Source organism: Mustela nivalis, assembly GCF_964662115.1.
Source record: "Mustela nivalis genome assembly, chromosome: 5".
Taxonomy (NCBI): Eukaryota; Metazoa; Chordata; class Mammalia; order Carnivora; family Mustelidae; genus Mustela; species Mustela nivalis.
This window is the reverse complement of record NC_139024.1, coordinates 36,020,730-36,164,908: the sequence shown is the minus strand read 5'-3', so window position 1 is coordinate 36,164,908 and position 144,179 is coordinate 36,020,730. Positions and strand designations below refer to the sequence as shown.

Sequence of the window (144,179 nt, the reverse complement as noted above, 5' to 3'; positions counted from 1 at the left end):
TATCCAATTAAATATCTTCCAAAAAACTTCAGATGAAAATTCTGTAGATACCTCTCATATGATATTTGTATTTTATTGGCTTAAATAAATATTCCCCTAATAGCTGCTGATTTATTTTTTAATGACATGTATTTCATTTGCCCACATGTACCAAAATCATTCCACATGTATGTTACAAATATTTTTGGATTCAGAGCACTTTGAAGTAAATCTAATATTCACAAACTGGAAATCACTACTCCAAATCTTCAGCAAGGAAAGATTTTGTAAAATAAAACTAATTTGAAGTGTTCATTCAAAACAAGTTGAGGAGGCACTTTAAAAAAACATGTTTACTTAACACAAACGAAATAATCAACTACAAGACCCTATTAAGTAATGAATAGGTGATGTTATACAAGTAAGGAAACAGAAGTTTGGAGAGCGGTGCAGGGCTCTGTTATCATGAATGAATGGAAAGGGATAACTGGTGAGTGGAAGCACAAATGAAGGAAGGTTACATACTACCGCATGGATGCTATATGGATTTGAACAACAAAAGTACAATTTTGTAAGGAATACCTAAGTAAGACTTTAAGCTGAACTACTACAGATAATTTTATAAATTCTCCTCTTACATCCTTCTGAAATCTTTAGTGTATTAATTATAGATTTGTTGCATATAAGGTGGTTTTCTAATACAAATGTTCTGGTTTGGCAAGAGCATAAATAAGCTTTTTGGGGAACAGTCTAGAACTGATACCAGACACAACTGCGTACAGGCCTTTCCATATTCTTCTACTATTTGGTTCTGAGAGTTCTACTATTTGGTTGATATTCATAAATAGCACTGTAACGGGTCACTGATAATTTTCATGGATCTTTTTGCGCTTTTATCAATGGGATGGGTCAAGTGAAAGCAAACATTTCTAAGCCTTAAGAGACTCCAAATGAAAGTAAAGGGTTCCATCTCTTTAAGGGTATTGTATGAAAATTCAACACTTTTATACTGATAAAGGTAAATAAAATAGAATGCAACATAGTCAAAATCTATGAGTTTTAATTTAAGGTAGAAGCCTCTGTTGTAATATGTAATATTGTGTGAATTATATCTGATACAAATAAAAAGAATATGTATGCACAATACCAAATAAGAGTACCTCATTTCACAGATACCCCTTACAACAGGTAGAGAGACGCATCTTTCCTGCTGTAATCTAATTTTTTTAGGAGTAAAAATGTTATCTACAAGGGAGAAAGAATATATTTTTTTAAATAAATGTAGTCCTGTATTAGACTTGTGTGTAAGTTATGACATTCATTCAAGGGACCATTTCTTTCTTTCTTTTCTTTTCTTTCTTTTTTTTTTTTTTTTTGATGTTTTGTCAAGTGAAGTTGAAAAGATTAACCGAAAGGCTTATATTTACCAGAAAGATTTTGCCTCACCAGAAATGTGGATAGATCCTGGAGTTAAAGAGGATTTTAGTTTGAGAAACTTTGTAAATATAGTGTGTGGAAAATTACTAGAAGCCTTAAAATCTTACTGAAATAGTCCTAATGGAAATCATTTGCAAAAGAACAAAGAGAGGTGTTCTTTTCATAATATACTATTATCACATGGCCAGTGGTTTTCCACTGGAATACGTAAGAGAGCTTTAAACCATAGTTGCAGGAGAGGAGTAAGATGACTGAGTAATAAGAGACCTAAATTTTGTCTGGTCCCAGGAATTCAGGTAGACAGCAAACCATTCTGAACAACTACGAACTCAACAGGAGATTGAAGAAAAGAATAGAAGCAACTCTGAAATGAAAAGCAACCACTTTCTGGAAGGTAGGATGTGGGGAAAAGTGAATCTAAGATGATATCTGGGAAGATAGAATGTGGGGAGAGAGAGCCTCCGCCAGCCGGCTACCAGCAAATGATAGCGTAGTGGAGCACAAAATTAGAACTTTTAGAAGACTGCTCTGCAGAGGGGCATCACTCCAGTGGCTAAGCAGGGGGTGGAACCCTCGCTGGGATAGTGTGGTCTCAGGACCCTCAGGGTCACAGAAAGACCAGGGTGCCTAAAGTGGCAGAGCTCCCATGTATCAGAGTGGGGAAGCCAACTACAAAGAATGAGCGGAGGAGAGGGCTCTCAGTTTGGGGTTGCTATAACTGTGACCTGTGGCACAGTCAGTCCTTGAGCAGGGACCCAATAATCAGCAGATATAGGCAGATTCCTCTCCCCCCACTGCCGGGAGGTGAGGCATGGGAGCATACCACAGGAATATGCTGGGTTTGCAGACACCAAATGGGGTCATCTGCCAGAGACAGAAATACTTGGTCACAGGCCAGATGAGCACAGAGTGCAACTGGAGAACAGGGAGACAGGAGTGACTGACTGCTTTTCTCTGGAGGGTTCACTGAGGAATGGAACCCCAAGCTCTCAGCTACTCCTCTCATCCTCTAAAGCTATATCAGAAGCTTTCAGGGAACAAAAACTAACAAGAGAAGACCCAAGAAGATCATGTAGCTTGGCCCCTGGCAAGAGTGGTACAACTCCGTCTCTGACAAAGACATTTCAGAATCATTGCAACAAGCCCCTAGATCAGCAAGAACTCATAATTAAGAACATCCAGCTAAGACCAAGTTTACTGATCAATGAGAACTGCTAAACTCCAGCGTGAGTAGAATATAGCACATAGAATTCAAGGCTTTTTCCCCAAAATTCTTTAGTCTTTCAGAGATAATTTTTAAATATTTTTTTCTATTTCCTCTTTTTTTTTTTTCCTGGAATTCTTCTTCTTTCCTTTTTCAACCAATGTCATATCTTACTAATTGCCTACTTATTTTCATTTTAATTTTCATTTTTACAGCCATATTCTACCCCTTGACTGTATTTTTTTTATATATAGGCAAGTTTTTCTTTCTTTAAAAATTTTGGATAAAGTTTCTTCTAACAGACTTAAAATATATCCTAAATCTAGTGTATGATTTTTGTTCTATTTTTCCACCTGATCAAATTCTCTCCTTTATTAAAAATTTTCCCTTTCTTTTTTCAACCAACTTCTTATCTTACCAATTTTTCTTTAAAAAATCTTTTTAAAATTTTCATTTTACAGTCATTGTCCATCCCTTCAATGTATTTAGCTTTATTTTTGTATATATGTTTTTCTTTCTTGTAAATTTTGGGAGGCAGTTTCTTTGAACAGATGAAAATACACCCAAAATCTAGTGTTCTATTCACTAGCTGATCATAATTTTTTTTTCTTTTCCTCCATTACAGGTCTACTCTGATTTGGTTAGTGTATATTTTTCTAAGGTCGTTATTACCCTTTTAGCATTCTGTTCTCTCCTTCATCTATTCTTCTTTGGAAAAAATGACAAAACGGAAAAATTCAGCTCAACAAAAAGAACAAGAGGCAGTACCAACTGTAACTGTCCCTCAGAACAATGTATTACTTAAAATATAACCCATAAGAAATTATATTAGTTACCAAGCATGTTTAGATACAGCCTTAAGAAAAACATATACTGGAATCAGGCCTCTAGGGGGGAAGATGATATATGTCCTTGAAGCTGAGCAGCTGGGGATGCCTAACTAGCTCAGGGCAGAATGCCGTCTGCTTCATGGAAGCAGAGCAGCTGGGAATACCCAGCCCACTCAGGATGGATCGCCACCTGCTTCATTTTTCAGTTATTTGCCCTCTCCCTACCCCAACACCTGTAGATAATTAAATGAGCCCTTTGAATATGCTTGCTCAACTATAAACTTTATAATGCTGGACCAGATATATTTTGCCTTCTTTCTTGTTTATCTACAAGGTATATGATTAATGTGTAGTCTTCTTCAGCTCCTTCATTGATTACTGTCTATATCTAATAAAAACAGGACTGAGGAGTTGTTTGGGGCAACAGTCTTTTCTACTGTTGTTCCCTGCTCCCTTTCTCTTGCAGCTGGCTTGTTTGTGCTTCATTCTTCTCACGTGCACCATCAGGAAGTGGCAACCAACTGCCAGGGATTTACTCAATACTGGTATTAGTAAGATGTAGGAACTAAAGTTCAAAATGATGATTATAAAGATACTATCTGGCCTTGAAAAAAGCATAGAAGATACTAGAGAATCTCTTTTTCAGAGAAATAAAATATAACCAAGCCCACATTAAAAAGGCTATTAATAAGGTGCAATAAAAAATGGAGGCTCTAAGGACTAGGATTAATGAAGCAGAAGAGAGAATTAGCGATATAGAAGACCAAATGATGGAGAATAAAGAAGCTGAGAAAAAGAGAGATAAACAATTACTAGACCACAAAGGGAGAATTCAAGAGATAAGTAAGACCATAAGAAAAAACAATATTAGAATAATTGGAATCCCAGAAGAAAGAAAGAGGGGACAGAAGGTATACTGGAGCAAATTATAGTGGAGAGCTTCCCTAATTTGGGAATGGAAACCCACCAAAATCCAGAGACACAGAGAACCCCCCTCAAAATCAATAAAAATAGGTCAATACCCCAATATCTAATAGTAAAACTTACAAATCTCAAAGACGAAGAAAAAATCCTTGTCCCTACAGACAAGAGGTCTGTAACCTACCAAACTGGAAACATTAGATTGGCAGAGGAGCTATTTACAGAGACCTGGCAGGCCAGAAAGGACTGACATGATGTAGTCAGAGCACTAAATGAGAAAAATATGCAGCCCAGAATACCATACCCAGCTATGCTGTCACCGAAAATAGGAGAGATAAAAAGCTTCCAGGAAAAACAAAACCTACAAGAATTTGTGATTACCAAAACAGCCCTATAAGAAATACTGGAAGGGGTCCTCTGAGTAGAGAGAGAGCCTAAAAATCACCTAGACAGGAAAGGAGCAGAAATAATACATAGTAACAGTCACCTTACTGGCAATACAATGACACTAAATTCATATCTTTCAATAGTTACTCTTAATGTAAATGGGCTAAATGCTCACATTCAAAGACACAGGGTATCGGACTGGATAAAAAAAAAAAAAAGAACCATCAATATGCTAATGCAAAAGACTCGTTTTAGACTCAAAAACACCTACAGATTTAAAGTGAGGGGATGAAAAACCATTAACCATGCTACTGGACATCAAAATAAAGCTGGGGTGGCAATCCTTATACTAGACAATTAAGATTTTAAACCAAAAACTATAATAAAGAGATGAGGAAGGACATTATATCATACTCAAAGGATCTATCCAACAAAAAAAGCATAACAATTATAAATAGTTATGCCTCTAATATGGGAGAAGCCAATTATATAAGCCAATGAATAACAAAATCAAAGAAACACATCAACAATAATACAGTAACAGTAGGGGACTTTAACACTCCTTCACTGAAATGGACAGATCATTTAAGCAAAAGATCAACAAGGAAATAAAGGCTATAAATGGCACAGTGGACCAGATGGACTTTTTAGATATATTCAGAACATTCAATCCCAAAGCAACAGAATACACATTCTTCTCTAGTGCACATGGAATATTCTCTAGAACAGATCACATTCTGGTTTACAAATCGGGTATCAACCAGTACCAAAAGACTGCAATCATTCCCTGCATATATTTAGAACACAATGCTTTGAAACTAGAACTCAATAACAAGAGGAAAGTTGTAAAGAACTGAAATACATAGAGGTTAAAGAGCATCCTTCTAAAGAATGAATGGGTCAACCAGGAATTTAAAGAAAAATTAAACAAAATTCATGGAAACAAATGAAAATGAAAACACAACTGTTCAAAAGCCATCCTAAAAGCAAAGTATATAGAAATATGAGCCTTTCTCAAGAAACCTTTCTCAAGAGATCTTGAGAAAGGTCTCAAATACATAACCTAACCTTATATCCAAAGGAGCTGGAAATAAAGGAAATAAAAGAGCAGAAAATAAAACCTAAACCTAGCAGGAGAAGAGAAATTATAAGAACAGAGAAGAAATAAATGAAATAGAAAACAAAAGAACAGCAGATCAGATCAATGAAACTAGGAGCTGGTTCTCTGAAAGAATTAGTAAGACTGATAAACCCCTTGGCCAGACTTATCAAAAAGAAAAGAGAAGGGACCCAAATCAGTAAAATCAAGAATGAAAGAGGAGAGATCACAACCAACAGCAAAGAAGTACAGACAATTATAAGAACATATTATGAGCAATATGGAAGAAATGGATGCATTGCTAGGAATTTATAAACTACCAAAACTGAACCAGGAAGAAATGAAAAACTTGAACAGACCCTTAATCAACAAGGAAATTAAAGCACTAATAAAAAATCTCTCAACAAACAAGAATCCAGGGCCAGATGGCTTCCCAGGGAAATTCTACCAAACATTTAAAGAAGAATTAATACCTACTCTTCTGAAACTGTTCCAAAAAATAGAAATGTAAGGAGAACTTCCAAACTCTTTCTATGAGGACAGCATTACCTTGATTGCCAAACCAAAGACCCCATCACAAAGTAGAATTACAGACCAATATTCCTGATGAACATGGATGGAAAAATTCTCTTGAAAATACTAGCCAGTAGAATCCAACAGTACATTAAAAGGATTATTCATCACGATCAAGTGGGATTTATTCCTGGGCTGCAAGGGTGGTTCTGAATCTGCAAATCAAGCAATGTGATACAATACATAAATAAAAGAAAGAATAAGGACCATACGATACTCTCAGTAGATGCAGAAAAAGGATTTTTTTAAAAAAATTCATTTATTTGACAGAGAAAGAGCACAAGTAGGCAGAGCAGCAGACAGAGGGAGAAGAAGGCTCTGTGCAGAGCAGGGAACCAAATGCAGGTCTCAACCCCAGGATCCTGGGACCATGACCTGAGCTGATGGAAGCCGCTCAACCGACTGTAAAAGGATTTGATAAAGAACAGCATCCTTTCTTGATCAAAACTCTTCACCGTGTAGGGATAGAAGATACATACTTCAATATCATAAAAGCCATCCATGAAAAACTTACAGTGAATAACATTCTTAATGGGGAAAAACTGAGAGCTTTTCCCCTAAGGGCAGGAACATGACCACTATCACCACTGCTATTCAACATACTACTAGAAGTCCTAGCCTCAGCAATCAGACAACAAAAAGAAGTAAAAGGCATCCAAATCACCAAAGAATAATCAAACTCTAACTCTTTGCAGGTGATATGATACTTTATGAACACCCCACCCCCAAACAGCTAAATTTGTTCAGGAATTCAGTAAAGTGGCAGGATATAAAATCAATGCACAGAAATCAGTTGCATTTCTAAACATCAACAAGACAGAGGAAAGAGAAATTAAGGAGTTAATCCCATTTACAACTGCACCCCAAACCATAAGATACCTAGGAATAAATCTAACCAAAGCAGCAAAGAATATGTACTTGAAAAACTATAGAATATTCCTAAAAGAAATTGAGGAAGACACAAAGAAATGGAAAAATGTTCCATGCTTGTGCATTGAAAGAACAAATATTGTGAAAATGTCAATTCTACCAGAGTAATCTACACATTTAATGTAATACCTATAAAAATACCACCAACCTTTTTCAAAGAAATAGAACAAATAATCCTAAAATTTGTATGAAACCAGAAAAGTCCTCGAGTAGCCAGAGAACTGCTGGAAAAGAAAAGTAAACTTGGTAGCATCACAATTCCAGACTTCAAGCTATATGACAAAGCTGTAATCATTAAGGCAGCATGATATTGGCACAAAAACGGACACATAGATCAGTGGAACAGAATAGAGAGCCCAGAAATGGACCATCAACTCTAAGGTCAACTGTTCTTTGATAAAGCAGGAAAGAATGTCCAATGAAAAAAAGACAGTCTCTTCAACAAATTGTGTTGGGAAAATTGGACAGCCACATGAAGAAGAATGAAACTGGACCATTTCCTTACAACAGACAAAAGACTCAAAATGGAGGAAAGACCTCAATGTGAGACAGGAATCCATCAAAATCCTTGAGGAGAACATAGGCAGCAACCTCCTTGACCCCAGCTATAGCAACTTCTTCCCAGATACATCAACAAAGGCAAGGGAAGCAAAGGCAAATATGAACTATTGGGACTTCATCAAGATCAAAAGCTTTTTGCACAGCAATGTTAACAGTCAACAAAACCAAATGACAACTGACAGAATGGGAGAAGATATTTGTAAATGACATATCAGATAAAGGGGTAGTATGCATGCAAAATCTATAAAGAACTTATCAAACTCAACACCCAAAGAACAAATAATCCAATCGAGAAATGGGCAGAAGGCATGAACAGACATTTCTGTAAAGAAGACATCCAGATGGCCAACAGACAGATGAAAAAGTGCTCCACATCACTCGGCATCAGGGAAATACAAATAAAAACTTCAATGAGACACCACCTCACACCAGTCAGAATGGCTAAAATTAACAAGTCAGGAAACAACAAATGACAAGGATATGGAGAAAGGTGAACCACCCTACACTGTTAGCAGGAATACAAGCTGGTGCAGACACTCTGGAAAACAGTATGGAGGTTACTGAAAAAGTTGAAAATAGAGCTACCCTACAACCCAGCAACTGCACTACTGGGTATTTACCCCAAAGATAAAAATATAGTGATCTATAGGGGCATGTGCACCCCAATGTTTATAGAAGCAATGTCCACAATAGCCAAACTATGGAGAGAGCCTAGATGTCCATCAACAGATGAATGGATAAAGAAGATGTGGTATGCACCACACACACACACACACACACACACACACACACACACACACACTGGAATATTACGCAGCCATCAAAAAATAAAATCTTGCCATTTGACAATGTGGATGGAACTAGAGGGTATTATCTAAGTGCAATAAGCCAATCAGAGAAAGACAATTATCATATGATTTCAGTGGTATGTGGAATTTGAGAAACAAGGCAGAGGATCATAGTGAAGGGAGGGAAAAATGAAACAAGATAAAACCAGAGAGGGAGAGAAACCACAAGAGACTCAATCTCAGGAAACAGAGTAGCTAAAGTGGAGATGATGGATGGCTGGGGTGGCTGGATGATGGATACCACAGAGGATATATGCTATGGAGAGTGCTGTGAATTTTGTAAGACTGATGAATCACAGACCTGTACCCCTGAAACAAATAATACATTATATGTTAATTAAAAAAAAAAAACTATATTTGCTCAACTCTTACCACAGAAAAGCTGATTCAAAAGGCCTGGAATAAGAAAGGAGATTACTGGTAGGTACATAAGGAAATACTAGTTTAGGCTTGTAAGGTGATTTCAAATATTACTTTTCCAAATTGAGGACCTTTGATTTGACCTCAAGGTCTCAAGCAATACTCCTCAAAGAGAATTAACTGACTAATTCTTTACTCAGAATTATATTCAGTGACAGTTAAAAAGTAAGTGGCGGGGCACCTGGGTGGCTCGGTGGATTAGGCCGCTGCCTTCGGCTCAGGTCATGATCTCAGGGTCCTGGGATCAAGTCCTGCATCGGGCTCTCTGCTCAGCGGGGAGCCTGCTTCCCTCTCTCTCTCTCTCTCTCTGCCAGCCTCTCTACCTACCTGTGATCTCTCTCTGTCAAATAAATAAATAAAACATCTTTAAAAAAAAAAAAAGTAAGTGTCAAAGAATGTTTTATTCTGTTTTGGTTTTAAAACACCTCACAACATAGAATATTGATCTCAAAATACAGTTTTTTGTTTTGTTTTGTTTTGTTTTTTTAAGCAACAGATTACTCAGATCATGCTTTGGGGCCTTCTTTATCTAGATGGGAGCGTCAAATGTCTAACATACTGTACTTGTTTTTCATTATTTTTTCCAGCAGTCTTATTCATGAAATTATACAGAGAGCAAGGAAAGCAGCTGGTTTCATTAAAAATATTAAATATTCACAGATGCCTATGTTGTATCAATCTCTATAATGTCTCTGTCCAAAAGGTGAAAGAATGGCAATGTGGCACAAATAGTTGGATTTTTAATCCTCAGCCATACTCTTCTTCGTGCTCTTGAGCACCAAGTCCACTGTGCCATCTGATGTCAATATGCAATATGCAATATTCCTTTCATAAAAGAAGTGATGGGTTGTACAGAAAAGAGCACAGGATATAAAAAGAAAAGGCCAACTGTTTAGTCTTACCCATGTGTCTTTTCTTCATGAACCTCATAAATTATGTCTCAACAGATTTGAGCACCACTTTTCTCACTAATGAAAAGTACTTAAAATATACTCCTCACCTAGGAAGAGCTCCAAAACATTAATGCATAAAATAGAATATATATATATATATATATATGCTTTTGTGTTTCTAAAACATTTTAACATAAATTATATAAAAATTAAAATATAGACTTATTTTATGAAGTGTAGAATAAAGTTATTTTTACATTCTTGTTTTTAACTTAAGAATGTTATTAATATTGCTTCCACGCTCCTTTTCCATAAAAATAAACCATCAAATTGTCACTTTCTAAATGGTTAAATGAGATCTTTCATCTCTACTGTCTGCTCCTATACACTATACTCTCTCAGAGAACTTTCTACATGCTTCCTAGCCCACTAACATCAATAAAAACTCTTATATTTGCTTATGAATTCATTCTTCATGATTTTCACTTATACTGTTGCACTGATTTTCCATAGTGATCTATGAAATGCGTACAACCCATGATTTCTCCATTTTGAACATGAAGAAGCTGAGGTCTGAAAGGCTGAGTAAGACATGATGAGTGATAATAAAGATCAGAAGTTTGCTGAATCCTAATAAAATGTTTTTTCCCCTAAACTCAATATATATTTATTACATATTATATATATATATATATATATATATATATATAATATACATGCTCTAGATTTATATGTATCATATACAAAGATTTCCCTTTTGAAGTATCAGTTAGATTTTCACTCAAGAAATTTTAAACCCTCTACAAAATATCAACAGCTTTTTTAAATCCTTCACCATAAACAGTGATTTCTTTAAAATGAAGCTAATTTGGCCCAACAAGGAGTACCCAGTTGCCATGAGAAGTTTGGCATCGCTACTGATGACTCATGCATTTATATACAGCTTTCCAAGTACATATCATGGCCTTATTTAGCCTAGAAGGCTAGATATATGAAAGAAAATAATGACAAAGACACACTTTATGCTCCCAAAAACTTATATAATAGAAGAAAACATAGGGTGCCTGGGTGGCTCAGTTGGTTAAGCCACTGTCTTTGGCTCAAGTCATGATCCTGGTGTCCCGGGATCAAGTCCCACATCACTCCCAGTTCCATGGGGAGTCCACTTCTCCCTCTCACGTTTCTCTCTCTCTCTCTCAAATAAATAAATAAAATTTTTTAAAAAGTACAAGAAAATATAGACAAGTAAACAGATAACCTAATACAATGCAAATGAGTAAGTGTTCTCACATAGATAAGTAAAGGGTACTTAAAGGCGGGGGGACACAGAAAGACCACTGCTAAGGCAATCTTGTATGGGCAGGGAAGTCTTCTCTAAAGGAAAATACATTTGAAATACATTGGAATGGAAATCTGAAGAATGAATAGGATAAAGCAGAAGAGAGGAAAACATTTCCAGAAGTACAAACAGAAAGTATAAAAGTATGATGAAGGAAGAAGGGAAAACGGGAAAACATAACTTTTTTTTTTTTAAAGATGAAAATTATTTATATATGGTACCAGAAGACTATTAACGTAACATAAGAATGCCAGAAAGTCAACTGCAGAGATGGGATGGGGCCCAACTTTAAGATTACTGGTAGGCAAAGTGAAGAGTTTGGGCTTCACTTAAAAAAAAAAAAAAAGTATCACTGAAGGATGCATTCCCAATGTGACTGTTAGAATTTCGATATATAAATCTTTATGGGGACACAATTCCACCCACAACAGAGAAATGTGATCATCCACAACCTTTACTTAAGTGTTCTTCTCACCAAGGGTCCCAGGTTGACATCTCTGCAAGCCTATGTACTTTTGTGATTTGTTAAATTCATAGTATAGCATTATAAATCTCTCTTTTACTGGAGGTTATGGGTTTTTACTCCACAGCCTATATTGCTTTCTGTGCTTAAATTTTCTTGGCAAAAATCTGTAGCACTCTGTGACTTATGAAATCTATTATGTACTTCCATTAAGGAACTTTAATACAGATAGTGGTAACTGTGTGATATAGCTAAAGCATTCCCTGACCATTCAATGTTTATAATGACTCTTTATTCACCTTCTGAACTATCTTTTTATAATCAGTGAAAAATATGTATACATTTTATCACCAGCACAGGGTGACACAGAATAGAGAAACCAGGATAAGACTCTTTCAGGACCCAGCCACTGAAGTACAAGCTAAATTTTATTTTTCCTGAACATAATCAACGTTTAAAACTTTTGTTTTAAACAATGTTTAAAACAAAAGTTTAAAACTGTAGTATTCTAACTATAAGTTTATTAATACTGATTGTATTTCATAGGAAGATGTTGAATATCCAAAGAAAATAATTCAGTTACTTATAATCTCTAGGATTAACACTAAAATGAACACATCTGTTTATTTCCAGTCATCAAGTCTTCCTACTTCTCTTTCTCCTCACCCTCTTTCTTATTATCACACCCTTCCCACAAAATTACATATTATTTATATCCATCATTTCCCCCACATACAATCCATCATGAGCATTTTCTGATGGCAAATGAATTATTGGAATTAGGGTTTGGCTGAGCACAGCAACAGCAATTGCAACAAAAAAAAAGCCTGTCCCATTACAATCAAAATGTTTTCCTAACTGGAAGAAGTTAGTCTACAAGCTGTATATGATTTTCCTAGTGTCGGAGTAGGATCCTTCTATCTTTTTCTCCATAAAAGCTTCTATTGCCAAGGTTCTCACGTAGCCCTAGATGGCTCTCTATCTCTAACCAGTATATGTTTGTTAACATGGGAGTTGTCCTCTTTAACAATATGTAAAATTCTACTCACTCTCCTCAATCTAAAAGTGAACACCCACGCTCACTTAAAAATCTTGCCTAAATGCTAGCCTAAGTCAGCACTCTGTGACTTACTTTATAAACAACTATGTCTACACAGCATGATACCATACTACACCTGATATCAGTAACTAAAATTGTAGTAAGATTTTTCCATTAGTAATTTTATGCTACTTACTGTGAAAGAAATATTCAAAAATTTTCCTTATTTAGAATATATACTCTTTAATTATTATAATTGAGTCACCAGAATCTGTATCCTTCTAAAATGTAATTTTACTGGAATATAATAAACAACTTTATGAAGCACAATTTTTGAAGGACAATGGCAAAATAGATAACTTTATTAAGGCAATGGCCTTTCAGTTAATTTGATACAAAGACTGTCAAGCTTTTGACTTTCTCCATGTTGGAGGACACAGTATTATTACAAAGGCAAAAACACTGATCCCTGAAATGGATAAAAAATTTCTCAAGGGAAAAACAGTAGCTCAAACTAACCATTTCATTTGCTATAAACAATGTATATGTCCATGGCTAGTCCCATAACTAGTACCTATAGAGCAATGTGGAAAAAAGCATGATGAACTGACATTCAACAAAATTGCTTTAAAAGCGGAAATTATACATTCAAATATTTTTCTTTCAAGTCTATTTCTAGCACTAATTTATGTGCTAAAAAATAAAACAGTGTAATAGCATATTATTCCTATTTTTCTGCCTTATTAGACAAGATAAATTGTGTAATCTTCTTTCATAGCACACAGTGATGTAGAGAGTCATTTAATTACCTGTGGATCAAAGCAATTTAGGTAACTTTTTCTGATCATTATCACAGAGACTCAAGGAACCAAAATGCTCAATAATCAATAACAACATCAACCTCAAAACAAAGTTCAGCCCTTGTAATTTTCCTAAAATAGGAAGGCTCATTGTTTGACCAAGTAAGATTTCACTGACTCCAGAATTCCTCAAGTTCCTCTCATCTGACATGGTTCATCACTTCTTTAGTTAGTGTTTTGTGCCCACTCCACTTTCAACACTTCTCACATTTATTAATTCTTTTTCCTTATTTAGTGTATTCTAGTAAGCAATCTTTAAAAGCACCAGAGTGATAACTGATATGTGTATACTCAATACCTAGAGCTGTCTCTGCCATATGCTGGGCACCAAATACATAATTTATTGAAAAAAAAGTTTAACAAATATTTACATCACCTTTTACAGATCTCCCTTTAGAGCGTACATTAGCTATAGGTGTTTCTTCATGACAGGGTGACAAAGGACAACTCTATATATTTCTTTAGTTAGTGTGGGAATTAGCTGTGCGAAATAATAATAGGTTCTTCCCTAAAACTACACAAAGCCTGCCATGCTAACAATGAAAATTCCCATAAAAAAAAAAATTGAGGAAAGGCTATTCTGTTTTTTTGATAGCTGCATGAAATTTTAACATACTGAAGTATTCAGTGGTTTTGCACTGAAGACAGTTTTGTCTTATTTAACCCGTTTTCTTGTTTATTTATTAAAACAAACAAAAAACAAAACAAAACAAAAAAGACTTCTTTCCCACAGAGTCACCTTGTTGTTTTGCAAGACATCATTTTGGGAAACTGTAAGTTACATAAATATCACCAGGGAGTCTGGTGCTCTTCACTAGCTGCTCCTTAAGTGCTTGTGAGGCATTTTCAAAGTGCTTGACAGTAATGGTCTGAGTTTTTATAATTTTAAATTTCATTTTTAGCAAGTGTTTTGTACATTTCTTTTCAATAACTGCCAAATTTGTCAGCACTGCATTTAAGTAATTGCGTTATTTAATAATGGTGTTAATTATACATCATAATGTATGTAACAATTTGCTTTTTCCCATTTATTCTGATAAGTGTTTATTAACAACAAACTGTGCCAGGCTATACAAATAAACATCATCTTGCCCTCAAGCAGTTACACAATACAATAGTTACAAAATCAGAAACAAGCAAGTGAAGTAGAGAAATGCACGGCTTCAGGACACCTGATTATTTGAATATGCACAATATTTGAAAGGTAATAATTTATTCTTATGTCCTGAGTTCAGATTCACATTTAAGAATCAACCATTCATTGAACTACAGTCTAGTCCCTTAAGGTTACTTTCTTTTAATTATCTTGAAACAGTCTAATTTGGTAATTTTTAAACTGTTAGGAGGTGTTCTGATACCTTTAAGACAGCTGTGTAAAATTTTAAGAGATATAAAATCTCTAAAAATATACCCAAATGTACAAAAATCCTATTGGGTTGCAAATCTCAAAAAGCTTTATTGAAGAGATGTTTTATCTACATTTTTCATAGGAGGAAATAAAGTTCAAAAAGGCCAAATTGTTGGGCCCCAAGAGGCTAAGATGGCGCCAGGTGGCCTTCTTTTCCGGATCGGGAACCCACATAACCGACCACAAAGGTGCCAAAGTGGCGGTTTCGGTTTCCCATCAGTTCTGTTTCCCGCGAGCCTCCACCCCCTGCAGGGCGTGTCTCTCCCAACTCCCGCCGACAAGGCACATCCCATTGGCTCCCACTTTGCTGACCTCACTTCCCTTCCCTCACCCCATATAAGTCGCTGCCCTGCTCAATAAAGCGAGATCCTGCTTCGACAGATCCCCCGAGCCCAGTGTCTTCTGTGGGTGCATTCCGGGTTCGCGACACTCACCATCCCACTCAGCCCCAAGGAGAGGCCTCCGGCTGGCCCGAGCGCCTCCTCCCCTCGGCGGGGAGCCCAACACCAAATAATTTATCTATGAATATCTACTGATAAATGGATAAAAATGGAAATTCAAACCCAAGACTTCTAAGACTTTGTCTAAATATTCTTTTCCCCAGACCACATCTGCCTTTTCCTTTGTGTGCCTGAAATTTTCACTAGAAAATTACTTTTCATTGGAATTTTTTGCAATGCTTTCTCAAGTTAACTAAATAAACAATTTAGATGAACTTTACTATTAAAACTAGATATAAAAAATTGTTTGGTAGAGAAAATTCTTAAAAAATTAAAGGCCCCTAGAATTCATTAATTTCAGCTATACAGCTCCCATAGCATTTTATTTCTGAGGACATCATTTTGGGGTTTTCTGAGCTATTTGTGGAATAATACTTCAACTAGCACCTGTTCCTAGAATGCTCAGGTAATGGTTCAAGCTGAAGCGATGGCACAGATTGTTATTGATATGTTAGAGTTGGCTAGTAAGGCTTACCACTTTTGCCACTGAATCAGGTGATATCTAAAGCTTTCTTTTCTCCAGGTATCCTTAACTAAGGCCTCCAGAGACAAAAAAGATCATACCAATTGTAGATTTTCAATTGGCCTTATAAGACTTTTCTTTTCACCTTTTCAGTATTTATCTGAGATGACAGAACTAGAATAAAGTTGACTTTTGCTATGAAATCTGATATCTAGAGTTATCTAGATCTTAAAGATCTAGAGTCTTCCAGAAAGTTTATAGATTGTTATTTTTATACTGTAATATGTAAAAGGCCAAAAGATACAGAATAAGATCATAGTTCTATCATCACAAAATACATGGAGTTGTAAACATTCTTTAGCTTCAATGAAGGTTTTTTTAAAAATATGTACAATAAAGAAAACTGCTTATCTAAGGGGGTTACAGTGAGGAAAGAAGTAAGTGCAATCATAGTTTTAGACTTTATATGCAGGTATGGTGGCTGTGGCTGGAATTTAATAGATATTAAATAAAAATCAGTTTACATGAATCTTTTTTACAACTATGCTCTCTCCAAGTTCTTTGATTATAGGCTATTATAGCAAAAAGTTTTCACCACAATTTTTTGTATAGATTTTTTGGTTAAAAATTCTGGAACTCGAGGAGTCAAGATGGCAGAGAAGTAGCAGGCTGAGACTACTTCAGCTAGCAGGAGATCAGCTAGATAGCTTATCTAAAGATTGCAAACACCTGCAAATCCATCCACAGATGGATGGGGAGGGGCTGGCTCCCGGCAAGCGGCGGAGCAACGGAGCACAAAATCAGGACATTTAAAAGTCTGTCCCGCTGAGGGACATCACTCCAGAGGCTAAACTGGGGCGAAACCCACGCGGGGTCAGCGTGGCCTCACGTCCCACAGGGTCACAGAAGGATCAGGGGTTTCTGAGTGTCGGGTATTGGGACGGGAAAGCCGGCTACAGAGACAGAGCCAACAGTGAGCTCCCAGCTCGGGGTTACCTTGAACCAGCCGCAGGCTTGGTGAGCTCAGAGCGCGGCCGGACGTCAGGCAGAGGGGAGTAACTAGGCACTGTTCTCTGAGGGCACAGTGAGGAGTGGGGCACCGGGCTCTCGGCTCCTCTGGGCCAGAGAGGAGGAGGCCAACATTTGTATTCCTGTCCTCCAGAACTCTACAGAAAGCGCTCAGGGAACAAAAGCTCCTAAAAGCAAACCCGAGAGGATTACTCAGCCTGGCCCCTAGTAAGGGCAGTGCAATTCCGCCTGGGGCAAAGACACTTGAGAATCACTATACCAGAACCCTCCCCCAGAAGATCAACAAGAAATCCAGCCAAGACCAAGTTCACCTACCAAGGACTGCGGTTTCAATACCAAGGAGAGCAGCAGAATTCCAGAGGAGGAGAAAGCAAAGCATGGAACTCAGGGCTTTCTCCCTGTGATTTTTTTAGTCTTGAAGTTAATTTAATTTTTTCTTTTTCATTTTTTTCTCTTCTTCTGCTAAAATTTTTTTAACTTTTACCCTTTTCTTTTTTTAACATTTTTAACTAGTTTATCTAATATATATATTTTTCTTTTTCATATTTTTCTTTATTCATTTTCTTTTTTTTAATTCTTTCTATTCTCTTTTTTCTCTTTCTTTTAGAACCTCTTTTTAACCCCTTTCTCCCCCCTCACGATTTGGGATCTCTTCTGATTTGGATACAGCATATTTTCCTGGGGTTGTCGCCACCCATTTAGTATTTTACTTGCTCCTTCATATACTCTTATCTGGACAAAATGACAAGGCGGAAAAATTCACCACAAAAAAAAGAACAAGAGGCAGTACCAAAGGCTAGGGACCTAATCAATACAGACATTGGTAATATGTCAGATTTAGAGTTCAGAATGACAATTCTCAAGGTTCTAGCTGGGCTCGAAAAAGGCATGGAAGATATTAGAGTAACCCTCTCGGGCGATATAAAAGCCCTTTCTGGAGAAATAAAAGAACTAAAATCTAACCAAGTTGAAATAAAAAAAGCTATTAATGAAGTGCAATCAAAAATGGAGGCTCTCACTGCTAGGATAAATGAGGCAGAAGAAAAAATTAGTGATATAGAAGACCAAATGACAGAGAATAAAGAAGCTGAGCAAAAGAGGGACAAACAGCTATTGGACCACAAGGGGAGAATTTGAGAGATAAGTGACACCATAAGACGAAACAACATTAGAATAATTGGGATTCCAGAAGAAGGAGAGAGGGGAGCAGAAGGTATACTGGAGAGAATTATTGGGGAGAATTTCCCCATTATGGCAAAGGGAACGAGCATCGAAATCCAGGAGGTTCAGAGAACGCCTCTCAAAATCATTAAGAATAGGCCCACACCCCATCAGCTAATAGTAAAATTCACAAGTCTCAGTGACAGAAAATCCTGAAAGCAGCCCGGGAAAAGAAGTCTGTAACATACAATGGTAAAAATATTAGATTGGCAGCTGACTTATCCACAGAGACCTGGCAGAAAGAGCTGGCATGATATTTTCAGAGCACTAAACGAGAAAAACATGCAGCCAAGAATACTATATCCAGCTAGGCTATCATTGAAAATAGAAGGAGAGATTAAGAGCTTCCAGGACAAACAAAAACTGAAAGAATTTGCAAACACCAAACCAGCTCTACAGGAAATATTGAAAGGGGTCCTCTAAGCAAAGAGAGAGCCTACAAGTGGTAGATCAGAAAGGAACAGAGACCATATACAGTAACAGTCACCTTACAGGCAATATAATGGCACTAAATTCATATCTCTCAATAGTTACCCTGGATGTTAATGGGCTAAATGCCCCTGTCAAAAGACACAGGGTATCAGAATAGATAAAAAAACAAAACCCATCTATATGTTGCCTCCAAGAAACTCATTTTAAGCCCGAAGACACCTCCAGATTTAAAGTGAGGGGGTGGAAAAGAATTTACCATGCTAATGGACATCAGAAGAAAAGCAGGAGCGGCAATCCTTATATCAGATCAATTAGATTTTAAGCCAAAGACTATAATAAGAGATGAGGAAGGACACTATATAATACTCAAAGGGTCTTCCCAACAAGAAGATCTAACAATTTTAAATATCTATGCCCCGAATGTGGGAGCAGCCAACTATATAAACCAATTAATAACAAAATCAAAGAAACACATCAACAATAATACAATAATAGTAGGGGACTTTAACACTCCCCTCACTGAAATGGACAGATCATCCAAGCAAAAGATCAGCAAGGAAATAAAGGCCTTAAAGGACACACTGGACCAGATGGACATCACAGATATATTCAGAACATTTCATCCCAAAGCAACAGAATACACATTCTTCTCTAGTGCACATGGAACATTCTCCAGAATAGATCACATCCTCGGTCCTAAATCAGGACTCAACTGGTATCAAAAGATTGGGATCATTCCCTGAATATTTCAGACCACAATGCTCTGAAGCTAGAACTCAACAACAAGAGGAAGTTTGGAAAGAGCCAAAATACATGGAGACTAAGCAGCATCCTTCTAAAGAATGAATGGGTCAACAGGGAAAGTAAAGAAGAATTGAAAAAAATCATGGAAACAAATGATAATGAAAATACAACGGTTCAAAATCTGTGGGACACAACAAAGGCAGTCCTGAGAGGAAAATATATAGCGGTACAAGCCTTTCTCAAGAAACAAGAATGGTCTCAGGTACACAACCTAACCCTACACCTAAAAGATCTGGAGAAAGAACAAGAAAGAAACCCTAAGCCCAGCAGGAGAAGAGAAATCATAAAGATCAGGGCAGAAATCAATGAAATAGAAACCAAAAAAACAATAGAGCAAATCAACAAAACTAGGAGCTGGTTCTTTGAAAGAATTAATAAAATTGATAAGCCCCTGGCCAGACATATCAAAAAGAAAAGAGAAAGGATCCAAATAAATAAAATCATGAATGAAAGAGGAGAGATCACAACTAACACCAAAGAAATACAAACTATTATAAGAACATACTATGAGCAACTCTACACCAACAAATTTGACAAATCTGGAAGAAATGGATGCATTCCTAAAAACATATAAACTACCACAACTGAACAAGGAAGAAATAGAAAGCCTGTACAGACCCATAACCAGTAAGGAGATTGAAACAGTCATTAAAAATCTCCAAACAAACAAAAGCCCAGGGCCAGAAGGCTTCCTGGGGGAATTCTACCAAACATTTAAAGAAGAACTAATTCCTATTCTCCTGAAACTGTTCCAAAAAATAGAAATGGAAGGAAAACTTCCAAACTCTTGAGGCCAGCATCACCTTGATCGCAAAACCAGACAAGGATCCCATCAAAAAAGAGAGCTATAGACCAATATCCTTGATGAACACAGATGCGAAAATTCTCACCAAAATACTAGCCAATAGGATTCAACAGTACATTAAAAGGATTATTCACCACGACCAAGTGGGATTTATTCCAGGGCTGCAAGGTTGGTTCAACATCAGCAAATCAGTCAATGTGATACAACACATCAATAAAAGGAAAAACAAGAACCACATGATACTCTCAACAGATGCTGAAAAAGCATTTGACAAAGTACAGCATCCCTTCCTGATCAAAACTCTTCAAAGTGTATGGAGAGAGGGCACATACCTCAATATCATCAAAGCCATCTATGAAAAACCCACTGCAAATATCATTCTCAATGGAGAAAAACTGAAAGCTTTTCTGCTAAGGTCAGGAACATGGCAGGGATGTCCATTATCACCACTGCTATTCAACATAGTACTAGAAGTCCTAGCCTCAGCAATCAGACAACAAAAGGAAATTAAAGGCATCCAAATTGGCAAAAAAGAAGTCAAATTATCACTCTTCGCAGATGATATGATACTATATATGGAAAACCCAAAGGACTCCACTCCAAAACTGCTAGAACTTGTACAGGAATTCAGTAAAGTGTCAGGATATAAAATCAATGCACAGAAATCAGTTGCATTTCTTTACACCAAGAAGACAGAAGAAAGAGAAATTAGGAGTTGATCCCATTTACAATTGCACCCCAAACAATAAGATACCTAGGAATAAACCTAACCAAAGAGGCACAAAATCTATACTCAGAAAACTATAAAGTACTCATGAAAGAAATTGAGGAAGACACAAAGAAATGGAAAAATGTTCCATGCTCCTGGATTGGAAGAATAAATATTGTGAAAATGTCTATGCTACCTAAAGCAATCTACACATTTAATGCAATTCCTATCAAAGTACCATCCATCTTATTCAAAGAAATGGAACAAACAATTCTAAAATTTATATGGAACCAGAAAAGACCTCGAATAGCCAAAGGGATATTGAAAAAGAAAGCCAAAGTTGGTGGCATCATAATTCCGGACTTCAAGCTCTATTACAAAGCTGTCAATATCAAGACAGCATGGCACTGGCACAAAGACAGACACATAGATCAATGGAACAGAATAGAGAGCCCAGAAATAGACCCTCAACTCTATGGTCAACTAATCTTCGACAAAGCAGGAAAGAACGTCCAATGGAAAAAAGACAACCTCTTCAATAAATTGTGCTGGGAAAATTGGACAGCCACATGCAGAAAAATGAAATTGGACCATTTCCTTACACCACACATGAAAATAGACTCAAAATGGATGAAGGACCTCAGTGTGTGAAAGGAATCCATCAAAATCCTTGAGGAGAACACAGGCAGCAACCTCTTCGACCTTAGCCGCAGCAACATCTTCCTAGGAACATCGCCAAAGGCAAGGGAAGCAAGGGCAAAAATGAACTATTGGGATTTCATCAAGATCAAAAGCTTTTGCACAGCAAAGGAAACAGTTAACCAAATCAAAAGACAACTGACAGAATGGGAGAAGATATTTGCAAATGACATATCAGATAAAAGACTAGTGTCCAGAATCTATAAAGAACTTAGCAAACTCAACACCCAAAGAACAAATAATCCAATCAAGAAATGGGCAGAGGACATGAACAGACATTTCTGCAAAGAAGACATCCAGATGGCCAACAGACACATGAAAAAGTGCTCCATATCACTTGGCATCAGGGAAATACAAATCAAAACCACAATGAGATATCACCTCACACCAGTCAGAATGGCTAAAATCAACAAGTGAGGAAATGACAGATGCTGGCGAGGATGCGTAAGAAGGGGAACCCTCCTACACTGCTGGTGGGAATGCAAGCTGGTGCAACCACTCTGGAAAACAGCATGGAGGTTCCTCAAAATGTTGAAAATAGAACTGCCCTATGACCCAGCAATTGCACTACTGGGTATTTACCCTAAAGATAGAAACGTAGTGATCCGAAGGAGCACGTGCACCCGAATGTTTATAGCAACAATGTCCACAATAGCCAAACTATGGAAAGAACCTAGATGTCCATCAACAGATGAATGGATCAAGATGTGGTATATATACACAATGGAATACTATGCAGCCATCAAAAGAAATGAAATCTTGCCATTTGCGACAACAGGGATGGAACTAGAGCGTATCATGCTTAGCGGAATAAGTCAAGCAGAGAAAGACAACTATCATATGATCTCCCTGATATGAGGAAGTGGTGATGCAACATGGGGGCTTAAGTGGGTAGAAGAAGAATCAATGAAACAAGATGGAACTGGGAGGGAGACAAACCATAAGTGACTCTTAATCTCACAAAACAAACTGAGGGTTGCTGGGGGGAGGGGGATTGGGAGAAGGGGGGTGTGGTTATGGACATTGGGGAAGGTATGTGCTTTGGTGAGTGCTGTGAAGTGTGTAAACCTGGCGATTCACAGACCTGTACCCCTGGGGCTAAAAATATATGTTTATAAAAAATAAAAAATTAAAAAAAAAAAAACCTTCTGCAACTTACCATACCCTCCAAGTGAGAGTGTCCACTGCAGCTGTAAAAGGAAATCAGTTACTGCTATTTCTACAACTAATATATCAGAATAGGCTCAAAAAGAAGGGTGCCTATTTTTGATTAAAATATACATACAAACTTCACAATGAGTAGAGAATCTATTTTATTTTGGATTACACTGGGGTTTTGTTTGTTTTCAGGACTTGCCAACTTGTGTTTGTTCTGAAGTTAGAGTTAGTCCACATTGTTGATGATATTGTAATTTTATTTTTTTTAAATTCAGAAATACACTTAAAGTATGTCCAGTGTTTAAATTAACTTAAAAAAAAAAAAAAAAAAGTTCTTTTTTTTTTTTTTTTTTTAGAGAGAAGTTTTAGGTTCACAGAAAAGTCGAGAGGAAGGTACAGAGATTACTCATATGTCCCCTGCCCCAACACATGTATAGTCTTTCCAATTATCTACATTCTCCACCAGAGTGGTACATTTGTTAGAACTGATGAACTTATATTGATATGTTTTAATCAGATTACCATTCACTCTTGGCGTTGTACATTCTATGGGTTTGGACAAATGTATAATAACATACCATTTCAGCATCATATTGCTGAGTATATTCATTGCCCTAAAAATATTTTGTGTTCTACCTATTCATCTCTTTCTCTCATTCCCTAGAAACTGTTGCTGTTTTTCCTGTCTCATAATTTTGTCTCTTCCAGAATGCCATGAAGTTGGAAATATACAGTATGCAGCCTATTCAAATTGGCTTTTTTCACTAAGTAATATGCATTTAAGGTCTTCCATGTCCTTTCATGACATCCATTTACTATTAAACGAAATGTGTTTTCTTATTTATAGTGGGTTTCTTATAGATAACATATTGTTCTCTTAGCTTTTCAATTATTTGAGGATTCTATTAATATAATCTCTAGCTCATAAAGTCTTTCCTCGGCCACACAGTCTACTAATAACCCATCAAAAACATTCTTCACTTCCGTTAGTGTTTTCAATTGCTAGAATTTTTTTCTTTTATTCTTTCTTAGGATTTTTCTCTGTTTCCCTATCCATCTGTTCTTGCATGCTGTCTACTTTATTCATTAGATTCCTTAAAATGATTAATGTAATCATGGTTGTTTTAGACTTTTGGTCTGAAAACTCTAACATCCCTACTATATATGATCTTGATGCTTGCCCTATCTCTTCAAATTGTGTTCTTTTGCCTTTTGATATGCCTTGTATTTTTTTTTTTCTTGATAGCCAGACATTATGTAAAAAATTCACATAAAGAAATGTTGTAAACAGACCTTAGTTAGATGCTGAGGTGTGGGATGAGGGGGAGTCCTATGATTAGGACTCCAGTCTTTCAGTGAGCCTGTTCCTCTGGACTATAAGCTCAAGTCTTTCTTTACCTTAGTGTTTTGTTTTGTACTGTTTTTCCTCCCCTCAGGTTGGATAGGATGGCTAGAGTGGGCCAAAGTTGGTATTTTCCTTCATGCTATTCCATTATACTCTGATAATTCCCCAGCAGGTTAGGTTCCAATTTAACTAGTTTTCCTTGAGGGCAGGCCTTGTTAAGAAAAACAACACAGGGGCGCCTGGTTGGCTCAGTGGGTTAAAGCCTCCGCCTTCAGCTCAGGTCATGATCCCAGAGTCCTGGGATGGAGCCCCACATCGGGCTCTCTGCTCAGTGGGGAGCCTGCTTCCCTTCCTCTCTCCCTGCCTGCCTCTCTGCCTACTTGTGATCTCTGTCAAATAAATAAAATCTTCAAAAAAAAAAAAAAAAAAAAAAAGAAAAGAAAGACAAACAAAGTATTTTGGCACATACCAAAATAATTCTTCTACCATCCCCCAGCTAGAGGCCAGAGAGGACTTTTCTCCAATATATAATGTGGGAAACCAGCTGAGTTTCTGGAGGTAAATTTCATAAAATTGTGGGGTAGAAGGGTTGACTGGGTCTCCCTGGAGTTTTTAACTCACAGAATCATCCATACTGAGCCTCTTGTAATTCCTCAATCACAATTCAGTTATTCCTACTCCAGTACTAATTATTGGTTATTTCTGCTCACGAGTCTTTGCTTTGGTAAGCTGTAATTCCCTGTATTCACTGTCTGACTCCCCAGTATTGGAGAAATTAGTGTGCTCTGTGTTCTCTCTTTTCATATGAATCTAAGATTTGTTGATTTATGTGTCCAGTTTCTTACTGTTGGGCTAGAGTGACTTCCAAGGGTGGCATAAGAAACCAGAAGTCAGTCCTTCAATATATTTTTTATTCTAAAATAGTTAGTGATCATGTCCAGAGTTTTAAAGTATTTATAAATTTTTATTTCCAGGAATCTATCCTAGGGAATTGATATAAAATGAAGGGAAAAAAACATAAAAGAGCTATTAATTTACTAATTCATCCTTTTATCCAAGTTTTAAGTGTCAACTACAATCCAGACACAGGTCTAAGTTCTCAGATAGAAAGATAATTGAAGTGAAACCTCTATAATCTCTATTCATCATGAACTCACCAAGTCAGGAATATGGTATGCTTTCTACTCCATGTTCCTTTAAGGAAAAACACTAACTCTTCACAAAATATGATCTGCGTACAGTGTCTCACTTAAGTCATTAGGAATCCTCTCTCACATTTTCTAGACTCTTCATTCTGGCTCTTTCAAAAAGCAACTGGTGTGTGTATGTTGGGGATGGGGAGAATGGCTGCCTAACATCTATTTTATTTTCCTTTGGCAGCAAAGGACAATTTTGTTTTGGGGAATTGTCACATATTCTTTGACTGCAATTAGAGTGAAGGCTGAAATATTAATCTAGGTGCTATACTTGATCATTGTGTTGAAAATGACCCAGTTTACACAAATAAAAAATTGTTCTCTTTCCCTGGAATCCATTCTTAAACAGAGAGAGCTAAGCTAGCATTTGTGCTGAGATAAAACTGGAAATTAGTTATTGTTGTGTTTTTTAACCTAGATCTTGGGTGTCCATGACTACTAATTTTTATCCAGTTGGGTTTTCTAGACTTCGTGTTATTTTTGAGTCTTGATAAATGCTTACTATTGATTCCCTTCTGGTTTGAGTTTCTCAAAAGGGATTTCTATTACTTATAAAGAAGTAATTTAAATAACATATCCAGATTTAGTGTCTACTCTGCCTTTTTGTTCATTCTTGAGAATTTTATTTTTATCTCTTTCTTTCTTGCTGGCTTCCAAGTAAACCATCATTGGTACCCCCAAAGAGATTTAACTTGTCTTCCTCTGATTCTCTAGCCCAGAGTTCCTTCTTTGTCGGTTTCAAAATTCCTGGTATAAATGCTCTGGTCACAGTAATCAGTGCCTTCTTGGAGACTGGTATTAAATGTATACTAAAGCTTTATAAGAATAATAATATAAGCAAGCTATTCACAAAAACATGCATCCTCCAAAAAAGCTAAAGTGAATTTTAGTATCATCTCCTGCTCCTTCCCATGACCTTGCACTTAGCCTTCTGGCCATACCAACCATTATCCCCAAGCAAATTGATTTATTAGGAGCTCTATGTACTTGCAACACTATTCACCCAGCCAGGGTATCTTCTTCATCTCTTCTCGCAATCTCTGCTTGTAAACTACATACCATATCCCTATCACAAATTATCGGTGTGTAACTATTTATGGGATTCTTTAAGTTATTTTCCAGGCACTGTGCTAGCTTTATATGGATTATCACATTTAAGCCTCATAAAAACACAAAGTAGGTACTATACAGCCTACTTTATAGATGAAGAAACTGGCTTTGTAATACCATGCAGTAGGAAGTAGCAAACATTGGATTTGGAGTCAAAGCAGATGTGGCCTATTGATTCTGCTCCTAATGCTTACAGAAAATAGACTTTTTATGTAGTCCGTGCTTATTTATGTTTCTACACTTAAAACATAACTGTGTGTATACTATAACTTAATTGTATATCTACTGTTTTTGTTAAATAACTTTTAACAATTAAAATTAGATTAAATAAGAACATTTTCCTCCAGCAAATCTTATCTGACCTCATTAATATTTTTAATCATTTTCTCATCAGTACAGCAAGAGTATCACATCTTGTTTAGTTCTTACTTCATCCTAATTTTATTATACTTAGCTCTTTATATCTCTGCCATTTATATTAAGCTTCTTAAAAGTAAGCTTCTTAAAAGTAAGAAACAGTTATAGCAAGGAAAATGTGGGATATATAGTAAAAGGCATGAGACTCCAAGACAGGTTATGTTTGGATAAAAATCCCAGATTTTGATGTACTACTAGTGTAGGCTTAAAATAAAGGCTTCTCTCTGAGACTCAGTTTTCTTATCTATAAAATGAAGACTACAATACTTACATTGTAGGGTGTTAAGGAGTGTCTTATTCATAGCAGATACTGAGTAATTACTGAATCAATGTTAATTAAGGATTCAGTATAAGCTACCATTTAACTCTACTTTTCTCTTTAAGATCTTGCAGAATGTTTTCCCTATCTTTTTCAGATCTTTCAGAATATAACTTTTTTTTATTGTACAAAGTAATGATAACATAAAAACTTGTAAACTTTTGTAAACTTTTAATATATAAATCTCATAAGTAACATCATCACAACAAAATATATAAGATAGATATTTTAACGCCTGCACATGAATGAATTAAAATGAATGAATTAAACTTCAATGTGAATATAAATATATATAGAATTATAAGATTTAGTCTCATCATCTTTCAAAATATTTTGGCCTGTAGACCACAGCTTTATATTTTTTTTCCTGGATAGTTGTAAACAAAATTTTAATTTTTTTGCAATACACTTCTGCACCTTTCCACCTACCTGCCCCTCTTCCACATATAACACTGCTGCATCATCCTGTGTGGTTAAAGTGTGACCAAATGTAATTTAGTAAGGATAGAGGTGAAGTGACACGAAGCATGAAATTTAAAAATGAATGTTACACTGCTTTTCATATTGAACACTTAGCATTAATTCACACTGCAAGCAACCCAATGCAAATATTTTGTTGCAAAATAGAGAAAAGTAAAGGACTTCTTTACATTCACTATAGTTGTGAGGAAGTTTGAAAAATTTCTATTCCAAGTATCAGACACAGGCACTTAGTTATGTACTGAGATTCAACTTCTGGCAATTTGAATATATATCCCTCAACCAATTATACTCCCACTATTAACTTAGGGCACTGACATATCCGGTACCACATGGATGCACTTATGTGATTCTGGCTGATTTCTGATGGCATCTTATAAAGCTACAGTCTGGATCCTTGGGTCTGACTCTGTCTTATATACTTCTTCCCCTAGGACAATGTCTTTGTTTTTTTGCCAGCCCTATTCCTACTATTTTTTTTTTTTTAACTTTGGAGAGAAGAAATCAATTTAAACTGACTAAAGGCAGGAAAAGAAAAGGATGAAGAAAATAAAAAGTATCAGTGGATACTAGAGAATGTTTCTAATATCTTGGTCAGACTTGCAAGGCATTACTAGAGATACTCCTAAGAGGTATTCCCAAAACCATTTTTCAACAATTAACATATGTTGGCCTGTGAGTTTAATAAGGCAAAATATAGGCTCACTGTGCCAGGCACAACTATGAAATTATTTCTGATCTGCACGGTTTACACAATGAATCCTTTCTTCTATCCCACATTTTCAAAATAATTTGTCCTCTTATAAGAAAGACTTGGTATATTTATATATCACCTCCATCTCCTGTATGGGCATTTTAAATGCTTGATTGTAATTTTGAGCTATATGAATTATAGCTTCAACTACCACTTTAGATAATAAAAAATTTGTGGGATACATGAATGATATATCAAAGAAATTCTGCTAAATCCACATCAATGAAAAACATAGACTACAAGAAGTCTCCTCTTTTGGCCATATAATCTAGACATGCCACTTAATGAAAGTACATGAGGTACCAATGGTATGTCTTTGAAGGAATATATGGATGTTTAAATTCTTTGCTGGTTAACCCCCTTCCTCAAAGCCATAGGTCAAGTTCTCAAATGTCCTTCAGAATGTTGGATGAAAGGAATAAAAAAGCAATACTTAATTCCCATTGCAATCTACAGAAAGTAAAATGTTGGATTTTTGGTTAGGCAATCTTTTGATTTTGTGGGTTTCATATCAAACCTAGTGCTTTCTACGTCATGTTTGGCACCATTCAAACCAAAATTTTGAGGCTTTTAGACCTTGTAAAGCATCAGATCAAGTATCAAATGATAAAAAATATTCAGTGCAAATCACTCTGGTGTATTCATTTTAAATGCATATACACCTATGTCAGGGGGTAATGTGATGCTTATTGTTGCTGACTATAAAACAGAATTATTTTCTTTCAAAAATATCATTTACTATTTGTTTGCTAAAACCTAAGCTTGCTATGAAGGAATTTACAATGAGAGTGATGTTGACAAGTTCCATAAAAAGAAAGTGAACATAATTGACTAAAAACAATTTCTTTTCCAAATTTTATGTATCTGATGACTTTTCTTAGAGTTAAATTATAAAATTGATATTAAAATTATATTTTAAAATTGTAAAAAATAACTAGGGCTTTCATTAGGTTTTTTTCACTTAAGACAATTTACTTATTATCAGAGCCCATACATTATAGAAATGTGAACTTTTTTTTTTTTAATTTTTTATAAACATGTATTTTTATCCCCAGGGGAACAGGTCTGTGAATCAGCACTCACCAAAGCACATACCCTCCCCAATGTCCATAACCCCACCCCCCCTTCTCCCAACCCCCCCTTGCCCCAGCAACCCTCAGTTTGTTTTGTAAGATTAAGAGTCACTTATGGTTTGTCTCCCTCCTAATCCCATCTTGTTTCATTGATTCTTCTCCTACCCACTTAAGCCCCCATGTGAACTTAATAAATTTGTATGAAAATACTCTTCATTGGGCTCTTTAAAATGACTTTATCTTACTGTGTTCTAATATATAATCAGATTCAACTTATTTTACTTCCAAATACATCACCTTCTCTAGAAAGTATGCACATATAAGTACAACTTTCCTTTACTTACCTTTTCTATGAGATAGCAAAATATTTTAATCTAACCGGTCTACATAGAGCATTCATAATCATGTCATTGCAGTTAACTCCATCCTATACTAGCTCTAAAACAAACTGAATTTTCAGAAAAAAAAGTAGAAAAAAATATTCACTATGAAAGATTTAAACATTGTAAAGAAGCTCCATAGTTCTGGCAAAATAACTGATATAAACTCAGAATGATTTTGAATATTATTTAGGGCAAAGCAGTAACTAGAACAGAGCAAGTTGTTCACACTGCTTTCCTACATCCAGGTCAGGGCACAGTGCCTATAGTGAATGCCTGCATATACAGTGGGTTGTGTTAATTGAGCACTTACTAGATTCACCACTTTTATAGTAAATAAAAGGATGTCTGATTTTTGTCCAAAAAGAGATGCTCCCTCATTCTCCATGGTTGCTCACTGCAAATACAAAAAAAAAAAAAAAAAAAAAAAGGTTCAAACCCAAGAAATGGCTCAAATTAGAGCACTGAGAGACTTCATTTTTTGGAATGCCTAGCAAGAATTTTAAGGGCCCATAGTAGATTACCAATCCATCAGACTAAAAACGATCACCATTCCATCAGATTAAAAAAAGATTACTAAAACCAAAAAACTTTAAAAATAATAGAGAATATTTTTAAAACTATGAAATACAATTCATAGAAATGAAAAATACTATAAAGATGAATTCAATGAAGAGATTAAACTGAATAGCTGCATAGAGAAGTAGTAAACTGGAATATGAGAAGAATCCTTTCAGAATAAAGCACAGAGATAAAATTTTGGAAAAGACGGTAAGATAAAATAATACATTACAAAGATGAAACACTTAATAGAGTCCTACAAGTTGGAAATTTAGGTAGAGAAATTATTTAAGAGATAATGGCTGAAAACTTTCCAAAATGAACAAAGGACATCATACACATATTTAAAAGAAAAAAATCTGAATGAATCCTTAGCAAGTTAAATTAACTGCAATGTATACTGAGGTTCAACATATTGCACTTACTGAAAGACATAGCCAAAGGGAAAAAATTAAAATAAACCAAAACATATTAAAGAGAAGAAATTCTCACAAAGAACCTATAGTATGTTAACATCTGAATTCCTAGAGTTAAGTTTACCCATTTAACAGTTAATAAAACAAGAAATCCACTGAAGTCAAGATATTTGGTGTTCCACTGACATGTACGGAATGCACCAATGCCCCTTGGGGGGATTCATATAATACACTGCACAATCTTCTTGTCATAGGCTATATCAGTGGGCTTTTCCTTTTCTCTTCTTCTTGCTTTTCCCATCCTTTTGTTTCTCACAACCAAGAAACTCTAGGCTTTAAAACAGCGTCACTGCCAAAGTCTGCTCCCCCATCCCCTCAAAGTTCTACCTTTCATTCTAATCTAGATAATCAAAGAATGTATTCCCATTGAATAAGATGATATTCCTGAAATATTACTGAAATAAATTCTGCTTATTACTTATTTTTTCAACTCACAGAGTTTATGCCTCAATCATTTAATGAAAAGTTATTCCAAAGTTGCATCATTAAGAAAACATGGATGCTATAACTCTGTATATATATGTACGTGTGTGTATTTTCAAATTTCTCCTGTTCTCAAAATAGTTAACAACAATATCAACCAAAATAAATAGACTTACTCTTTTTACTTGGAACTTTTTAAAAAATATTCTGTTTCTATTTTCTCTACATCTATGTTCATGAAATTTTCTCCTTTTTTGGCTTGTCTGATATTACTCTTTGTTTTGTTTCATCCTGCTTTTTCACTTGTAAAATGAGGTACTGAAATGTGAAGGCTCTGATGTTAAGTTGGCTTAAGTGTTACCTCGGTCCTGCTATACAGGAGTTGTGTGACTGAAAATATTGTGCCAGCAGAGCCTCAGCCTTCTCAGTATTGAAATGATGATGACTGTATCACAGGCTCTTTTGAGAATTAAATATTTTAACATATAAATGGCTCAGGTTACAGTGTGTGTTTATTAAATGTTAGGTACTTCAATATACTTCTTCTTGCCTTTACCTTAACTCATCCCAAATGTATTTGACAGTTTCAGTGATTGCTTTATCTCCTCACTACTCCCAGTCCAAGTCTTCTAATCTTACGTCTGACCCAAGCATTCTTTTCTCTTCTAAATAATTCACTCCATCCATGCATATGATTTCTAGCCACTTTACAATGAAGATACCTTTATCTTCATGTCTAGCTTTGCTATCCTTTTCTCTCATGAATTACAGGTCATTTGGAAAGTTTTGCTCATGGAAAACACAGGCGGACTCATCGTCTGATTGTTTCATCAAGCCTAGTCTTCCTTACTGCAGTAAATGAACTCCAATCCATAGGCACTTTTTTTTAAAGTAAAGACTTCAAGAAGTTTACACAATTCCTTCCTCCTCCATTTTTCATATACAATCAGCAACTAAGTCTAGCTAATTACATCTTCTAAATGATTATCAAATATATCTTCTCTCTCAAACTCTTCACACATTATTTCCTCAGTTACAGTACCCCAATAGTCTACCTTCATAACACCTGTCTTCAGGATAAGTTCAAGCAAACTTATGTATCACTGGCAGAGCAATCATTCTAAAATCCAAATGCATTATTCTACCTGGAATATTGAATCCTTATATTGTTTCTCCTAAGTCCCTGTGAAGTAACTGAAAAGAAAAAAAAAATCTATGAAAAGAAACTCAAGCATTAACTTCTCAGGGAACAGTGGCCTCATCTTCCAACCATAGATTTGGTGTTTCATCTTGGTAGTACCATAGGAACAGAGACATATTTTTCAGGGACTTATGAATGTTTTTATCTTTCTCAGACCACACTTTATCATATTGTGAGCTCATGGTCACTATACCACTATTGTGGTATAATCTTCTATATTTCTCACTAGATAAGGAGTTTTCTAACATCATATGTAATGAACACTTATTCAGTGATTAATAATTGTCAGGGAGTATGTTAAAACTATGCATAGATTACATCATTTAATCCTCATAAGCTCTTGTGAAGTAGATAATAGTATTATTATGAACAGTCAACAGATGAGGAAACTAAAGGCAGAGAGGTTAAGTAACTTGCTGACTGTTTCTTGGCTAGATGGTAATGGAAGACAAAATTCAAACCTAGACAAGGTAGCTCCAGGCTGTTTTCTCACAAACTATACTATACTTTCTCCTTTAGAGATCAAGAGCCATTTCTCTGTTTATCTGTCTTAAATGTGCAGGACAATACTAAAACAGTAATAGACACTTTGTAAATATTCACTGGACGATTATTACATAAATGAATGAATGACAATGAATAAATGAGTATTTTAATAGAGTGCTTTTTGCCTTGATATACTGGATTTGCATGGAGCACTGGGTGTGGGCATAAACAATAAATACTGGAACACTGAAAAGAAATAAAATGGGGGAAAAAAATGATTTGGCCAGAGAGCAAGAAACTGCCTGCACTTAAAATACTAATGAAAACTATATTTGAGTTAAAACATATTAATGGGAAAAATATCATATTTTTAAAATTTGGGAGTATTATAGACTATAAGGATTAAATGATTGCTGTTTTTAATAAATATAAGCTTGCTTTATGTTTAGATTCAAAATATAGCCACATACAAAATGAATCTGCAAAATTGTCTTTGTTTCCCCCCTCCCACTGACAAATTAAGCAATTTTAGAGATAGTGACCATGAGCAGCCTAATGAAATATGGTATCATCAGATTCCTCATCTGTAAAATTAGGACAATGGGCTATAGAGTCTCAAATGTCCCTTCTAGTTCCATCATTTATAATCCTCTGACTTAATTTATATCATATGTTTTACTAGTGCACAGCATGTTTTCTTTTAGTTCCAGACTAATTTCTTTCGTTTTCTAAGTCTACAGACTAGTGCTAATTGTCATGCCTAATCTATAGGCCAATTTGTAAAGGAAAAAAAATCCATTGGGGATATTGCAAAGAATCCACAATTTACAGAGGATAGAGTGGGAAACCTGCTGTGCCTGGATTGAAACAGCTGTTTTAAGAACCTTAAGCATCTGGGGAAGTCATCCAGAGAAAGGCCATCCACTGCGCTTTGATCTCTCCACTGAAGCACTGCCTGCCCATATGCTTGGTGAAAGTCCAGCCTGTTAGACCCATGCCTAGGGCTAGCTTTCCCCCTTGTTTCTGCCCAGGAAATGGCACCAGAGTGTTTCTAAAGTGTAAGTGAAATAAAATTTCATTATGGTAGAGCTTTGTATGAAACTGAGGTTACATGATATTACATTAATTAAGCTAAGTAAGTCAACATTGTGCTTTATAAGCAGATAAAACAAAATAAAAAGGGATGAAAGGGTAATGTTCAAAAACATGTGTGCAGAACTGGATAGTTTTTTTAAATGCTTCTCAAATATTTTCTCTTTTAATCCCCATAAGAGTCCTCTGAGTATACTCTAGTTACTTCCATTTTATAGATGGGGAAATTATATTCAGATAGTTGCTTAAGAGCCCCTAATTAGTAAACATGGGGTCTGGGCCCAAACTCAAATCTCCTGTTACAACTTCCTTATCCTTTCCATCACCATGTGTCACTGTAAGAGAGAAGATGATAGGGTAGATATAGTCAAGGTATATTTAATTTCCTAAAATAAACTGTATCCATATATAGAAAGCAAACAATATTTTTTGAAGATTTTACTTTAAAATCTTTTTTAAAGAGAGAAGCAGGCATAGACAGACAGGGGGAAGCAGGCTCCCTACTGAGCAGAGAGCCCAACTCGGGACTTGATCCCAGGACCCTGGGATCATGACCTGAGCTGAAGGCAGAGGCTTTAACCCACTGAGCCACCCACGCGCCCTGAAAGCAAATATTTTTTATGGAACGAAGAATAATTTGCACTGGTTGTCATTTAAGAAACAATTTTATGTAGCTTATTTCTGTAAGAGCACAAATTATCTTCACAGAATATTCAATTTTATTATCTTATTCTCGATTAGTGAAAACAATAATATGATAGGACATTGATGATGTAAACTAATCAAGCATTATTTGATTCACACAAAAAAGACGTTTAAAGTCTTAAATGCAAACCCTTCTCCCTAAACCATGGGAAAAGTCAAAGGCATCACTCTGTTAGGACTAACTCATTTTTTATACCTACCTTTGTGAAATCATTAATTGCCTACCTTACCTAGTCTTTTCCTCGTTTATCAACAATACCTCAAAAAACTAAAAACAGCATTTTCCAGACTTTCTAGGCATACAACCTCTGAGTAGCACATAGTAGTTGTTGGGTGGCTCCAAAGGAAGTTCTTTAAGTGTGAACAACTCACTGAAATGAACATCTTGACTTTGCCCTTTTCTCTTCTTCCTGGAATGTTGGCATGGTGCTAGTTGTATAGCTGCCATTTAAGGACTATGAAAAGACAAGTATGAAACACACTGTCTGTTATGGATGGCTGAACAGAGAAAGAACATACTTAATATTGTGATGAATAATGCAGCCACTGACTGACCCTATCCCAGCCTGTCTGGCTCTAGGCTTTTTCCATGATACAAATAAACTGATACTTGGTTAAATCGCTATTTAGGGGGTTCTCAGTTATATACAGCTGAACATAATACTTGATATATTTACCCTGAACCAATCACTATATCCAGAAAGAATTATGGGAACTGACTGGCTTATGTCTGTCTATTGCCTCTCACCTTACTAATTTCTGTCCATTTATGTATTTTTTCCAATCAAGCTAGTCAGGGCCCACACCACAAAAACCTTATAGATGCTATAAAATGGGAGAAAAATCCAGGTACTGTGAGAAAGGGACAAGAAATAATGAATGATACGTAGTCCCTCACAAATGCCAACTATAATATCTACGTACCATATTTTATTTAACTTGTCCTCCATTTGGAGACATTTAGACTACTTCTATTTTATCATTATCATAAGCAATGTCTTGTTAAACTCTGTTGTAGATAAATCATTGTAAGAGTTTCTGTATATGTATGTGTTTTGTTTTTTCTTTTTAATAGATTACTAGGAAGAGAATTACTGGTACAAATCTTACTACATTTTTTTATAATCCTTGACATATTTTGCTAAATTGATTTAATAATGTTTGTTTCAATCAAACTTCTGCTCCAGGTATAAGAATGCTCAAAGTAAAGTTACCATCATGATCACTATTTATTTCTATCATCATATATATTACACTTAGCTGCATATGCAAAAATTAAATTTAATTTGATTTAAACAAATATTTTTTGTTTTAGTTTTTGGATAGTATATTTATTTGTGAATCATGAATTAATTAATAAAAATTTCAAAGTATGTGAAGTATCATTTTAAATAAATGTCAATTAAAATCTGTGTCAGTGCTTCTCAAGCTTGAGAGGGCTTTTTCACCCTAGCTTTACTATAGTATAATTGTATACTTTAATTGTATACTAATACTAATTGTAAACTAGTATATATTTAAGTTGTATAACATAACTTGATATCTGTTTACATTATGGAATGATTACTACAATCAAGTTAATTAACACACCATCACATCACAGTTACTATTGTTGTGTGTGTGATGAGAACACTTTAGATTTACTTTTAGCAAATTTTAAGTATACAATACAGTATTATTAACTATAGTCATCACTCTGTACGTTGTACATTCCTCATAACTGAATGTGCAAAACTTATTCCTCATAACTGAAAGTTTTTATCCCTTTAACCAACATCTCCTCATTTCCCCCCTCCTATTCCCTGACAACCACCACTCTACTATTTCTAGGAGTTCAACTTTTTTAGATAGCACATATAAGTGAGATCATACAGTATTTATCTTTCTCTAATTTCAGTTATCATTATGCTCTCCAGGTTCATTCATATCATCAAAAATATATATATCATATATATACATATATCATATTTTCTTTATCCACTCTTTCCTCAAGAGACATTGTTTCCAAATGTTGGGTATTGTGAATAATGCTAGCAATGAACTTGGGAGTGCAGATAGCTCTTTGAGATACAGATTTCATTTCCTTTAGATATATACCCAGAAATGAAACTGCTAGATCATACAGTAATTGTTTTTATTTTTAATTTTAACTACATTTCCTTTTTGTGAACATTCAGTTTATGCCCTTAATTTTTCTTTTTTCCTTTTTTTTTTAAGATTTTATTTGACAGAGATCACAGCAGGCAGAGAGGCAGGCAGAGAGGAGGATGCAAGCTCCCTGTGGGGCTCAATCCCAGGATGCTGGGATCATGACCTGAGCCCAAGGCAGAGGCTTTAACCCACTGAGCAACCCAGGTCCCCTGCCCTTAATTTTTCTAAGGACTGTATTATCTTTGTCTAAGGATTGTCTATGTCTTTTTCATAAGTGTTGAGTATTTTTCTACTTCCTTAACTGTATTTAAAACTTTCAATATTTTGAATGTCAAGATTTAAAATTTTAGAATAGCCCAAGTTTGTGAAGCATCTTTTGTGTTCCTACATTGCTTTTACATTTAACTTTAAATTAGTTAAGTACTACTCATTTATATTTTCTTATACCAAGGTATTTTATTAGTTTTTTAAAATGGCTTCTTGTTTTAATGATTATCCCTAAGGACAGTTAACTAATCTGATTTTTAAAAATTCTATTATTTTTATTTTTACCACTTTCTTTTCTATAGTTCCTTTGGATTGATGATATGTACCCAGCCTGTTTAGGAAAATGCTCATTATTTAATATATTCTATTTTCTTTTTAAACATTTTACTTATTTGAGAGAGAGAGAATGCACTTCAGGAGTATGAGCAGGGGGAAAAGCGAGGGTGAGGGAAGGAATCTCAAGCCGACTCTCTCTGACAGGAGGCCCATCAGGGCTGGATCTCAGAACTCTGACATCATAATCTCAGTTGAAAACGAGAGTCTGACTCTTAGGCAACTGAGCCATCCAGGCGCCCCTAATATTTCCTCTTTTCTAAAACAAATTTAGGAATATAAACTTCCCGGGGTGCCTGGGTGGCTCAGTGGGTTAAAGCCTCTGCCTTCAGCTCAGGTCATGATCTCAGGGTCCTGGGATCGAGCCCCGCATCAAGGCTCTCTGCTCGGCAGGGAGCCTGCTTCTTCCCTCTCTCTCTGCCTGCCTCTCTGCCTACTTGTGATCTCTATCAAATAAATAAATAAAATATTAAAAAAAAAAAAGAATATAAACTCCCCTCCAAGTTCTTATTTAGCGTCATTAAACCTCACACATCATGTGAAGTTTACTCACCTCATTTTCATAAACCCATTTTTACATTCCAGATCTATAGGTCTAAGAATGTGTTTGTTAGCGAGTTACTAATCTTATGTTGTAATCATCATGTGGAGCTGATATTTTATAATTTGATGGCACTTTCTTTACAACCTGGAAACACCATTTTTTTTTTTTTTTTTGTAAATGTTGCATTAATCTCTGAAAAGAATGGGGGGATTCACATTAACAAGATGGTGAACTAGAACGTTCCTGATTTCTTCCTCCTCCCAAAGAGGGATGCAAGTAATAAGTGGCTACACATGTCGGATGGCTCTGTGAAAAAATCCAGAAACTGGCTGAGAATCTCCTATACACCCAGTGGCTGTGAAAATACACACAATGGAACACGGAGGAAGAGCTGAAACACACTCTCATCCTACACACCACCCCTGGCACAGCACCATACAATCCAAAAGGAATCCACTCCCACCTTTTTCCTGAAGAGTGAAGAAAAGTTTAGACGACGCAACCAAGGCACCAACCTTTACTCTGGCCACCCGAGAGCTGGCCCCTAACGCATGTATTTCTGGGAGTTGACAGAGATTCGTTGACCCTCTGGGACCACAGAGAACCAAGAGTCCACTTTAAACCGGCGCAAGAGCGCCTCCAGCCGCTAGTCCGCTCCGCTCTGTGCGGAGTGAGCCTCTGCCATAGAGCTCAGCTCCCAGCTTCTCCTGGAAGCGTCTAGACCAGGCTTTGGGATCTAATTTGCCGCTCTTCCGACTGGGGCTATAGGGTCCAGCTTCTAACTCTCCTACCTTTGGCGGCTGGCAGGGTCCTCAGCGGGCTTGGCCAGTTTCCGCCTGGTGAGACCTTGAACTCAGTAATATCATCACGCACCGCTGTTTTTCAGGGGGACGCGGTGCGAGCCACTGACACGTGAGGTAAGAGAGGCTCACGGGCACTTCCGGCGTACCTCCCGCCCGCTGTCCCCTTGCTCTTCTGAGGAAAACAAGGGAACGCCCACCTCTCGCTTCTTCCCGGAAGGATCCGGCCTATACTTCCCGAAACCTCCGGTCCCTGCAGCGGCCTGACGGTCTCCTGTGTCTGGGAACTCCTGAGGCCTGGCATTTGCCGCTCCTTCGCATCTCCGGTGAACAAAGCAGAAGCTTTAAAGGGCTGCAGGCTCTCCTGCGAGTCTGGGCCTATCCCGCTCCTATAATAATGCCCACCTCCCACCTTCTCCTTGAAAGGGGTTAGACTGCACATCCAGGGCCTCGTCTTCTCTGACTTTTCTCCGGAGGTCTGGCTCCTAACTGGCTTGTCTCCGGCAGGTGACCCCCAGTCTCCCGGTAACCGGAAACGGCTGTGGGCACTCACTGCAGCACCCCTCCGGCCCTCTTACCCCAACGACGGAGCTAAGCCTCCAGCTAACCACCTATCTCCGAGAGCTGAGGAGGCCTGCCATTTGCTTGTCCCCTGAGAGTGACAGCAAAACAACCATCAGAAAAGGCACGGCAAGAGTGCAGGCATTTGCCACCCTCCGTCCCCCAGCTCAGGGCAGAGTGGGTGGGCACTCCAGCTCCCAGGTTCTCCTTGAGGAGAGAAGGAAGTGGACCGCACATCTAGGACGACATTTCCAGCTGCTCCTGGAAGGACTGGCTTCTACCTTGCCTGTCTCAAGAAACTGAGGCACACCTCATCTCCGGAGGAAAATGCTAACTATGTGAGGAGATGGTTATGGTACAATTAGCTTGACTGTAGTAATCATTTCATTATGTGTATGTGTAACAAAATATCATGCCATAGACATTAAATATGCTTATTTTTTAAAGTTTCCCGGGTGCCAGGGTGGCTCAGTGTGTTAAAGCCTCCCAGGGTCCTGCGATTGAGCCCCGCATCAGGCTCTTTACTGAGCCGGGAACCTGCTTTCTTTTCTCTCTCTGCCTGCCTCTCTGCCTACTGTCTGTCTGTCTGTCTGTCAAATAAATAAATAATCTTTTAAAAAATTTTTATTTATTTATTTATTTTTTTTTTGGAAAAGGAAAGCAAATGTGTATGTTCAGCTTTTGGGGAGCAGAGCAGTGTTACTGATTATCTATTAGAACAATTCATAGATTATGTTGTTCAAATCTTCCAAATTTTCAACTGTTTTAGCTACATAGCTATCATTTTTAAGGATTTAGAATGTCCCTTATGATTTTAGATATCTTTTAACTAAAAACCTTTTTCTATCATGAATCACACCACATTTGTCGGTAATGTCTTTTTACAGGAGAGTGGGGAAGACAGCAGATGTATATTTTTAAAATTTCGAATCCCACTCCTTTTTCAAAACTCTGCTGCTCATGTATCTCTTAGATAACATCTTTTATGCTATCCATAATTCACCCAGACCCTCATCAATATTATTATAGCCCTAAATTCTCAGAAATTGACTTCTGAGACTCATTATAAGAGGATGTTCCCTTATTAGCAGACTTTGCTTATTGATATAAGAGTGAGACACATTTCAATATAATGTGTGGTTTATGTAAATCTGATTTTTTTTTTTTTTTTTTTTTTTTTTAGATTTTATTTGTCAGAGAGAAGAGAGAGAGTGCACAAGCCAGGGGGAGGGGCAGAGGGAGAAGCAGGCTTCCTGCTGAGCAAGGGACTTAATCCCAGGACCCTATGATCATGACCTAACCCAAAGGTAGACCCTTAACCAATAGAGCCACCCAGGTGTCCCTGTAAACCTGATTTTAAAAGCATATCCTTATAACAAATATACATAATATTTAATGTTGATTTAATATTTTACAAGCCCAATGATTTATCTTAGGTTAAACTTAAAATCATAAGATAAGAGATTTTGCTTGATTCTTCTAATATTAAATCAATTATATATTTTAATCAGTCAGACTCATGGACTGATTTTCAATGATAAACACACAGGAGACTTAGATTTAAGACAAACAGGCACTTTAATATATTCACTATGAGGATTATGCCATTGCTTTTTGAGGGAGTGGAACACTGATGTTCATCATCTTGGAATCCCAAGCCTGGTATAAATGTGCATTAGACTAAATTCTAAGCAGAAGGTTTCATGAGGGATAACAAATAGTGATTAAGTTATAACTTTTTCTAAGTTTGATGATTGCTTTTTCCCTTGCAAATATACTCTAGTCATCTTGATTGGATTTGAGGATATTACACATATTTACAAATTGTCCTGAAGGATGAGCTATTTCTCGGATGGCACCTCTCAAATATTACCTTTTGATTTTTCCACCTTTTCTCTTCTGTGGCTAGTCTTTTATTGAAATTAAAGGGACACATCTTTCAAACTTATTCTCAAAATTCTCACTTCATTAATTTTAAGTGTTCTTCCTGTCCTTTAGCTGCTAAAAGTAAATCAGAACCATTCTCAATGTTTCTTGACCTATAAGTGGCTTTTGATAACATAGAAATTTCACTAAAATAAATGCTTTTGATATGTATTTTTAGCTCATAATCCTTTAAGCTATTTTAAAGTGCTATTGATTGAATAACTTAAAAAAAGATACATTTTCAGTTTTAAATGATAAAAATGATTTTCCTGTATCACATAATTTTCTATCCAACATTCTATAATTTTGTTTGTGATTATGTAATCATAGGCTCCTAAATAATAGCTCTGTAAATCTTCAAGATCTTTTAATGTTTTACATATCCTAACTCATCTTATTCTCATACCACTTTACAGAGAAGGAAATGAGTCACAGTGAACTCAGATGACTATCCTAGGTCACAAAGCTGGTAAGAAATGAAGCAAGGATTTAAATCAGACCAACCTTGTCTGGTATCCTCTGGGCTTTATTGGAACTTCTGGCAACATAGGATAAACAATAAATCAAACTGCATATTATTACACACAAAAGAATATGGGAAACTTTTTAAAGGGATTCAAAGGAGAAAAAATATAGCATTGTCTTGGAAGTAGAATGACAACATACCAAGCGTGGACAGTATTTTTAACAAGGTAAGTGTAAAGTAGAAATTGGACAGTTCCATTATTTCTACTACTTATTAGTGTAACTTACTCTTTCTCTTATTTTAACCCCAAAATATTTTCCCAAAGGATTTTGTAAGAATGATGTTATGCTCCTATCATTACATATTTTTTTGTGGATGTTTTAGATAATAATCAAGAAAGACTAAAGGATAGATAATCAAAAGAAAGGAAAATTATCATTAGTCTTATTAGCCTTTGCAGAAGTGATTCTTTTAAAAATATTTTTCAGTATAGTTAATGTACAGTGTTACATTGGTTTCAAGTGTACAATACACTGATTCTATGATTCTGTACATTACTCAGTGTTTATCACACTAAGTGTACTTTTAATCCCCTTCACCTATTTCACATATCCCTTCCCCTGACCTCTCCTCTGATAACCATCAATGTGTTCTCTATAGTTGAGTCTGGTTTTTGTTTTTTTGGTTCTTTTCCTTTTTCTTTTTTCATTTGTTTTGTTTCTTAAATTACACATATGAGTGAAATCATATGGTATTTGTCTTTTTCTGACCGGCTTATTTTGCTTAGCATTATATCCTTTAGATCCATCCATGTCATTGCACATGGCAGCATTTCATTTTTTTTATGGCTAGGTAATATTCAATTGTATGTATGTATACCACATCTTCTTCACCCATTCATCTGTTGATGGACACTTGGGCTGCTTCCATATCTTGGCTACTGTAAATAATACAGTAATCATTGGGGTGCATATATATTTTCAGATTAGTGTTTTCATATTCTTTGAGTAAATATGCACTAGTGGAATTACTGGATCATGTGGTAATTCTATTTTTTAATTTTTTTGAGGAACCTCCGTACTCTTTTTCACAGTGGCATTCCTACAGTTTGCATTCCTACAAGAGTGCATAAGGGTTCCTTTTCTCCACACCTTTGCCAACACTTACTGTTTCTCATGTTTGATTTAGCCATTCTGACAAGTCTGAGGTAATATCTCTTTGTGGTTTTGATTTTCATTTCCATGAAGATGGGATATGTTGAGCATCTTTTCATGTGTCTGTTGGCCATCTGTATGTTGTCTTTGGAGAAATGTCTATTCATGCCTTCTGCTCATTTTTTAATTGGATGTGTGTCTATGCCTGTGTGTATGTGTCTGTTAAAGTGTGTAAGTTCTTTATATATTCTGGATTCTGACCCTTTATTGTTTGTGTCATTTGCAAATATCTTTTCCCATTGAGTTGTCTTTTCATTTCATTTTTTTTGGCTGTTGCTGTTTTTTTGAATTTTGTTTTTGTTTTTGCTTTTGTTTTTTGCTGTGCATAAGCATTTTACCTTATGTATTTGCAATAGTTTAATTTTCTTTTGTTCCCTTTGTCTCAGGAGACATATGAAAAATGTTGCTACTTCCAATGTCAGAAAAATTACTGTCTGTGCTGTCAGGGAAATTACTGTCTGTGCTCTCTTTTAGGATTTTTATGGTGTCAGGTCCCACATTTAGGTCTTTAATCTATTTTGAGTTTATCTCTGTGTATGGTTTGAAAAGGTGGTCTAGTTTCATTCTTCTGCATGTTGCTATCCAGTTTTCCCAACACCATTTGTTGAAGGACTGTCTTTTTCTGATTGCATATTCTTGTCCTTTTTTGTCAGATTAATTGACCACATAATTGTGAGTTTATTTCTGATTGTTTTTTTAAAAAATATCTCCCAAGAAGCTCAATTAAAACATTGTTGAAACCTTAAAAATTCATCTTATTTGAATATACAATTTGAAGAGTTCCATATGGCAACATAAAATATAAAATGCCTAGTTAAATGAATAAAAATATACAGAACTTAAAAGTGTGCATTATAAATGTTTCTTAGAAGGAAACTGAAGCAAACAAATAATTGAATTATATACCTAATAATAGAAGGTATTATCTCTGTTAATTTACTGTGCACATATTTATTGAATAATCAGTTTATGGCAAATACCCCATGGATAAAATGTATGAGCCAAACATTGCCTTTACAGAACTTACTATTGAGCGGCAGAAGGATTAGTCATATGGCCTATAAAGTTATTATATAATAGAAGACTGTAACCTAGTAAAGGAGTTCATAGGAACTACTCTAAGAAAGAGATAAAATATGTAAAATCAAAAATAATTTGAAGAGGCTCCTACCTGCAGTGGGTGCGAGTGGTTAGCCCCTTCAAGGCAAAAGGAACCTTTAAGACTCTGGTTGGAGCAGAAACAGCAGTATGGGGGAAAACTCCTGTGGAATTAAAGTATGGTGAGTGAAAAGAAGTACATTGAAAGGTGAGACTATGATAGGGGGTATATATCAGATGATGTTAATCCTACTTAGACATGGTAAAGATGTGCTCTTAAGAGCAAAGGAAGACCATGGTAACATTTCAAGTAAGAAGAAAGTGTGATCCTTTTTTTTATTACCAACAAAATTCACCCTGGCTGCAATGAGAGAACAAATTAAAAAGGGGATAAGAATTCCCTGAAAGACAAGAAAGGAAAGCATAGAAGATGAAGACAAAGAAGACACCCAGGCCTAGGGATGGAAGTAGTATCGTTTAGTGAGATAGAAATATTGAAAGAACTGGGGCACCTGGGTGGCTCAGTTAGTTGAGCATCTGACTCTTGGTTTTGGCTCAGGTCATGATCTCAGGGTTGTGAGATATAGCCCTGTGTTTAGCTCTGCTCTCAGCTGGGAGTCTGCTTGAGATTCTCTCTCTTCCTGTGCTCCTCCCCAGCTCACACTCTCCCTCTCTTTCTCTTTAAGAAATAATTGAATAGGGGCACCTGGGTGGCTCAGTGGGTTAAGCCGCTGCCTTCCACTTAGGTCATGATCCCAGGAGCCCCGCATAGGGCTCTCTGCTCAGCATGGAGCCTGCTTCCCTCTCACTCTCTCTGCTTGCCTCTTTGCCTCCTTGTGATGTCTCTCTATCAAATAAATAAATAAAATAAAAATAAAAAAAAATAATTGAATAGATATTTTAAAAAATTGAAAGATTAAAAGATTTGAGGAAATCAGAAAATAGAACAGGAATTTAAAAAAAAAGTCAACCAAGCATCTCTGTATCTCTATCTGCACTGTTTCTCTCCCTTCACTAGATATATAAAAAGAATTTTATATAATGAAAGAATTATTCAATGAATAGTCATGGGACAAAAAATAACTGTGGAAGACAAGTTAATTATATAAATTTCAAAACATTTAACAAATTAAATTTCAAATATAGTAAGTATTTAAAGTCATGTTTAAAAATTTTAAAATTTAATTAGAAGATTACCCAAGTAAAATAAAAATTAAATATTCTTAGGAAATATTTTGGTTATTAACTTAGGCTCTTGGCTTCAAACAGATACTTTTGTACTGTGTTTTGACGTGGGGCTGGAATTTTGCAAACCAATTTTTTCCTTTGATAGATGGTTCCTTATTAGAGTCTTTCAGTAGAGGTAAAGAAGGTTGTAGGAAGAAGAACGTGTGACTTCTGTTAGCTTCCTGCTTCTCTGGCCATCACCACAGCACTTCTTTATCCTTAGAGCAACAAAGAACCAATTCCTGTGGTAGCTGATTACACTTTTCAGTCTTTTAATGCTGTGGGAAAGTATAACTTTCTGCTGTGGCATCTCATACATAGCCCCATCTTAACATCATCTGTTCCTCAGAGATCTGAGTTCCACATTCAGAGGACTCTTCCTCCAGGTTTCTAAATGCTACCTATTCCAACCTTATCTCTTTGTTTCCCAGCCATGAAAGTGGTAATTGCTTCCTTCTGTGATACTTTAGTATCTCCTTTTTGTCTTTCTAGTTCTCTGAGACATGGTGTATAATTCTTTATACCAAAAACTCTGTTAAACTGTCTGTTGAAATTTTTGTATCTGGACTAGACTGGCTGATACAGTACTGTTATTTAACTATGGATATCCTTTAAAGAAATCTTAAAAGGAGAGATTTACAGACCTGTTAATGTTAGAAAACCTACCAGTGTTCTGTGGGAAACTACTATTTGTTAAATACTTCTCTAAGTGTTAGGAACACAGGATTAAAGACAAACTTTGTTTACTCCTGCAAGAAAACAAATGAATAAATAAAAGGAGGAGAGTAGAAAGAAATGAAATTAGATAAGAAATAAAATTGATTAAATAAATAAATAAAATTAGCAACATTTATTATATGAAGACAAAAATGGGTAAACACAGCACTGGATTAGTGGTACTCAACAGTCAAAAACAAGGTTATATTTTTCAAAACCATTCTTTATGTAATTGAAGGATGTTAAGGCCAACTTAAGAACCCGATTGAGGGGCACCTGGGTAGCTAGGTGGGTTAAAGCCTCTGCCTTCGGCTTAGGTCATGATCCCAGGGTCCTGGATTGAGTCCCACTTTGGGCTCTCTGCTCAGCGGGGACCCTGCTTCCTCCTCTCTCTCTGCCTGCCTCTCTGCCTACTTGTGATTTTTGTCTGTCAAATAAATAACTAAAATCTTTAAAGAGAAAAAAAGAACCCATATGATATATGTCTCATATTAAGGATTTTAGAAATTTTCTTCTTCTTTACAGCATTTTTCTATAAATGGTTGTTAAATGGATATTAATACATCAAAATTGCAGAAATGTAATGATAATGAAACTTTAAGATCTAAAAAGCTTTCAGATATACTATCTCATCTATTTATGACACAAAGAATAACTGAATAAATAATCATTTTCATAATTATTTTCTCATTAGTTCTTAAAATTATATTAATTCTTTCAAATACTCTTTCTCATGAAACAAATACATATTAAATACTTACTATATGCCTTGCACTCTTTCATGTGCTGATGACTTCTTTGCCTCCATGATATGGAACCAGTACCATCAGTATGTAAAAAAAATAAAAATAAAAATAGTTGACTGACAGTAGTAAAACTCCTATGAGGATCTTTTTTTTCTTTTTTAAGTCAGTACCTATCCAAGGATTTGAAATCCCCTGGACAAAATAATACCAGGAATTTCTCCTCTAATATACACCCCTCCCTTTTAAAATTAATGTAGTTTAATAGGAGAAAGAACCTTCATTGTGGAAATCATTGAATTAACATACCTCTTCAGCAAAATACTATCATGCTCATTCTGCAACTCTTAAATTACCAAGTGTGTCAATTTCAGACATCTCAGATAACAAATGTTCTGATTTCTGGCCACTCTCTTCTACTTTCCTATTCTATATCCAATTTTAAAATGTTTCACCCTAATAGTTCCTCTAATTTATTAACCCTGTGTTGTTTGCAGAATGAGAGGTCTATCATTTTTCCGTTTTCAGTTTATAACCTGATCTAACACTACAATCAGTATCATGAATACAATCTCTACTCCAATATTCCTCCCCACACACACACCTTTTGTACTTACCTGACAAAATCTAAATTCTGCAACTATTTCTGCAATATATCCAGACTGCTGATTGTAGGGGTTAGAGAAGAAAATGCAATCTCACTGACGGGTCTGTCTTTGAATTGATGGCTGCAAACCTCACGTGAGCCTTCAAACCTTCCATAAATCCTGCTATTAGATATTTTCTTATTGTCTCTCCAGATCTATTCTTTACACTTTACAAAACTGTTCTTTTTCTTGGGATACTGATCTGTATGGGCTCTCTAGGTTTTGCAAAATTTCAACCTTTACTGGGAGCAGGAGTGAGGGATGGAGATCACTTGAAATTTTTGGAGTTTCTATTATCAGCCCTCCCCACTAACAAAAACTTAGACATGGGAGTACCCATGCTTCTCAGGGCCTTACAGAAGTACCTAGATTATTTTTACTTTTTATTTTATGACTTCTTAGATTTCTTAGATTCTTTTTACTTTTTACTTTATGATTTCTCCCCTTTTCAGGGAAAGGTTATCTGGTCTCCAGGAAGTAGAAGTATTACACTTCTCAACTGCACTTCTAACACTGTCGCTATAGCATAAGGTCTTTACATCCCATCCTTAAAAGCTAAGCTTTTAACTTCCTGTCAAGACTCTCATTATTTTATATTATATCCTATCTCAATACAATAGGTCCAGCTATATGAATGGGATAGGATTCATTTAGACAGCATGAAATCTTAAAGAATATTGAGGAATAGAGTAATATTTCACACACAAAATATATATGAAACTGAAGTTTTCTAAATTAGCCCTGAGAACACATTAACACTAAATTGAAGAGGCTTTTTCAACTGGTAATGAGTTCCCATTAATGGAGGTATTAAGGTGAATTAGAACAATCATCTCTCTAGTATATTGTCCAGTAAATTAGTACATTATAAGAATATTGGAGAAGGTAGCTTTCTAAAAAGGATGAATTTTATGGTTGACTCAAATTCTGAAGTTTTATGCTTCTAGTCCTTCAGTCAAAATCATTTTCTTAAGATAATATTTTTCCCTGATGCAATGCTATTACTATGACAAACTCTAGCATGCCCTTGATTGTTTTAGGTATCTGCAGCAGATAAAAGTTATTGTGATACTCTGAAAAATATTTCCCAACTTCAGCAACCTTTTCTATTGTTTTTAGACCCCATATGAACTTGAAATTTTGGAAGATAATTGGCCAGGAGAGCATTAGGTGTCCTATGTGTCTCAAGAAAGAGCTATTTATTTTGTGGGCGGAACTTAACCCATTATTTTACTTTTATACATTTGTGAAACTCTATTTTATTATTTTTTTTAAGATTTTATTTATTTATTTATTAGACAGAGAGAGAAACAGAGTTCACAAGCAGGCAGAGGGGCAGGCAGAGGCAGAGAGAGAAGTAGGCTCCACACTGAGCAGAGAACTCAATGCGGGGCTTGATCCCAGGACCCTGAGATCATGACCTGAGCTGAAGGCAGCGGCTTAACCCACTGAGCCACCCAGAGGCCCTGAAACTCTATTTTAGAAGGTACAATAGATTAGATGATGGAAAATACGGAAGATACCAATCATCTCAAGCTCCAAATATATGTATTAAAAGTATATATAATCATAAGATTCAATCATAAGATTGGAAAACGAAGTACTCTAGTTGAAGTAGACAATCTGCCGTGATATTCAGGGAAGGCTCCTGGTGAAAAGTGACATGATGAGTAAAATTTTGAAAGATAGATAAAAGAATTGAAATGACTTAGGTAAAAATGGAAGTGGAGGAAGAGTGAAGAATATTTACTGATTTTAAGAGGCTCTTTGTTCTGTAACCATAGCACAAGATGAAATTAGGTTTTCAAAATGACTTGAGTCTGCCGTGTTCAGGTAAAATTATGGCGATTTCTGCAGTACTCTAACCAGCTAATGAAGGTTTTCTGGTTCCCACCAATTCTTAGGAACCTACAAGGCCAGTTTGTTTGGAAAATGGAGTTATCTTTAAAGATACTCTTTGCCATTTTAATTTTGTTTTATTTTAAAAACCTTTAATACATCAAAATCAAGGAATCCCAGAAAGCAATTCCATATCTAGTTCTTCATGAAGAAAATACTTTGATTGCCATAGGTAACTATCCATATTCTGCTGCTTGCTGCAATGAGTTCCTTGATACCTAGGATGACCAATTTTCTTGTTTGCCTTAGAGAATCCTAGTATAAGCCTGTTGTCCTGGCTTAATTGTTATTAGTTATTCCTTTTACTCTCAGAAAAAAAGAATAATAATTCACTTGGCCACCCAAAATATAGTATAAAAGTATTGAATTTTTTTGTTATATATGCCATGTTTGTCTTTTTAAATTTACTTTAAAAATGTAATTGTTAAGGCACCTAGGTGGCTCATTCAGTTAAGTGTGTGACTCTTGATTTCGGCTCACATCATGATCTCAGGGTCCTGGGATCTTTTTTAAAAAATGTAATTATTATACATTCAATTAAATTGTATTCACACATAGAAAGGAATTAAATTTTGCTTCATGATACATGAATGGACCTTTAAAATATTACATTTAGTGTAATAAGCCTGACATAGAAGAGCATATATTATGTGACTGCACTTATATGAAGTATCCAGAATAGGCACATTTATAGATACAAAATAAAAGAATGGAGGTTACCAAGGATGGGGGAAGGAAAAAATGGAGTTAGTGTTTGGTGAGTTCAGAATTTTGGTTGGAGATGATGAAAAATGTGGGTTATAGAATGTGTGGCAGTTATACAACATTGTGAATGTATTTAATGTCTGAATTGTATATTTACAAATAGTTAAAATGATAAATATATTATATATGTTTTATGACAATTAAAAATAGAAGACATGTACTAGCCTAAAACATTATATCAAGATTTATTTGATAAACAAGCTGAATTAGGTGAGCTGGCATGCTTTACTGTCCCAAATTTGGCATGTTTGTAGATACTCTGGGGAACAAGATGAATGCATTACAATAACTTTGATTCTGACTCTTCATTTATCCTTCTACTGTGTTTTTTTATTCTGTTTCCCTAGTACTCTTTCCCAGGAGTTAGAATGAACTCATGAGAGAATACCTCAATTGTAGAATTTCAAGCTGAATAAGTCATAATAAAGCACATTAAAAACACAGTTATTTAAAATTATGTTGGGTCAGTTAAAAAGTGGAGAGTTTGAACTATACGTAGGTCATGATTCACCAATCTTTGTGCCAGTCATGGAGTTATCGATAAAACTTCTCACTGCAAAATTGATAAGATATAAAGCACATGGAAATATAATTATTGAATCTGTATTAATAATAATACATTTAACATTATAGGATGTCCTTAGTTATTTGAAAATGGATTATATTAAGGTGGTGTTCAAATACAACTGTTTAATTTCAAACTGCTAGCGATTTCTCACAATGTTTGACGAGTAAGTTTGCAGTAACAGAATTATATAGGTGCTATGATCTAATTTTAAGAAGTATTAAGTAGAATAACTATGCAGACTGAAGAACACATGTAAGAGGACTTTATGGAATGGTTTGCACCATATGGCGACTTCCTATAGGTAAACTTCATGTTACATTTCTCTGATTTTTAAAAATTATCTTGATTTCGGCTCACGTCATGATCTCAGGGTCCTGGGAAAATTTTAGACAGAAAATTTAAAGAGTTACTACATGTATTTCAGTAGTTACTATTAAAGATTTTTTTTAAATAAAAATAAAGTACTATGTTAGTGAAATAATATTTTGTTTTAGCTGCAGTTGTAACATTGGATATTTTTAGTGCACTGTTAAAGTTACAACTACTCTAGTACAAATGGTATGGGAATAAATTAAAATATTAATAAAACAGTAGATATAACACTTATGAGTATTATACAGTATCAGATATTCACCAGAGAGACTGATGATTTAAAAAAATTTTCCAAGGATATATATGTATGTAGTAATCATGTATTATATATTTTATATATTATACTTTCGATTGGTGTGTTGAGAGATAATTTTGTTCTTTGACATTAATTTTAATCCTATGGGCGTAGGGTGGTAGTGGAAATAGTTCACAAGGATTTCTTGGGCAGACAAAAATGTTGATAGACATAATAGGATTTGCGGCTATTTTAAATCAAAATGAGTTCTTTATTCCTCTATCTAGTTCAGGTAGAATTAATTCATTACTAACCTCACAACAAATTTCAAGGAAACTAGGTCTGCTGTAACTGTTAAATTGTGATGGAAATTAGGAAATGTTGAAATGGTCTCATCAAGAGACTGCATAATGTCATTTAGTGCATTAGCAGAGTCCCCCAAATCTTGTTCAAAAGTGTCTTTTTCTATCTTCATTTCACCATTGTGTGGCTCATTTCAGCCAGCATGCCTCAAGTAGTTTATTAACTGTGGCTGAAGAAACTATTCAGCACAGCTCAGTAACTAGCAATTTGACCTCAAGACCATCTTGAGGATTTGAATCTAATGGTTTATTCTTTTAATCAGAAAATAAATAAATAAGTATTGTGTGCTATAAATACACTTCTTGAGTGTGGGTTGTTTCTTGATGATTCAACCCATAATATTAATTCAGTTTGTTGGCTAACAATGATTGTTTTGTGCATATCCATGGATTTCTAAGGTAGCAACAAAGTTCTTTAAACAATAACACTTTGGATACTTAATGTTCTATCTTCACTGTTAATTCTTTTTTCTTAAAGTTTTATAAGGTGAAGGTGGTCAAGTAATTTGGGTTCTAGTCTCTGTTGTATAGTTGGCTTGATATACCTGAGTAAACAACAAAACAATGCTGATTCTTAACAGAAATGTTAATTCCAATTGGCTGTAATTAGGACTGCCTCATTCCTTCTTATTCTCCTTCTCCCCTCTGTCACACACACACGTGTGCGCGTGCACACACACACACATATCCCTCTTTTTTCCCCATTTTCCCTCTCTCCACAAGCAATCAGGTTAAATTTTATTTTTGATGTTTCTGGTAGTTGTCTTCCTAGTTCCAAATAATGTGTTTATATGACCATAGTTTGATTAATCAACTTTGACAGTGTCTGATGACTTTCTTCTTCTCAAGAAGAGGAGTTTAACTCATCCTATCCCTCTTATGCTCTTTTTCAATTTTTTGACTTGCTTTTTTTTAATTATTAAATCATCTATTAGTTGATTTAATAATATTTCTTGATACACCAAAATTCAACATTTATGTTATTAACCTATTTTGTAAAAAGAAACTTCTATTTTTACTTGTTTCTCAAATCTTCCTTAGTCTTTTAATCTGTCCAATTTGTTCTTCTATACCACTTTAATATATTCAATGTTGATAACACTATATTTATTCATGAAGATATAAATTTTCTGTTCAGTGTCTAAGCAATGAAAACACAATACTCAATATATCATGATTTTTTAAAATCTTATTTTCTGCGTTAAACTTTTGACAATGGGGAGACTTCCCATTCTTTGCTACATTGCCTCTATGGAGACTGGGGAGAGCCAGGTCTATAAACTTTGGTTTTCTGATTCTGTGGCAGCTCCTACAGCAGCAAGCTCATAATCTGGTACTGCAGCTTGACACAACTCAAACTCCTTAGCACGAAGTGACTCATACTATACTCAGAAACTTCTTTCTCCTAGACAGTTGTGTTAGCAGATAGAGTAGGGTGAAGCCAGAGCCTGCTATAACCAGGAAGGAAGCTCATTCTTCTGTTTACATCCTCTTCTACCAGCAATGTGTCCAATAGACACATTTTACCAGTGAGGAACTGAGAAGTTGCCTAGACTTGGACTTTTTTAGCACAAAGCTTGATAAAAGTTCTTTATTCAACATATAAATACTAGTAAGTCAAGCACACGAGTTTGCCCAGCCCTATTTCCACCCATTCACATATTCTCTACTTTATGAAAAGATTATACATATATATAAATCATAATATCTTTCATTGTGTAATTGAATCTTTTGAGTTTTTAATGTACTTCCAGTTTTAATGCTTTCTTCTTTTATTATTTCCCTTAAATATGGTCCTTGAACAATCTGAGTTTAAACTATGTGTGTCCACTTATATTCATATCACTTTCAGTAAAGTACAGTAGTGTAAATTTATTTTCTCTTCCTTGAGATTTTTTTTAAATTTTTTATTTTTTATAAACATTTATTTTTATCCCCAGGGGTACAGGTCTGTGAATCGCCAGGTTTACACACTTCACAGCACTCACCAAAGCCCATACCCTCCCCAATGTCCATAATCCCACCCTCTTCTCCCAACCTCCCTCCCCCCAGCAACCCTCAGTTTGTTTTGTGAGATTAAGAGTCACTTATGGTTTGTCTCCCTCCCAATTCCATCTTGTTTCATTGATTCTTCTTCTACCCACTTAAGCCCCCATGTTGCATCACCACTTCCTCATATCAGGGAGATCATATGATAGTTGTCTTTCTCTGCTTGACTTATTTCACTAAGCATGATACGCTCTAGTTCCATCCATGTTGTCGCAAATGGCAAGATTTCATTTCTTTTGATGGCTGCGTAGTATTCCATGCATGGAGGTTTCTCAAAATGTTGAAAATAGAACTGCCCTATGACCCAGCAATAGCACTACTGGGTATTTACCCTAAAGATAAAAACGTAATGATCCAAAGGGGCACGTGCACCCGAATGTTTATAGCAGCAATGTCCACAATAGCCAAACTATGGAAAGAATCTTCCTTGTGATTTTTTAATAATGTTTCCTTTTCTAAAGCTTAATATACTATAAACATACAGTATATGATACCTAGAACATATAAAATTTGTGTTATTTGAATGCTTATGTTATCAGTAAGGCTTCCAGTGAACAGTAGGCTATTAGTAGTCAGGTTTTGGGGGAGTCAAAAGTTATATGTGGATTTTGTCCTTAGCCCCCACAATGCTTAAGGGTCAACCGTATATTCCATTATATAATTAAAAACATTCTACCTGTATTTCCTTCAATTTTTGATGGCCAGTATATAACCTGATACTATGTGCTCACGTTGTTAATGAGATAATCATACTTAAGTATTTCACACGTATTAACTCATTTAATTATCACAAAACTCTATGATGCTGGTCCAATTATGGCTCATTTTACAAATGAAGAAACTGACACAGAAATGAAATGACTTGGCAAAGATCATGGAATTAATGGTGTAGCAGACAGTGGAAAACTAAAGCCTCTCAATCACTCCAATATTCTGTCTCTCATATTCATATAGTTATGAAGTTTGTTATGGAGAATTAGCTCCATTATTTATGACAGTCTTCTCCCACTTTTCTATTTTCTTATTTCACCTTAGACAGAAAAATAAATGGAATTTAATTGTTAATTTTTGAACAATTGAAAGTGCCTTTCCTTTTTATTTGATAACTTTCTAGTTTGCATATTCTAGGTAGAATCAGTTTTCCTCTGAACAGTGAAATCTTTGCTCTATTTTTCTCTAAGATCTAATATGACTGATGAAGTCTGAGGATCATCTTATTTTCATACCTTTATAGGATAAGCTGATTTTCTTTCCTCTCAAAGTTTTTGTAGCTTCTATTTTCTCTGATATTCTAAAATTTCATAAGCCGCATGTCCAAATTGGAAGTGTTTTCATTTGTCGTGTTGAGTCCTTAACTCTGAAAACATGTTAATGTCATAATTTTTGTATATTTCATTATTTTTCCTTCATTGTTTCTGCTTAACTTTTGCCTTTTAAACTTTTATTCAGTTCTTTTGAGAATTGTATTGTATTTTTATTTTTCTAGAGCTATTTCTTGTTCTTGAATCTTTCATTATGTATAACTCTAGATTTATTAATCATACTTAATATGTTAAAGGTTTTGCTTCCTTTGGCTTAAGTTCTCTTTCTTCAACTTGATTCTTTATACGATTAATTTTCCTTAGGTGCCCGGTAGTTCTTATGCATATGGTGAATTTAGGATTAGAATTATGATGGGTAGCTAGATTATGTGGCATTGTGTTTCCACTACAGACCTTTCCTCAGTTGTAAGATCTACTTGGGTGAACTGAGTATGTGGGAAGGTCTTCCTGACAGCAAGACTCACTTTTAGGTTTAATGAGAAATACATGAACATTCTGGAGTCCATACTAGTACAGGAAAACAAACAAACAAACAAACAAACAAACTTTTGGAATCAAATAGTCATACTAGGTACCCTTCTCATTCTCAGACTTACTGCTTTTTTAGACTATAGAGTAGAAATATCCATGTAGACAAGGAACAATGGAGAGCAACATAATAGCTTGCCATGTTGTAATATGGGAGGGGCAAATATGTAGGAGATTCTCAGTCTTATGAATGCATCTTTTGATTAATTTAACCTGACTGTTTCTCACAGCCTATTACTGTTGTCAGTAGTCACTAAGCTGAGAGACTTTCTGCCATTCTGCATGCTAATGAGTATGTTCTGGTCTATGTCTTCCTCCATTCTTGCTTATCCCTTAAAAGAATTAATGATATAATAATGAAAGATGAATTGTCCTGCCATTCTTAGAACTGTAATAGATTTCTTGTTTAAATGAGATTTAGGGACCTAAAACATAGTTGTTAAGTTTGCAGTATTGAACTGGAAACTCTAAATTTAAAGTTCTAATTGTCGATGCCTATTTGCCTGGGGCAATTTGAAATTCATGTGAAGGTGACAATTTTAGCAGTATTAGGCATCAAAATTACTTAAAAGCACAAGCTTCTCGGGGTACCTGGGTGGCTCAGTGGGTTAAAGCCTCTGTCTTCGGCTCAGGTCGTGGTCCTAGGTTCCTAGGATTGAGCCCCACAACAGGCTCTCTCTGCTCAGCAGGGAGCTTGCTTCCTCTCCCTTCTCTGCCTGCTTCTATGCCTACTTGTGATCTCTGTCTGCCAAATAAATAAATAAATAATCTATTTTAAAAAAAGCACAAGCTTCTCTTGGTTTTACTTAATTCTTTTTTTTTTTTAATTTATTTATTTGTCAGAGAGAGAGGGAGAGAGAGCGAGCACAGGCAGACTGAGTTATCAGTGGGGCCAAATATTGGTGGTAAGTCCAGTAATACAAGTGGTCTTTATGTCCTTAGAAAAAGCGGTCTCACTGGAGTGCTGGGATAAAGTCTTAAAGACCTCTCAAGTAAGAATGAGAGAGGAGATATTGGAGGGTGTGAAATTAGACTTTTTTATAGAAATTCTACCATGAAGAGGAAGGAAAAATATAGAGTGGGAAGAGGAGATAAGAATTAAGTAAAACTGGGACGCCTGGGTGGCTCAGTTGGTTAGGCAGCTGCCTTCGGCTCAGGTCATGATCCCAGCGTCCTGAGATCAAGTCCCACATCGGGCTCCTTGCTTGGCAGGGAGCCTGCTTCTCCCTCTGCCTCTGCCTGCCATTCTGTCTGCATGTGCCTGCTCTCTCTCCCTCTCTCTCTGAACATCCTTTTTCTACTTCTCTTGAGATAACCTCCTAACTCTAAGGTGATAATTTTCTAGTTATCTAAAATAAGGAACTGAGTCCCCACCTTTTTTAAAATTTTACTGCAGACATTTTTTTGGCTTTCATTCTTTCCTTTTCTCCTTCAGCCCACACATCTAAGCAAATTTATAAGAAAACCTAGGTGCTCACTCCTTTGGTAGCATCAGATAGCAGATTTAATCCACACAAGTTTCCTGACTATGCACAGAAATCCTCAGCCTGACTCCACCCTGAACAATAATAAAAACTTCAGGCCAGTCCCCCTTCTTTGGCCTCTCAAGTCATTTTGAATCCATTTGGGAGGACTTTCCTTGATGTCTCCATAAAGCCTCTTAAAAGTAATAAGTATTTTTATATCTTCTTGGTACATGTGTGACATCATCAGTTTCCACATATGAGCTAAATTTCTCAATCCTTTAACCTCTTAAGAAGGCTCAATGAAAGGAACTCTTCTTTACTTTAATCCCAAATATATGATCTACATCAATTCCTAATTGTATTATCTATTCTTCCCCTCAATTTCCAACATGTATAATTAACTTACTGGATGTCTCTCCTTAGATGTCTAATAGACATCTCAAACCCAGTATTGAATACTGAGCTCCTAATCTCCTCCAGAACTTTTCCTCCCACAGTTTTTCTGTTTTGTATTTCTATTTCTATTTGCTATTTAGTTACTTGGTTCAAAATCTTGGAATAATCCTTAACTTCTTTTTTTTCACAAATATATTTGTAAATCTTATCTGCTACACAGTTTAATGTTTACAAAACCTTACCATCTTACACTGCTATTACTGTGAAGACTATTACGTAAGCTGATATCATTTTCAAACTAGGATTAATGAAACAACCTGTGAACTGACATTTCTTTTCTAGCTCTTAGCCCACACTCTTCAGACTCTTCCAAACATAGCAGCCAAAGTGGTCTTACTAAAAATGTAAGTTAGACCATGTCACTTCTCTGCCCAGTCCCACCCAGGCTTCCTAGTTTATTAAGAATAAGAAATAAATTCCTTTAAATTGAATACAGAAATCAATATAATTTGCTACCCTGATTCTCTGACTTTATCTCCTATCACCTTCTCACTAATTTGCTCTACACTTGCCACAGTGACTACCTCTCCACTCCTTAAATACAACAGATATATTTCTCTCATATGCTTTTGTATTTACTATTCCCTGTGTCTGGAATGAAATTTTCTATGTAATTCATTGCTCACTCCCTCCGTGTGCTTAAGGTCATTACTCAACTCTCACTCCCTGCAAAGTCTTTTTCTTCAAAACATTCTCTGTCCTCTTTACTTTTCCATACTATACTTACAAAATCAACAACTGATATACTGTTTTACATTTTGTTTAAATTTTGTTTTGTAACTTATTTTCTACCACTAAAATGTTTCATGAAAACATGAGTTTTTCTGTTTTGTTCATTGCTCAAACAGTATTTAACACATACATGGTGCTAAATAATTACTTGTTGAAAATTAATTTAAAATAATTAGTTTGATAAATAATAACTTTAAAAATTAATAAATTAAATTAAGTAATTAAGATAATTAAAATGATTAGTTTTATATAATACAGCATTGGTGAATGACTTCTACTTGAGCTTAATGTTCACTTTATAATTTAATCAGTATAATGTATATCCCTTAACTTGCTTTGTCCATTTCTATAATGGTTACAACAATAAATTATGCTACCAGGCTTGATGATAAAAAGTAATCTGTATGACTTATCTAACCCATGGTGAGGTATATAGGTTATTATGTTTTAATCAAGTTCTAGAATAGCTGAGTATGTAAAATATTTGAGGTAAGTGTGTGTGTGTGTGTGTGTGTGTATCTCTTAATTTTGCCACCTTTTAAACATGTTTCCTTAAGAGCAATGATTAATAAGTGAACAATAGTTATTATTATATCACCCATTACGAATAACTCAATCTGACTCCCTGTCTCCTGGGTGCTGAGTAATGGATTAACTTGGGGTGGTTATGATCAAGCTCTGAGACTGAGAAAGAAAACTTCACCATACGGACTGCAGATGATATATAGAGGGTGGAATGAGTTAGAACCAAGTGTACAATTAAAGTCCATTTAGCAAAATAGAGATGACACAAAAAAGTGGCCAAAAGTAGAAATTAAACTGAATATAGATAGAAGGATCATTAAAGCCAGGTAGACAAAATACAGCAACCTTAGTGAGTCAGGGAGAGTTGATAAACCAGTATAATTGCCTGGAATAAACTTTGTTACCTGTGGTTGAATGTGAATATGTCCTGTGGGGTAGAGAAAATAGATATTCTGACCTCAAAGAGATTATAAATATCTTTGAGATTTATATGAGGAAAAACAGAGATCAGAATACATGAAATATCAACATATATTTCATTACACAAGCATTTCTTAAAAATTGAACTACACAAAATCTTAAGTCTTAATAGTTGCAATAGAAAGTGAAAGCACATAATGAATAAAATTTTCAAAATTTAAATGAATATAAGAAACAACTAGGTTCCCTTAAAACATTTTAAGAATGTAGTACATATGAGTGTTTTAGACCACCTTTGTTCAGTGTTATATCTGTTTTTAAATGAAATGAAAGTCACAGAAAAGAGTTACCTTTAACTCTGTCTCTATACTATAAAGCTATCTATAAAAATAACTAATCATTAGTAAGGATTCTTTCTACCAGGGGATATTATTACAAGGAGATTGCTTAAGTCTGAATGGTCTATCTAGATTTTATGGTATTAAGATTCTTATATTACAATTGTATCATATGCAAAAGACATTATTTGTCTTAATTTAAAAAATCAAGTTTGATACTAATGGATTATGTAGTTAAAAAAAAAAAAAAGCAACTTGGAAAGAGACAATTTACATTTTAATGTATCAGGCTGCTTCTATCCAAGGTGGCCAAAGCTTCTCTTTTGAGAAAACCAGGTTAACTGTATTAATAGTTGGACTGTTAAGCATGTCACTTAATACTGTTCACTAACATTTATTGATTCTTGGGAGAGACTTGCTAGTAAAGCCTCATTCCTGTACTGCTAAGATTAGGTTTATCCTGCATTAATGCTTTAGTTTGATCATTTAAATTTCTCTCAAGCTGAAGTTTTACATTTTAATTTATTCTTGGGTCTATGACAGTGCAACTACAACTTTAAGACTCTGCTCATTGAAACGATTTAGCCTTGATTTTAATAAGCCTAGGCAAATTGGCAGCTTTAAATAACACACAAAAAGCAGTATTTTTCAAGCTTTTTGTACATAACTACACATGATTATCAATGTTATGAACAATGAGATGTGATTGTTCACAGAGGAAGAAAATTCCCTTTTATAAATTACAGTGTGTCTGTTCGGTCCAAGTAAAAAACTTCACAATAGTTTTGAATGTCTTTCTTTTTTTTAATAGCCAGTGGTGTGGGGGGAGAATATAAAATGAGTCAATCAAATTAAAAGATGACTAAATTTTTCTTCTTTTAATATTGTCTCTGGGTTTACCCATGAAAAGGAAAATTATCCAAAAGTTGTAAACCCAAGTATCAGAAGTTAAAGATGTATATAATTATTCAAAATTATCTTCTTTCATAGACTTTCTTTGTATTTCTATAGTTTATTTTAATAAGCATGATGGTCTAATTTCATGTCAAGTGGCCACTTCAAGTCACCCTAAAATGTTTTTTGAGGGCTATGGAATATGAGTCATGATAATCAGTAAAACTCACTTTTTTAAAGTAGTCATTGAGTTGATATATCAATTCTTTGTTATTTTAACATCCTTCATATATTTCCCATCTCCACTTCCTATTTTTCTCACATTTCTATAGATATAGTCTTAGGAACTTATTGAATTTCTTTGAAATCATTCCAGTGATGCAAAGATAGCTAAAAAATAGAAAATCTTCTCACAAAGCTAACCATATAAAAAGGTCTTTTTAAAAAAGAAAAGAAGCATGACCATCTCAGCATACACTACAAAGACATATGACAAAATTTTAAAACTATTTGATTTTCAACTTTTAGTAAAATAACAGTAGTTGACTCTTAATTTAATACAATTGAAAAATGAAAAAAAAAGTATCTGTACATAACTTTCTAATGTTTTATTGGAAACATCACTGAAACACTGAAAAAATATTAGAAGAATTTCTGTTGAAGGCTTGATGGAATAAAACAAGCCCAATATATATATATATATATAATACTGATTTAGAAATACTAGCCATTGCAAGAGAAAACAAAGATTAAAAAATATTTCATTAGATCAAGCAAAATTGTATTGGAGAAGTGTGGGTATTGAATGGTAACAAATGAGGTTGATGCAGGAGGCACATGTCATATTAGATAGAAAGGCATTGGCCACTGTTTGTGATGGGCAATTAATTATTCTAAGTGTATTGAAAAGGAAATGGAGAAACTTTAGGAATCCCAGAAGACATCTCATGAACAATTCTGATGATTAGTTATCAAGAAGTTTTTCCTAATAGTTTTCTGTTCTAATTTTCACAAACTGCTGCACACTATTTCCCCATCCCATGTTGCTATTTTCATTCATGGAAATGTTCTGTGGCTAGCTTCTGACTCTCCTGTTTTTACACTTGTCATAGCAATTCTCTGGCTGTGGTCCCAAAGCCTTAGGATGATATCCAGGCTGCCTCAAAACCAATGGTAGAATTAGCAAAGATGTAGTCTTTCTCTTCGATTCCATGGTGTATTTTTGTTCTCTGGTTCTATGGGTAGTACTCTTTATGCTGAATCTCACAAGCCTCAAAACAGACATAGGATCCTACCTCTACCCCTTTCTCCAATGAGCCAGAACAGTATCTTTCATTCTTTATTTCTTTGGCCATTTTTATTTGCCTCTTGTGCTTAATTTCCTACTTTTTAAACTAAGCAAAGCAAACAAACACAACTAAAACCTTCCCAGCATATTCACTAATACAAATGCATATCAGTGTGTGGGACCAGGCTCCACCAGGCCAACAACCACTTGGTCCCAGTTGAGACAATATCTTACAAAGTCATTTATTTAAAAAAAAAATCCATTAGAATAAGTAGTAATTTAATTTCTACCTATTAAAGAGACTGAAAAAAATTCATCCTATGTGTAAAGTTTGATCTTATCTGTATTATTATAAGAACATGTTTTTTATTAAAACTACAGATTATAAAAGGTCTATGTATTTGGAAATTGTGACACATGCAAAATATAAAAAAGAATATTAAAGACTCATAGTCTACTATGCAAAGCGAATGGCTGCTAACATTTTATAAGTATTGGCGTATGAATAATTACACTTGGTAATTATGTGTTTGTACCAGTTGAGAAGTTGATTTTGCCCCTTATTTATTTTGATCATTTTCCACATCTTAAATATCTTTTATTTGATTTTATAGTCAGTATCTTGGTTTGGTGTCATATTTTAAGTCTATATTCTGTTTTCTACAGGTACAACAGTTTGGTTCTCTTTTACTTTCTATTGAGGTTTTGTTTAAATAAACAGAATTGTAACTTGATATCATCAATGTTAATATTATTTCAAGTGAAATTTCTATAATAGTTATTTTTGATACTTGGATAAAGTTTTATTATCTTATTAAAGTATTTATATCTATGTTTTATTGGATACATTGTATATTACTGATTCTTTTATTATAAAAAGTCTCATTCTAGAATTTTTAGGATTTGAATAATCTCTCAGTTATTTAGAGTGTGTCACTGAATACTTGTTTTTTCTAAACAAAATGTAGATGACATATTTTATGAGATGTTTAAGAAAAACTTTTACAATTTATTTTAAATTGATTTTGCCTTTCTGCATAAAAATTAGATTGGCTTTATCTAGAAATCTTGTTTTACAATCTTTATTATCTTTTGGCAATCTTACTTTCAAGAGTTTGAAGTCAGCCAGCTACTTTTCCTTTTTGTAGGTACTAATTTTTTTTTCCCCCCTAGAAGTGCATAGAGAGTATTTTTTAAATCCTTTAAACATGAAACACTTTCACAAAGGCATGCTTGACTTCTGGTATCATTTAACTAATGTTGACCTCTTTGAATTTTTCTTTCTTTTCTTTTTTTTTTTTAAGATTTTATTTATTTATTTTTATTTGACAGAGAACACAAGTACGCAGAGAGGCAGGCAGAGAGAGAGAGGAGGAAGCAGGCTTCCCGCTGAGCAGGGAGCCCTATTCGGGGGCTCGATCCCAGGACCCTGGGATCATGACCTGAGCTGAAGGCAGAGGCTTTAACCCACTAAGCCACCCAGGCGGCCCTCTTTGAATTTTTCTTATACATAAATTCAGTTCTTTAATACATAATTATTTTTAATTATTAATTTAAAAATCATTGATCTACCTTTTTATAACCTGTCAGTTTTGTTCCCTCCATCTGGGTTGGATCATCTTAATCAGTATTCTACATTTTTCCTCTTTGGCTTCTGAGGTAATTCCTTAAGACTGTTATTTATTTTATTAATCTTATTTTCCTTAATGTCCAATCTGATTATCTCATCTCCTTTGTGGTTTTTATTTAAGCAGTCATAGAATCATATTGTCTTTTCTGTTTCCTAATCAGAAACTTATTAGTCTTGTATAAATTTTACTGAGTTGTTTTGAGAACTTAAATAAAATATTTCTAAATGTTCTTTCTTATAATAGCATTGTTTACAATTGTCTTTCAGAATGGTTTCCTTTCTTTTAAAATACAGAGTTTTCATATAGCTCAAGAATTATTTTTTCTTGTTATTTACTTTATTTTCATCTTCTGGTATTCATATTTGAAATGAATTCTGTTTATATCTTTCAGATCCAGACAAATGAAAAGGAAGAATATTCAAGTTTCTATACTTGGCTGCTCTATTTCATATATTCTGCTTGAAGATAAAGGTAAGGTGGCTAAAGCTCAATGTAATTTGACTAGAAAGTGTCCTCTCTCCTGGGTTTTTCCTCAGCGTTTGGCATTGCTTTCTTACTTTGGTAGGTGACTGTTTTCACTGTGTATGTAAGCATGGTAGTCATTCTTAAAAAACAGATTTAGCAGTGTGTTTACTTTAGACTGTTATGGTTGTGTCTGAAAATTATTTTACCAGGAGCAATTGCCAGCTTAGATGATCTAAAAAGTGTAGTGTAGCTGCTTGTATCTGACTCTCTTGTTGGAGTTGTTGATGAATTTATTTGTTTCTTTTGATTCGTTTCTTTTTTTTAAAATTTATTTTTTATTTTCAGCATAACTGTATTCATTATTTTTGTACCACACCCAGTGCTCCATGCAATCCGTGCCCTCTATAATACCCACCACCTGGTACCCCGACCTCCCACCCCCTGCCCCTTCAAAACCCTCAGATTGTTTTTCGGATTCATTCCTTTTGATTTGATGTACAAATGCCTTCTGTCCCATGCCTCTAAGTGAAGGGATGTTAGTGGGGCTTTGCTAAGTTCCCTGTATTTATTCCTCAACATTTCTATTCCTTCCCAGAAAGGAACATCACTCTATGTCTAAGATATTCTAAATCTGATGCTATTCATTCTATATCTAGGAGAAAGAGATTCCTTGAATATACAAAATTGTTCTGTTCATACTTTCTCCGTTTTTTTAAAAATTCATATCATACACAGTCAACATTGAAATAGGATTCAAAGAGGTTGTTTTTTTATTTGTTTATTGCTACTTCTCCTAGAAGGTGTGATTTTTATTTAAAGACAATAGAATCTCTCAAAACTCTACTTCATTTCCCTTGGTCCCTACATAGTTTTGTCATGTTGTTAAACAAATATAAAGTTTATTTATTAAAATATAGTTATATTATGTTCTTCAAATAAAAAATATTAAGTGCTTATTATTTGTGTGATTTTCTGGTTAATAATACGTATTTCTCTGTGGGGGTATAGGGGTAATAGTGAGCCTTGCAGTAATGTGTAGCCAGGTCTGGTCTTGTTAGAGACATAAGAGACACACAGAAATAGCTACCTAAGGCAGAAAATCTAAAATGTCCAAGTAATAAAGATAGTAAGAACCAAAGGTGCTCAAAGGAGGGAGTTTATTAGATTGGCTGATTCAGAGAAGGCACTAGAATTTTAACTGGAACTTGAAGGACGGGTTTGGTTTCAGTAAATGTGAGTAGCAGTTATCCTAGTAAGAGGAAGGGAATGGAAATCAGGACTAAGAGACATGTTAGAGAGAATGTTTTGCTTATTAAGATTGTTCATCAGGGCACCTGGGTGGCTCAGTGGGTTAGGCCTCTGCCTTCGGCTCAGGTCATGATCCCAGGGTCCTGGGATCGAGCCCCGCATCGGGCTCTCTGCGCTGCAGGGAGCCTGCTTCCTCCTCTCTCTCTGCCTGCCTCTCTGCCTACTTGTGATCTCTGTCAGATAAATAAAGAAAAAATCCTTTTAAAAAAAAAAAAGATTGTTCATCATGATGTCTACTACAACTTTTGCATATCTGCACCTAAAACTTTAGTTAGTTATTATTTTTAAGGCAATTTAGTTATTATTTTTAAGGCAAACTCCCTTCTATAGTGAGTTTAGGATGAAATCATACAATTTTAGCAGCTTGACTTGAAGGTTTTGAGGGTATCAGCTACCTCATTTTTATTAAAAGTGTTTCTCTTCTACAACTGTTTTAGGAAAGAATTTGATCAAATAGGAAAGAGTAGCTTGACGTAAGTGAACTTTTGTTACCAAAGTTTCACCTAAATTTTGCTCTATACAAAATTGGATGGCAACATAATCTTTGAATCTGAATAACATTAATTTAACAGAATTATTTTTCTTTTTTGTACTGATAGTTTTTCCGCAGCATTGAACTAGTGTATTGAAAAAGAAAACATCTTATTACATCAAAGTCCAGTGATGTGTAAATACATTGGGCAGTATCAGCTACTGACCCTTCTATCTTAATATTTGATTTTCTCCATTGCCAACAAAGTTCATTTTTCCTGTTTAGAATAAAATCAAAGAAAAACATTTTATTCAAAAGGATTATATTAGGCACTCTGTTTTTGTCTCTTTCTGGATAGTCAGGACATTTTGGTATCTTGTAAAGAACCAGGGGAAAATTTAGAATCACTGAGTTTTATTCAGTATCAGAATATTTTCAGTATTGGATTGAAAGTTACGTAAACTTATTATGCATATTCAAGAATACTGTGTCATAATAACACAATATTTACACTGGATGGAGAAATCCTGAAAAAGCTTAATTTCTCTCTTCTCACAAATTGGGTTTTCATATATGTTTATGATCATTTTTAGTCTGAAACAAAATCATTTGCTCAGAAAGATCTGTGATTTGTCTTACATGCTTAAACTTTATTAAATCCTAACATTAAAGGTATGACTTTAAAGTCAGATAAATGCATATCGAAATATGGGCTTAAATGGTGACAAATTATATAATCCTGAGTAAATAATTTTGATTTACTTGACTTGTTTGAGTAAATGTTTATGATAGAAACAAACACATTTAGATGAACATAATACAAAAATCAAGGAAAATTTTATAAAACTACTACTGATTAGGAATTCATGTTAGGAAATATGCAAGTATTTTCATTTATTACATCAAATTTATTTCAACCTTCTGAAGTAGATTTTCTATATATTTTCATTTTACAGTGAAGACAATGAAGGTTAGATATTTATTCAATTTGCTTTAAGGCAATTTGCTAAGATAAGACAGAGTTTAGCTTAAAATCAAGAATATGTACATATATAACATATGTATAATTTTTTTTCAAAGATTTTTATTTATTTATTGGACAGAGAGATCACAAGTAGGCAGAGAGGCAGGCAGAGAGAGAGGAGGAAGCAGGCTCCCCACTGAGCGGAGAGCTCAATACAGGGCTCGATCCCAGGACCCTGGGATCATGACCTGAGCCAAAGGCAGAGGCCTAACCCACTGAGCCACCCAGGCGCCCCCATATGTATAATTTTATGTATAGGTTCTGTACTATATATATATAGAGAGAGAGAGAGAGAGAACATGCATGTGTATATAGATAGTGTATATATATGTATATGATTCATTAATACAATATGTTTATATGGCTTTCTGTTCTGATAATAGTGAATTTTAGTGTACTCAACCAAATTTTCATTTCCTCTTCCTTTCTTTTCTTTATATAGTACTATCACTATTTTTAGTTTAACTAATAATAAGTGTTTACATCCTTCAATTTCATTTTGTTCTCTGCAGAGTAAGTTAGTATTTTATGATTGCATTTTTTATTGAATATTGTATTATTTTCTTCATTCTGTATTACATATTTTGAAATTCACATATCCTTAATGACTATACAAGTTCTTTTTTTTAATGTGCTTATACAAGGTATTTTATTGAATGTCCTGCTTTTTCCCTCAGAGACCTCAATTCTATGACTGACAGTACTTCTACTTTTATCTGGTTTGCTCCCCAAATCTACTACAGAGTTGCCATCTTTCTATTACTGTGTTGAATCCATTGCTTGTTGTTATTAGACTTACTTCTTTCTTGGCATATGCTCATGTCATTTATAGTGTGTTAAGAACTCCCATAATAGAGTATGTGGTAGAACAATTTTATAACACCCTATATTTCTTATGTATTTTTATGTCTTTATACTTAATTGATTAGTTGGCTTACCTAGAATTCTAGGTGGAAAATTATTGTCCCTTATAATATTGAAGTTTTTATCTCCCTTATTCTAGCCTCCTGGGTTGCTGTTGAGAAGTGTAGTCCCATTCTGATTGTTAATCCTTTATATATTAACTACTTTTTTCTGAAAACTTTTATCTGTGGTGGTAAAAATTTTATGATGATATGCCTAGTTGGGAGAGAGTCATTCTTATTAAATGTACTACTCTTTAAGGGCCTGTGGATTTTACTTTTGTGAAATGTTCCTGTATTAATCCCTTGATAGTTTTCCCCTCTTTTATTTTCCTTTTTTTTTTTTCACCTTTGAACCCCCACTAATAGGAAATCGAACTTCCTGGATTGAGACTAATATTTTAATTTTTCTCTTTCTTTCTTTGTCCATTTTCTTTTGTTTCTACTCTTAGGAGAACACCTTAAGTTTAAAACTTTTTAAATGCAAACCTGGTGATTCACATACCTGTACCCCGGGAGATAAAAATACATTATGTGTTTATAAAAAATTAAAAATTAAAAAAAACATAAAACTTTTTAACTGTAGGAGTTACACATAAACATTTAAGAGCATTTTCTTCTCTTATTGCTCATTTTTTCCCCAAAATACATTGTTATTTCATTTGTAAAATATCTTCTCTCTCAGTTTTTTTTTTTAAGATTTTATTTATTTATTTGACAGAGAGAGAGACAGCAAAAAAGGGAATATAAGCAGGGCAAGTGGGAGAAGGAGAAGCAGGCTCTGTGCTAAGCAGGGAGTCCATTGTGGGGTGAGATCCTAGGACCATGGTATGACCTAAGCTGAAGGCAAACACTTAACCACTGAGCCATGCAGGTGCCCATATCTCTCTCAGATTATTAATGAGGATTTTTTTCTTGATTTAGTTATTCTGTTGGCACATTATCCCTTTTCTCTCTATGTTTCTGGTGTTTTGTGGGGATTGGGGATGTTGATTTAGGAAATAGGCATTCATTTCATGCACCTCCTTTTATAGCTGTCCAGGATCTGTACCTGAGTCTCTCTGTATCAGCCTCCTCTGATTTCTGAGTCTGAACAGAATTCTGTGAATCAAATTGTCTTTTTTTTTTCTTAATCAGTAGTTCACTCTGCATCCAAATTAGTCTATATCTCTCTAAACCAGAAAGGGGAAAAAAATTATTTAGCTACTTACTCCACAGCTAAGTGTTTTTCCCACAGAGCCCTGGAAAATACTAAATTTAAGGCAAATAAATATATAAATGGGAGTGGACATTGAGTTAGTAATCATGGTAAATAATTATGTGACTATCAACAGAAAGAAAACAAAAGAACTGGGCTGATCTGACATGAACCTCTGTTATCAAGTCACTTGCAATGGTAGTGTTTATTCATAGGGTATTTCCTAAAACCTATATTCTAAGGGCTGAGAGTTCTGCTTGAATGACAGGGTCCATGCTGACCTCAGAAGGAAAGAACCAGGGCAGAGACTGAGGAAAGGCCAACTTAAAACAGAAAAGAGACCCTTCAGAGAACAGGTATGTCCAGAACAGAGTTATAATTAAGTGCAAATCAGCCCCCACAGTAAACAATACAAAATTTAGACTTGAAGGAATCTGTCCTTTCTACTTGTTCTGTTTGTAAACCTCAAAATGAAGGCTGACAGTTAAAAGTGCCACAATATTCTAAGAGCCTAGGTCAACCATCCTATAGCCAGAAAATGTGAAGAGAGACATACACTTACATACCAGCTAGCGATACCCAGTTGTATACACTAATTATGATTATGATAGATACCCATTCATAATATATGATGAGACTAATCAGAGAACTTCAGATAGCTGAAGAAAACTGAGAACATTAAAAGAAAGGAGGAAGGTTAAAAAAAAAAAAAGAATAATAGCCATAGATAACAATTAATTTAGGAAGTAGAAGACAACTTAAAAAAATAATATTTATTGATATCTTTAAAGATTTCCAAAGTACATTGGCCCATATTTTTTTTGTAAGTAAATAAGACATTTAAGAGATAGGATGATAAATAAAAAGATAGACCTGAAATTTTGAAACACAATTTCTAATAACAAACATAACGTATATATAAATACAAAGACAGAAAGAATAGGGACAAAAACCAAAATGTTAATAGATTAAATAGGTTTAATTTAAAAAGGAAAAAAGTGCAAAACTGTAATCCTGCATGTAAGGGGCTTAGAAGTCATCACTGTATCCTAACACAAGTGAAAAAAAAAAAAAAGACTGCAAAGATTGAAAAATCAGTAATTCTTCTAGGATCCATAAGAGGTGACACAGGGATAATGCTGCCCCCAAAGCAGAGATACAGCCATTCAAGTGCAGGGAGTCACAGCTGATAGAAGCAGAGATTTGGCAGCAGATACCACTGCAGGTACTAGCGCTGATATGGGAAAAACTGAACTGTAACTGGTGAATTAAGGAGGTTGAGTGTTGAATTCCACATTTAGTCAGTCTTAGGAAAGAGTCCACAGTTTTGTGAGATTTGCCTTTAGGAGCACAACCAGCTTCTCACAGTAAATATTCATAAAATTCCTTCATCACTAAAAATCCTTCTTGTGGGAAAAGGGGAAAAGGAACCATATTGGAATAGTCCAGAGTACCCAGTTCTTCTTAACAAAAGCTACCTCAGGTGAAACTAGTTAACTGGTAAGGGCCTAACTGACGAGAAGAAAAAATATACCCAACTCCAAACCACTCTAGCCATCCTGTGTTACCAGTGGGGGAAGGAAAACAAAACAAAACAAAACAAAGGAACACATATAAAGCGCATAGTCCAGAGGTATTGGCTCACTAAAAGACTGAGACCTAAAAATAGGGCTATAGAAAATTTCCCCTTCTCCAACACCTCACCAGCTCAGTACTAAAGGCCAATTTACCATGGTTCCTTTTATCTAGTTCATCATATCCAGCTATCAATAAATAAAGACTTTCTTGGACAAACAAAAGCTTGCCCATAGATCTGCCTAGAAAGAAATGCTAAAAGGTAGTCCTTAGAGAGAAAGAAATAACATATCTTAAAAACTTGGATTTATTTAAGGAAAGATATTGAAGAAGGAGTTAAGTCAAGATTAAATATTATTCTTATTCTTATTTGATCTAACAGATAATTATTTGAAATGTCAATACTGTATTTGATTATATATAAGATATATATGCTTGTATAGCTTACATATAAGTGGGATGAATGACCACAATGAAGGAGGAAGGCATTAGGATTATTTTGTTATTTGTTATTATAGATACTCACACCACCTGTGAAGCATTGCAATGTTATTTGAAAATGGACTTGGATTAGTTGTAAATATATATTGCAAATTTCAGGGCAACCACTAAAATAAAGTTCAAAAAAAGATGTATATCTGATATACTATTAAAGAGAGATAGCAGAATCATATAACATGCTCAATTAAAATTTAAAAAGCAACAAAAAAAGGAAAACAAAATGAAGAACAAGGGCAATAAATAGAAAATAACAACAAATGTGGTAAGTATTAATCTAAGTATATCAGTAATCATTTTAAATGTCAGTTAACTAAATTCAATAAAAAATAGTAATAGAGTGAATTTAAAAAAAAAGATTCAACTATCTGCTATCCACTAAAGAAACATATATAGATTAAAAGTAATGAATGAAGAAAATACATCATGCAAATACTAAAGAAAGCAAGAGTACTAAAGAGTAGCTATATATATTAATTTCGTAGAGGAGACTTCAAAGGAGGGTAACTTATAGGGGCAAAGAAGGGCATTATGAGGAGATTAAGAGTTACAAACTTCCATTTACAAAATAAATAAGTCACAGAGATAAAAAGTAGAACATAGGGATTGTAGTCAGTAAGATTGGTAGTAACATTACTGACAGATGGTGACTGTACTTATCATGGGGAGCACTGAGTTATATAAGGAATTATTGAAAAAAATTACTAAGTCATTATGTTGACACCTGACACTAATATAACACTATGCTAATTCAACTGCAATAAAAAATTAAAAAAAAATGATAAAGAGGTTAACATTCCAAGAAGTTGTAACAATCCCTAGTGTATATGTATTTAATAACAGTGGCAAACTGCATGCGGCAAAAACTGATAGAATGTCAAAGAGAAATAGATGAATCTACTATTATGGGAAGAGACTTCAACAATTCTCTATCAGATATGGACAGATCGAGCCGGCAAAAAATCAGTAAGGACATAGTTGAGCTCAAAAACACCATCAATCAACAGGATATAATTGACATCTACAGACTACTTCATCTAACCCATTTTCAAGCTCAAGGTAACATTCACGAGGATAGACCACAATCTGGGCCATAAACCATACCTTAATAAATTTAAAAGAATAGATCATACTACATCTACTTTCAGACCATAATAAAATAACCTTAGAAATTAATAACAGAAAGATAACTGGAAGACCTCCAAATATATGGAAATTAAGTAACACGTTGCTAAATGACATATGTATGACTCAAGAAGTCAGAAGAAATTAATATGTATTTTGAAATAAATAAAATGAAAATACAAATAATATGGGATGTAGCAAAAGTAGTGTTTATAGGGAAATTGGTAGCATTGACTGTTTGTATTAGAAAAGAAGAAAGATAATAAATAATCTAAGTTCCTACCTTAGAAAATTAGAAAAGTAGAGCAAATTAAATCCAAAGTAAACAAGAAAGAATGCAGAAATCAATGACATTGAAAACAGGGTATCAATAGAGAAAATCAATTAAACCAAATTTGATTCTTTGAAAAGACTAATAAAATTGATAAGACTCTAGCCAAGTAAACTAAGGAAAAAAGACAGGGTAGGTACACAAGTTACTAACATTAGAAATGAAAGGTCCCATGGGCATTAAAATGATAAAATATTGTGAACAACAGAGGGCACAGGTCTACTGCAGAAAATACTCTGCATAATACCATAATGATGGATATAAGTCATTATAAATGTGTCCATATCTACAGAATGTACAACAGCAAGGTAAACTATGAACTATGGGTAATTATGATATTTCAAATGTAGACCCCTCAGCTGAACAAACATATCACACTAGTGAGGGTTGTTGATAATGTGGGAGGTTATGCATGTGTTGGGGAGGGAGTATGTGGGAAATCTCTGTACCTTCCTCGTAATTTTGCCATGAACATAAAACTGCTTTAAAAAATAGTCTTAAAGAAATGAAATCTTGCCATTTGCAACAACATGGATGGAACTAGAGCGTATCATGCTTAGCGAAATAAGTCAAGCAGAGAAAGACAACTATCATATGATCTCCCTGATATGAGGAAGTGGTGATGCAACATGGGGGCTTAAGTGGGTAGGAGAAGAATCAATGAAACAAGATGGAATTGGGAGGGAGACAAACCATAAGTGACTCTTAATCTCACAAAACAAACTGAGGGTTACTGGGGGGAGGGGGGTTGGGAGAAGGGGGGTGGGGTTATGGACATTGGGGAGGGTATGTGCTTTGGTGAGCGCTGTGAAGTGTGTAAACCTGGCGATTCACAGACCTGTACCCCTGGGGATAAAAATATATGTTTATAAAAAATAAAAAATTAAAAAAAATAAAGTCTTAAAAAAATTACCCACACAAAAAAAGTATAAGGATATGGAATAAATGAGAGGAATTGAGGAAAATTCCAATTTGCTTAACCTCCACCAAATAGGATATCCAGAATTGAAATCAGATCATGGGGAGAAAGAATAATTAAAGTAATAGAAGAAAATTAATATGATTGAAAATCCAATAAAAATCATGATATTGTAAAGTTCCACAGCATGTTGAGCAGGATAAAAGGAAAAGTATTAGATATAAAGTTTTATAGCTCCAAATTAAAGAAAAAATTCTAAAAGTTTTGTATAAGCAAATGTAAGAGACAGAAAGGAAGAAGTCTTATTTTATTGTAATTAATTCCTCTATTGAACATTAAGCCAATTCTTGCTCTTGGTACCTTCTAGTTCTCATCAAAACTTCCCATATGTACTCCAGATTTCTGCTATACATAGTCTCTTATGGAACATCTGTTCTTGTTTATCATTCAATATAACCCCATGTTATTTTCCTATTTGGGAAATTAGTATCTATGGTCACAGATTTCATCTATTCCTATAACCAACATTTCTATTGATATACTTACTCCTTTTTTTGGTATGTTCATTCTCATTTTATTGTGCCATCCTGAAATAGAAAGTTGTGCTATTATTATGAAAATGTGACAAGTTAATTAGTTAATTTCTCCATATCTTAATTTTCTCATAGAAAAAGTCCTGGTGAGACTCAGAAGTCAGAGGAGTTTGGTAAAATCAGAGTTAGGTACAGGTCTTAGACTGCTATGAAAACAGGTACATGAAAATTGTTCCAAGAAAAAAACTAAATGAAGAGGTAAAAAAAAACATTAATAATATGAGAAAGAAGACATTTCACACATGAAATAATAACAAGCTATTTTAGGAAAATGAACATTTAAGAGATCTAGAAAATTATCTTGAATAATAACTGCCTCATTTAAAATATTTTAAAGATAAATTTAAGAAGTAAGTTTGCTGGCACATTATATGAACTTAAAAAATTAGTAGAGTACTATATCAGTAGTCGGGGGTCTGCAGAGAAACAGAATCAGTAGGATATCTATACTATATTTTTATCTATAGCTCTACCTTAATCTCTGTAACTATGTACAATCTTTCTCTCTCTCTCAGATTTTTCATCTATTTTATCTATCATCTATAAAGAGAAATTTAATTTAAGGAAATGTTTCATAATTACAGGAGTTGGGGATTTTAAAAGTTTTGAGACAGACTGACAGAAACTCATTCAGGAGCTGATGCTATGGTCTTGAGACAGAATTTCTTCCCTGAAAACTTTGGTTTTGCTCTTAAGACCATCATTTGATTGGATGAGGCTCACCCCATGTCACTGAAGGTAATCTCCTATATTTAAGAGATGCAGATGTGAACCACATCTATGATCTACCTTTATAAAAATACCTAGATTAGTGCTCCTTGATTGAGTAACAGTATCATAGCCAATTCAGGTTGACATATAAAACTCATCATTACACTTCTTCTGACAAGTTGTTTTTTATTTTTTTTCTTTTCTGTCATACTTCCCAATTTAAGAAGCATAAACTGGTTTTTAGAGGAGAATAAATTTGGTTATCCAGTACCCACCCTGTGAAATGTTAGCCCAAGCAATGATGATCACTAAGAATAGGATTTAGGATTGGACCAGATCATAGAAAATTGAACATGTGTTTACTTTCCATCAGTAGTTATTCTGATTAGGAGCATTCAGAATAATGAAGTAGAGCTAAGGCACTAGAGCATTTTCAAGTCACTCCTGGAGTTTCTAGCACTTTGTATAGAATAGACTTCTTTCTCACTTTCTTAAACTGATCTTTAAAAAAGTAATAGTCAATTTTTTTAAAAAATCGAAACCAAGTTCTCAGGAAACTTTAAGGTGACCCTTTCTAAAGTGAAAATGCCCTGAACTTACCCATACAATATTGTACTGTTTCTAGAGAAATCACATGGGGATGCTCCTTGCTTATTCCATTATCAGTTTATCCACGTGTAAATATTTGGAGTCAAAGCTACTGAACCTTATCAACCCAAAGAATTGATGTTGTATATAAATAAAACTGGAAGAGGGCACAGGTTGCACCTTTAACATTTTATTTTGTTTTCACACTGGTAAAAGGTCTTCAATGTAAAGAGATATTCTATTAACACTGAAATTAAGCCACAACATTTTTATCCTATTTTTAAATAGTATATCAAACTTATTTTAATTAGATATTGCTTATAGGTATTTGTCATTGTATTTTAAGAACAGGTTGTTATTGAATAGGTTTTGATTTTAAACCCACTTAAGGATAATATTATAAAAAAAGATTCTCCTTTTAACTATAATTAATCCTTATAATTTATTTTATATAAAAATCCAAAAATACACATTTAATAAAAATGGGAAACCAAATAAATTGGTTCATTAATTAATTTTTATTTATGATAAATTTATATCAATATGAGAACTAATTTTCAAATGAAATCATGAATAACATCAAGATTATTGATGTCTTAAAGCTTATTTTCACTGGTTCTTGATGTTTTATAAATACTACAAAAGATGCATTCAATCAAAAAATCCTGTTTCCTATTTTCTTTGTTGAAATGAATGATATCTTTGTGAACCTAAATGATTAAGTCCCAAGATTAACCAATTTTCCTAATGGTCAGTTAATACATAATCAACAGACTTGATGCCCTGCTTCAGCTTGAGAGATAGCTTTTTTTGCAGGCAAGAAAAAAAAAATAAATTGCCCTTTCCGATTTCGGTTTTCCCCTTGAGCTCAGAACAGACGATTTCATCATGTATGATCCTATCATGTGTTTATCCCCCCCAAAGTCATATTTTTCCACTCAGTCACATTTGTACGCTTGTAGAAACTGAGGGGAAAATATCTGGGGAGGGGTTTTCTTAATGGAGTGTACACCAAATGTGTACCCTTATCCAGTTTTACCTTTGATTTTTATTGTTTTAATGCCTACTATTTAGAAATCTATTTTTAGTGCTTTCTGTACACAAGTACTGACCTATGAAATTTACTTCCATTATCTCAAAATTTCAAGAACAAACTTACTTGATAGCTATAATTTCCTTCATTTTAAAGTGGGGCTGAGTGAAGGTCAGTGTGTTTAAGTAGTACACTCATGTGTACATCTCTATTTGGTAGACTTAAGGTGTATGGTCAGCTATGTCATCATACTGAATCCTTCCCAACCAGTGTTTATCTACAGTACTGTATAGTAAGAATCAATATGTTGTCCCAGAGATGGCTTCTCAATCATCTGGGATCCGGTACTATAGTTTATTGGTTGAGATAGACTTTTGAAACTAGAGAGGCCATTTATTTTCTCATAATTATTTTTGCCTTTTATGAAAAGAGAGTTACAGGGGAATAGTGGGGCCTTGATTATGGCAATAGGATATGTTTGCACTCTTGCTCTGCAACTTTTGTTATGTCATAGCTGGCTGAGTTTCAGCTCCTCACATTTCTTTATTGGTAATAATTTCTAACTCAATGGACAATTCTAAGTTGGTAGTTCAGTGCCTACTCAACAATAATTTTAACCATTGCTTAAGTAGCTAATCTCTGCTCATGCACTAATATTTTTACTCCTACCATCCCCTCCTTCAGCATCTGTTCCATTGGGTCTGCCTGTTTTTCTTATTTCTAGCCCTCTTGAATTTCTCTTATCATATTTTTGCTAAAGTATGGCTGAGATGTGTATTAGCACATTAGTCTTTATTAACTTTCATTTTAAAATATATAAGTAAGTAGCATCATTATAAGGTACTCTCTTTAAAAATAAATTTGTTCTTTTTTATCTTGCTATTAGTTCTAACATATTGGACTCATGCCTTTTAATACTACTTTGTAGCAGAGAAAATTAATTCTTTATTGTTTCAAATTTCTCCATGTGTTCCCCTATCTTTCTCATAATCCCTTGAAATTAAATTCATGTCTTATGACTAGTTCTAGCCAGTAGACTTAGAATATAAACAATGTGTTTCTTTTCTAGTCTGAGAATATTAAGAAATGGTGTACTTTCTCTACCACTCTATTCCCAGGTCATAGCAATGTTAGAGCATAGGTGGTCCAGATAGTAATTGCTATAGGATGAAGGAAATCGACCAACCCTTCTATCTTATGTGATTAAGCAACAAATGTTTATAGGATTAAACTAATGATGTTTGGTGGCTAATTTTTTAGAATTGCATGGTCTAGTAGCCTTTTCTCCACAATACACCAGTATACTCTCCAAATACTTGGCAGTGCCTCCCTCCTTCCAATAAGATCTTGACTACAAACTCTTTTGTTAATAGATAATTTTAATTACAATGATTTTCTTTGCTAACTAAATTTTTCTCAAGATGTTTAAACAAACTTGACACAGAACATAAATTCAAAACAACACTTGAAAAATAGAAATTAAGTATTTGGGTATATATTTATAGTACTTTTATGACATTAAAAATTAAACTACCGGGTGCCTGGGTGGCTCAGTGGGTTAAACCGCTGCCTTCGGCTCAGGTCATGATCTCAGGGTCCTGGGATTGAGTCCCGCATCGGGCTCTCTGCTCAGCAGGGAGCCTGCTTCCTCCTCTCTCTCTGCCTGCCTTTCTGCCTACTTGTGATCTCTCTCTGTCAAATAAATAAATAAAATCTTTAAAAAAAAAGTTAAACTATCAAAAATAAAAGCATAGCAAAGCAATGAGAGAACTAGAACCCCTCTTCTCACACACACAAATATATTTCATGCAGTTGTCCTATTAGTGTATCTTCATATATACTTCTAAACATACCTGTGACAGAATAAATATGGTAGAGTTTATGAATCAGTGCAGTATATTAAAGGAGTACAGTTTAGTAAAAAATAATACACTGCTTCTAGACTTAACGTCGTGAAAATTTAGGGACTGTTACAGCACCTTTATCTTCAATTAAGTACTACTATCTGTTAATTAATCACGTAAGTAACCTTTTATTACTATATCTGGAATGTGCTTTGGGAATATAAAATAGATTTAATTCCTTACATCAGTAAATACCTGAGATTCTGAGCTAAAGGACAGTGCCACATGTTCTGAATTCTCCTAGATATGGCCCACAATTTCTCTGCCAAGCATTCCAAGAATATAGAACATTCCAGGAATACAGAGGCTGTCTCATAATTTTATACTCAAGTGCATCTTTGCCAGCAGCCATCAGAAATGACTTACTAGGTACACAGAGTCAGATTTCTTGGGTTTTATTCCTGCTTCATAGCTTACTAGTGAGGGCCTGGGTTTTGGGCTCTTCATCTGGGAAATTAGGATATTAATATCATCAACCTTATATCATTATTACAAAATTTAAATATGCTAAAATTTTTGTAAAGTGCTTAGAACAATACCTGAAATATAACAAGCACTATATCATTTATTTTTGTACCAATAAAAATATGAATGCTTACATTATTTATATGGCAATCATACCTATATTGTACTATCACTAAGTTAATGTATAAAGGAGCCTCTGATAGTCTAAGCTATTTATTTAACAAAAATATGCTTTTAGTCAGAAGCAAAAGGACTTAATTTTCTAAAATCTTCTTTCCCAACATAAAATCAAAATATATACTATTCTTAAATGTTTTCACATGGAAGTCAGAGGTCCTTACGCTGGTAGGGATCATCTCATGTGCTTGCTGTACCCACTCACAGCCTAACTTCTTGGCATTATTCACTGTAGGTGGAGTATTAGTTGTGACCTGTTATTATTTGTCTTGTATCTGTCACTGGTATCTTGTCCTTACCACCAGTTATACCCTGATGTTAGGCATCATAATTCTTGCTTGAATTTTTTATTGGATTTTGTTGTCTGATTCTCACTGGTCCTGCCAGACTTATAATCAAAGCCAGCATTTTAATTTTGTTTTGTTTTGTTCTTTTTACCATGATTCCATCTCTTCTTCTGAACTTTCTATTAGCTCTTTGTCACTATTGTAGGCTTCTGGTGACAGACAGTGACCTCAGAATTTTTACTCTTAATATCTTTTGAGAAGAAGTAAAAAAGAAAAACAAGCAGTGCTTTGAGCATGTATTTTTTATTTCACCCACTAGTTCATATTTCCACGTGATGTTGCTATATAAGAATGTTCCCATTGCTTTCAATTTCTTCTCTGAAAGGGGATGAACCAGAGAAGCCTAATTTTCTTGCAGCAGCTCTATGGTACTAGTGCTATTCTTTCATCCTTATTCACAGTCTGTGTTTGAAAGAAACCTGAGCAGATTTGGGACTTTCTTTCATATATATATATATATAATTTTTTTTTAATTTCTTTTCAGTGTAACAGAATTCATTGTTTTTGCACCACACCCAGTGCTCCATGCAATACGGGTGGGGGGTGGGAGGCTGGGGGAGCCAGGTGATGGGACTTTCTTTCAAAGCTGTAGTATGTATAGACTTTGAACACCTGAACAAAATGAATGACAAAAAGATATAACAAATGTATATTTAAATTAACATTATTAATTTATATTTCTCTATAGAGTGATTTGATGTATTCACAGAAATGCTGTATTATAGCATACTTTTAGAAGTAGGTGGGAATATATCACATAAAACCAAAGTGTGAATATAAATGGAAACCAATAAAATTTTTAATGCACTGAATACATATAAAGGTGAAGGTGAGCGTGTATGCAATTTTATTTTATTGTTTTTTAAGAGACCTCCCAGGAAGGCTTTTTTATTTTTTTTAATTAATTAATTTATTTATTTGACAGAGAGAGATCACAAGTAGGCATAGAGGCAGGCAGAGAGAGAGAGAGGAGGAAGCAGGCTCCCTGCTGAACAGAGAGCCCGATGCAGGACTCTATCCCAGGACCCTGAGATCATGACCTGAGCCGAAGGCAGCGGCTTAACCCACTGAGCCACCCAGAAGCCCTGCAATTTTATTTTTTACCTGCCAATAATAAGACAAAAATGCCACTGTTTGCATGGGTCCTGACATCTGTAAAAACAAAACCAGTGAACAGGGGAAGCCAAACAAAGATAAGAAATAAATTTTCTTGAGGGAACACATGTACATATATACAAAAACATGCTTTCATATGCATATCAACACTCATACTTACATAGCTATATTCCTATATATCAAGTAGGTTATTACCTAACAAATATCTGTTAAAAACATTTATTATCCTTATAACTGCAGGAAATTCCTAGCAGGGAGAAACATGAAATCTAACAAGTCCGTGAAGTCCAAAAGATTAGAATGTCAAGTTCATATTGCTGAGGATTATAGATGCACAGCAATTAATGGCTCTGAAATTGTAGCTTCTCCAAACCATTTAAGGATTATGAGCCACAGTTGAAACACACTGAGCCCAAAGTCTCTGCTCCCATCTCCTTATCATCATCCAGAACCTTAGGTATTCTCCCATACCTCTCAGCTGTACTTTAGCCACAGGACTCACTTTCGGAGGCATTTTCTGAACCAGGAAGAATCATTGCCACTCTGGGAAACAAATTGACTATAAGCAGGGAATTTACTTTATTTGGTCTATCACAATTTAATCTTCAACTCTAATAGTTATTTGCTAATCCTACTTGACTAAATTCTTGCAGAGGTCTTTAATCTGTAATGATATTTATATCAATGCCCGCAAGCAGTGCTATAGTTAATGGTCTGTTGTCATTTCCATTATAAACTCCCTATTGCACAAGTAACAGGAGAACCAAGAACCTGTGACTTTCCTAGTTGAGGGCACATTTCAGTGCTCTTCTAAATTACAGTATTAGCCAGAGCACTTTTGTCAGGCAGTATTTTCAGGCAATTTAAAAAATAACATTTAAAGGGGAAAAAAAGGAAATCCAAATCCTACTTACTATCTTAACAACCAAAAATAATCTGTAGGTAAAATTCTTTTTTTGTAGTTTCTTAAGCATTCTAAACATATATATATATATATATATATATATATATATATATATATATATACAAGTAATACTGTTTTACATCTTTATTGCATAACTCAGAGATTGTCTTTAGCAGCTGGATTCAATTAAATACAAAATAAAGTGATGAACATGAGCAACCTTTTAAGTTTTACTCAGATTTTTAAACAATCTACTACTGTATCTGGAGAGGCATGAATGAGAAGTATTACTAAGTTACATTTTAGGAAAGACATTTTTCTAGTATACACAGTGGAAGGGACTGATAATTGTAACTGCAATATAGTTGAAATGGATAAATATAACCATGATATTCTTTTCTCTGAATAAATTATACAGCTGAGTGTTTCATTACAGTTGTGCTTTGCTTAATGGAGCAGAATATAGAACCAATAGTTCTGGTCTCTTCTTGACTAAGCTGCTATGGTTTCTGTGGAATGATGGGCTCTTCAGAGAATAGCCTTCCCTTAATAGAATTAGGATATACCACAATGAACAAACAAAAAGGAAAAAAATACAAATTCAGAAAATCCAGTGTTAGTGTGTTTTTAATTTAAAATACATGACAGAAAGAAAGGTATTATTTCAATGCACCATTAATTCTAGAGTGTAAAAAATAGGACATGTGGAATAAGTACTACATTTAATTTATAAAGGGTGCATTTCTTTTCATTACACAACTCTAGGATATGAGAGAGGACAGGTTGCTGGGGTCCTGGTTCATTGCAACAACTGTCCTGTCCAGGCTTCCCTCTCTCTTTCTGCTTTGCCTAGTCAATGTATTTGTGAGGACCCATGAGGGGAAAGGAACACAGAATGTCACTTATTCATGGCTGTCTCTGAAACAAAATGTAAACCTTCTGTGAATGAGTCAATTTTGAATAATTCATTTTGTGATATTTTATTTTACTCTTAAACAAAGGCACTTAAAAATAAAAATCATACCCATTTTTTGTTATACGTTTTTGAAATGTATTATATCCCTTCCTGTATGTATAGCGCACATTGAAGACCATTTAAACTGTCATTGATGAGTCAGTCAGAATTTAAAATATTGTCTTGTGATCTAATAAAGCAATGCCCCAGGGCATATTGAGTTATGTGAGGCTGTTTGCCATTATGTTAAATGACCTTACGCTGTGCTGTATTTGTGGTTCTTATGTGATGGTTTTGTGGATATTTTTCATATTTGTCTCTGATGCCTGGCAATAGGCTAGCATATTTTACTAGTCTCATTGAAACTATTAGTTAGTCTGTATTTCCATTTAATTGAATTTAATTCAATTTAATTTTAAGTTACTTTCCATTTTTTAATCTTATTTTATTTTGCTTCTCTTCTACTGGTGATAGAAAAGGCTGTTAGGAATTCATGTAAAAAAAAAATTCCATAGCTGTGAATGAGAGCCTGGGTGTATTTAGAGCTTAGCATTATTTCATATACTCTGTGACCTAAGTTATGATTCTTTTTTAAGGTTTTCTTATTCCTTATTCTGTACTCCATATACTTTGTATATGTACAAAGCACATTTGGGAACTTATTGAATAACAGTTAGGTGAGTTGTTAAGATACAAAGGACTAATTTCAAAGAATATTTATTTATTAAAATATTAATAGAGCCTTATGAAGATACCTTCAGTAATTCTACTACATAAAATTTCAAATAGGAGTTTTGGGGTCTTGTATACATTTTAGAAGATAGTAAGTACCTATCAAAATTTCCTTATGTGCTGCATTAAAAAATAATAATTATAATTTGTATGTGAAAAGAATCAAAGGAGATCTAATATCTAAGATAATACCAAATATAAAATATATGTCTTAAATTTTTTTCATAGTGGGATTGCATCAGCAACTATTGAATATTGAAATCATATGCATGCCCAATGATAAGAGTAATGCTAATTTACATGTATTGAGGGCTTACTGTGTATCAAGCACGGTTCTAAATACTTGTCATTTAGTAATTCTTTTGTCTCACAGTAGACCTTAGACTGTGAAAACTATTTTTTAAAGATAAGGGAACCAAAGCATGAGTAAATAGCAAAGCTTACCATGATCCCACAGGTAATAAATAAGAAGTCAGAATTCCAACCCAGGTGATCCAAAAATATAGCCTCCTAACCACCTTAGTAGGAGACATGATAAAACATCCATCTAGTAGAGCATTAGCACCCATTCAATAGATGAGTAAGTTATTATGACTATGTAGAAATAGGAAAATATAGAAAAGCACCAAAAAATCTACACCCTTTGTGATTACACCTCTTTTAAAATATAGTTTGTAAAGTGATTACTAAAAAGCATAGAGAAAATGACAAAATAATTATTTTTTGTTTTCGTTTTCTATATTTTATGTATGCATATACATATATATGTTTTTTTCTTTTTCTGTTTTTAACCATTGTAACAACACTACATGAGAAATACCCTTTTTAAATTTTTGTGTCTTTTATAGTATTGTTAACTATAGGCACACCCTTGTACAGCAGATCTCTAGCACTTGCATAAATGAAATGTTACACGCATTGAAGAACTCCTCATTTTTCTTTGCCCCCAGATACCATTCTATTCTGTATTTCCATGTGTTTGACCATTTTAGATTCCTTTTATGTAAATGAAATTATGCAGTATTTGACTTCTCTGACTAGCTTATATTTTTAATGACAAACTATTACAATACTATTAATGACTATTAATATTGTAATATAATATTTTAATTAGATATAAATTAAATTACTAATTTATTAAATTAAAATATAATTAATATTATAATATTAATAATCATTAATAACAAACTATTACATCTTTTTAGAGTATATGTTGATTTATAATAAAGTATATATTTAGATATATTTAAAATATGTAGTAAATTTAAGAAGAAATTTACAAAATAGTTAAATAAACAAAAGATTACAAGCACCGATATCAAGGACAAACAATTGGGTTTTTGGTAGTACGATTAATGCATAAAAGACATACACAAACATTTGTGGTATACATCAAGAAGGTCTATTCTCTGTCAGCCCTTCTGAATTAGAGAAAATACAGAAATGCACTAAAGGACTCTCTGAAAAAGAGTTTCAAGGGCCCCAAGAAAGGAAGAAAATGAGATCTAAGTTTTGAAATGTAACATTAAGGAGAGTAGTGTTCTCAGTGAGTCTGGGAGGGTCTGCCTCACCTAGGCTTGAGCCCCAAAGGTGAGGAAGCCCCAGAGTAGAGATGATTGAATGGGCTGCCAGGGGCAAAGGAGAACCCAGATAAATTAAAGAGATGATGTTCAGAAGTAACAAATATTTCTGGCTCCTAATGTTATTCTTGTGGTTGGCTTTATAACTATCCTTGTTTGTAATTCTGCAAAGAGCAAACTGGTCCTTCAGTTTGATAAATAATTCAGTCATAGCTCAGAATTCTTAGCTGTTTTTACTGAAACTGTAAGCTCTTCCTAGGTACCAAATATGAAAGCACAAAACAAGGTATCTTGAGAGAGAAGGGAAACTAACTACATGAAAGTTTATTATACCAAAGAATATTATACTGATTTGAAATACTTGTGTTCTGTAGCTCAGTTGCCTGAATTCTGATAGTTTTGCTGTAGACCCAGATATTCCTCTCCTCAACTTACCTGGCCTGTCTTTCTTAGATAGTTAAGAAAGGGAGCCAAACATGGAGTCCTGAAGAATAAGTGTCGAAGATCTACATTTATTTTTATGACTCATTTTTCATATATCATTTGCCATGTAGAGGGAGAAAAACATGAGCTGCAGTCTCCTCTTTATTTATATGTAAGGAATAGAGAGAAGAAGCAGAGAAAGTCAGGTTACAATGTGAGTATGTCCCTGATTAAGTTTTGGCCTAGCAGAAGATAAAGGAAATGCCAGAAGCCAAAATTATCTGCTGGCTATCTGAAAAGGTGGTACCAGTGGAAATAACCAACTTCTTTTCTGCTCTCCATGTTTTGGGTCAAAGTCAGTGACCTCGGTTACTCAAGCCCTTTTCCCATCAGGGACAAAGGGCAAACACGTTCAGATGTGTTCATGCCATAGCGGAGCCACCTGAAGGAAAATAGGGTCTTGTTTGTGAATTAGTTGTAGTTTGACATATCCATCAAGTGGACTTTAGAGAAGCAGTTAGGCTTCCTAAGAGGAAAATCTCTAATACAGAGCAGTAACAGTAGCCTTGAAGCCTACTTTTCACTTTTTACAGAATTCTTAAGATACTTGAATGGCAAGTGAGAAGAGGTTATTGCCTAGAAATAGGTCATGGTATCTGTTCTACAGTCCTCTCTGTTTTCTATTCCTGAGGCTCCTGCTTACTGAGCAACCTCACAGGCAAGAATAACTAGACAGAAACCTGACAAAACAGTCTTCATGAGAGAGAGGAGGAAAGATTTCAGCATACATACCTAGGTTCTTCACCTGAACTAATGAGGAGAAACAAAACAAAACCTTAATTCAGTTGTCTTGCTTTGAGTTTTCCTGCAGCCATCTTCTTAATGTTACCTTAAGCAATTTATTTTGTTTAATTGTCTAGTTCTATTACAAAGTGGGATGACTTTGCTTAAAATTGCACTTAAATATTACCTTCAGAAGTATTATTTGCTGTGTTCACAGAAGAGTTTGCTTTGTAGGTTATATAATATTCATAGAGAATGATGTATGCTTGTTTGAATTTAATTTAGACTAGAAGAATAGATAAAAGGGGAAGTTGACAAAACCCACATGATTGCATTAAGAAAATGAGGCAGAATAATGCTGCCGAAGAAATGCAAATCTTTCAAAGTCCATTAGTACTGTTAATAGAGAAGTAGAAGGAAAAGCATCAACTGCCTGCCTGGGGTAAGTAGAGTGCAACTCACCCATAAAGGCTCTGAGTGCTGGGCCTTTGACTGGGTATTTTTAGACTTTGCAGACTCAGAAAATGTCTTAGATCCTTATTTAATAAAATAAATGTATGCTTTGTGCTAAGTAAAAAAAAACATAATTAGACATTTTCTTCTGTAACTGAGTGGATAAGTGACCCTGTGTGTAGCTACTTGACTGAAGGAATAGGTCACAGAGAAATTGACAGTTACTGGGTTTTTCTTGTTTTGAGATAATTCTGCAATCTGCTATGATGTTACAAAGAAAATTTATATCTAAGTGTTATTAGACTCTTAAAAGAAAAACTGTATAAAAATATTTTCTCTATTCTTTAGTCTTTATTTCTTTAGTCTTTATTTCTTTATTCTTTATTCAGCTGTCAATGGTAAAATCTCTAGTTCTGTGTATGAAAAGACACTTTATGACACCTAGATTTTTCATACTGGAGCACTTATTTAGAGAAATGAGATGTCAGTGGGAACAGGCAATGAGTGATTCTCCTGAAGAACAAAATAAAAGTAATCTCTTGAGTCACTCTGTGATTTAAGTAAATCCATACATTAAAAGAGATACTTAAAAAGACACCTGAACTCTTTTCCATTTAGTAGGATTCTGTTAATTAAATGTGGCTGTGAGAGGCTGAACAGTCTTATCTGCCTGAGCATCCAGCTGACCAAATGTGTTCAATATGTTAAAAAACAATGTAGCAATGAAAAGGTTTAAAGAAAAATAGCCAAGTGGGCATCCACTTAACCTTAAATTCACTACATAATTGGGGACAGAGAGCATATACACATGCAAATAAGCTGCAGTGTTATTACATCTCCTTACTAACTATTACATCTCTTTACTAACAAATTAGGAAACAAAGTACGTATGTATTAATGGGATAATTAGGTGGACTCCTCAAGGTGTTTACTGACTTCCTAAGAAGGAGTGATTCTGCAAGTGACTTTGACATTAAAAACAAACTGGTTCAATAAGAAATTGCTCAACTAGATCTGGGGGTTTTGTTCCTTTTTTTTTGTTTTAGTAGCTCATTTGCACATTATAGGTAAGATTATTTTATTACCTGATGAAGTGTTTGCTTTCTGTTGTACTAAAGGCTCCCATTACTCTGCTCTTGCATTCCAGGCTGTTCTGGCAAGAGTATTTATGTAGCTGTTCTTATAATCTTGTGATGAAAATAGGAAATTGCACTTATACTGTCAGCACATACATGTGAAAAAACAGAGAATCTCTGTTTCCTTTTACTGCCCATCAGCTGCATCTGTGATGGTGGCCTGCTCCAGAAAGAGCCCTAAGTAAAAATGACTCCAAAACTAGCATTTATATTTGGAAGCTCACTGACACAAAATTAATTTTGGTCTTATCAAACCCAATCTCTTATTCTCCTTTCATACTAAAGTATAAATAGTTGATAACAAGCTAAGGCTATGTTTCTCAAACTGGACTTGCCAAACAGTATTAATCAGGAATTCAGCTAAGTCATATTCCCATAGTCCAGTAAGCTTGAGAAAAGCTACTATTTTCCCCATTTGGAGAATCATATGAGTACGTATTAATGTATATTAGTATATGCAAGCATTGAATAGTCCTGCTATATTTTTTTTTTAATTTTTTTTTTTTTAAAGATTTTATTTATTTATTTGACAGAGAGAAATCACAAGTAGATGGAGAGGCAGGCAGAGAGAGAGAGAGAGGGAAGCAGGCTCTCCGCTGAGCAGAGAGCCCGATGTGGGACTCGATCCCAGGACTCTGAGATCATGACCTGAGCCGAAGGCAGCGGCTTAACCCACTGAGCCACCCAGGCGCCCGAATAGTCCTGCTATAAAGAAAATTGTTTATCTTCATTTAGCCCAATGTTTTCCAAATCTGATTCATCCTATAGCATGTTTTATTCTGCAAAACTCTTTTTATGCTTAGGAATGAATTTAAGGGATATGATTAGGGGAGGGCTGGAATCAAGAATGACTCTTTTGTGGGGTAGAAAGTGAACTTTTAAGTCTGGCCTGTTGAGGAGAAGAATGGAGTGAGCATTAAGAGAGGAAACACTGGCAGTTAAGGTTTTCTCTTTGTCACTGCTCTGAAAATTCTCTGTGCTTTGCCTATTTATCTTTCCCCCCATCATCCTCATCCAATCACTGATTTTTTTTTAACTCTTTCCATAGTTTTGCTTTTTCTATATGGATTATAGTTGGAATAATACAGTATATAGATTTTTCATAATAGCTTCTTTAACTCAGTAATATACATTGAACATTATATATTTTCATGGCTTGAAAGATCCTTTTTTAAAGCACTAAATAATAAATATCCCCTTGTCTGGGTATATCACATTTTATCCATTTATCTACTGAAGGACATCTTGGTTGCTTCCAAGGTTTGGAACTTAAAAATAAAGCAGTTACACATATCTGTGTGCAGATTCTCGTGTAGGTAGAAGTTTTTATCTCCTTTGGATACATACCAAGGAACATGACTGTGGTATCATATGGTAAGAGTAGGTTTGGTTTTGTGAGAAACCATCAAACTGTCTTTTAAAGTAGCTGTACTATTTTGCATTCCCATAAACATTGTATGAGAGTTCCTGTTTCTCTACAACTTTAACCAGCATATGATGATGTCAGTGTTGTAGATTCTGGCCAATTCTAGTAGGTGTATAATGGTATCTCATTGCTGTTCTAATTTTTATTTCCCTAGTGACATATGATGTGGAATATCTTTTCATATGTTTGTCATCTGTATATCTTCTTTAATGAGGTATCTCTTAAGGTTTGTAGCTCATTTTTTAAATGGGTTATCTTAATGTTGAATGACCTCATTTCTCAAATGTGAAACATCAGTGTAGCAACCATAACATTGACTATGGAATGTTAATAAAAGTGCTGCTCTTGCTAACAGAATATACTAGATACTATACTGGAAGTATTGCAGTGGGGTAGAATAGGATAATTTGTGTTTAAATTATCTTGTGATTGTTCATGTGAAAAGAAGTTTATGATGCCTTGTCCATTGACAAGCATAGAGAATGCCAATAGTGGTTAAGAAGCTAGCATTTAAAGAAAATGTGCTTAGGGTAGCCTGTGTGGCTCAGTAAGTTAAGCATCCAGCTTGTGATTTTGGTGTAGGTCATGATCCCCAGGGTTCTGGGATCAAGCCCTGTGTTAGGCTCCATGCTCAGTGTAGAGTCTACTTGAAGTTTTCTCCTTCCCTTTCTCTCTGCCCCTTTCCCCACTCATGTGTAGGCTCTCTCTCTCTCTCTCTCTCAATTAAATAAATAAATAAAATCTTTTAAAAATTGCTCAAAAAAAAAAAAAGAAAGAAGATATGCTCAGTGTACAGTGAAAGCTGCAGTCATATGAGCAAAAATGTATGTGTGAAATGAAAGCAGACATCCAACATTGTAGAGCAAATTGAAGAAAATAGAGAAAAACTTATTCTGTGAACTTATTTACCAAAAACGGGTTTTATTTTTATTTTTTCAGTAGTAATTGAAAGTGCTCTGCAAATAACAGTAAAACAGTGAAATAAGCAAATGCACAATGTTCTTATTCCTGAATGAGGATGTTTTGTTTTTGACATAAAATGTTAGGCTAAAAATTTCCTTCTGTTTTAAGTATGCATATATGCATAAACTGAGACATCCTCCTAGTTTTAGTCAAGATTCTAGTGCACAAGTAATAACCATATAATAACTGTTAAGAAAATCATTTTATAAAAATTATTTCAGCATTATAATTTTCAGGTTATATTAAAACATAATTGGAGACCCATTTAAACTTAAGAAAATTATACAGGGATTTCAACCACTTTATTGAGGCAGTGAAAATTTAGTTTCTATTTTACTCAGATGAAGCCTCCAGCTCAACTAATTAGGGGTTAACAAAGAGACATAAGCAGAATGTTTAGCATAGGCCTATTGGGGGAATATCTACCAGTAATTCATAGGGAAGGGATGGTTTTCAGATTTTTCTTTTAAGTGTGATGCCTTCTATCAATAGTTACTCACTACAGCTAATTTTTGTGAGATTCACGAAAGAATGTTGCTGACTTACAGAAAATCCATTGACTACAATAAGATCTATGTAAAATTAATGGGGCTACATGGTTTAGGACAAGTCAAAGGATGTGCTGTTCTGCACAGCACTGACCTCACAAGGTCAGTGAGGGAATTCTAGAATACTAAAAACAGAAAAAACTTTACATGAATTCCCTCATTTTATTTTTTTTTAATTTTTTTAAATTTTTTTTTAAAGATTTTATTTATTTATTTGATAGACGGAGATCACAAGCAGGTAGAGAGGCAGGCAGAGAGAGAGAGAGAGAGAGGGAAGCAGGCTTCCTGCGGAGCAGGGAGCCCGATGCGGGGCTTGATCCCAGGACCCTGAGATCATGACCCGAGCCAAAGGCAGCAGCCCAAACCACTGAGCCACCCAGGTGCCCCGAATTCCCTCATTTTAAAGATGATAGATGAGAAAGTAGTGACAGTGCTAAGATTAGAACTTTCATCTAGTGTTTCCCAAACTCTTTTCTTGAAAAAAGAACTCAGAACTCTTAGTATTTAACCCAAGCTGAATTTTCTACTTCTTTATAATTCCTCTTTATAAAACATTAATTGCAAATGTTTTACTCACTTTTAATTTACTTGCATATACACTTTACAGGATATCTTTCCTGGAAGCACTTACCTGTGAACTATACTCCTGAGATATATAATAAGAGACCTTTCTATATTTAAGATAAGGCATCTTTGTACATTTTTATATTCATAAACAATCCTAGTACCTATAGTTGCCAGTACTTTTCCCATAAAAATTTGGATTTTCCAGGATTATATACATTGTAATCTTAAAAAAACAAAAAACAAAACAAAAAAAACAAGTATGTTATCTCCTTTTAGCCTCAGTTGTAGTATTTTATGGTCTCCATTTTCTGAAGGTATTGAGAACTCCTTGAGGACATTTGAGTTCTGTACTTTTATGTATCGCACAAAGTGCCTATAGCTGTCTATAAATATAATTTTTTTACATTCTAACTGAAAACTTCTGAAATGTAAAATTGTGTAAGGCCACCCATGCATTTTATCCATATGAATTAAAATTCTCTCAGCTCTGTTAATCTAAAACAAATAATAAATTAGGTATTCAATCTTGTAAATCTAGAAACATCAAGTTAAATCTGTTCACTAAAAGAGATTTTCTCTTGTTGATTTGTAAAAATAGTATTTTTATAGGATGGTTCTTTTTTTTCCAGTTTTATTGAGAAATAATGACATATATCACTGTATAAGTTTAAGGCATATAGTATGATGGTTCGATTTATATATGTGAAATGATTACCACGATAGGTACAGTTAGTATCCATTTTCTCATATAGATACAATTGATAGATAGATAGGAAAGAAGGAAGAAAGGAAGGATGGAAGGAAGGAAGGAGAGAAAGATTAAAGGGAAAAAAAGTCTTCTTGTGATAACTGTTATAATTTACTTTAACCACTTTCCTATATATCATATAGCAATGTTAGCTATAGTCATTATAACTTTTGATTGTCTTCCTCTGATTACCCCTACCCTAACTCTGGTAACTACAAGTATGATCTTGATATCTTTTTCTGTGAGTTTGGTTTAGATTTGAGATCATATAGTATTTGTCTTATTTGTCTTTCTCTCTCTGACTTATTTCGCTTAGCACAATGCCTTTAAGGTCCATTAAGGTTGCAAATGGTAGGATTTCCTCATTTCTTTTCTTGGCAGAAAAATATTCCATTGTATGTATATACATGTATATATGTATATATAAATACATATATATGTATGTATATATGTGTATATATGTATGTATATATATATAAACAAATTCTTTATCTATTCATGTACCGATGGATACTTGGGTTGTCTCCATGTCTTAGATATTGTAAATAATGTTGCTATGAACATGGGAATGCAGATAATCTTTTTGAGTTAGTGTTTTCATTGCCTTTGGATATATTTCCAGAATTAGAATTGCTAGAGCATATTGTAATTCTATTTTTAATATTTTGAAGATTTTCCATTTTGCTTTCTATTGTGGATGTACCAATAGTGCACAGTGGTTTCCTTTTCTTAGTATCAATGCCAGTATTTTTTATCTCTTGTCTTTTCAGTGATGGCCATTCTAATAGGAATAAGGTAATAACTCATTGTGGCTTTAATTTCCATTTCCCTAATGACTAGTGATGTTGAGCATCTTTTCATGTACCTGATGGCCTTCTGTATATCTTCTTTGGAGAAATGTCTATTCAGGAACTTTGCCAACTTCTTAATTGGGTTATTTGTCTTTTCTGCTATTGAGTTGTATGAGTTCTTTACATACCTTGGATTTTAAACCCTTATATGCTATATGGTTTGCAAATACTCTCCCATTCTGTAGGTTGTCTTTCACACTGTTGATGGTTTCTTTTGCTATGCAAAAGCATTTTATGCATGATGTAGTCCCACATGTTTATCATTAATTTTGTTGCTTGTGCTTTTGGTGTCAAATCCAAAAAGATCATTACCAGGACCCATGACAAGGAGCTTTGCTCCTATTTTCATTTAGGAGTTCATGGTTTCTGGGGCGCCTGGGTGGCTCAGTGGTTTGGGCTGCTGCCTGTGGCTCCAGTCATGATCTCAGGGTCCTGGGATCGAGCCCTGCATCGGGCTCCCTGCTCCGCAGGAAGCCTGCTTCCCTCTCTCTCTCTCTCTCTCTGCCTGCCTCTCTGCCTACTTGTGATCTCTGTCTGTCAAATAAATAAATAAAATCTTAAAAAAAAAAAAAGGATTTCATGGTTTCAGATTTATATTTAAGTCTTTAGGCAATTTCAAGTTAATTCTTTGTGATTGGTGTAAGATTTGTCCAATTTTTTTCTTTTACATATGGATATCCAATTATTCCAGCATCATTTATTGAAGAAACTGTCTCTTATCCATTCAGTGTTCTTGGCTCCTTCTCAAATATTAGTTGACTGTATATGCTTGTGTTTATTTCTGGGCTCTCAGTTTTGTTTCATTGGTCTATTTTTCTGTTTTTATGTCAGTACCATACTGGTTTGATGACTGTGGCTTTATACCATAGCTTGAATTTAGGAAATGTGATACTTCCTGTTTTGTTCTTCTTTCTTGGGATTTCTTTGGTTATTTGTAATATTTTGTGGTTCCATATAAATTTTAGGGGTGTTTCTACTTCTATAGAATAATGCCTTTAGAATATTGATTGCAGTAACTCTGTAGATGATTTTTGGTAGTATTGACACCTTAACAATATTAATTCTTCCAATTCATGAACAGAAGATACTTTTCAATTATTTGTGTTTACTTTGCTTTCTGTTATCAATATTTTGTAATTTTTAGTATACAGATTTCTTACCTCCTTAGTTAAATTTATTCCTAAGTATTTTATTGTTTTGATGCTAATATATATAGGATCAATTTCCTTATTTTTCAGAAATTTTGTTAGTATATAAAAAGCTACTTATTTTTGTATATTAATTTTGTATCTTCCAACTTCACTGAATTCACTGATTAAATTTAATGGTTTTGTAGTTGAACTTTTAGGATTTTCTATATATAAAATTATGTCATCTGCAAATAGAGACAATTTTAATTCTTCCTTTCCAATTCTGATACCTTTCTTTTTTCCTTTATCTTGCTTGATTGTTTTAGCTATGACTTTCAGTAATATGTTGAAAGGAGTGATAAGAATGGGGACACTTGTCTTATTCCTGATACTAGAGGAAAAGCTTTTAGTTTTCATCATCGAGTATCATGTTTACTGTGGGCTTGTCATAAATGGCTTTTATTATGTTGAGATATGTTCATTCAGTGCCTAATCTGCTAAGAGTTTTTACCAAGAATGAATGTTAAATTTTTTTGAAATTTTTTTGCATCTATGAAATGACTATATGATTTTGCTTTCATTCTGTTAGTGTGATATATCACATTGATTGATTTGGCTATGTTGAATGATCCTTTCATCCCAAGGATAAATTCTACTTGATCATGGCGAATACTTCTTTTAATGTGCTGCTGAATTTGGTTTGCTAATATTTATTGAGAATTTTTACATCTAATTTTATCAATCAGTATATTGCCCTATACTTTTCTAGTAATGTCCTTTTCTGCTTTTTATATCAAGATAATACTAGCCTTGTAAAATGAGTTTGGGATTGTTGTTATTCTTTGATTTTTAGAAGAATTTGAGAAGGACTGGTAATTCTTCTTTAAATATTAATCAAGTTCCTCAATGAAACTGTCTGAGCTTTTCTTCATTGGGAGGTTTTTATTACTGGTTCCAATCTCCTTAACAGTGATTAGTCTAGATTTTCTATTTCTTCCTGATTCAGTTTTGATAAGTTGTATATTTCTAAGATATATATATATATATATATATATATATATATAGATTTATTCTAGGTTGTCCATTTTGTCAGGGAATAATTTTCATAATAGATTCTTATGAGCCTTTGAATTTCTGTGGTATCAGTTATAATGTCTCCTTTTTTATTTATAATTTTGTTGATTTGAATCCTTTCTCTTTTTTCCTTCCTTAGTCTAGCTAAGAGTTTGAAATGTTTATCTTTTCAAAGAGCCAACTCTTGGTTTGGTTAATCTTTTCTGTTGTTTTGTTTTTCTGTTCCTGATTTTATTTATATCTTCTCTAGTCCGTATTATTTTTTCTTCTGCTTATGTTGGACTTGGCTTTTTTTTTTTTTTTTAAATTTTTACTTTTGTGTTTTTCTGGTTGCTTAAGGCATAGAGTTATGTTGTTTATTTGGGATCTCTTTTGCTTATTAATGTAGATGTTTATTGCTATGAACCTTCCTCTTAGAACTGCTTTTACTGCATCCCACACTCTGGTATGTTGTGTTCATTTTTGTTTGTCTCAATAAACATTTCATTTTCCCTTTAATTTCTTCCTTGACCCATTGGTTGTTCAAGAGACATTGTTTAGTTTTCATGTGTTCATGAATTTTCTAGTTTCCTCTTTTTATTGATTTCTAGTTTATGTTGTGGTCAGAGAAGATACTTGGTATGATTAGTCTTTCTGAATTTGCTAAAACTTGTTTTATGGTCTAACACCTGATCTCTCCTAGAAAATGTTGCATGTGTGCTTAAGGAGGATGTATATTCTCTTATTGTGGATAGAATGTTCTGTATATGATTGTTAGGTCCATTCAGTCTATTGCATTGTTAAGATTCTCTCTCTCTCTCTCTCTTTTTAATTGATTCTCTGTCTGGATGATCTATCCATCTATCCTATTAAAAATGGGGTATTGAAGTCTCCATCTATTATTGTATAACTGTTTATTTCTCTTTTTTTTTAGATTTTATTTATTTGTTTGACAGAGAGAGAGACACAATGAGAGAGGGAACACAGCAGGGGAGTGGGAGAAGGAGAAACAGGCTCCATGCTGAGCAGGAATCCCAGTGTGGGGGGCACCTCACTGTCTCAGTGGGTTAAGCCTCTGCCTTCAGCTCAGGTCATGATCTCAGGGTCCTGGGATAGAGCCCTGCATCAGGCTCTCTGCTCAGCAGGGAACCTGCTTTCCCCCTCCCCCACCTCTCTTTTCTACTTGTGATCTTTTTCTTTTTTTTTTCTTTTTTTTTTTTTTTTTTTTAAGATTTTATTTATTTATTTGACAGAGAGAAATCACAAGTAGGTAGAGAGGCAGGCAGAGAGAGAGGAGGAAGCAGGCTCCCTGCCGAGCAGAGAGCCCGATGCGGGACTCGATCCCAGGACCCTGAGATCATGACCTGAGCCGAAGGCAGCGGCTCAACCACTGAGCCACCCAGGCGCCCCTTGTGATCTTTTTCTGACAAATAAATAAATAAAATCTCGAAAAGAAAAAGAAAAAAAAGGAATTCCAATGCAGGGCTTGGTACCAGTACTGTGGGATCATGACCTGAGCCAAAGGCAGATGCTTAACCACTGAGCCACCCAGGCATCCCTATTTCTCCTTTTAATTGTTAGTTTGTGTTTTGTATATTTAGATGCTCTAATGTTGGGCACATAAGTAGTTATAATTGCTATATCTTCTTGATGTATTAACTTCTGTATAATTATGTAATAACGTTCTCTGTCTCCTTTTTACCATTTTAGTTTAAAGTCTATTTTATCTGAATATAGCACCCCTGCCTTTATTTCTATTGTTATTGTTATTGTTGTTTTGGGGTTATCATTTGTTTGAAATGTCTTTTTCCATTTCTTTATTCTCAGTGTATATGTGTCTTTAAGGCCAAAGTGAGTATCTATAGGCAGCATATTGTTGGGTCTTTCTTTTTATCTACTTAGCCATTCTAGATCCTTTGATTGGAGAATTTAGTCAGATTATGTCTAAAGTAGTTATTGATAGGTAAGGGCTTACAATTGCCATTTTGTTCATTGTAGTATACTTGTTTGTAGATCCATTGTTCTGTGCGTCTCATCCTGCTATCTCATTGTGTGTGTTTGTGTGTGAGTGTGTGTGTGTTTGTATGTCTTTTGGTATCAGCAAACTTTGATGTATTTATTATCATTTTTTGTGTTAAATTACTACAGGTTTTCCCTTGTGGTTATCTTGAGAATTACATAAAATATCTTAACCTTACAATACCCTATTTTAAGCTGGTAACATTTTAACAATAGAATGTGTATATTTTGTACTTTAAATTCTCCTCTTCCAATTTTAAGTTATTGCAGTTATAATTTACATATTTTTTGTATATATACACAAAACAAACACGTAAATCATATATATATATATACATATATATATATATATGCTTTTGTATAAATGTATGCATACACCTACACACTCAAAGCAAGTAATTGTATTTATGGTAATTTTGCTACCCTTGAAAAATAAAGACCTTTAAAGTTGTGAGTTATGCTCCATTATTTCAGAATCTATTTACTATATATTTACCATTACTAGTGAGATTTATGATACTTTCTAATATTTTTATGACATTAATTAGTATTATTTTACTTCCATTCAAATAACTCCCTATAACATTTCCTGTAGGGTGGGTCTGTGGTAATTAATTCCCCTGCTTTTATTTCTTTGGGAAGTCTTAATCTCTTATTTGTTTCTGATAGGCAGCTTTGCTAGCTATAGAATTCTTGCTTAGAATTTATTTTCTTTCAATATTTTGAATGTCATTTCTTTCTCTCCTGGCTTAAAAAGTTTCTATTGAGAAATTTTCTCAGTGCCTTATGGAGGTTCCCTTGTTTATAACTTTTTTGATTGTGACTTTTAAAATTCTTTCTTTCTCTTTGACTTTTGATAGTTTAATTATAATTTGTTTTGATGTAGCTCTATTCAGATTCCACCTATTTGAATTCTTTGGACCACATGGATTGAGATGTATATTTTTCTCCGCAGATGCTGGGAGTTTTCAGCCATTATTTTATACTTTCTCCTTCTCTTCTTCTGGAATTCCCATAATACAAATATTATTTCTTTTCATTGTGTCGTATAATTCCCATAGACTTTCTTCATTCTTTTTCTTTCTTTTTTGCCTTTGTTCCTCTGGGTAATTTGCAATAGCCTGTCTTCCAGGTTTCTGAGTCTTTCTTCTGCATGGCTGAGTTTACTTTTGAAACTTTATTTAATCCTTCAGTTAAGTTACTATATTCTTCAACTCGGATTTCTTGCCATTCACTAAACTTTCTTAAGAGGATTAGTCTGAATTATTTGTCTGACCATTCATACATCTCCATTTCTTCAGGGTAGTTATTAGAGTTTTATTGATCTCCATATGGAGGTGTCATATTTACATGATTTTTCATGATCTTTGATTCCTTAGAAGGGTATCTGCACATTTGAGTAATGGGGCTCCTCTTTCAGATTTTACATGTTTTCTTTGACAGAGATAATTCTTTGCCAGTCAGCTCAGTTTGGGTTTATGTTTCTGTATTCTGGTAATGTCATTAGACAGGTAGGACCTGCTATTATGGTCTATTTTTGGATGAGGCAACTATTTGAGCTCTGAGGACAGTGGTGGAGTGTCATTACCTAATAACAGTTGGATAGAAATGCCCTACTCAAATGAGGCTGTAGGATGGGCTTCACAGATGCCCGAATTCTCTAGTTAGGCTTATTAATGGCAGGGACAGGGCACAGTATTCAGTAGTATATGGGTATATAAATTAGTTTTCCTGCTCTTAAAAGGCATCAGGCCAGGGCCCAGGACCTATATCAGTTGTTGTTTGGGGCCCAAATTAAGCCTGTGTGTGCACTGAATTTCCTAGTTTGATGAGGCCACCAGTTTTGTTCTACAGATGGGAAAAGTCAGGGGGATATGTTCTCTGTTCAAATATCACTATACATAGGGCTATTGAATGTGCTGTGCAGCTTCCCATACATTCTAGTTAGGTTCCCTGGCTGGACAGCCTGTAAACTATATTCAGTGATGAGTGGGCTATGAATTAGTACCCCTGTTCAGGTGCAGTGGGAGAAGCAGTGCAAAAACCAGTAAAACTCTTTGTTGTCTTAACTCTGTCCAACCTACACTCTAAATTCCTCTGCTGAACGGGACCACTGTCTTTGCTCTGCTAACTGTCAGTTCTGTCTGCCCTTATCTCAGCTCAGGCACTATTTTGCCACACAATTTTCAGGTGTTTTTTTTGTTTTGTTTTCTTTTGTTGTTGCTGTTGTTGTTGTTGTTGTTTTCCAGTTCTTCTGGTCAAATGGGACCAGAAGACATCTTCCATAGTACATGTGGCTATGGATCTGTCCCCTTGCCAAGATGGAAGTTGAGGGGCTGCTCTACTTCTGATTTCCCAGATAGGCTCTTTGTTTGGGAAATGCTGGAAGCTGACCTCATCCTTCCTTATATATTAAGCCCCTGCCTAATCATATCACAGGAAGCCTTCAAACCTGTCATTAGCTTTGCTCTGGGGGCAATCAACTCTGTCTGCCACTGAGCTTAAACACTGTTGGCCTGCATAACTTCCAGGAGTTATTGCCAGCCCTTCTGCTCAGCTGAGTCTAGAAGGCACTCTTACAGCAGGTATGATTCAGCTTCTTGCCTGGGTAAGAAAGCTTAAAGTCACCAAAACTCCTTGTTTGAATATCTGAATCAGGCAGATCCACACCCTGCCAAATACCTGGTTAGAGTGTACTCCCAACTTGGTTTTGCAGGTAAACAAAGACACTGTTTGGGATTACTGTTTGGGCACTTTAGGTATCAATTCTGTCTGTCAAGATTAAAATGCTGGTTGTTGTAAACCCCTCCCCACTCTCCATCACATTTACATTTCCAGTGACTTGGGCACCTCAAATTATCTTGCAATCCCATGGTAGGAGTGTCTCCCACAAAGTAATTGGGTTTTCTTTTCTAACTGGAGGAGACAGAGGCTTAGGAAAGATCTCTCTGCAGGATGCTGTGCTGTCCTGGGAGGAACCAACCAGTCAATGTGTAGTTACATCTCTTGCCCTTCGAATATAGTCTGTCTTGGTCTCTGAGGTGCAGGGGATGCTTCAGTCTTACCCTCATATTCTAGGATTGTCTCAGTGGTATTTTGTTCTTGAAGAGATGTTTAGACATTAGTTCTTGTGAGAAGGAGTTGAAGTCAGAAATGACCTAGTCATTTATGTCGCTGCCTTGGTAACAATACTTTCTTCCCTTATTTTAACATGCTTAAGCATTCATGTTTTATCTATTCCCATTAAGGTATAGATTCTGTAACAATGATTTTTATAAAATACATACACATATAAGCACGCATGCATTTTAAACTTAGAACCAGAAACAAACAAGAATACAAATAAAAGGCATTAGTGGGTTTGGTTTTGTTTTTTTCCTATCTCCAAGGATAAGAAAAGACAGAAATAGCAACAAACGATCAAAAAGCTATAACATGCTTCTATATACTGGTGATAAAGAAATTTCCCAACTATGTTATTGTCATCTAGAAGAAAATGTACCTCATGGGAACCCAGGTGCAAATGGTTTGACTGAGATTTCTCAGAAATCTAAGATGACTTCCATACCTTTTGCAAACCATTCTACAGTATTTTTCTTTTTTCTATTTTCTTTTTCACAGCTATTTCTGAGAGGGTGCAGCTGCAGCTGTAAGCATAACAATAGTTCAGTTTACTGGCATCTATTTCCTGATTTAGAACCAACAGGGAAATAATTGTCAAGACTTGAAATGGAATGCTGTAATACAATAGTTGTACATTTAAAAATTAATATGAGCCTATTTAATTCTAACACCTAGACAAGATTTTTATAAAAGTGATACTTCAACAGTTTCTTTTTGGGGATAACTAAATTTGAATTTAGATATTTTCTGCCTGATCTTAATTTCTATACAATATTTTTATTCTTTTATCTTTTGTTACTATGACTTCAATATAAGAAAATAGTTAAAAAGAATTCTCTGTGACATACATATACTTATGTGTACTTAACTATACTTATAACTTAACTACTTTAACTATACTTGAGTGCAATAACTGGTCAATACAAACACATGCTATGACTTTGAAAAGAAAACAAGTACATTTTTTTCCTAAGGAATGCTAATTATTTATATTGAGAGTCATATAGTTAAATCCCTTGTTAGATATTCTAATAAATATGTGGTTGAAAACAACCCACATATTTTACTTTGAATAATTTAGTAAAAGTAAGTCTTCTGAGATTGTAAAAAGTGATGCAAGGTCAGAGCTATAAAATGCCAAACAGTGTTGGAAAGAAAATGCAGTAAAAGTGGATTCTTTCAGATCATTGAAAAAGTAGATCCATTTGATATCAATATTTGCTCAAACTAATAATTCTCAACTAAAAATAAATGTTTTCTTTTTTAATATTTTTTAAATTTTAAGTCATTTATGCAAATATTCCACAGGAAAGTTAGCATATATTAAATGCTTACTATATACTAGACACTGTGCTTAATTGGTCACATGCATTATCTCGTTTGGCTTTCACATTTTTCTATGTATTATTACTTTGCATATTTCACAAATGAGTGAGAGTTGGGATAAAGAGGTTAATACAGTTAATATGTGATAGAACAAGAATTCTAACCACAGCGTAAAGTTAAATTAGCTTGAGTTGAAATGAAATTGATCTTATATTGCCATAATATGCTTTCGTATTAAAACACGATGGCTTTTTTTTTTTTTTTCATACTTCAGATATCCCATTTCATTGGTTTGGGGCTCATGGGGTTGGGTGGTTTACCCTAGCTTTTTATTTCTATCTACTTTTTGTTATGTTTATTTTATTTGCCCTTGTATCAGGCAGAGGGTATGTATGTTCTTATTTCTTGACGTTTGGGCGTGCTTAACAAAGTGACTGTCAAGGTGTGTAGTTAAAAGTTTAAGCAATACAAAGGACATTTTTGCACTGATCTTCAGAACTACTTTTCCAATGTTTTGAATTAGTAATCCTATTAATGTAGAAGTCCCTTTGATGTAATACATTCAATCTGGTTCTCTCCAGCTATATCTAAATAGATAGTAATGTGAAGAAATCCTTGTATATATATGTAAACAACTTCTCCGAATAAATTAGTGTAAAGTCATTTTATCTTATAAACTCAATATACAGTTGGAATCTAGTTATACAACAATATTCTCCATGCTTTGATGGATAAAACTAGTTTGAGAGTTTTGCCCAAGAATTCTGGAACTGAATGAGATAGATAGCTGCTAGATTTGTAGTATAATTATTGAGAAATGAATAGGGTTCATTTATTTAATGATTCATTAAGCAAATATTAATTATTCACTATTAAAAATTATACTAGTCACTAGTTTAGATGCTAAAATCACAGTACTAGCCTTAATGATGCTCAGTCAGCTATGTGGCAATGGAGATGGATCACAGACTTTATAATAGACTGTGATCAATGTCATGTTAGAAGTATGCTTAGTATGACTGAGGACCAAGGAAAGAGTTTTGGGGAGGTGATGATAAAGCTGATCTCTAGTAGAATTACTTAGAAGCTCATCAATGAAGAATGAGATAGGCATTTGTTTCAATGGAAAGCAGAACACAGCATGAGAAAACAATGATGTGTAAAATAAAGAGGAGTGTAAGGGAAGCCAAGGAGGTAAGCATATGGATTTTATCATGAGACTACAAGGAATCCTTCAGGGAGCTATCTAATGTTACGATGTAAAAGGGTCTATTTTAGAAATATCATTAAGTTGAGTATGCAGAAGGAATTGAAGGAAAATAAAACAGGAATAAGAAAAAATGAGGTCTGAAACTAAGACTACTTAGTGGAAGAGATAAAAAGGCTACACTTGAGAGATATTAGTATAAAGAAATGGCTAGAATTACTGAACAACTGGATATGAATGGTGCAGAGAGGAAGGAATCTGGGTTGACTTCTGGATTTTTAGTTTTAGTGGCTAGATAGAAAAGTAAAGATGGAGAACATGTTTGAGGGATATGGGCAATGATTTAAAATGTAAACAAATGCATCATGTAATGGCGAGGGACCTTCGGAGGGGAGGTCCAAGGAGTGATGTGCAATAGATAACTGGAGAAAGAAATGACTTCAGAGGGAACTTATGCTTTCTTTTGTTCTTTTTAAAAATTTCATAGTTAGGCAGAAATAATAAGGTATTTGCTTTGTTTTGATTAGTTTGATCAATATAGAAAAGATAATCATTAATTTAAAAACTAGTATGTAAGGGCACCTGGGTGGCTCAGTGGGTTAAAGCCTCTACCTTCAGCTTGGGTCATGATCCCAGGGTCCTGGGATCGAGCCCCACATCAGGCTCTCTGCTCAGCAGTGAGCCTGCTTCCCCCTCTGTCTTTGCCTGCCTCTCTGCCTACTTGTGATCTCTCTCTGTGTGTCAAATAAATAAATAAAATCTTAAAAAAAAATCTAGTATGTATTTTCAGTCCTGAGTTATATGATCAATGTTGGTACTATTTAAAATTTTTAAGAAACTTGAAATTGACTACTAATCAGGTATGATGAATAATTTTATATACTATAAGGTCATAAAGTATTATTTACCCTATGCTTGATGTTGGAATAGCACAGTACTCCTAAAGAAATTTAAATAGTATATTGAGAATAGTTCAGTCTAAAAAAATGAGTCAGTGACACAATTGTCAGTTTCAATATAAATTAGATCCAGTAACTCTTGAGTTTATCTAGATGACAAAGTTGCCTTATTAAACCTTCAAACGTTACTTGGGCCATGAGAGGTCTTTGCCATAACATGTAGGTTCCAATTTGAAAACAATAGGCTTATCTGGTACAGATCTGATTCAGTGTTTAGAGTAATGTTAGAGTGACTGCCTTGTGACCTCTGCCTATGGAATCCATGTACCCATATACTTTAGTGACACCTACTTGCTAGAATGTTAATCTCAATTCAAATCTATTAACCGTTTTTCAGCAGGTCAGTTAGTCTTCATATGGGTTTGTTATAGTAATTCTTTATTTGACTAATAATATAAATTGTATCACTTTCTTCACAAAAAAAAATATGTGAATTGTTTTAAAACAATTTGTAAGTATGTAAAATTTTTTAAAAAGCAGACTCAAGGGGCGCCTGGGTGGCTCAGGGGTTAAAGCCTCTGCCTTTGGCTCAGGTCAAGGTCCCAAGGTCCTGGGAAATGAGCCCCACATCAGGCTCTCTGCTCCATGGGGAGCCTGCTTCCTCCTCTCTCTCTGCCTTGCCTCTCTGCCTACTTGTGATCTCTCTCTGTCAAATAAATAAATAAAATCTTAAAAAAAATCTTATATAAAAAACAGCAGACTCAAAAATAAACCATTCAGTTGTAATCCTACAGAATAAGTTACTGAACTACTTTTCTGAAAATATTTTAACAAAGTTGACCTGAAATTCTTTATGAAAATCTCTGCTTTCTGCAGTAGCACTGACTTATTAAGGCAAAAAAAGAGTTAATGAGACGGAGTAAAAATTATTGAGAATGTGATCTTAAAGTGCAGGTTACCCTTTGAAAATCAACTTTGCGCAATCTCTAACAAACTAGAGTTTATGCAAAGTAAGAACGCTGCAAATTCAGCATTAATCAAATTACTCTGTAATTAATGTTATCAGCCCTACCCAGAGTATAACCTGCTAACCTTACTTTTGGGATTTGTATTTTTATTCTGCAGCCATTCAGAATACAGCTTTCTGATTTATACTTTATTTTATTATATAACATAATCCCTGACTTTTAAATTATCAGTAATTTTGAGAGGTTTAAAAGGCCATTCCCTCTTATTTGATGATGGTACATTTGGTAAAGCTTTCTTTGAGACTGGTATTTTCAGTATATATATGTGTACTGCTGTTAATGGGAGACTAAATATTTGGTTCTCCAGACCCCACTTTATGCAAGTATACATGGGCACTTTAAAATAAGAGAAACCATGATGTATACGTACTTTTTATATGAAAAGATGCCCTTCCTCAAATGTAATTGTGGCCTCATTTAAGATACATTAGAAGTCAAAATTAGTCTTTGATATAACTGAATCATTTATATTCTAGAAGGTCTGTGTGATTTCATTATAATAATTGACTACATTTTGAAATACAATTTTTAAGTGATTGAAAATGTTTAAGTGCATTATATAAACATGTTGTAATTAATTAGTTAAAATTCTAATGGAAAACTTAAAATGTTCATAGACATTAAAGTGCAAATATATGTTCTAGTCTTATTTTGATAAATACAATTATGTTTGTTCCCAGGAAGATAGTAATTTGTATTGATAAATGTCATTATTTGGTTGTTTTTTTCTTTTGTTCTGAAAATGGTAGAGAATGGGCAAACAGAGAAACTACAGTTCTGAGCATACAAAGGAGAAATGGAAGTAGAAAATATCTAGGAAGTTAAGTCAGTTTATTAGAGACTGCCACAGGAAACTAGATATAAAAATGAATAAATAAGTGCCCTTGCTGTCATAAAGAGATTTATGACTGAATATAATACTGAATTTATGTTTTGTTAATTCAAAGTAGTAAGAAAGTGAATAAGTAGAGTTATAGACAAACATGCACGGAAACGAACCAGACCCTTGAAGCAAGAGTAAAATGATTTTTTGGCTCAACAGAAGACTGTTATATATATATTTCTAGTTGTAATACATGTTCTCCTAATAGTTATGATCCAGTGGGGTGGAAATGTTTTATGTGTTGATTACCTGCTGTAAGCTTATGAAGAAAACCTAAGAGAAAGAGATTATTTATTTATTTATTTTAATTTATTTATTTCAGAGAACAAGCATGAGTTGGGGTGGGAGGGGGGCAGAAAGAGGGGCAGGCTCCTGGCTGAGCTGGGAGCCCTGTGCAGGGCTGGGTCCCAGGACCCTGGGATCATGACCTGAGCTGAAGGCAGATGCTTAATGGATTGAGGCACCCAAACCCCTATTTATTTATTTATTTTTCAAGGTTTATTTATTTATTTTAGTTGGGTAGGTAGAGGGAGAGGCAATGAGTTAAGCAGACTTTGCATTAAGTGTGGAGCCTAATGAGGGGCATAGAGCCTGATGGTTGGAGGAGAGCTTGATCTTAAGACTCTGAGAATATGATCTGAGTTGAAACCAAGAGCTGGTTGCTCAACTGACTACACCACCCAGGCTCCCCAGAAAGACATCTTTTAAATAATACTTTTTATTGTACTAGAAGTGTGAACACAAATATGTTAGATAGCTAATAATAAGCAATTTTTTTTTCTGTAAATTTCCCTCTCACTTATTCTTGCTGTTTTATTATTGAAATTAATTTTTAAATTAATATATCTTATCTCACCTTCCATGTTCTTTTGTGAATTGAATGAGAAAAAGAACAAAACTATTAAAAAGGTATTTCTAAAAATTATTGGCACATATCCTGATGATTATATGTTAAAACATGAATCAAGTCTACCTCATCTTCAAATTTAGTGGCTTGCTGCAAATGGCAATGACTTGGCAGCATGGAAATCAAGAGACCAAGTACATTTGGCATTTCCTTAGGAATACTTGCAGCTAAGAATAAAGTGTATTATGATTTTGTTTGTGTAATTTTTATGGATTTGAAGTTACATCTTATAAAAAACTACACAAATAATAAGTTTTTGGCTACAATAGACTTTAAGATTAATAAACAAAATTAATATCTAGAATGAAAAATTAAAAGACACTGTTGCAGCATGTCATTGTCAGATTGAGATTTTATACGGCCTGCTAAATTATATAGATGTTAACTTTCTGTTTCATACCCACTAGGTAGAAAAGGAACACTTCAAGTTTGTTTGATAAGGTGTTACCTGAGGCAAATGTAGATTATCATAGATAGAAGCCCTGGGGATTTCTTCTTATTTTGATTGATGGGATTAAAGTTTATAGATTGTTCAATGTGAGTAGAACTCTGTGATTTTTGTTTAGTATCGTCAGTGGGGCCAGACTGGGATTTGTATCATATGTCTTAGTTGAGACAGCAACTGCCACTTCACTGACCTCTTCCTTTTTCACAGTGTTCTCTCCACAGGCATTCCAATCCCTGTCCTCAGTTCCCCAGATTGTTACCTTGCGCATCATTGCCATCTGTGTATCCTATAGGACTTTTCAGACCTGCGTTTACCTCCCCAGCTTGCTTCTAGACTTAAGTATTACATGAACCCCTGGGAACTGGCAGGCCTTTCTCCAAATCCACATTTTTGTCTTCCTTGTACACCAAAGAATGCTGAACTTATAATGAGTTGATTTGACTCCAGCCTTGGCTCTGAATAATTCATGAAAACTTATGCAGATCACAATATGATGCCTATCATCTTGGGCCCTTTGACTTCAGCTGTCTAATTTATTCATTTTATTTTGGCAGTAGTATAAGATCACATCTCTGACAAGAGCATGGATTTCTAGGCAGTTGCCCCTGCCACCTCCCACTGACTCTGAGAATGGTTCACACTTGGACTTGTGTCTTTGTATTGGTCCTTGGCAACAAGCTCTATATCCTGATTTTTATTTGCTTGTGTTCACCCATTTGAAATTTTGGGGGTTCTCTTTTAGATTTCAAGTTTAGAATTCGCTTTTGGCTTTGATTTAGTTTGATTTTTTGGTTTTGGTGTTTCTGCTCTCTGTAATGATAAAGCCCCTTCATAAGTACTAGCTCATGGGAGCCCTGACTGACCCCTTAGTTCTAGGTGTTTTTGTTTTCCCTTGGGTTTTAGCTTTTATTATATTTAAATTTAGATGTCAAAGTAGATACTCTAATTCTGAACTTATATTCTGATTTTATTGTTATTTTATACATAGTCAAAACTATTTTTACTGGCTTCTGGCATGGTACTCTGAATGATATTATTGCTGTAATATAAGAACCTGAAAAGACATACTCCGTAAGGCAGTGTGAAGGGAAAGGTGTGCAAGAACATGACACGGTATAAAAATGAGGGAAAAAATTACAGGACTAGGTGTTACTTGGAAGAGAAGACATGCTTATTAAATAAATATATGGAAAATTTTCGATACAATTATTAATTGGGGAAATACAAATTTCAGCCACAATGGAGACCATTTTATATCTCCTAGATTGTCAACTACCAAGGAACCTAATACCAAATAGTGAAGAAACTGTAGATTAAAGAAACCATTAATAGACTGTAGTGAGAATATATATTGATAACATACTTTAGAAAAATCATTGCCATTACCTTAATATTCCCATATCCTAAATCAATTAATTATGTGTTTTAAATAAGTATTTTCACATTTGGTCCAGGAGATATGTAAAAAAAAGGTTCACAGTAACAGTTTTTGTGAAAGCAAACATCTGAAAACAACTAAATATTGACAAAAAGTAGGTGAATAAATGGCAGTGTAAACAATGAGATGTGAGAAATAACAAGCTATGAATAAGTGACAACTACTCAGGATATACATAAATGTTAAACTACAATGGAGTGAGCAGAGCGATTGCCAGAAAGCTACCTACATGAAGATATATTTTAATAAAGATTAGAAAAAGTAATACTATATTATTTGTTTTGCATTTAATATGATAAAGTTTTAATAATCATAATGATAAATGCAAAATTTGGGATACTCATCTGTAGTAGAGGTAAGGAGGGATGGAGGAGAATATGCAGGTAAAAAAATGATTGGTTGGTAGTTTTCTTAATTGAGTTTAGCAGTAGGCTGCTAGGAGTTCACCATACTCTTCTTGAACACATTGCATACATATCACACAAGTGTACCAAATACCATGTTAAAAATATAATAATAGAATATATTCATATGCTTTTCAATAAAATTTCCCGGTTCTTAAGTAAGAAATTTCCTTTATTGATTTTCATATGATGAGTATTTTTATTTTATCCAGTTTTATTGATATATAACTGGCATACAACAATTATATTGAGACAAAATTAACATATAATATATAAATATATAAGTTTAAGATGTATAGTGAAATGACATGACATGTGTATATAGTAAAACCACAATAAGTTTAGTTAACATCCATCACTTCATATACTTAACAATTTTGTTTTTCCTTGTGATGAGAAATCACTCTACTCCCTTTGCAACTTTCACATATTCTATACCTTATACCTGTTATCATCATGTTGTATGTTTACTTTTATTTCTGTTTTAGGAAGTGAGCTTATCCTTCATGGCATGAACTATTAGCTATGAAATAGATGATTAACAAGTATTTACTAAAATTAACAAGCTAGATATTGTCATCTTATAGATTTTAATTTATAAGCAAAAACCTTTTAATATTTTCTACATTTTTATTTATATTATCTAATAATATATCATGCCTCACTGAGGTTTTGATAGAGGTAAATGCAATATAGTCAGTATAATAAAAGACAGTCCCGTTCAAAAGAATTGTTGTGAGCTCTCCTTTTAAAGATCAGATGTATTTAACAAGACAGTGTTCATTTTGTGTGTGCTTCAGAGTTAAGTCCTTTGCTGTCAATACAACAAAATCAAGTAAAATGCTGGCTAGATGAGGGTACAATCGTTTATCCTCTACTACAGAACAAGAAATGTTAAAGAAAGATTCTAAATTCTGACAAGGCCTTTAAATACTAAGTATTTATGTAATACTAAAAAACTAACCAATAGGTAGAATAAAAAAGAAAAAAAAAAAGTGAAGTATTATTTTCAGTAGCACCAAAAGAACTCAAGTGACTGAGCAGTTAGTGAATGCTTGATAGGTCAGATGCTATTGTCATTTTCTAAGAGGCTTTTAGAAAATTGTTTGTATGAGCACTTGCCATTGAACAGATTGCAAGAGGCTCCATATCAGGCCACAATGAATGCCTCTAGAAGTACTTACTAATAAGCCTGTTATCAGCACATCACTGCTCAAGAATGCATGCTGTGCAATAAATTTGCTTCCTCCTCTCTCATTTCAGATCTTTGTGAATGAACAACATAGAAAAGTGGAAAATGACTCATGTTTAAAGATAAAAAAAACATTTAAACCAAAAGAACAACAAAATATAGCTTATGAACCCAGCTTTAAAATAATCTTAACTCCATATCCAAAAGATTACATCTCCCATTCTGTGAATTCTCTTCAAGTTACTGCTGTAAACATGTTGTGATCTTTTGGCACTTCACTTTCTTATGACTTTTGTGATCAGTTGCTCCATCATTCCTTTTTTAGAAGGGACTTAGACATAGGGAAGTCCATCTATTTCTTATAATTGTTCCTTAAACTCAGCACCATGCCCCACTAATTGGGCAGCTGTGGCACATAAATAGAACCTTTCTCCATGAACTTCCACCTTTTCTTCAAAGCAACTTTTTCACAGGTCAAGGGTAAGCGACTGAAAGCACCTAGAGGATGATGTAGTCTTGCCCTGAATCTTTACCCTGGCACTAATGGACTATCGCTGTAACTGGAGTGTGATGTATGACCTCTGTTCATCAGAGGGGTTGACACACTCTTATTTTTCTATCCTTAAGTAAATACAAATATTCTGTTAGAAAATACATAGATTTACCTTTTAACTCTTAATTTTCATGAAGTTAAAAATGAGAAGAAATAAAATCAAAAGAGGCCTTAGAGGGCTCAAAGTAAGTCATAGACATTTTTGACTGCTCTGACACAACCATAGATAGGAAGAGAACACCCTAAGCGGTGGGTATCATGAACCCCTCACATTTTAAACCTACAGTTTTCGTATCAATCCAGTCACCTAGCTGCTCTAGTTTATAATCCTCACACCCTTAGTTTCTACGAGAGTCAACTCTTGAACCACTAAGCCTGCTAAGGAAAGACTAATGTGCTGTTTTATTTTTACCTTATAATAGAAGTTGGTAACTTTTTCTGGATGAGCCATAAGATTTCTGCAACTCTATCGTTGTAGTAGGAAAGCAGACATAGGTAATACATAAATGAATGAGTGTATCTGTGCTCAAATAAAACTTTATTTGTGGGCACAAATGTGAATTTCATATAATTTTCACCTACCACAACATAATTATGTTCTTTACATATTTTCTAAACCGTTTTAAAAATGTAAAAACTCTTCTTAGCTTTCAGGTGATAAAAAGTTAGTGAGCTTCTATTATAGCATTCTTGGTACATCCATTGCTAATGGTAGCTGAGACATATGTCATATTCTCAATTTAATGCAAGATGCCATTGTTACCTTAATCTAAACTAAAGCAAAGTAAATTCACTCTTTTTCATATTCATATTTGCATATCATGGATTTCCAATAGTCAGGGATGGACTTTTGAAAACTATTGTAATTGCTTCCTATCAGTCAAATAAAATATGAAGGAAATTAAAAAAAAAAAAAAGCCCTCTTTAAGAAAAAAAGAAATTAACCCAGCAACTTTCTTTCTGATACAGTGGTTATGTGTTATGTGTTGCTTTATAAATAGCCTTAAGTAATGTTCAGCCAGGATTGATGCACAGGTGTGGTGACTAGCCATAGCTTCAGAGAATTTAAATAATTTTCTATCTACATTATGAATCTGGTTACTCCTTTTAGAAGCACATACAAATAAATTTCAGAATTAGGGTGCCTAGGTGGCTCAGTTGTTAAGAGTCTGCCTTCAGCTCAGGTCATGATCCCCCAGGGTCCTGGGATCAATTCCCACATCAGGCTTCCTGCTCTGTGGGAAGCCTGCTTCTCCCTCTTGCACTACCCCCTGCTTGTGTTCCCTCTCTCACTGTGTCTCTGTCTGTCAAAAAAATAAATAAAATTTTTAAAAAAATTAAATTTTAGAATTAATGTGCTAAATTTATATTTAGAAATGCTATTTCTTAGAGGTATCTCTGATTAAGTAATGGGCAAGGTGTTGCATAATTATGGCACTGCTGGTCCTGGTAAGGATACTGCTTGTTTATAATCAGCTGTTTTCAAGGAAGTCAAAGGATATCAGTAGTTATCTATTTCTAGTTCTGCCTTAACAATGTGCTTATTAAACCTTCTTGCCTGCATGTACTTCCTTAATTTTTGACTGTTGTAAATCTCTATATTTAGACCAATGATCAGAAAAGTGCTTACTGCCAAATCACTAAAAGACCAATCTGTGAATGGTCCTGGGATCCATATTCTGATTTTCATGTAAATTGGTGGCCAGAATTTAATAATACTTTCCAAAGATACCAGGTTTAATTCTAAGAAATTCAGGTATTTTCTTTAGTCTGCTCTGGGTGACCTTATTCCTTCCTTTGGCTTTCGCTTGTTTATTTCTAATTGTCTCTTGACACACAATTTAACTATAATAAGTATTTATTCTTTTTCCTCTAACTCTTCTGCTATCAGATACAGTGATTTCTTTTTATCAACAACTCATCTGCATTCTTACCTGAAAAGGTGCAGCATCTCAGTAGGTCATGCTTCCCACTGAACCCAATTACTCCCACTGTGCAAAGCAAAGTGAGCCTGAACATTCCATGTGTGGAATAGGCAACATATGGTTGCTACCATCAACATAGCTGGAACATCTGTGTATAAATTTATGCTGTGTATGCATCAGTTTAGTTTCATACTCAGATGAGGCTGAGAGTATATACAATCGGGAGTAAGTCTTAGAGATAATATAGCAAAGAAATAGAGTAGATTTGAAAGATGTATTTACCTAGTGTATTTACCTAGTGACTGCATCAGCTCTGTTCTGCTTTCTTAGTAGAATGAAGGTAACCATAATTACTCATTTAAAATCTTCTCAACTACATAACTTAAAAGAAATCTAATAAATGAAATACAAAGTGTTGGGGAAATGCTACCGATCTTTGGTTCATGTTTTGACAACACAACACCAACCATACTTACATGTGCCCATCACTGTCCTAAAGTTCTTACAGGGATCAAATTATTTAATGTTCTAAAAACACCATATGTTAGGTCCTATTATATATATATATACATACACACACATACACACACATATAAATATGTATATATATATATATAATAAATTTATTGAGTTAAATTATATAATTTTAAGAAACAAAACCAGAATATGAGCTAATATCATTTGGCTACTATGTGTATCTCTATTTAGTATATCTATATATCTCCATATTTTTTTGTTAATATTATATATACTATAATATACATTTATATATAAATATGTATATATATATAATCCTGTTTATTTATTTACTTATTTTTATATTGTTCCTAAAAAATATCTCAAAAACAAAAAGTATAATTAGGATTTATAGATTTGTGTAATTCCTTTTCCCTAGTGATACCAGCTCAAGGTTGTAGAGGTGTATTTGGAAACAGTGGCTAGATATTCTCTTCCTAAATTACCTGGGAAGGAAGCAAAAATAACTACAGAGAAGACAGAATGGAGGTGAACAACGGTAGGCATGGTTTAAATGGAGAGAATAATAACTGTGTCTCTCCTTCTCCCACACCGGTCAGTGACAACTAACCAGATGCTTATTCAATAGAATTTTCTCAGTCTTAGCATAGGAATAGCAGTTTCCACTTAGGGCAGAATCTGTAGTCATATGCTTGCTATATAAAGAAGACACAAATGATACAAGGAAAGCATTGAGGAAAGAAATCCACAAAACACCCAAATCTTTAACAGTTTACATGAAAAATCTAGCTGCCATTAGACATTTTCAAGGAACTGGTACAAATAATTTTGTTTCTGTATAATTCCACAAATATTATTGACCCTATTTTTATAAGGCACTAGGTTCTCAGAATATTTTCATCAGAAATACCAATAAGTACAAATTAGATTTGGAGGTAAGCTTTATAGCCTTCCCCTCTTTTTGTCTGTGTTTTAATTATGAACCAACAATTAATTAAAAAGAAAATCAAACAAACAAACAAACAAAAATCCCAGGAAATATAAAAAGAGGAATGCCCATTTAAGAGGAAAGTGGTATTTACAGAATCAAAATGTAAATGGAAGGTTCTTAACAAAGATAATTATATTATGCTGAATTTATTAGTACCTTTTATGACCTAGATCTTTGATAAGTTTTGAAGAAACAAATTCCCAAAAGACATAAGAAAAGCAGTTAGAGTTCTAATGAAAATTAGAGTCTATAAGTCCATTCAAGACCTGTGTGGCACAAAAAACAAACACAAAAAACAAAACAAAACAAAAAATACACATTTGGAGTTTAACCTCAAAGCTATATGTTAAATAAATATATAAAATTACCCAACTGTGTTTACAAATGCTAAAGGAATTAAAAGCAGGGAAAAGTGACCATAAAGTAGCAGAAATGAAGGCGAGTCTTTACTGTATGTTGAATAAATTATGAAATACAGCCTGAAATAAACATGGGAGAATTTCTGATAAGGAACTAACAAATGAGAATTAGCACAAGACTGAAGGTGGCTTGACTCAAATGGAGGCCTTGATATGAGAGAGTTACTAAAAACTAATGTAGCACTCTAAGGTGCCTTAAGTGTCAATGGAAAATCAATTGGTTTTTGTTTGCTTGTTTTTTTTAATATGAGGAATAATAGAGCACCAAAGTAAATTTCCTATAAAAGGAATTGATATTATAGGGAAAGCTTTTGAGGATATCAAACCATTAGACAAGTTCAAGGTCAAAGATACAAGAAACAAAATTATTAGAAGTTAAAAAAACAAGATAGAAGGTAAGGAAGAATTTTCAGTGTGATATGGGAAGAATGGCTGAGAATATGAAGAGGATTGGTAGACTCTTAGGAATTTGAGGACCAAGATAATTATACGTAGTGCTAATGATAAAAATGAAGCTATAGGCTAAGAAGAGAGCTCCATCATGAGGGAAAATAAATTTTCTTCTAGAAGTTTGGTTTGTAACAATAACAAATAAATAAATGTAGCTGTCACCTATAGAGGAGTGAATCTAAGTCTTAGAGATTCATACTGACAGAGAGGAATTTGAAGGGAAGTAAGTTTTCAGAGGCAGTGAGCATAGGAAAAGGCAGCAGTTCAAGATATGAGGTAGGGAAGAACAGAGAAACTGAGAGGAAAAGTATACTGAAGTATAATCTAGTTAGTGGCAAGGAAGGAACGGGTTTCACAATGAAGGAGCAATTGACTATCATTAATTGAATAGAGTTAGAACAGGGAGGGAATTGACTCAATATCTCAGTATAATTATGGAAAAGGAAGTTTTTGAAGATTATATCATGAGTGCTTGGTTTATATTCATGTGTGTGTAGATTAAGAAAATAACTTACTTAAGCATTTTTCTTCCACAAGTGGAATAGATGTTTTCAAATACATTTTTATATTCATCTCCAAAGTCATGTGTGTTGGCAGGACACTAGGCCATATTCTCAAGACCAGTTCTCGGGAAATTATTCAATAGACAAAGTTTTCTTGGATTTGTTTTGTTTACCCCTTTCTTTCTTTGATGTTCAGGTTTAGTTTCCCCTATAGCATGACCTCATTCTCTAAATGCCATTCCCATGCAGGACTAGAAAAGACCCCACACCTCAGATTTTTTTTTTCCTTTATAGGAAATTCTATTATTCTTAACTCATTAGTCTTACTATAACTTGCAGTTTCTATCATTATTTTAGTCCAGCATATCTGTGCTGCTTTTAATGAGAGTGCTAGCAAAGGAAAAGATCTCTACTTATTTTGTGTTCCATGTTCAGAAATAGCTTACTGCTAATACTGAGAGATAACTCACTGTTGATCTGATTTAAATTTAAATAAAGGACATAAAAAGGAAAAGTCTGTGTTGCCTTTAGCTAATATTGTTATGCTAATCCTAAATGTGCATTATACAGTCAGAAGCTTAAATGATCAACAGTACCTGCATGTTTTCCTGCTGATTTTTTTAAAATTTTTTGCTACTTTTTAAATTTAGGCAAAGTTTCCTATCTATATTTTTAATTTCAGCTAATATACCCAATAACAATGTAAAGAAACAGAGATGTTTCAAAAGATGCAGAAAAGTTGTTGAACACAGCTTTCAGAGTTCTATGGCATCAAATAATAATTGGATTTGAAAGTTAAATTTATGAAACAGATACATTCATTTGGACATGATTTACATATTAACATCTTTACTATATCTTGTTTTGAGATATATTCTGTTTTATCTATACTAAAAAAAAAAAAAAATTCTTGAAAAGGGATCACATAAAAAAGAAAAAAAAGAAGAGGGATAACTTTTTAACCAAACATTTATTGTGATTGAAATTTATCTCATAAGGAAAACAATATAAGAAAATACCAGGCTATGAACTGTATACCAAATGTTTACATTTGGTCTTTATTTTTCCAAATGGTGCTATCATTTATATATTACTTATATTACATTATCAACATAATACAAAAATCATGAAATGTATTATTTTAGAGCTAAGGCATATGTTACAATAGGTTAGAGGTAAAGACCACTTATTTTATGTGTATATCACTATAGGGAGCTTACATGAATTTTACATAAATACTTTCATTTGAGTTTTTGTTTAATGTTAATGTAATATTTTATTTTCTTTCAAATCATGTTAATCTACTGTCATTTGACATGAATCTTTGGTAGCAGCTAGAACATGAACAAAGATGTAATACTTTTGATTTCTGATAATACAATTTTGGTAAAAAAAAGTATTAGTGGAATCAAGCAAGGCCCTTTTACATCATTTAAAAATACTATGAATGGCATTTATACAAATATATATATATTTTTTTTTTCAGCAAGTTTATGTACAGATGTACAAGTATTTATGCACCTACATAGGCCTTCACAATGATTTCCACAAGCCAACTTTAAGTCTGGTGTGTACAAGATCATTCTAACATGTAGATTTTTTTTTTTTAAGATTTTATTTATTTATTTGACAGAGAAAGATCACAAGTAGGCAGAGAGGCAGGCAGAGAAAGAGGAGGAAGCAGGCTCCCCGCTGAGCAGAGAGCCCTATGCGGGGCTCCATCCCAAGACCCTGAGATCATGACCTGAGCCAAAGGCAGAGGATTTAACCCACTGAGTCACCCAGGTGCCCCTAACATGTAGATTTTAAAGTAAGGGCTAAGCACTATATAACACAAAGGGATTTCAGTGACATGAGAGAATATTCTATTAAAAAAAATCTTTTCATAAATGGTTATGAATAAATATGGAAATTTATCATAATTGTATACTTTATATTTGGTCTCATTTTAAACCTTATTTTTATTTATTTTTTAAGGAGCACATTGTTTTCCCCATTCTTCCTCTTAATTTTTGTCTTCCATATTATTACATTGGTTAAGACCTCCCAACATTGAATAGAAGTGATGATGGTGGGCATTCTTATCTCATTTCTGAGTTTAAAGGGAGTATTTTCTTTTATTTTAATTTATTTTATTTTTATCAAGATAGCTGCATTTTGGGGTGATCAATATCAGGACAGAGATGTTATGGATATCGGATTTTATAGAATTTTGCCCTGAGCTGGTAGCCCTGGCATCAAGGCCCTTAACCTTGACTGTCTGCATTAATTCTGCTGATACTAGCTGAATAAAGGGTTTAGAAATCTCAACCAGCCCCCAAGAGTTTACCAGTGCAGACATACTGCTGGGCCACCCCATACCTTCTTGATAATTTGGGAAATGAATGATCGCACTTAACATAAATAAATAAATAAATAAATGTATATATGTGTGTATATATATGTATATATATATATACATCACTCTGTGTGTGTGTGTGTGTATATATATGTATATGTATGTATGCCTGTAAAAACATACTAATATAATTGCTTATTATATAAAAACAAAGTGTTGTCCTATGAAATTAATTATAAAATCTGAAGATAACTGCCTTCATTAAAAATCTAGAGTTTAAAAAATAAGTCTATGACAAATTAATATAACTATTACATTCTTCCCAGATATTTTTAGATAAGAAGTAGCTGTGATTAAATAATCAAAAAGATAAAATTCATACATTGATTCTTCAGTACAGCTGTAATGATTAATGGTCACTCCATATCTATGTGTATTTCTGATCCAGGAAACAAAAAGAATAATATGATTTAAAACAAATAATTTGGTATAATAAGAGAGGATAGCCACTGTACTTCTATGCCTGCTGCTACTGATGGAGAATGACAGAGCAGTGGCTTAGCTACAGGTGTTGTGAATAGTATGTTTCACACAGCCAAGATCAAAAATGCCTTTGGAGCTAGAGATAGACGGCAGGAATCATTGAAAATATGACTCCTACAGATAGTTATGTGTGTGTGTGTGTTTATGTGTAAAAATATACCTATAATTGATATTTAGCAGATAACTATTTTATATTTTTATAATCTACTCATCTTTGTTTTTTAAAACATACTTCAAAGATTCAGTAAGATCTGTAAAAAATCCTTTATACCAAATTATGATCTATAATTAATATAGTTCATATCCAAGAAACATCAGTCAGAAACAGGTATTGGTTTGATATAAATCAATCAAAGTAAAGCTTCAAAACAAAAATAAAGGTCCTAATGCTCTCTTTTGATAAGGGTGACTTTCAGCAGCAAAAATTCTATTTTCTGTAGAATGTGACCACTTTACCTGCTGAATCGAGTAGGATGTGGCAATATGCAGGAAATACTATTGATTTTAACCATTATTTGAACCTATAAACAGATTTAAAATGACCTTCTACTGTGATAACAATATCTATAATTTGAAAAGAGTTTGTAGAGGAAGAAATGTTGCAAGGTCTGAACTAAGATAAATGGCAATTTATGGAGGTCAGTTGGCCAATTTCAGATCAAAATAGTTGATATTACTGCAGAGCAATAAATATAGCAACACAATTTCTGGAAAAATCACAATTTGAGGATACTTTAATTTTTAAAGAATTGTTTTACTGGCCACTAGGGAATTGCTTTATCTAGTAAGTTAATGTCATAACTTAACCATTTGCTACTTTTCATGTATGTTTATAGTGATAGAATGTATTGACTCCTTATAACATACAGCTATGGAAAGCTAACTGAGCTCAGGTTTGCCAAAAAGGCATCATCTAATGAACCTTAAGTCTTAGATCTGCCCAGGGTTAAAAATGTAGAGATAATAATGAGTATGTTTTAATTTTTTTTTTGTAAGTTAACTTCTTTTAGGTGACACATGTCTATTTTTCAGTTAAATCTGGTGATATTCTTTTTTTTTTTTAAGATTTTATTTATTTATTTGACAGAGAGAGAGATCATAAGTAGGCAGAGAGGCAGGCGGAGAGAGAGAGGGAAGCAGGCTCCCCACCGAGCAGAGTGCCTGATGTGGGGCTTGATTCCAGGACCCTGAGATCATGACCTGAGCCAAAGGCAAAGGCTTAACCCACTGAGCCACCCAGGCGCCCCAAATCTGGTGATATTCTTTAGGTGATATTTATTTTCACAAATAAGCTTGGTATCCATGGTTGCAGTGATTAGTTCACATTTATGTTTAACCTTACAACCATAAGTTAATCAAAGGGCACAAAGTTTCATTAATGATGGAGATCAACTCTATAGCATGTGGCCTATAGTTAACAATACTGTATTGTATACTCAGAAATTGACTAATGGTAAAATTTATGTTAAATGCTCTTACTATACATACAAGAAATCAGTGTAAATGTAAATTAATAAAGGGGGCTGGACGAAACTTGTAGAAATGAAGGATAAATGCATAGCCTTGATTTCAGTGGTGATTTCACATATGTACACTTATCTCCAAGTTATGTATATGTAATCTATAGCTTTTTGTATGTCAGTCATAGTTCAACAACATGGTTTTAAAAAGTGGTTTAAAATAATTTAAGATTTTCCATATTTGTTCAGTATTCTGAGTTGGAAGACCTTAATATAAACCAACATGTAGAGGTTCAGAAGTTATATATTTATAATAATTTAAAAACACTAAATAGGAAAAGTAAACCTGTGTAACAGCAAAGCTCATTTAGAACAAACACAAAGTTCTTCAGATTGCCCAGAGAAGGGATATTTTTCTAACCAAACAGGTTATTCATCTGGTAAAACATTTATCTTTCTAACCAGTTTCTACCTGGAACCCCAGGACTTTCCAACTTCCCTTGTTTATTTCACTCTTTTAGGCCCAATCTCTGAAAAATCCTCCCCTTTCAGTCTCATTTTGAAAACTTGTTTTCTGGGTTTACCTAATTATTTGTTGTGCCCTTACTCAGCATTCAGCTCAAATCCTCTGTGTTCTTGTTCTTGTTAATCTGGTTTACAGGCAAAACATAATCTAATTAAAAAAGAGCTGAAGAAAGTATTTGAAATATTTCCTGCAGTGTATTACTTGGAATTTCCTTGGTGAAATTTTTCAAAGCTTAAAGGTGACAATATTTTTAGTTATTGGGATTTGTTTAAAAATTATTTTCCTGGAAGAAAAAGTTACAAACATTTTATTTTTAGAAGTTTCTGCAAATGTTGAGGTCATTTCTTTACAAAGTGTCTGCTATTATATCTTTTCATCTGCTTGAAGTGGAAGATATTATGTAGAGCTAAAAAATTATCCATAAAAAATATTTGGATGTTTCCTGCTTTATATGTTTCAAAATCTGGAGTAGGGGACTAGCAGTACTACTTTTATAACTTTTTATAAGGAACTCTTATATACTTTTAGCCTGATTTGCCCCCATTTCCTTTGTTATCCTGTATCAGTTTATATGTGTTTATATTATTTTGTCAGTGAGATTAGGATATCACTACCCTAACCATCATCACTAAATACTTCAGGGTATAATACTTAAGAACAAGGTCGTTCTTTTTCATAACCCCTTTAAAGAACTTTAACATCGATTCAATACTGTCATTTAATCTACAGTATATATTCCAATTTGTCATTTTCTAATAAATGTTATCGTCTTTGTTTGTTTGTTTTTCCCCTGAACTAGGATCTACACTGGGAATACTCATTGCATTTGTTTGTTATATTATTCTAGTTGTCTTTATTTGGACCATTATCTCAGCCTTGCCATGTGTTTCTGGACCTTGACATATTTGTAGAAGATCCCACAATTTGATAATCCCACAATTCTAATATTTTCTCAAGAAGAGATTCATTTTATGAATTTTTTGGCCATGATAACACAGAAATGATATCTCTATTATGTACTTTGAGGTTAAATTTCTCAAAATGTTTAGGCGGTCTGAGAACCAACCATTGGAGTCACATCAACGGGGAAGTCATATATAAAAGACATATATAAAAGTCATATGTAAAAGATTAGAAGTCATATATAAAAAGAAGTCATATATAAAAGTCAATATAAAATATAAATTTTATATATATATATATATATATATATAAATGTCATACATAAAAGAAGTCATATATAAAGGACAGAGAGGATGAACTACCAGCTTTTTAATAATTTATTTATTTATTAATTTATATAACATACCAGGAACTATCATAGATGCTAACACTGTATAGATAAAGATGCTGAATGGCTAGTATCAGGGATCAGCAAACTATAACCTTCTGGCCAAATCTAGCAATGGTTACTACTTAATGGATTGTTTATAGCTACTCTTGCATTGCAATGATAAAGTAGGATAGAGATGATAGAGAATTTATAGTCAACAAAGCCTAAAATACTTACTGTCTAGCTCTCAGTAGAAAAAAAAATCCCTGCTCTATGACAGCATAATCTATCTAATGTATTTTTTGTAGATAAACAATTAATGATAAACAGTTGGACGATGAAAAAAATCATATTAACACTTAGTCATGTAGCTTTAGTTTTTTTTTCAGGTGGGCTGAATAGATTTTGACATTGCATCTTATAAATATTGCCCTATGTGTTTAGTACAATATATGTTATTCTTTAAAATACTCAATTAGTGATATTCTAGACCTTGCCTAGGAAGAATAAATAATGTCACTAGCCAGAAATCCCTCGTGTTTCTGAGCCTGCCTCTTTTAAGATTCTGTTGTTCTCTTGCCAACTGCCTAGTGTAGACCTTACTTCAGAGGACTATGCTCAGGAGGCTTCAGCATTTCCTGTATCAACAAAGACATTTTTTTTTCCCCTTCAAGTGGTTTATTAAAGGGTGAATCAGAGTGATTTTAGTGAAATATATTCCATCTTTCCTGAAGACAGAATTTTTGTTCCTTTAAGAACTCTCCTTCTTATGTCTTGGACAGAATCACATTTTCAAATTGGTATCTGGACATGCAAATAAATCCCATTACCCATTAATAGGATTTGTCTGCACACCTCCTGTGCATCCTTTGGTAACTGAGAAGTCCTTCACAGTAGACTTTTTTTTTTCTTTTTTTTTTTTATAAACAGTAGACTTTTTTAAAAAACTTTCTCTAGGTTTATTCTGGATATCTGTCCAAATAATTTCACTCTATGTTGCATGTATTTCATTTAAACTCACCAAGAGAGTGAGAGACTAGTAGTTGATAAAGTTCTTGAATAGCATTGCATTCTCCCTTATTTAACTCAAGAAGATGCTCTGAGTTTAGTCTTCTATCTGGGAAAGAACCATAATTCAGGAGTACCTGGGTGGCTCGGTTGTTAAGCGACTGCCTTTGGCTCAGGTCATGAACCCAGGATACTGGAATTGAGCTCTGCATCATGCTCCCTGCTCAGCAGAGAGCCTACTTCTCCCTCTCCCACTCCCCCTGTTTGTGTTCCCTCTCTTGCTGTCTCTTTCTCTCTCTGTGTCAAATAAATAAATAAAATATTTAAACACACACACACACACACACACACACACACACACACAATTCAAATATTTGCAAAGTAACTTGGGAATGAACCCAACATCTCTGTTCTTAGATGATATATTGCTCACTACCATTGTTAGGTCTCTGTCATTCAGACTATCTCAAAAATGTGATTAAAAATGCTTCAATGAAAAAAATGGTTAAAGAATAGTGGTAACTATAAAAGTAGTCTATAAAATGGAAATGCTGCTGATAATTTGATGGTAGAAATGTTGTACTTTGGGAAGTTATGAAAACATACTCTAGTTTTTAGGAGAATGGTAATTTACACTAAAGGATATCTGGGTCAGACTAGATCAGTTAGATTAATATTGAGTGAAGCTAGATCAAAAGTCCACTGTCCTTATTTGGCAGCATGTCTCTGGCTATACCTAACTTCATTCCTTGTTGCTAGCAGGAGGTAACTTCAGGTCTTACTCTGAATGGCTCCCTTCTCTGTTACTTTTATTTTTTTAAAAACTTTTTGTTGTTGTTGTTGTTTTGCTTTGTTTAATTTATTAGAGAGAGTGACCAAGAGAGAAGGAGCAATGGCTGGGGAGTGGAGTCCACTTACTTTCATTACTTTCAAAATATTAATTGCAATTTAAACACTTTTGTGTTAATTGAGATTTATCTTATTCCAGAATCTCCTTTATAAAATTATATAGGAGCCCTCCTCCCCCACAAAAGAACTGTGCAGTAACAGTAAACCCACATTATTTATATATTCTTTAAACCTTCTCATTACTTTACTGCCTGGCATTGTTTGATACATGCCAGTATGACACAAAGGATTGCTAGATATTGAACATTTTATTGTCAAATGATATTAAAGATCTAACCTAAAATATGCCTCCAATCTCTATACTCCTCTATGTTTTATGTTTCTTACTTCTTTTTATAGAAGCTTTATATTTATCCAAGTTAGCTGAAATATTAGTAAATTTGTTTTAAAGAATACTTTTAAAAAGTTTGTCTGTAGAGACAAAAGCAAATAACCATAATTTCATACAGATCTATGGAAAATTATATATACCTTCATAAGGATTTGCCAAGCCATGAGTGGATTTTATATATAACCATGTTAGCAGTACACTAGTTTTATATTTTATTTATTTTAGATAAAGAATGCAGTGCTTGTTCTTAGGAGCAGGAAAAGGAGCAGAGGCGGAGGGAGAGGGACAAGCAGACTCAGGCACAACCAGGGACTCCATCTCATGATCTTGAGATCATGACCTGAGCCAAAACTAAGCGTTGGACCTTAACCACCAGAGCCACCCAGGTACCCCAACCGCACACTAATTTGAAAAAGGAGATAACAGGAGTCAAGATGGCGGAGAAGTAGCAAGCTGAGACTGCTTCAGCTAGCCGGAGATCAGCTAGGTAGCTTATCTAAAGATTGCAAACACCTGAAAATCCATCGGCAGATCGAAGAGAAGAAGAACAGCAATTCTGGAAACAGAAAAACAACCACTTTCTGAAAGGTAGGACCGGCGGAGAAGTGAATCCAAAGCGACGGGAAGATAGACCCCGGGGGGAGGGGCCGGCTCCCGGCAAGCAGCGGAGCAACCGCGCACAAAATCAGGACTTTTAAAAGTCTGTTCCGCTGAGGGACATCGCTCCAGAGGCTAAACCGGGGCGAAGCCCACCCGGGGTCAGCGTGGCCTCAGGTCCCGCAGGGTCACAGAAGGATCGGGGGTGTCTGAGTGTCGCAGAGCTTGCGGGTATTGGAACGGGAAAGCCGGCTGCAGAGACAGAGCCGACTAAGTAAGCTCGCAGCTCGGGGTGACCTTGAACCGGTTGCAGGCTCCGTGAGCTCGGAGCGCGGCCGGAGGTCAGGCAGACGGGAGTGACTGGGCGCTGTTCTCTGAGGGCGCCCTGAGGAGTGCGGCCCTGGGCTCTCGGCTCCTCCGGGCCGGAGACCAGGAGGCCGCCATTTGTATTCCCGTCCTCCGGAACTCTACAGAAAGCGCTCAGGGAACAAAAGCTCCTGAAAGCAAACCCGAGCGGATTACTCACCCCGGCCCCGGGTAAGGGCGGTGTAATTCCGCCTGGGGCAAAGACACTTGAGAATCACTACAACAGGCCCCTCCCCCAGAAGATCAACAAGAAATCCAGCCGAGACCAAGTTCACCTACCAAGGAGTGCGGTTTCAATACCAAGGAGAGCAGCAGAATTCCAGAGGAGGAGAAAGCCAAGCACGGAACTCATGGCTTTTTTCCTGTGATTTTTTTTAGTCTTGCAGTTAACTTAATTTTTTCTTTTTCATTTTTTTTTTTTTTCTTCTCGCCTTCAGGTAAATTTTTTTTTTTAACTGTTACCTTTTTCTTTTTTAACGATTTTTTACTAGTTTATCTAATATATATATTTTTTCTTTTTTACATTTTTCTCAGGTGTTTTCTTTTTTTAAAAATTTTTTTCTTTTCTTTTTATTTTTTTTTCTTTTCTTTGTTCTTTTTTTTTTTCTTTCTTCCTTTTTGAACCTTTTTTTATCCCCTTTCTCCCCACTCACAATTTTGGATCTCTTCTAATTTGGTTAAAGCATATTTTCCTGGGGTTGTTGCCACCCTTTTAGTATTTTACTTGCCCCTTCATTTACTCTTATCTGGCCAAAATGACAAGACGTAAAAATTCAACACAAAAAAAAGAACAAGAGGCAGTACCGAAGGCTAGGGACCTAATCAATACAGACATCGGTAATATGTCAGATCTAGAGTTCAGAATGACAATTCTCAAGGTTCTAGCCGGGCTCGAAAAAGGCATGGAAGATATTAGAGAAACCCTCTAGAGAGATATAAAAGCTCTTTCTGGAGAAATAAAAGAACTAAAATCTAACCAAGTTGAAATCAAAAAAACTATTAATGAGGTGCAATCAAAAATGGAGGCTCTAACTGCTAGGATAAATGAGGCAGAAGAAAGAATTAGTGATATAGAAGACCAAATGACAGAGAATAAAGAAGCTGACCAAAAGAGGGACAAACAGCTACTGGACCACGAGGGGAGAATTCGAGAGATAAGTGACACCATAAGATGAAACAACATTAGAATAATTGGGATTCCAGAAGAAGAAGAAAGAGAGAGGGGAGCAGAAGGTATACTGGAGAGAATTATTGGGGAGAATTTCCCCAATATGGCAAAGGGAACGAGCATCAAAATTCAGGAGGTTCAGAGAACGCCCCTCAAAATCAATAAGAATAGGCCCACACCCCGTCACCTAATAGTAAAATTTACAAGTCTCAGTGACAAAGAGAAAATCCTGAAAGCAGCCCGGGAAAAGAAGTCTGTAACATACAATGGTAAAAATATTAGATTGGCAGCTGACTTATCCACAGAGACCTGGCAGGCCAGAAAGAGCTGGCATGATATTTTTAGAGCACTAAACGAGAAAAACATGCAGCCCAGAATACTATATCCAGCTAGGCTATCATTGAAAATAGAAGGAGAGATTAAAAGCTTCCAGGACAAACAACAACTGAAAGAATTTGCAAATACCAAACCAGCTCTACAGGAAATATTGAAAGGGGTCCTCTAAGCAAAGAGAGAGCCTACAAGTGGTAGATCAGAAAGGAACAGAGACCATATACAGTAACAGTCACCTTACAGGCAATACAATGGCACTAAATTCATATCGCTCAATAGTTACCCTGAATGTGAATGGGCTAAATGCCCCTGTCAAAAGACACAGGGTATCAGAATGGATAAAAAAACAAAACCCATCTATATGTTGCCTCCAAGAAACTCATTTTAAGCCCGAAGACACCTCCAGATTTAAAGTGAGGGGGTGGAAAAGAATTTACCATGCTAATGGACATCAGAAGAAAGCAGGAGTGGCAATCCTTATATCAGATCAATTAGATTTTAAGCCAAAGACTATAATAAGAGATGAGGAAGGACACTATATCATACTCAAAGGGTCTGTCCAACAAGAAGATTTAACAATTTTAAATATCTATGCCCCCAACGTGGGAGCAGCCAACTATATAAACCAATTAATAACAAAATCAAAGAAACACATCAACAATAATACAATAATAGTAGGGGACTTTAACACTCCCCTCACTGAAATGGACAGGTCATCCAAGCAAAATATCAGCAAGGAAATAAAGGCCTTAAACGACACACTGGACCAGATGGACATCACAGATATATTCAGAACATTTCATCCCAAAGCAACAGAATACACATTCTTCTCTAGTGCACATGGAACATTCTCCAGAATAGATCACATCCTCGGTCCTAAATCAGGACTCAACCGGTATCAAAAGATTGGGATCATTCCCTGCATATTTTCAGACCACAATGCTCTAAAGCTAGAACTCAACCACAAAAGGAAGTTTGGAAAGAACCCAAATACATGGAGACTAAACAGTATCCTTCTAAAGAATGAATGGGTCAACCGGGAAATTAAAGAAGAATTGAAAAAAATCATGGAAACAAATGATAATGAAAATACAACGGTTCAAAATCTGTGGGACACAACAAAGGCAATCCTGAGAGGAAAATATATAGCGGTACAAGCCTTTCTCAAGAAACAAGAAAGGTCTCAGGTACACAACCTAACCCTACACCTAAAGGAGCTGGAGAAAGAACAAGAAAGAAACCCTAAGCCCAGCAGGAGAAGAGAAATCATAAACATCAGAGCAGAAATCAATGAAATAGAAACCAAAAAAACAATAGAACATATCAACAAAACTAGGAGCTGCTTCTTTGAAAGAATTAATAAAATTGATAAACCCCTGGCCCGACTTATCAAAAAGAAAAGAGAAAGGACCCAAATAAATAAAATCATGAATGAAAGAGGAGAGATCACAACTAACACCAAAGAAATACAAACTATTATAAGAACATACTATGAGCAACTCTACGCCAATAAATTTGACAATCTGGAAGAAATGGATGCATTCCTAGAAACATATAAACTACCACAACTGAACCAGGAAGAAATAGAAAGCCTGAACAGACCCATAACCAGTAAGGAGATTGAAACAGTCATTAAAAATCTCCAAACAAACAAAAGCCCAGGGCCAGACGGCTTCCCGGGGGAATTCTACCAAACATTTAAAGAATAACTAATTCCTATTCTCCTGAAACTGTTCCAAAAAATAGAAATGGAAGGAAAACTTCCAAACTCATTTTATGAGGCCAGCATCACCTTGATCCCAAAACCAGACAAGGATCCCAAAAAAAGAGAGCTATAGACCGATATCCTTGATGAACACAGATGCGAAAATACTCAACAAAATACTAGCCAATGGGATTCAACAGTACATTAAAAAGATTATTCACCGCGACCAAGTGGGATTTATTCCAGGGCTGCAAGTTTGGTTCAACATCCGCAAATCAGTCAATGTGATAGAACACATCAATAAAAGAAAGAACAAGAACCATATGATACTCTCAATAGATGCTGAAAAAGCATTTGACAAAGTACAGCATCCCTTCCTGATCAAAACTCTTCAAAGTGTAGGGATAGAGGGCACATACCTCAATATCATCAAAGCCATCTATGAAAAACCCACCGCAAATATCATTCTCAATGGAGAAAAACTGAAAGCTTTTCCACTAAGGTCAGGAACACGGCAGGGATGTCCATTATCACCACTGCTATTCAACATAGTACTAGAGGTCCTAGCCTCAGCAATCAGACAACAAAAGGAAATTAAAGGCATCCAAATCGGCAAAGAAGAAGTCAAATTATCACTCTTCGCAGATGATATGATACTATATGTGGAAAACCCAAAAGACTCCACTCCAAAACTGCTAGAACTTATACAGAAATTCAGTAAAGTGTCAGGATATAAAATCAATGCACAGAAATCAGTTGCATTTCTCTACACCAACAGCAAGACAGAAGAAAGAGATATTAAGGAGTCAATCCCATTTACAATTGCATCCAAAACCATAAGATACCTAGGAATAAACCTAACCAAAGAGACACAGAATCTATACTCAGAAAACTATAAAGTACTCATGAAAGAAATTGAGGAAGACACAAAGAAATGGAAAAATGTTCCATGCTCCTGGATTGGAAGAATAAATATTGTGAAAATGTCTATGCTACCTAAAGCAATCTACACATTTAATGCAATTCCTATCAAAGTACCATCCATATTTTTCAAAGAAATGGAACAAATAATGCTAAAATTTATATGGAACCAGAAAAGACCTCGAATAGCCAAAGGGATATTGAAAAAGAAAGCCAACGTTGGTGGCATCACAATTCCGGACTTCAAGCTCTATTACAAAGCTGTCATCATCAAGACAGCATGGTACTGGCACAAAAACAGACACATAGATCAATGGAACAGAATAGAGATCCCAGAAATAGACCCTCAAATCTATGGTCAACTCATCTTCGACAAAGCAGGAAAGAATGTCCAATGGAAAAAAGACAGCCTCTTCAATAAATGGTGCTGGGAAAACTGGACAGCCACATGTAGAAAAATGAAATTGGACCATTTCCTTACACCACACACAAAAATAGACTCAAAATGGATGAAGGACCTCAATGTGCGAAAGGAATCTATCAAAATCCTTGAGGAGAACACAGGCAGCAACCTCTTCGACCTCTGCCGCAGCAACATCTTCCTAGGAACAACGCAAAAGGCAAGGGAAGCAAGGGAAAAAATGAACTATTGGGATTTTATCAAGATCAAAAGCTTTTGCACAGCAAAGGAAACAGTTAACAAAATCAAAAGACAACTGACAGAATGGGAGAAGATATTTGCAAACGACATATCAGATAAAGGACTAGTGTCCAGAATCTATAAAGAACTTAGCAAACTCAACACCCAAAGAACAAATAATCCAATCAAGAAATGGGCATAGGACATGAACAGACATTTCTGTAAAGAAGACATCCAGATGGCCAACAGACACATGAAAAAGTGCTCCATATCACTCGGCATCAGGGAAATACAAATCAAAACCACAATGAGATATCACCTCACACCAGTCAGAATGGCTAAAATCAACAAGTCAGGAAATGACAGATGCTGGCGAGGATGTGGAGAAAGGCGAACCCTCCTACATTGTTGGTGGGAATGCAAGCTGGTGCAGCCACTCTGGAAAACAGCATGGAGGTTCCTCAGAATGTTGAAAATAGAACTGCCCTATGACCCAGCAATTGCACTATTGGGTATTTACCCTAAAGATACAAATGTAGTGATCCAAAGGGGCAAATGCACCCGAATGTTTATAGCCGCAATGTCCACAATAGCCAAACTATGGAAAGAACCTAGATGTCCATCAACAGATGAATGGATCAAGAAGATGTGGTATATATACACAATGGAATACTATGCAGCCATCAAAAGAAATGAAATCTTGCCATTTGCGACAACATGGATGGAACTAGAGCGAATCATGCTTAGCGAAATAAGTCAAGCAGAGAAAGACAACTATCATATGATCTCCCTGATATGAGGAAGTGGTGATGCAACATGGAGGCTTAAGTGGGTAGGAGAAGAATAAAAGAAACAAGATGGGATTGGGAGGGAGACAAACCATAAGTGACTCTTAATCTCACAAAACAAACTGAGGGTTGCTGGGGGGAGGGGGTTTGGGTAAGAGGGTGGGATTATGGACATTGTGGAGGGTATGTGCTTTGGTGAGTGCTGTGAAGTGTGTAAACCTGGTGATTCACAGACCTGTACCCCTGGGGATAAAAATATATGTTTATAAAAAATAAAAATTAAAAAAAAAAAAAGAAAAAGAAAAAGGAGATAACAGATGATATTGGAAACCTCCTCCCAAGGCTTACTATGACATGCCAGAACTAACTCTATGAATCCCAGATATTATCACAACTCCTTCTATTTCTGACTATATAAGAAGAATGGGTAGTGGAAAGAAGGAGACAACAAAAGGTGAAAATCACTCACTTTGAAGGAAGTGAAGTATTTATAATAAGAACTTTTTACTTTGTCTAAAATGAGTTGGGAATATATGGGAAAGGACATTTGGGAGGTCTCCAATATAATCACTTGTGTTTCACAATACCTACAAAAGGAGAGATTGTCTGATTAAATTGAAGAATCTTCAGAGCTACCAATGTTGGAATGATACATAACAAAAAGGTGAGAAGAGACAATAATATGGAGAGTCTAAATAGAAAATAATATCAAAGGGAATAGAAGAGGATAGGAAGGAGAAGCAGAAAACAGAGCTGTACAATTAGTCACTGTTTATGTGTAGTTGTACCTCACCAGAAAAGAGAAGGGTGGATATAGATGATTGGAGACTTATCCATCCTCTATAAGAGAGACTTTATTAGTGGATAGAATGGAAGTGGAGTTGAATAGTATCCCAAACACAATCTCATTCCTTTTCAGATTGATAGAGACCAGTAGATTGTGATGAAATGTGACCAAGCCAGAGTCATGAAGTACTTACCCTGAGTACTAGCATGGTAATTTGCCAAATTGGAACCTTGTTTCCCATATCTTATTTCCCTATCCCCATCCTGTAGGGCAACCACCAGAAGGAAGGAATAGAAAAGGAGTGGAAAAACACACCCCTCTACTCCTAACAATCTGTCTCTCCCAAGCCACACCTCTTACCAATAAGAGAGAAGAAAGCTGTGGATCAGGTGTATGACCAGAAAGTTATTTCATCCACTCAGGATGATTTCACATGAATGCGAAGGAGGATTGTATATGGCCCAATTGTAGGACAGTTATTAGAATAAATGTAAAAGGTTCCAGGTTTATATCCTATTGAGACAGAAACTTGAATAAGCTGGTTATAAAAAATGAACATGACAGCACTACAATCCCGTGCCTTTCAAAAATTGTGCTTTTGTGGTTCTCATAAAGTATAAGGTTGTTGTCACATTCATACAATAATTTATTATATAAATTGGTCCTTATACTGAAACAGAATTGTATCTTTCATGACATGCTATGTGTGACTTTCATGACATATTAAGATAAGTAATGTGATAAAAAGGCAGAGGAAAGGGTTGAAGTTATTGATAGACAGGGAGGGTACCTGTTATAGCAACACATACCTCTTTTGTTTTAATCTTCATTGATCCCAATTGTTAAACTCATAGTAGTATTTGTAGCAAGGAATTTGGGGATTGCTAGGGTAAAATAAAAGGGATTTTGATTTTGAAAATTACTCTTGGAATCTACACATTAAATATGTCAAATGGATTGGAGAAGGGAGATTCGATTGAGGCTGAATTCTGTAAGAGAACAAGAAGGATAAGAGTTGCCAAGACCAATTCAGTATTAAGGATTGGGACATTGGACTGGACTGGTGACCCAGATCCAGTTTCTGAGGAAAGAATTTGTTCTAGGCTCTGGCTTGGGTTCAGTGGAGGGAGGCTTCCATTTTCAAATTTTGTCACCTCTTTCCATCCTGGTTCAGGTCACTATCTTTTGGCTGGGTTAAAATAATAATCTGGTAACTTGTCACTTTAGCATATTGGAAACAGAAGCAGAATTTCTCAATTAAAACATAAATCAGGTTATTATACAACTCTGCTCAAAATCTTCCCATGGCTTCTAATTTCAACCAAAGTGTAAAAAAAAAAAAAATTATAATGGCCCACTGGGACTACAAAATTTGACCTACCAGCATGACTCCATTACCTGCCTAACCTCATTTCTTATTAACTCCCCTTACTGTTTCTTTTCCAACTCCGTCCATATAAACCTCTGCTGGTCTCTGCACCCAGCAGGCCTTAGGAGCTGTAGAATGGTTCTGCATTTCTTCTACCTAAAACACTCTTCTCTCAGATATGTAACACATCCTCACTTCCTTTAGGTCTTTTCTCAGTATCAACCGGAACACTCTATTTATATTTGCTGTGTATCTCACCCAGTCCCCATCCTGGTGCTTCCAGTAAGTCTTCCCTGCTCTTTTTAAAATATTTTTTTCCATAAATCTCATCAATTTCTAACATAGTAAAGAATTAGGCTAATGACATATTTACCATGAATTTGGAACCCTTGAGTCCTGAAAGAGGTCACTAAAATAATTAAGATGACATAATTAAAAAATATGTTTATCAACTAACAATTGGTTTTATGATATTAAAATCTATAAAATACTCCTATTAAAAAGTACTCTTAAAGTTATTTCTGTAGAATAAAAATAGCATCCATATGAATAATAATTTAAGATTAATTTTTTAGATTATATTAATGTTAATAATATATATGAACATTAAAACAGAATAGTTACTGTTGGTACATATCAAAATTCTTTTATAATTTCCTCAGCTATATCTGTCTTTAGAACTCTGCCATGACATCTTTTCAGTATGGAATTATTTACGTTTTTCATGGAATTTCTTAGAGAATGTTGATAAGGAATATGTTGAAACTCACCATCAGGAACACCTGGGTGGTTCAGTTGGTTAAATGTCTGCCTTCGGCTCAGGTCATGATCCCAGGGTCCTGGGAAGAGTCCTGTGTCGAGCTCCTTGTTCAACAGAGAGCCTGCTTCTCCCTCTGCCTGCTCTGCCTGCCACTCCCCCTACTTATGCTCTCTCTGACAAACAAATAAATACAATTTAAAAAAATAAAAAAATAAATAAAAAGTAATAAACTCACCATCACCTTTCATAAAATATGTAAACCAGTATTAGAGTTTTCATTTTCCATGTTTTGTTGTTGTTGTTTTTGTTCTTATTTTGAGCCCACTGATGCCAAAAGGAATTACTGAACAATGAAAAGGGTTACCAAACAATAAAATAAAAAAATAAAATGAAGTAAAAATTAAATAAAATATAGATTTAATTATATGGTAAATAACAAAACATTTTAGTAAGATCATTCAGATTTCTAACAGTATTCGTTATTAGGACACTTGGAACTTTTTATTGCCACATATAAGTCTGCAACTGCAGCCTGAAGCCTGGTAGAGTGCAAGTGGATGGCAGCATTGATTATTTTTGCACATCCCAACAGAAGAAACTATTTTATACGTGTGTGTGTATGTGTGTGTGTGTATAATGACAATGGCAAATACTGATGAGGCTACATAGAAACTGAATTTCTTAACATTGATTATAGGGATGTAAAATGGTACAGCACTCTGGGAAACAGTTTGATATTTTCTTATAAAAATAAACATGGAATGGGATGCCTGGGTAGCTCAGTCAGTTAAGCATCCGTCTTCCGTTCGGGTCATTATCCCCACAGTCCTAGGATCGAGCCCTATATTGAGCTCCCTGCTCAATGGGGAGTCTGCTTCTTCCTCTGCCTGTGCTCCCCCCATGCTCGCTCTCTCTCTTTCTCAATAAATAGATAAAAAAGGATATACATAAGACTCAGAAATTTTATTTATCTCAGGAAATTGAAAACTAACTTATGTTCACTGTAGAGTCTATACATGAATGTTCATAACAGCTTTATTTGTAATAGCCAAAACTTTGAAACAACTAAAATGTCCCTCCGTGGTTTAACTAATTGTCATATATTCATACCATCGAATACTGCTTAGCAATAAAAAAGGAATGAACTGGTGATACACACAACTTGGATGTATCTCGAGGACATTATGCTGAGTGAAAAAAGCCAAATGCAAAAAGTCAAAACTGCGTACTTCCATTTATTAACATTCTTGAATGATGAAATTATAGTGGTGGAAAACAGACTCCTGATTGCCAGGTTTTATTTAGGGACTATGCCAGGGAGGAGGACTTACATGAATATAAAAGTGAGGCAGAGGGAGATCTTTGTGGTGAAGGAATCTTCTGTATGTTGGTTACAGAAGTTGTTACACCTACCTACACATATGATAAAGTGACAAAGAACTATGCACATACATTATACCAATATCAAATTCCTGGTATAGATGGCATGCTATAATTGTGTAAGTTGTAACTACTGGAGGAAACTGGTAAAGTGCACATAGGTCCTTTCTAGACTTACTTTGCAACCTCCTATGACTCTAAAATAGTTTCTAAAAACAGGAATCTAGTTTTTCCAAAAACATATATATGTGTATGTGTGTATGAATGTGTGTATACCTGTATGTATGTGCATATGCCTGTGTGTACATGTTATATGTATATGTACATATACACTCACATATATACACATAAAATACTATAAATACATTAGACTGAATGCAAATCAATGACAATAATCACATACTGGTATTCTCTTGGGAATCTGGGTCTATATTAGTTCATATTTATTTTTTGTGTTACTTGTATGATATCTGTCCTCCTCTACTAATTGTAAGTTTCAGGAGGACAATGAATGTTGTCTGTTTTTGTTCACTGTTGAATCTAAAGAGATTAGATCAATCCTTGGATATGTGATCTACTCAGTGAAAATCTGCTGAGTGAGATGAATTAGATAGTAGATTCATCACTTTAGCATGGTAATTCATGAAAGGATAGACATAGTCTGAAATCCTGATCATGAGAATAATTATGATCATACCAAAGCATAATCATACCAAAGCATCTTTTTATCTCCTACCTTCCCATTAGATCTTATGTTTCATTCCCAAGTAAGTGCAGGTACACAGTTACTCTGTTGCTTTTTTAAAGTTCTAAGAAAACAAAACCAAAGGTGTCTTAGCCTTGGAGTATGTAATTTGGCAACGTAAAACATAGCAATAACTTTAAAAAAATACAAAAAGTACGAAGTTCTTTTGTGTTTTAATTATGTTTCAGTATTTTACAAGAAGTAGACTTTTCCAAAAGACAGCTTACTTTACATTAATTTGGGAATAGGATATATGGGAAGCAAGATTGGAGTCATGGTTTAGTTACATTGCTTGGGCAATTTGGGTTGTAAGGAGACTGAGCAGAAAGAGCTGAAGTCTCATAAATGTTATGGTGGAATATTTATAAACCTTTCAAGGTCTTTCATGGTCTTATCTTTTGGTCAGCATGGGCCTTGAGGCCAATATGCTAAGCCAGATGTTAGAAAACAGATATTACTCTCTGAAGTTTCCCCCTGCTTGTTGTGCTCTCTCCCAGGTGTGCACTCTCTATCAAATAAATAAATAAAATCTTAAAAAAAAAAAAAAGAAAAAAAAAAGAAGAAGCAGAAGAAGATGTAGAGACAAAAGGATGAAAGGATGCAGTCAGTTATTCTTGGCATTTGGGTCTTTGTCTAGGAATCTTTTGGTAGAAGTTGTTTACATATAGAAATCTGCTGCCAGATCAAAGCTTCTTGGGAATCCATTTCCTTCATGATGTCATTTACTCTAGAGTATCTTGAAGATTCTCAATTATAGCCCTCTGAGCTGTCAATAACTCCAGGTCATGGGAATGATTTGAATTATTTCAACTTGGCAGATGCAGGTCCAGGCATCCAATCCTTGTATTTCAATAGCTGTATTTGTAGTAGTACATAATAAGGTTCTTCCAAAAAAATTCAAGAGCAGTCTTAGATTGATATCATTTGGCCTTCAGATTGAAGGTTGTATAAAAAATGTATAAAAATGGGGCTTTTCTCCAGGCAGAGAGTAACTTGGTCATTTTTTTGAAAAACAAAAAAATTTTCAATTTTGCTTTTTGTATTTATGGAGAAAAAAGGAACTATAAACCTTTTCCCTTATGCATAAATATTTTTGAAAGATTTTACTTATTTGTCAGAGAGAGACCACACGCACAAGCAGGGGGAGAAGCAGGGTCCCTGCTGAGCAAGAGCCTGATGAGGTGCTTGATCCCAGGACCCCAGTATCATGAACTGAGCTGAAGGCAGTAACGAGGCATCCCTAAATATATTAAAATATAGTCAAGATTGTTAGAATGTTTAACATGTTTCATTATTTTCGTTTAGTTATTCATATTCATATTGATATTTTTTTTAAGATTTTATTTATTTGACAGAGAGAGAGAGAGAGAGATCACAAGTAGGCAGGGAGGCAGGCAGAGAGAGGAAGAAGCAGGCTCCCTGCTCAGGACCCGTGGGGCTCTATCCCAGGACCGTGGGATCATGACCCAAGCCGAAGGCAGAGGCTCTAACCCACTGAGCCACCCAGGCTCCCCCATATTGATATTTTATAACCTACATGTAACTATACATGTGTAGGATAAGATATATGCAAATATATAATTATTTATATGCATGATAATATCAAACATTGCTTTAGCTTAAGTTTATATATAGCTTTAATATATATAGCTCCAATATAATGAACACTATCAATATACCAAAATGATGCATATTTTATATTCATTAGTCTATCTTAATAAAATATGATCATTTCCTTAAGAAAATGACAGGTCGTATCTATGATTTTTATGTATTCTTGTATCTAGATAGCAATACTTAATATAATTTCAAATATATATAGTAACTCTCATCTTTTATTAAAACAACCAAGTTTTGTTTCTCTAAACCAAGAAAAAACTAGAAGTTGGGACATTCAAATGTCTTAACTGTTTTTCTTAATGGACAGATAATTTGTGTTACCTTTATAGATATATGAATGCAAATAGATCACCTAAAGACATTTTGATACACTGACAAATTTTAGCTCTTCTGCAATGCCTAAAGATAAACTAAAACTAAATCTAGTGACTAATTTGATGATTATTTTTTACTTTTAATTTCCAGTTATCCCAATATCAGTGACTAATTAGTACAATTTAATGTTAATGCAAGCTATTAAATTTGATTAAAAATATGAAAGTTATAATTTACCTGTATACATTAAGTCCTTATGATTTATGACATTATAAGAAATAAGATTAAATACTTTAAAACATACATCATTCAAATTTCATTTAAACATAATTTTATGTATTTAAAATCTTAAACAGTTACAGAAATAACAGTAACTTCTTTGACCCATAAAACCATTGTAGACATTTTGAAATGTTAAATTATCTGATTTTAAGATTAGAGTAGTATCAACTAAAATATTATATAAACATTAATATTTATAATAAAATCTGGAAGAATATATAGAATAGATTTTAAACAAATATTATTAACTTACTTAATGTATTTATCAGAAATATTAAAAGAATATTTTCATAACAAAATCCATATATTTATATTGACCTAACTAAATTTTAAAGATTTTAATGCTTAGAAGCTATTAGGTTTTCCTTTAATCAGAGTTATAAGTTTGACTTTCTGTAATCAACATTGTATGAGAAAAGAAACAAAACTTATTAACTTTGTGTACTTTTTTTAAACTTTACTCTCTACCCGGAATACATATTTCTAGATTACACATATAATGACACAAAAACATTTTTACAGATTGGTGTGCAAAATTTTCAAAAGAATAGAGAAAGGAGTTCGAGAGGCAGTAAAAATAGATAAAGAATTCAGAGGAGCTAGCTTTAGACATATTAGAAATTTTCCTTGTAAAAAGCTATTTATCCAAAAAAAGCAGCTAATTGTCTTGCTTTTTAAATGAGTCAAAAGAGATCAGATGAAGAAAATCTCTTTTTATATACATGTATATATATGTGCATACATATGCAACTCCCCCACACACACACACAGCAAAGATTTGTTACAGTTCATTTAAATAAAGTAACCTCTTTCTTGTTATGATTTCTTAAACACAGGAAAGGCCATCTTCTCATCGGGGTATCTTCTTTTTGTTTTAAGGTGCCTGTGAAATTAACAAAATTGCTCATTGTAAAGTACTAAGTGATCCTTGTAATTCTAAATTTCCTTGGTAAGATATAAAAAGCACTTATACACCAACAGAAAAATAGGATAAGGGTATGAACAGTTTTTGTGTATATATATATATATATATATATATATATATATACACATAGATGCTAATATAATAAATGCAGAGAAATTATTAAAAGACATTGGCCACTTTTATAATACATTTTACAAATATTTTCTCTCAAGAGTTTTTATGACTTTTAATTATATTTATAATATTTTTTTGTCATATAGAATGCGTTAACAGTTTGCTTATATATAAAATTCAACATAAATAAATTTGGACCAAATTAAGGAAAACAAACAAACAAAAAAAAACTTCCTTGGTAAAAGTTCTCCAAATATCCAAATATCTGTACCATTAGCAGGATAATACACATGCACATGTATGGCTGGAAATGTCAACATCAGTATCTTACCTGTGTGTTCAAAAGCACTGCAGAAAAGTAAAGGCAAGCCAAAGTGGGAGTTCTTAACTGAAGACTGTTACTGTTAATGCTCAAGCTGCCAATAACAAGGTAGAATGCAAGAGAGAAGCAGCACTCATATGGCAGTCTATGCTTGGGGCCCTAAGGGGCATTGGCAGTCGGTCTGATACATCCTTCCTCTTTAAAGTAGAATCACAAATTCAGTACTGATGGAGCCATGGCACCAAAAGTGAAGGAGGGAGACTCACAAGCACACTTAACTCTTTATTAGCTCAAATTTTCATTAAATCGTAGCAAATGTGAGAATAGCTTTAAAATGAATATTTCTGAGAAACAAGAAGCTTCAAGATTTAACAGGATAGAGGAAGAAATATCAGTGTTCAGTTTTGTTATGAGAATTGTTCACTGTCCAACTTTGTAGCAAGTAAGAGGAAACATAGGTTTTGTTCACTGGGGAATAAGACATAGGGTCAAAAGACTGGAGTCATGGATTAGAAGCCATTGGTTGGCCAGCTTGGGTTGGTCAGTGTAGGTAGGGAGGTAGGTGTAATAGCTGGGGTCAAGTGATGGCAAAGGTCAAAGAGGGTGTATTTTAATCTGTCATGAACTGTTACACATTCAATCTACAGTTCTAAGCACATTTAAAAGGGGGAACATATTGCTTCTATCTCTACACACACACACAATCTTTTCCCTTAATCTATATGGCATTGTATAGCCTTTCTCCTTTTTTCTTTAAAAAAATATTTATTTATTTATTTTAGACAGAGAGTGGGTTGGAGGAGGCAGAGGTAGAGGGAAAGAATCCCAGGCAGACTCCCTGCTGAATAGGAAGCCCCAATGTGGGGCTCAGTCTTATAACCCTGAGATTCTGACAGGAGCCAAAATCAAGAGTTGGACACTAAACTGACTGAGCCAAGCAGGCATCCCTAAGTTTTCTCCTTTTTAAAACTTATCCCACTTCCTTTTTTCCTGGAAAGAATTAGCAGACCCAAGCTAGAAACCTTCCTTTGGCATATGATACTGGGCAAATCACTTACCTTCTTCTTCTTTTTTTTTTTTTTTTAAGATTTTATTTATTTATCTGACAGAGTGAAGGTCACAAGTAGGCAGAGAAGCAGGGAGGGAGAGAGAGAGGGGAAAGCAGGCTCCCCACTGAGCAGAGAGCTGGATACAGGGCTTGATCCGGGGACCCTGACTGAGATCATGATCTGAACTGAAGGCAGAGGCTTAACCCACTGAGCCACCCAGGTTCCCCATCACTTACCTTCTTAGTTGATTTTTTTTTTAAGTTGTAGAAGAAAATAAAGGGTTGATCAAGAAAGAGTAACCAGAAATGGAATCAAAAGACAGTAGAATCTTAGAGAAGTTATCATAATTCAAATAGAAGTTGTCCTAATGGTTTTTACTTTCACTATCCTATACACAAAACATCAGACACCTAGTTTAATTTCCCAAATGTGATATTTCTTTGCTGGAATAGAGTAATTTGGGGTTTTGCCATCACATGTTAGTAACTCCTTAATGCATTACTCAATAGCCTCTTCTCACTTCTGTCATAGGCAAACAGGTTAGGCTGAGTTCGTGCAAAGAAATTAATTATAATCATAGCATTTATTAATGAAAAAATCAATAAAGAAATTTCAGTAGACACCATTGACTTTATTTACTGAGTCCTTTTCAGAACATGACCCCCCTCAAAATCATAAGTATATCCTAACATTGCCAATTCTCATCTAAGATACTAAGATATTACATTTGTATGTATTATAAACAATATTTTACTTACCTGAATAGATTTTTTCAACCTCTCCTGATTTGTTCCAACCTTGGAAAATACAAAGAGAATGAACTGTAGCTGCCTTTCTTGGGGGAGGGAGGGAAGCCCAGGCTATGGTTTTTTTTTTTTTTTTTTAAGATTTTTATTTATTTATTTATTTGACAGAGAGAAATCACAAGTAGTTGGAGAGGCAGGCAGAGAGAGAGAGAGGGAAGCAGGCTCCCCGCTGAGCAGAGAGCCCGATGCGGGACTCGATCCCAGGACCCTGAGATCATGACCTAAGCTGAAGGTAGCGGCTTAACCCACTGAGCCCCCCAGGCGCCCCCCAGGCTATGTTTTTTTCATCAATAAAAAGGTACCTTGAATCACAGGGGGAAATTCTGTGACTTCTTTTGTGACTGAAAGATTTCTTTATGATTTTCAATAAAAGTTCTTAAGACAATGGATATCTTCCATAAGCACTATGTAACTAAGTATTAATTTTATAGTGGTCTTCTGCATGTGTGAACTGATTCAGATTCCCTTAAGAGATTCCTGTAAGTGTGATCTACAGCATATTCATCTAGGTCATTCATCTTAATCTTCTATCAAAGAAAAATAATGTTTCATGTGAGAGCATTTTAAAGTGACTGATGAGGATATTGAAAGAACAATAAATTGCTGGTCATAATGAAAATATATTTATGTGCTAAGTGAAAATCCTTCTCTAGTAGCTCTACTTTATTTAGAAAAAGAAGAAAGAGAGCATAAGAAGCAATGACCTCAGATACCCCTGCCCTGCTTTGTTTGCTGTGACAAGCCCTGATAGGTACTGACTCCAATAGACTTACCAGAAGCCAAGCGACATGGATGTAACCAGCATATTGCCATTTTGTTCTCAGGGCACACCTGTAAATTGCAGTGTATTTCATCAATGTAACTTACAACAAACAGAATTAAATGTACATTTTTTTTCCTTACTTTTCCTTACTTCCTATATCATAATGATTTGCTTACTGCTTTGCTCTCTATGTCGCTCTCCTCTCACCAACCACATACGATCTGGCCACCTTCACTTCCCTCAAATATACACATTTCGTTTCCACCTAAGCATTTTAGTACAAGCTATGCCTTCCATTGTATAAGCTAACTCTTTCATTTGTAAATCATTTCATATGTACACATACCTGGGAAACATGGAAAAATGTCCAGATTTTGAACACTGGTCATTGAAGCAGAGGTTCTCTATTTTAAACCAGTAACTAAGGGAGCCTGGGTGGCTCAGTGAGTTAAGCCTCTACCTTCGGCTCAGGTTATGATTGCAGGGTCCTGGGGGTCCTGGGATTGAGCCCTGCATCGGGCTCTCTGCTCAGTGGAAAGCCTGCTTCCCCCTCTCTCTATGCCTACTTGTGATTTCTTTCTCTGTCAAATAAATAAATAAAATCTTTAAAAAAAAATGACTCCTTTTGAAACAAAACAAAACAAACAAAAACATAAGAGAGTAAAAGCCCATATATATCTGTTGAATAAATACATAAAATAGCAACACAAGGAAATGTTGAAAGCATAATACATATAATAAGAGGATTGTCATGAAATACAAATTGCATTATAATTTATTTAAAGTACCCAAACTTTATATCAGAGAGGATTTTTTTTTAAGATTTTATTTATTCATTTGAGAATGAGAGTGAGAGAGAGAGAGAGAGAGACAATGAGCGGGGAGAGAGACAGAGGAAGTGGGAGAAGCCGACTCCCCATTGAATGGGGAGCCAGACACAGGACTGGATCCCAGAATCTTTGGGATCAGGACCTGAGCCAAAGGAAGATGCTTAACCTACTGAGCCACCCAGGTGCCTCATAAATCAGATAGTTTCAGTGAGAGACAGAATGAAAAAAGTGCCTGGGTCTTGAGGATGTATGAAGAGGGAATATTAAAATCTTTAAGGAATCATAGGCAATTTCTATTTACATATGCCTGTTACGTTTTCTCTGTTTTTGATAACTTACATCACCTAATTTAAGCTAACAGACTTTAAGTTAGGTATTATTGTCACCACAATTAAGAGATAAGAAAACTGAGGAACAAAGAAATTAAGTAACTTTCCAGAATCATTCAGTTAGTAATAATGTTCATGCAGGATAAGTATTTTACATTTTACCCTTGCTATGACTACTTCAGTAATCATCGTAGCTCTAGCTTCACTGAGCTTAAGTTACATTGAAAACAAATAAAATTGCTCCAACATTATCCCATTTATCTAGTTCACTATGTGTTTTTATATTCTGCTTATCTCTCATCTTCCCTGACTCTTTGGTCATAGTTTTTCTCTATGTCTCCAATCCTTGAACCCTCATTAGGAACACTGACAGTATTATAGAATGGTAAAATGGTTTTGGTGTCTTGACTCTGAGATCCAGCAGTCCTGAGTTGGATATCTGACTCCATAACTAAATAGGAGTATGATTTTGATCAAATAACTCTAATATTTAACAACTTTTGTTACATAATATTGGGGAAGTTTAGAGAGTATTGTGAAAATATATGTAAATGAAAAAATATATGTGACTCAATATGTTGCTTGTTACCTAGTAGATACTACTTTTGGCATATTAATATTCTTTGGCTGGGACATACAGTGTCCCTGATGCAGTCAGTGCTTGTAGTGACCATCCTACACTACACATTTGGAGGGTGAGTGTGGTCATCTTTTAATCTTTTTGTCAAATACTTGTGATTGTCCCACTTGGCTGGGACAGCTAGCTGTGGCTAATGCTTTGGACAATGAAATCTATGAGTGATTGTCTGCATCTTTGTTTGGCAAATGTAACTGAAGTTAGTGAATGACTTAGCATCTTCCATTCTCCCAGATAGAGTGGTTGGAAATGTTCTACGTAGTGGATGCCCTCTTAGCCTGAGACCTGGAACCAGAGGATGTGGGGCACAGTCTCCAGCAGACTCTGTGATGGGCACATAGTATAAGAAAGAAAAAAACCTTATTGCTAAAATACTACTAAGATTTGGGGGTTTTAACATCATAACACCATAATTTAGCCTATCTGGACTGATGCAGAGCACATAAGACTTTTTTAGCATCCTCATCTAAGATTTCACTAGGAGAAGGATAATCTGTTTGTTCTAGCACATAAAATATTTTTTTTTTAAGATTTTATTTATTTATTTGTCAGAGAGAGAGAGAGAGAGAGAGAGAGAGAGCACAGGCGGACAGAGTGGAAGGCAGAGGCAGAGGGAGAAGCAGGCTCCCTGCAGAGCAAGGAGCCCGATGTGGGACTCAATCCCAGGACGCTGGGATCATGACCTGAGCCGAAGGCAGCTGCTTAACCAACTGAGCCACCCAGGCGTCCCACATAAAATATTTTTTAACACAAAGTGTGTTTTGCATCTTCTCTTTACTTATTTCTTTTTTTTTTCCTCTTATTTCTTAATTTAAAAACTTCTCTGAAAGAGGAAAATGGCTCTGTTGAAGATAGTCTGAGTTTCAGGATCATGGGGATTAGAGAAACAAGGGCTATCTCTGTAACAAGGGATATGTAAATAACTCCAACTGAGTAGAGTAAAGACATTCCTCAGAATTTAGAAATCATTTTTCTCATTATTCCACATGAGCATGATTATCAAAGTATATAACCAGGGATAGGTGAGGTCAGTGACCATGTCAAATTTGGCTTTTGCTATGTAAATTCATAAAACAAAAAGTAAATGTAAATACTGGCACTTGTCCATAATTATATTGTGGTTGATAAAGATTAATGTTCTAACCAGATTTTGATACTGTGAAGAGCATGGAAGTTTTTCTGATTAAGCTGTGTGTTGGGAACTTAACTATGTCATTTATGGGGCTACCTAGAACCACCTAGAGTTAACTGTAGGAAGATTTGAATCAAGAATAGCCATCCTGGCATTCCTGGGTGGCTCAGTGGGTTAAGCTTCTGCCTTTGGCTCAGTTCATGGTCTTGGGGTCCTGGATTGAGCCCTTGCAGATAGCTCTCTGGTCAGCAGGGAGCCTGCCTGCCTCTCTGCCTACTTGCGATCTCTCTCACTGTCAAATAAATAAATAAATAAATAAATAAGAATAGCCATCCTAAAC

The 144,179-nt window shown here is 34.7% G+C and overlaps 1 long non-coding RNA gene across 1 annotated transcript; it reads left to right on the top strand.

Moving 5' to 3' along the window:
* Window positions 1-39,948: 39,948 nt before the first annotated feature.
* Window positions 39,949-123,536, top strand: LOC309864287. The gene is made up of 4 exons (XR_014311434.1): window positions 39,949-40,023; window positions 42,028-42,303; window positions 63,965-64,044; window positions 123,382-123,536. It is a non-coding gene; the product is annotated as an uncharacterized lncRNA (long non-coding RNA).
* The last annotated feature ends 20,643 nt before the right edge of the window (window positions 123,537-144,179 follow it).